At 43.8% G+C, this 110000-nt stretch overlaps 2 protein-coding genes and 3 non-coding genes across 5 annotated transcripts; 1 reads left to right on the top strand and 4 right to left on the bottom strand.

The window, feature by feature from the left end:
• Positions 1-22636: 22636 nt before the first annotated feature.
• Positions 22637-50913, bottom strand: Etf1 (eukaryotic translation termination factor 1). Its single transcript, XM_032885390.1, has 11 exons — positions 50769-50913; positions 50505-50608; positions 33983-34158; positions 33569-33708; positions 29775-29913; positions 29408-29598; positions 28939-29068; positions 27654-27809; positions 27202-27266; positions 25814-25961; positions 22637-24907 (listed from the first exon to the last, which is right to left on the bottom strand). The coding sequence occupies exons 2-11, from the start codon at positions 50588-50590 to the stop codon at positions 24825-24827; spliced, it is 1314 nt and encodes a 437-aa protein (XP_032741281.1). The 5' UTR covers positions 50591-50608; positions 50769-50913; the 3' UTR covers positions 22637-24824.
• On the top strand, positions 28383-28499 carry LOC116885071. Its single transcript, XR_004385945.1, has one exon. It is a non-coding gene; the product is annotated as a small nucleolar RNA SNORA26 (small nucleolar RNA).
• Positions 50914-55730: 4817 nt separating the features above from the next.
• Hspa9 (heat shock protein family A (Hsp70) member 9) lies at positions 55731-74697 on the bottom strand. The gene is made up of 17 exons (XM_032885471.1): positions 74265-74697; positions 72817-72875; positions 72516-72603; positions 71285-71466; positions 69517-69641; positions 68545-68618; positions 68348-68454; positions 67013-67175; positions 66506-66598; positions 62016-62225; positions 60677-60904; positions 59730-59834; positions 59088-59205; positions 57974-58068; positions 57523-57615; positions 57172-57312; positions 55731-56732 (listed from the first exon to the last, which is right to left on the bottom strand). Exons 1-17 carry the CDS (start codon positions 74343-74345, stop codon positions 56655-56657), a joined length of 2040 nt encoding a protein of 679 aa, XP_032741362.1. The 5' UTR covers positions 74346-74697; the 3' UTR covers positions 55731-56654.
• On the bottom strand, positions 60122-60189 carry LOC116885110. Its single transcript, XR_004385975.1, has one exon. It is a non-coding gene; the product is annotated as a small nucleolar RNA SNORD63 (small nucleolar RNA).
• Positions 61469-61541, bottom strand: LOC116885109. The gene has a single exon (XR_004385974.1). It is a non-coding gene; the product is annotated as a small nucleolar RNA SNORD63 (small nucleolar RNA).
• Positions 74698-110000: the final 35303 nt, after the last annotated feature.

Below are 110000 nucleotides of genomic sequence, written 5' to 3'. Positions count from 1 at the left end.
TTCCTACTTTTTAATATGGAAATTTCCAAATATTCCCAGGAGCAGGAGGGAACACCATAATAAATCCATCTCTGTGTACCAAGCAGTTTAAACCGTGCCAGTTCACAGCCAGCCTCCGTTTCCTAGCACCCCCTCCCTCTCCTCATCCACAAGACCCCGACTGAAGCAAATCCTACACATTACATAATTCCAATCAGTAAATGCCTCAGTGGACGCCTTTGTAAACGTTTTGAAGTACTGATGTTTTAAGACATGGTGAAAGAATTTCCCATTTTTAGAATTTGACAGACTGCCTTTGTTCCTAATTTTTGCCTCATCTGTCTTTTAATCTCATAACTTCCCTACGAACTGGCTGCAAGAACCAGAGACTGGGTGGGACTCAATTTCTAGGTGATGATACACGCTTTGTGGAGCAGCATAAGGGGTACACACTTTCCATTTCTTCTCCGTTCTTACCCCCTCTTTAATTTCCCAGATATGATTCCTAAATATTACAAAATAAAATTTTTTGACATTTCTCCTGATTGTAAATTTATACTATATAACTGACTACTGGTGTAAAATATTGTCATGTGTATTAAAATAAAAAAAGATTCCCCCCAAAAAATCCAAAATAATTCATAAAACGTTTTTGTAAAGAGTTATTTATTTTCTTTCTGTGTGTGAGTGTTTACCTGTATGTATGTCTGTACGTCTATGTACCATGTGTGCTTGGTGCTCATGTCAGAAGATGGTATCAGACCTCCTGGACCTGGGGTTACAGGTTGTTGTAAGCCATCGTTTGGGTGCTGAGAACGTAACCCACGCTGTCTGCAGGAGCAACAAGAGCTATTAACTTTGCAGGCGCGTTTCAGTTTGAATTGTCCTATTGGAAGCTGCTGATGAGCGGACTTGGCAGAGCGCCTGCTTGCGAGCACAGGAAGTCCTGAGTTGGTCTCAGTGATGCATAAACCATGTGTGGCCGTGCACACCTGTCAGAACCTGGCCCTTGGGAGTAGAATGGGCTGAGAAGTTCAAGGACATATTCAATAGTGAGTTCAAGGCCCGTCTATGCTATAAGAGACTGTCTCAAAAAAAAAAAAAAAAAAGCCTAAACTGTGTAAATAAAGAACACCACTCTAATGGTTTTCAGAACATTCCCAGTGTTGTAAAGTCATTGCTCTTATCTAATTCCCGGATGAAGCCTTGTACCAGTTAGCTGTCACTCATTGCTTATCGCCTGCCGGCACCTGCCAACGGCTAACCTCGCTTTCGGTCTCTCTAGATTTCCTCGCTCTGGGGGGATTTCCTACAAGAGGAATCATATAGCATGTCATCCTTTGTGTCTGGTTTTGTTTACTTATCGTGAGATGTTTAAGGCACACTCACGTCGTAGCATCCATCTGTACTTCAGTTCCTTTGCCTGGGTGAGTAACAACACTGGGGTAAATGACCCTGCGGGTTGATGTATCCGGTTGCGTGTTGGTGGGCATTTGCCTTGTTGCGCCTCGGGCTGCCTTGAATAATGCTGGCACTGTGAACAGCGTGTCCACGCTTTCTCACGAGCACATGCTTCCAGTTCCCTTGCTGGCTGCCTGCTGTTACAGTTGTTGGGTTCAAGCCTCACCATACCATAGAGATATAAGGAGCCCTTCTGCTCTCCGGTTACAGGAACCTCCCCTCCGCCCCTGCGCCTGTTTTGTTTTGAAGGTTGGCTCTTCCTGTGTTGCATCGTCCGGTCTTAAACGTCGGGACTGTAGCGATACTCCACCTCAGTCGCCCAGGCGCAGTTGCTGCCTTCGCATTATTGACGATTCCTGTCTAACCATGATCTCATTAGGTGTTGCAATGATGTTTGTAATTCTACCGCTTCATTTGCATTAATTGGTCGGGATTTTTCTAGACTGAATCATAGATGTAAGAAAAAGGTAAACTGAATGCTTTTGAAACATTCCTGACTTTCTCTTATACTTAGTGTGTGAGTATATTTTCATTTGTTCTTTGAGAATTGGGTTAAATGCACACGGTGGAATCTGATCATGTGCACCCCCTTTGAGTTCCTCCTGGGTTCCTCTGCGTCTTACTTCTTTTAAAGACAGGACAGGGTCTCCTATAGCCCAGGCTGGCTTTGGACTTGTTCAGCCGAAGTTAGCCTTGAATTCCTGGTTCTCCTGCCTCAGCATCTCAAGTGTTTGGATTACAAGCAAGCCGGATCAGGAAGACAAATATCTGACTCTTTTTTTTTTCTTTTTTAATTTATCAAATAACGATAACTTTTGGGTGCTTAAATGGTCAAGGCTCTTCATAGGCAAATAAAAAGTTACGGGCTGTCGTTGGTAGAATTCTGGTTGTTCCTCAGCTGACCATCTCCTGTAGTGGACTCCATAAATCTGTTTTTGTTCTTTTTTTTGTTTTGTTTTGATTTTGATTTTCTGAGACAGCATTTTTCTGTAGTCCTGGCTGTCCTGGGACTTGCTCTGTAGACCAGACTGGCCTTGAATTCACAAAGATCCGCTCGCTTCTGCCTCCAAATGCAGGTAAGTGCTACCATGCTGGGCTAAACCTGTTCTCAAAAAAAAAAAAAAATAAATAAATAAAAAATAAAAATGTATGGGGGAATGAAAGTGTAGCTGCTTAACACCTGAAGCAAAAAACTCCTCCTCCTTGAGATGGCTCAACAGCTCCTTTGCAGAGGACCTGAATTTGGTTCCCAGCACCCACATCAGGTGGCTCACAACCACCTGTAACTCCAGCTGTAGCAGGATCTCACATCTCTGCCCATGTATGGGCATCTGGCCTTGAATACACACACATACAGACAGACACTTAATTAAACACATACATACACACACTTAATTAAAAATAAAATCTTAAAAGAGAAAGGAAAGAGCAAGTCCTCCTTTCCTTTCTCCATCCTTCTGCGTCTTCTGTTTCTCTGCTAAAGCCTCCTTCTTTCCAACCTCTCAGGCTCCACAACCACTCTTTCCAAGTCCACCTTAAACACCTTATTCTGCACTAGAAAAGACCTAGGACTGGGGTCCCAAAAGCCGGACTCAAGTGGGTGAGTGGGCGTGGAGTCTAAGCTGGACATCTTTTGTGAATAAATGAGAGAATTTTTAAAAGCATTTTTATTAATTATGTGTTTGTGTGTTTAATGTATATGAATATGAGGGTGTTATATTTCATTACAGATGGTTATGGGCCACCATGTGGTTGCTGGGACTTGAACTCAGGACCTCTGGAAGAGCAGTCAGTGCTCTTAACCACTGAGCCATCCCTCCAGCCCTGAGAGTTTTTGGTATGTTTTGTTTTTGTTTGCTTGTTTGTTTGTTTTTTAATAGAGAAACATTAATGAAACTTATTTCCGGTACCTGCATTGTCTGCAGTGAACACGCATTACCCACAATGCAATAAAATGTGTTTAAAAACTAAACAAGTCGGCCAGGAAGGAAGTTCTGTGCTCCCCTCTCTTTCCAGGCTCTCCACAGACTCAGCATCCTTGGCTCTCTGTTTCAGGAGAGTGGAACCTTTCCTCTGACTCAGAGTTTCAAGTGTTTCCCACCCCCACAGGCTGCTGCAAAGAGTTCTGGGAGCCAATCCACAGAAGTGGCAGAAGGAAAGATGTGTTCACTAGCAGCGATGGTAGCTTGTCTGACTAAACCCACCAGGCTTCCCATCCTCCCCCAAGAAACACCGCTGCTCAGTTTAGACATCTTGTCTCTCAGGGAACTCTCAAGGGTGGCCGAGGTAGTGGAACCCTCCTTCCTGCCTCAGGAATCAGCGACTAGATGCAGAAGAGAGGCCAGCTGAAGGCACCTCTTAAGACCCAAGGTCTTCCCTTTCCCCTTCAGGCCCACGTGTTCAGTAAGGATTCTGGTGGTCCTTCTGAGTGAAGCCAAGTGTTTGCTGGCTAGCTATGTATGTGATAAACACCATAGGGGTTGGGATTTAGCTCAGTGGTAGAGCTTGCCCAGGAAGCGCAAGGCCCTGGGTTCGGTCCCCAGCACCAAAAAAAAAAAAAAGAAAAAAAAAAAAAAAAGATAGGTTCCCCCAAAAAAAAAAAAAAAAAAGAACCAAAAAAAAAAAGAAAAGATAAACACCATAAAAGATTGTTGTGGTCTCAGCCTTTCCAAGCAGGTGCCTCAAGGGAACGGGGGAAGCCTTATTAGATCAGGAGGTAGTAAGGCAGAGTGGGCACACGCAGATACAGAGTTGCAAATCTGAATTCTAACCCTTTACTCTGACACTTCTGGATTAGTTGATGGCAGGCATATTCCCTGAGACCTGCACAGAAAACTAAGTTCGCTTACACCATGCAACACCCCCACCCCTGAACCTAATCTTAAAAAGTTTGAAAAGTTACATTTATTTATTTTTTTTATTTAGTGTGGGCAGGTGTACCTAAGTGTACATAGGCAGATCAACTTATGGGAACCAGTTCTGTCAGGAGAGTTCTGGGGATCAAACTCGGGTTCTCAGGCTCGGGAGCAGGCTTGTCACTTTTGGAGGAAGACATACTGACAGTTGAATGACATCAGGAAAAGGGCAGGAGAGGGAAGGAGGAGGAGAACTGGGGGCCTGCTTCCTGAGAGCTGCCTCCCCACCCTTCCACCCAGGACCTGCTGCCGAGCTCTGCCCAGGGTTCATTTTAGAGACTTGTGAAATCCCGTGAGGATCCACATCAATCTTCCCACATCCAGTGGTAGCGCTTGACGCCGAATTCTCCCCAGCCAGCGAGAGCAGTGGAAGTTTCCTCGTTTCTCCGAGTCTACCTTCCCCTCCCTTTTGCGGGGGAGCTGACTGCTCTCTGGAGGGACCAAGGGAAGCCGGGCTGGCTCTAATGTGATTTTGCCTAGATAGAGCTGGCAGCTGGGAACCACTTTCCCTCGGCTTGCCCTCTGCTGGGAAAACTCCATGACGAGACAGCTGGCTAGAGGCTGCCGGGGCTGCTTTGGAGCCAAAAAGGGCCACACAGGAACATTCAGGCCAGAGAGAGATGCTGGGGCCCGCCATTCTTTCTTGAGCAATCCCTGGAGAGATAACGCTTTGGGGGAAGGTTGGCTTGTTCCAAGCACAGAAGCAAATACAAATTAAAAATAATAGAGGAGCGAAAGCAGACAGAATGGAGCATGAGAACCTCACAGGGAAGACTTTCTGCAGCAGCTCTGAAGGCCAAAGTCCTAAAGCAGGTGCTAGAACCGTATGATTTTTGGTCACACTTTTTAAGATGTTTGCCCAAATTCTAACACCCCTCCCCCTTTTCTAAAACAAGTATCCAAAGACCTCATGGAACCGAGCGGGGAATTAGTTGAAATAGTGTATGGGAGATCAAAATGTAGGACAGAGGGGTTGGGGATTTAGCTCAGTGATAGAGCGCTTACCTAGCGAGCGCAAGGCCCTGGGTTCGGTCCCCAGCTCCGAAAAAAAGAAGAAGAAAAAAAATGTAGGACAGAGCCAATATTCATATTTATTCCACAGATTTTTTTTTTCTTTTTTTCGGAGCTGGGGACCGAACCCAGGGCCTTGCGTTTGCTAGGCAAGCGCTCTACCGCTGAGCTAAATCTCCAACCCCTATTCCACAGATATTTGAAGAGAAAAACCACTGAATTTGGGAGGCTTTGTGACTTTTATCCCTTTTATTCTACAGTGCCGGAAGATGTTAAGTGTGGCTCAGTTTGCTAGGTGCCGGGCTGTGTGGTGAGATGTTTACCAGCCACAAGTGACATCCCGAAAAGGCTTCAGAACTGGTTTCTCTGGGTGGATGAGGCCTGACATAGGAAGGAGATCCAATCTGCATCTCCCTCGAGTCTCTGGCTCCCTGGGAACCAGTTCTTCCTTCCTGCTACCAGGGAGACCTGGATGACACAGCTACATGTCACTCTGTGGCCCACAGAAGGAGCTGTGTCCCCGGTGGAATCGAAAGGCATCCTTGAAAGCTGCAACTTGTACAGGGAAGGTTACCATGCCAACCATAGCCTCCTTGCCCAACAGGGATGAAAGGAATCCAGGCCCTGTGTGACAGGCAGCCATTGTGTGTTCACAGACTTGCCTGGAATCTATCAGTAGCTCTAACTGCCGCTCAGCAGGACGGGGCAGGGAAATTCAGGTTAGATTTCAGTAGGACTCCAGGACAGGCTGGACCGACAAGGGCTGATTGGGAAATGCTCGTCTGAGAGTGATACCTATCTCTTGGTGAAATGTGTGGGTGTGGTACTGACAGCAGGTGTGGGAGGAGGGTGTCCTACATACCAAGTTCTGGCCATGATGGGAACGCAACTTCCTCTGGGTTCTTTTTTGGCCCTGCCACCCTTACCTTCTGGGGGAAGTAGGAGAGGGCAGTGGGCAGGGTCAGGTCATCACTGAAGCAATGGCCAAAGTGATAGAGGCAAGTCAGGGCCACACACACCCCGGGTAAAGGTGATAACATCTTAATTGGGCCTTTTATGAGGGGCAGCAGTCCCAGCTACTCAGATACTGAGGTAGGAGAATGGCAAATTCAAGGTCTGCCTGAACTACAGGAGTTCATGGCCTTCAAGTGCAATTTAGTTTCAAAATAAAAAAAAAAAAATACAAAAAGGAGCCGGGTGGTGGTGGTGCACCCCTTTAATCCCAGCACTCCAGAGGAAAAGGAGATCTCTGAGTTTGAGGCCAACCTGGTCTGCAGACTGAGCTCCAGGACAGCCAGGGCTACACAGAGAAACTCTGCCTCGAAAACCAAAAAGACAAACAAACAAACCAAAAAGGACTGGGGCGATGTGTCAGTTGGAGAGCCTTTGCCTAGCATGCGCAAACTTTGAGTTCCAGCCTCAGTATTTGAAGGATGTTGTGAGGGATGCTAGAGTGGGGCATCCTCTCCTCACAGAGACAGGCCTTCCAGAAGAATGCCCAAGCCCTCAAGCCAGGGACTACCTTACGTTAGACACCACATCACCACTAACACAGACACACACGCACACGCGCGCCCGCCCGCGCGCGCGCGCGCGCGCACACACACACACACACACACACACACACACATACACACTTATTCTCTATTTCATTTGATCACCACAAACCTGCAAAGCAGGAACTGTTAGTTCCTTGAGCCTCTGAGAAGGTGTCTTTTCCGACATTAACCAGCTGGTAAGGGGAGAAGAGGGAATTAGACTTCCCCTGAGCCCTGGAAGGGGAAACCCCACACCTTAGGGACATCTATTTATTTTCTTCAAGGTATGTCATCCGCAGCAGCTCCCCGTTCCATCCTTTAACTGGAGGAGGTTAAGGGGACTCCGGGCTCACAACGACCGGGTGGCCACCCAGGGCTGTGCCCGCGCTCAGGCGTGCTTCACCCGCATCAGAGAGCGCCGATCGCTCTGGGTTGCAGAATGCGCGCGACCAAGCTGGGATTCCCAGCCGGCTGGAGCATCCGCCAGGCCACGCATCTCGGAGCAAGGTGCGTGCGCTCCCCGGGGCCAAGCGCCCCGGGACAGTGGGCGCACAGCTCCCACGGGGGCCCGCGTCCCAGTCTCGGGGACGCGGCGCGGGCTCGGTGGCCCCGGGCGGCGGAAGCGCCTCGGTTCCGCGCTCCCCGCCCCCGCCCCGCCCCCTCCCCGCCCCCGCCCGCCCCGCACCATGTATGGCGCTTCCTTCCCGAGCCCTACATGGAGTTTCCTTCCCTGTCACCGGCCCATACATGGCGCTTCCTTCCCGGCGAGGCTGGCAGGCTGCCCGGGGGCTGGAGCCCGGCCTCCAAGAGCAGCCCGCGGCGCCGTGACCCTGCCGAGGAGGGGAACGCCAGACAGGCTGTTCTCCGGGGCTCCTCGAGACAGCGCCGCCATCCACCCCTGCAAGGTCAGAGGCGCCCATCATCGCCATCCATTTCATCTGCCCCATTTTCTCCCACTCCCGCGCACGCAGCACCCCCTTGCTCGACATCCTTTAGTTGCTCGCGACTCCAGAGCCCTACTTCCTCTCACTTAGCGATTTGGTCTTTTAGGAACATCTGGCTGCTTCTCGCTACTCCCGCCTTTCTTCTAATGCCTTCCTCACACCCCTGTGGTGGAGCGAACGCTCCTAGTTTTCCCTAAGATGGTTTAGCCTGTTGGCTGGCCCTCATCCCATAGGTCCACAGACCATGCACCTAGCAGCCCTGTGCACCTTGGTTTATCTGAGCTACAGATTGCCTTAGTCTTACACATTGTTGCATTCCTAGCTCTCACATCAGATAATGATAACAATTTTTGAGTAAAAAAAAAAGCAGGAAAGGACCCTGTTAGCAGGCCTCTGCATTCCTCTTATGGTTTCCGGGGCATGGAGGTGCAGGAGGTGAGGGAGGACGGTAAGGGTGGGGTGGGGGAGTAGCAAAGCTAGGCCAGAAAAACAGCTACAGCGAGCAACAGTACCAACGAGGTGCCCCCACCAGACAGAGAGGCCTCTCTTGCTTTGCCTACCAGCTTTTAATTCTTCACAGCGAGAACCCGCAAGCCCCTACATGCCCTGCTAGAGCGAGACTTAAACCTGGGTACCCTGAGGTGACCTGCCCTAAGAAAAGGTTACAGAAGGACGGGCACCAGTCAGTGAGGTCCATACATAACGCTGGGTGGAGACAAGCAAGTCTCCATGTTGCCAGGTAACCATCTTGAGAGTCTTGGCACCAGAGCTGGGGTTTCTAATGCCAGGCAGCCTGCGGATTGTTATGTTTGTTTTCATTTACATTCGTGTGTGTGTGTGTGTGTGTGTGTGTGTGTGTGTGTACACGTGTGCCACAGCACGTATGTGGAGACCAGAGGACCGTAAGTAGGAGTCTCATCTACCATGAGTGTCCCAGAGTTCAGCCTCAGGTCATTCCCTGTGCTCGGCAGTAACCTTCTGCAGAACCATCTCATCTTTGGCCTTGCTCTTCCTCTTTCCAGATTGCCTTCCTCCTTCCTTTTTCCGGTTTTGCTCTAGAATAAATCGACCTACAGGTTTCCAGTCTCCACCAGCTACCAAACACACATGTGCTTTGAGAAGTTGAGTTTTGGGTGTGTCCGGGCATCGCAGGTCATCTTGAGTGCCTGTGAATAGGGTGCGTGGGGAGGCTGTCAGGGTCCAGAAGGTCCAGGCCTCACATTCCTGCCCTGGGAACCTCTTCCTTAACATGGCTATGACTTTTGTGGGTAAAGTGGTCCGGGAAGTCCAGGCTTCCTGTGGCTCCACACTGGCTCCCCGATACCTTTCGCCCTCTGCTGGCCGATGCCTCCTCCCGGGCAGTTCAGGGTGTGGAGGCGTGGATTGCTCCTTATGAAGCTGGGAGATCCCGGGCTGGAAACCAGAGAGCTATTTATAACTGAGCCGGGTAGAGGGAGGAGGCGTTGGAGGTGTTGAACTCTACTAGGATGCGAGAGAATTCGCGGGAACCCCATGTTTCTGCTGGGCAGGCCTTCTTTTTCTCCGTTAGGGAGCTTTGAGACCCAGAAAGCCCTACGAATTGGCAGGGGTCCTAGGTCTCATGAAAATCTCTCTCTCTCTCTCTCTCTCTCTCTCTCTCTCTCTCTCTCTCTCCCCCCTGTCTCTCTCTGTGCCTTTAATCTATTTAGCCATCTCAACAGCCCTTGTTCAGAAATTTTAATATACACTTTTAAATGTGTATGAGTTTGCCTGCATTTATGTATATGCACCATGTGTGTGTCGTTGGAGATCAGAAGCAGGAGTTGGGGTCCCTGGAACTGGAGTTATGGACAGTTATAAGCCACGCCCCCGGGGGGGGGGACAGGAAACTGAATTAAGAGCAGTAAGTGCTTTTAACTGCTGAGCCATTGCTCCAGCTCCCAATAGATTTTAAAAGAACAATTTTATTTTTAAAAAGTGTGTATGTGTGTGTGCGTGTGTGTATGTGTGAGTGTATGTGTGTGTATGTGTGTGTGTGTGTGTGTGAGTGTGTGTGTGTGTGTGTGTGTGTGTGTGTGTGTGTGTGTGTGTGTGTGTGTGTGTGTGTGTGTGTGTGTGTGTGTGTGTGTGTGTGTGTGTGTGTGTGTGTGTGTGTGTGTGTGTGTGTGTGTGTGTGTGTGTGTGTGTGTGTGTGTGTGGGAGTGTGTGTGTGTGTGTGTGTGTGTGTGTGTGTGTGTGTGTGTGTGTGTGTGTGTGTGTGTGTGAGTGTGTGAGTGTGTGTGTGTGTGTGAGTGTGTGTATGTGTGTGTGTGTGAGTGTGTGTGAGTGTGTGTGTGTGTGAGTGTATGTGTGATGTGTGTGTGAGTGTGAGAGTGTATGTGTGTGTGTGTGTGTGTGTGTGTGACATACATGAGTGCAGGTGCCTGCAGCATCCGGAAGAGAGTGTCAGAGCCCCTGGAGCTGGAGATATGTGTGAGGGCTGGGATCTGAACTTGGGTCCTCTGCAAGAGCAATGTGTGCTCTTAGATGCTAAGTCTCCCTCCAGTTCTTAGAGTTTTAATCACTAGGGTTAGGAGAAAGGGTGCTCAGGAAGAAAGTCTGGGTGCCCTGTGCCTGTCATTTGTCTGGGTTTTGCTTCTAGACCATGTGTTCTTATTGGCATGTCTGTCAAGTGGACTGCCATAGTCCCATTGTCAAATGAATACATTGAAACCATAGTTGCCAATACTACTTGTGAAATGACACTTAATCCATACATCACCATCATGGTGTTTTATGGTTTGGAAGCAGCTTGGGCAGTTAGGTTCCTTTCCCCCAGAGCTGTGATAAGATCTGATGTCTGGCTTTAGACCATGTTCAGTCCTGGCAGGACTAAATGAAACAGAAGAGCTCTGGCTAGTGGGAGCTCTGCAGTACAGACCAGGCTGGCTTTAAACTTGGAGCCATCTCATGCCCCTGCCTCCCAAGTGCTTTTATCTTTCCTCCTCTTCCTCCTTCTCCCAGCCCCAGGGAATGAAAGCCACAGTCTTTCCATGCTAGCAGTCATTCTGCAACGAAGCCTTGTTTACACCGCTCTCATATCTTTAAAAAAAGATGTATTCTTTTTTTTTTTTTTTGGGGGGGTTTTTTTTTTCGGGGGGGACCGAACCCAGGGCCTTCCTAGGCAAGCGCTCTACCGCTGAGCTAAATCCCCAACCCCAAAAAGATGTATTCTTAATTATGTGTATACGCATGTGCTAGGCATGCGCACATGCATGCAGGTGCTCCCAGAGACCAGAAGAGGGCGTCAGAGTCCCTGGAGCTGGAGTCGCAGGCAGTTGGGTGTGGGAAAATGAATTGTGTTCCTCTGTAATTACACGCAGCACACACTCTTGAGTCCTTCCGTGTGTTCCGAATCTTATCCAATATCACACTCACAGACTTTATAAGTTTCTTCTCCTTGGATATGAAGTAGCTTCAGGGCTTCCCGATAACACTGCAGGCTCTCTCCCCCTACTGCACTGTGTCCATAAGGACCTTTTGAAAAAAAAAGAGGTTTGAGTGTGTTACCTTCCTGTTTACAGTACCTCAGTGGTCTGGCCTCTCATATTTTTCAGATTAAATTGTGACGTGGGCCCCGCCTTTCACGCTCATCTGGGTCTGCTCCCGAGCTTGTCCCCATCCACCAAGTACAGTCTCACATAGTTCAGCCCATTCTCAAATTTGCTCTGTATCGGAAGCAGGCCTTGAACTGCTGACCTCTTTGTGAGCTCCCAAGTGCTGGGATGACAGGTGTGTACCACGCCAGGCTCTATTTTCTGGTCTCCAATTTCCTGTTTTACAATTCCCATTGGTCAAGAGATTCTATGCGCCTCCTCAATCAGTCGTTCTGGATTAGGGGTCTCCTTTTTCTCTGGTCAGCTCGCCCCACATGGCGACCTTCCTCACAAGTAGGACTTGTAGCAGTTAGAACTATTCCGCTAGTCCGGAAGCCAGTTGGATAGGGGTTGCCTCTCTTGTTCATTCCAGAGGCTGGCCCTTTGCTTTTCTATAGTATGGGACACACAACTTGGTATATTTAATACAACTTCAGTTTAATCTTGAAAGAAAAGCTAAGTAACACGCTCAAAGCCACAGAGCTGTTAAGTGGAGCACCAGTGTTGACCCGACCGCTGCTTCCAGTGTTCACCCACATCTGTTACGGACATTTTGAAAGTAAAACAGCAGAGGAGGGGCTGGAGAGATGGCTTAGCAGTTAAGAGCATTGGCCACTCTTCCAGAAGACTCAAGTTCAATTCCCCGCACCCATATTCCAGGGAAAACAGTGCTTTTTTCCTTTTTTTTTTTTCTTCTGTAGCAACAGAGGCACAAATAGTGCACAAACATAATGTAAGTAAAATACCCGATTTTATTTAGAAAAAATTGTAAAGTTTTCAAAAAAAGGAAATGCAGAGAGAGAAGGGAAGAAAGGCGTCAGGGAGGGAAGCCTGGGTGGGGGCTGCTTGGTAATCACGGAGTGCACTTGAGATAGAAAGCTCACTAAAGGCCTTGGGAAAGCTATGAAAGGATGCCTCCCCGCCTCAGACAAATGCAAATCAAAACCACAGAGGTGCCAGCAATTTGAAGAAGAAATTGAGAAAGCAATTCCATTCTCAACCACAAAAGAAATGCCCAGGAATAAGTTTAACTCAGGATAGAAAGATTTGTACAAAGGAAATTATAAATAATCGCTGAAAGAAAGAACATCTAAATAAGTAGAAAGTCTTCTGTGTTCTGAGATCGCAAGACATTGTTAGTTTTTTTTTTAAGGTTTATTTATTTATTATATATAAATACACTGTCACTGTCTTCAGACACACCAGAAGAGGGCATCAGATCTCATTACAGATGGTTGTGAGCCACCATGTGGTTGCTGGGATTTGAACTCAGGAACTCTGAAAGAGCAGTCAGTGCTCTTAACCACTGAGCCATCTCTCCAGCCCTCTTTGTTTTTTAAAGACAGGGTCTCACTGGGTAGCCTTGGCCAGCCTGGTAGTCACTCTGTAGACCAGGCTAGCCTCAAACCTATAGAGATCTAACTGCCTCTGCCTCTCGAGTGCTGGTATCACAGGTGTGCACCACCACGCCTGGCCTCAAGACTTGCCTTTTTAATACTCCAGTGCTGCTTTAAAAGAACCCACAGGCCTTTTACAATTCAGAACCACTTCTGCAAGCAGAAAATCTATCCTCAAAATTCTCGTGCAATTCTAAGACCCCCTAAGTAGGAGAAAATCCCAATAAACAGAAAACATTTGGGGGCCTTATACTTCATGATTTAAAAGCTACTGGAAAGCTGTGTAAATCAAAATAACATGGCGACGAGGGCTTCCTGTGGAGCCAGGTTGGCCCTGAATTATTTTTTAATTTTCATTTCTACGTGTATGAGTGTTTTGCCGGCATATATGTGCATATACCACTGTGTTCCCGGTGCTCTGGGAGTCCAGAGGAAGCATTACATCCCCTGGGGCTGGAGTGACAGTTGTAAGCTGCCATGCGTGTTGTTGTTTTTTATAAAAAGGTGCGGGATCCCTTAGCGGGCCCAAGCAGAGCATCCCCTTGAGGAGTCAGCCTTACCACAGGCTTAGTATAAAAGGGGGTTATTTAGGACCTGGAGAAGGGGGTAAAAAGGCAGAGAAGGGAGACAGAGAAGGACAGAAAGAGAGGAGAGAGGAAGAGAGGAAGAAGGGAGGAGGCTGTTTGGGGACACGTGGGAGAGAGAGGGGGAGAGAGAGGAGAGAGAGGGGGAGATTCACAGACAGAGGGAAGACAGGGAGAGGGAGAGGAGGAGAGGGAGGGGAGGAGAAGAGGAGGAGAAGGAAGAGAAGAAAGGAGGAGGGAGGAGAGAGAGAGAGAGAGAGAGAGAGAGAGAGAGAGAGAGAGAGAGAGAGAGAGAGAGAGAGAGAGAGAGAGAATGTGAATGTGGCTCCTGGCTTGCATCTGGCTCGCAGCTGTTGCTAGGTAACTGTTGGGCGGAGCCTAGAGGAAATACAATGTGGGCGCTGAGAATCAGAGCTGAGTCCTTTGGAAGGACATCCGGTGCTCTTGACTGGGCATCCGCACACGTGCTGTAATTACAGGTGTGCACCACCACACCTACCATGTCTGGATTTTGAGAAAGAATTCTTAGAGGGCAACAAGAGATAAATAAGCTAGACTCCATCCAAATTTAAAAGCTTTGAGGAGGAGCTAGAGAGATGGCTCAGTGATTAAGAGCTCTTACTGATGTTAAGAGGATCCTAGAGCTGGCATGATGGAGTGTGCCTTTAACCCCAGCAATTGGGGGTAGAGGCAGGCAGATTTCTGTAAGTTTGAGGTCAGTCCAGTCTAAATAGCAAGTTCTAGGACAGCCTGGGAAGGCTACATAGAGGGATAGTCTCAAAACACCAAGAGAGGGGGTTTCAGCACCAGGTTGGGTGTTGGGTAGTTCACAGCTGCCTGGAATTCTAGTTCCAGGTGGTCTGGCACCTGGCCTCTGTGGGCATCCACACGCATGTGTGCACACACATACACATAGGACATTTAAGAGAACAAATCTATTAAAAGCTCTCTAGATGGATAGAGAGATAGCTCAGATGATAAAGACTAAGGCTCACAACCCAGTCTTCAAAAAGTTTGGCCGACTGTGGATGTAGCTCAATGACAGACTGCCAAGCATGTATGAGCCGCCCCCCCCCAAAAAAAAAGAAAGAAGTAAAGTATGAGACTCGAGCTAGCTCAGTGAGGAAAGGTGTTTGCCTCCAAGCCTGATGACCCATTTGTTCCTCGGGACTCCCATAACGGAAGAGCACTGATCGATTCTCTCTGATTTCCACATAAGAAATGTGGGGGGAACCCAAGATGTATGTGTGACCCACCTGAATGAGTCAACTGAGGAAAAGTTTTTGGAGGCTTATTTGGGTGTTAAACATTCCAGCACAGTGGTGCATGCCTATAATCCAAGCATTCAGGAGGCTGAGACACGAGAATCACTAGCCTGGGCCTTGACCTATCGATATTCTGGTTCAAGGCCTGACACTTTGGTTCCAAAAACAAGAACACCAAAAAAGAACAAAATAAAATAAGACAAACAAACAAAACCCATGATGAAACCATGTAACCCATTGAATTGTATGTATGTATGTATGTATGTATGTATGTATGTATGTATGTATTTATTTAAAACCCAGTGATAATATTCTGAGATGACAACCTGACTGTGGTGGCTTGAAGGAGAATGGCTTCCACAGGCTCATGTGCGTGAATGGCTGGCTCTAGTTGGTGGAACTGTTTGAGAAGGATTAGGAGGTGTGGCACCTAGCTGGAGGAGGTGTGGTACTGGGAGTGAGCTTAGAGGTTCCAAAAGACTCATGCCATTCCTGGAATGCTATTTCCTGTTCATGGATCAAGGGGCTCTGTAGGAGCCCCTTCAAGTGGAGCTCTCAGCTGCAGCTCTGACATCACGGCAGCTTGCTTGCTGCCATGTTCCCCACCAGGATGGATGGACTCTTATCCCTCTGGAACTGTAAGCCCCAAATAAACTCTTACTTCTACAAGTTTCCTTGGTCATGGTATTTTGTCACAGCCCCAGAAAAGTAAATAAAACACCAAGGAGCCAAAATAGTGTGTATACGCACATGCACACCTGTGAGGTCACCCAGGTGCTGTCCTTTTTGCATGTGTGTGGGTACAGGTGCATGCGTGTTTGTTCTTTCCTGTGGACGCCCAGGGTTGACATAGCTAGTGTCTTCCTGGAATGCTCTCCCCCTTGTATATTGAGAAAGGGTCTCTCGCTGAGCTGGGAGCTCACCATTTTGGCTAGCTTGGCTAGCCAGCTTGCTTGGGGGCACTCCCTGTGTTGTTCATATCCGACTAGCGGGCATCATGTTCACCCACCTTTTACATGGACTCTCGGGACTGGAATTCAATTCTTCACCCATGCATGGCAAGTACTTTATCTGGGAGCCCTCTTCCTTAGTCTACTTTGGGTCTTTTTAAGACTGTCTCAGTGTGTAGCCCTGGCTGTCCTGGAAGGCACTCTGTAGTCTAGGCTGGCCTCGAGCTCAAGAGATCACCTGTCTAGGATTAAAGGCATGTGCCAGCCTGTCCAGTGCCTTCTTGTTTCTTTGTTACAGTTGTACAGTTGTGGTTGTGAGCAGTCGTGTGGATGCTTCAAATGGAACCCAGGTCCTCTAGAAGAGCGGCTGTGCTCTTAACTGCTGAGCCATCTCTTCAGCCCTACACTTTGTTTTTTGAAACGAGGTTTCTCCCTGGCTTGGAGCTTACCAAGTAGTCTAGACTGGCTGGTCACAGAGCCACAGGGGTCTACTCTGCTTCCCCAGTATTTGGTTGCAAGTTGCAATGCTACGCCCAGCTCCCTGTGTGACTTCTGGGTTCAAACACAGATCTTCCTACAAAGAAATGCAAAGCAAGCATTTTTATCAATTGAGCCATCTCCCCACGCCCTCAAAAGTAACTCAAAGACATAATGAATGCAAGTAGCAATATTATTTACCACAGCTGAAAACTAGGAAGGACCCAGATTCACCAGGGAAGCAATGATTGTGACCCCCAGTGGTGGGCTGTACTACTTGTGGTTTTAAGTCGCAACTCTTCCACACCAAGTATGTGGGATCTCTTCCCACACCAACCATTTCTCTGTCTCTTCAGACATGAATTGGGTGCCCAACAGTTTAACTGAGTTTTGACAGCCTAAGTTAAGTGCAGACCCCATAGTTGAAGGGTTCAGCCCTGACAGATGTGGTGCTACACAGGCTTTTAAGGCTTGGACAGGAAGATCCCAGGTCAGCCTTGTCTATATTGTGAGTTCCAGGCTACTCTGGGATATGGCATAAGACCATGCCTTAGAAAAAAGAAGAAAAGAAAAAACAAACAGTAGGTAGGCATTGTGGTACACACTATGGGGTCCCTGTAGAGGCAAAAAGATCTCTGAGTTCCTGGCCAGCCAGGGATACACAGTACGACTGCCTCAAAAAATAAAATTAGTGTGAATTTTAGTCACTTATATTAGCAGAGGTCTCACTCTGTGTAAATTGTACCTTTAATAAAGTTAATAAATGAGAAATGTTGAGTATAAATATCAGGACTCTGAAATTTGAGTAATTTCCTGAAACTTGAATAAAATTCCCGATCCAATCAGGATGGACTCACAAACTCGCCGGTTACCTGTGCAGCTGACCTCTGACCTCTGCTTATTAGACCTAGAACTCCAAATGTGGAGGGGCAGCCCACGTCTTATTCCTTTTTCCCACCGTCCATCCTTAGTGCCTCCTAAGCTGCTTTTGCTACTGGACAGTGACCACCAAGGGTAAGGACTGTGCCTTCTGCCCCACCTTACTCACCACTGCCCCTCAGCGTCGGCCGTGTGTAGGAAGTGCTTGCGAGCGTTGGCTGAGTGACAGGGTAAGAGTAGCCCATGTCTAAGCACAGGGGTGGCAGTGAGGCATGCATATAGCCAGGATGGAGGAGTCCGAGGTTCTGAAGCCCTTTGTTCAGGTCCCTAGACTAGAATTAACATCTTGATTGTTCTCCAAATCAGATCTGAAGGAGTGAGGACCAAACTCCAGGACTACCTGAGCTACAAACTTGGGAGTTAGACACGGGAGGATCCACGGGCCTGAGGACGGGAGTGCAGCCCCGAGGCTGACACCAACCCCACGCTGGCAATGCTCTGTCCAACTGGCCTATCCCAGCCGGTACAACTGTTGGAGCTTTATCTCCTCCCTGGCTGTCATCCTACCTTTTGACAGAGTCTGCTCTGTAGGAGCCCCTCCAAGTGGTCTTGTCATTCACATAACCCCTCTCCAAAATTCAGACTGGGAGCTTGTTCAGGTTGGACAGCCATGTGACAGGCAGACGGCCGCCATCAAGTCCTGGTTTCTTTTGCCTCTCCAGCCCTCCTCTACTCAGAGCAGTGTCTCCTTTGCCTCTATACCACAAGATCCTTGCTCTTTCTTGCCTGGAGCCTGTCTCTGAAGTCGTTCTTTCTTCCTGGCCTCAGTAGGAATAGGCCCTAGCTTTCCTGTTGAGTGGGATTGGAGAGCCCAGCAGAACAGGCATAGCTATGTTGGGTCTCTCAGCAGAATGGCAGAGTGCTGGTAGCCTGGGGCAGGAAAAGTAACTGAGTCATAGGATCAAGCCAGCCTGACTCACAGGGAAGGGACTCGAGAACATTTTAATAACTACTTAGATGCTGGCCACGTTTGCCCTCCCAGCTCTTTGGCTTCTGGCCACTCACTTATCCCGTCATGTTCTCTCATCCACAGCATTGGAGAGAACAGGATTTAGGTGAAGGGCAAGGTCATCTATTTGCTGAGGACATTGGAGTCAGAATGGGGACACTCATGTTAACTCAACTACTTTGCTGTTAAGAGCTCAGCAAGCCATCTAGGATGTTGCTCTCTGGACTTGAGCTGTCTTTTCAGTGAGGGTTACAGGATAAGATCCAAGGCCCTTTCATCTGCTAAAATTATGATTCTCAAAGAAGACAGGGTCAGGCATGGTGACATGTGACTGTAATCCCAGCACTTGGATATGGAGCCAGCCTGGGCTACATAGCAAGCCCTGTCTCAAAAATGAAACTATTAGGGGGCTAGAGAGATGGCTCAGCCGTTAAGAGCATTTGTTGGGCCTGTAGAGGGCCCAGGCTTAGTTTCTAGCACCCACATGGCAGTTCACAACCATCTGGTTGCATGGGATCTGATGTCCTCTTCCGACCTCTGTAGGTACTATGTACATCTTGGTGCACATACATGCAGGCAAAACACTTATACACATTTTAAAGTGTACAGGTGTTTTCCATGCCCATGTCTGTGCATGTGTGCAGCACCCACAGTCAGGTCCTCTGAAGGGCAGCCAGTGCTCTTAGTTATCTCCTGCCCCAAAACACTTTGCGTCCTAGCCCCTAACCAGCCCGTTCTTTATGCTGCTTCATACCACCCAGTTCAAAGCCTGAAACTATTTCCAGGGCACAGGACAGTAGCTCTTTTCCTGGCCCTGCCTCCTTCCCAGGCAACTCCCAGGCTGGAGACCCTGGCTGACTTAGTGGGACTGACTTGAACCAAACCCAAACTTTGAGTCAAAACAAACGTGTACAAAGAATCAAACCAATTTAAGAACCTCCTGAACTAGTTGGGACTCCATTACCCTGCTGTATGATGGATGGTCACACTGCCCCTAAATAGCTCATTACATGGTGCTGTTGTGGTTTGGTTTGAGACTGGCTACAGGGCTAAGGCTACTCTGGGACCCCTGGTAGTGCTGCTGCTTCAGTCTCCTGAGTGCTGGGATCACAGGGTCTCACTATGTTGCTCTGGCTGTCATGGAACTCAGTGTCCTTGAGCTCACAGAGACCCACCCTCCTCTCCTCCTCAGTGTTGGGATAAGGGTGCACCACTACTCTTGGCTATAAGCCCCATCTGCTTTAAACCTCTCGATACATCAACATGTACTTAAGAACACTCTCTTATAAAACCACAGTAATTATTTAACCAGAGTGGGTTTTATCGATAGTCCACCTGAGTGTTATCTGTCCTATCAACAATATAATTTGAAGAGCAGGGGCAGGAGTCAGGCAAGAGGGCTCAGCGGGGGGAAGAACCACCTCCTACAGGCTGTCCTCTAATTTCTCATGTACTGTTGCATGTACCTCTAAAGGTAAATAAAAATATAGCTAAACACAAACAAACGGGGGCAGATTTGGCACAATGCACACGCCCGTTGCTCCAGCTGAGGCACCACCTGGAGAGCAGCTGTGGAGTCCCGTGCCTTTAACCTCAGCATTTGGGAGGCAGCAGAGCTCAGAGTTTGAGGATAGCCTGGTCTATATAGTGAGATTCAGGATAGCCAGGGCTATGTAGAGATCCTGTCTCAAAAAACAAAAAGAGCAAACAACAAAAATTTTTTGAGACCAAGAGTTGGTGGCTAAGGAGGGCAGGCTTGCAAGGCCTTCCTTTCAGAGGAGGTGGGGTAGGTGGGTGGCAGCAGCCCAGTGTCCTAGTAGAGTGCATGCTTGTTTAGAGAATAGAGGGCCTGACTCAACCCCATACAGCAAAACTAACTACAAGGACAAACACTACCTTTTGAAAATTCCACCTATTCTTTGATGAAGACATTGGATAAACTATCCCCCGCCCCCACCCTGAAACAGGGTTTCATGTACCTCAGGCTGGCATTAAATGTACTCTATAGTAGCTGAGGGTGACCTTCAATTCCTTGAACTTATCTCCATTTCCCAAGGGTTATACCTAAGATGCTGGAGGAATTCTAGGTGCCCTCTCCAAGTCATGGGATCTCCTTTTATTTATTCCCAACACTGGTGGGGGACAGGCTGGGCAGCCAGTAAAAATGTGTTGTGGGAAAGAAATTCTAATGGTGTCTTCCAGACACAATTCAAGCTGGTGGACACCTTGGAAAGCCAGTAAGGCTCGCCCACTTAAACCTTGCTGGCAGGCTTTTTTTTCCTCTTAAAGAATGAAGGGTCTGCAATTCATGGCTTTGGAACCAGACAGAGCCCTAGAATGTTATGTAATAGCTTGGGAACCTTGACAAAAACACCTGAGTTTTTCCTAAGGATTATATAACTTACTCTTGTCATCTTATAGGTGGTAGTTGAACCTAGATTTCAGAGGGCAAAAGCTGAGCAGAGGTGAAAAGCCTCCTGGTTCTTCTATGCAGCCAATCCTCCTTCCTTCAGTTGGTTGCCATTGTTTCTGCAGGTTTTAAGAACAAAGCAAGCGGTCCCAGAAATGTGCTGATGCTCGGTCCGAAAGCCTGCCTTTTCCGATGAAGCCTACACAGTATCCTGGTAGCACAGCGCCATCTTGTGCCCATCAGCATAGTCACTCTGGACACTTCCACAGAAGAGGTTGGTAGCAGCCATGGAATTTTGATAGCAAATCTCATCTTAGGTCTAGCCAAGTGCCAGGAACTATGCAATTCACATATCCCTATGAAACCCTTAAGCCAATCTGTGAGACAGGGTCTTGGCAGGTAAAAGGCTGGCCTGGAAAACTCAACGTTCTCCTGCCCTCCGAGTGCTGATGTCACAGGTATGTCATCACACGTAGCTCAGAGCCAGGACTTCTTAAGACTTCTTGTGCTGGGGAACTGGGTGGGGGGGCATGGCAACTGGGGCCACGCCCAAAGCTGTCATATACACTGGACAAATACTGCCACTTAACTACATCCTAGCCCTTTGCTCTGAGGAAGGATGTCACTAATCTGTCATGGTTGACTTGTCATGCCTCCCAAGCAGCAGGGATTACAGGTAATGACTAAGAACAGGCTAGTCCCTAGCTGGCCTAGGTAAGGATGACCCTGCCAAGTTCTGAGATCCTGAGCTCATGGGCCAGGACACACTTACGGAAACCCTGGAGACGAATGCTGCCTCTAACCTCCATTCGGCTCCGCGTCACACTGTGGCACCCAAACTGCTACAAGGAGATAATGCCCCTGCCTCACAGCTCTAACACCGTGTTTCCACTCCCCCTGGCTAGTCAGCTCCTACATCTCTTGAGTCCCATTAGGGTGGGACTTTGGCGGATGGAAATCCCAATTGGCACTCATTCAAGTTGGCTACGAGGGAGAAGCTGGAGTGGATCTCAGATTCCACCTTGGCACTTGGCCCTCAATTGACTGGACCTGTCTGGGAGTGTTGTGGTATGGGAAAGGGAGCTGGAGAAGAGAAGACGGCAAGGGCTGCAGGCCCAGACAGGTAAGCGGTGCAGCCCATATATCTGCTCTCCCAACAGCTTGTTGGCTTTGAGAATACCACCGAGGCATGCTGTAGGAGAACTACCTTTACTGTGCAGAGGAAGACCGGTCTGGATACCTTCTGAGTGGACGAGCCAGCATGCCGACAGAGCAGAGCTGCTGGTGGCCAGTGTTCTTCCCAACTGGAGACAGTGAGCCGCCTATAATTTGTTTTTCGCCAGAACGACCTATAGGCTCCCAAACCTAATTTCTGCCCTGCCACTCGGACTATAACTGAGTATTTTGCCTGCTTTCATGTACGTGCATCTCCTGTGTGCCTGGGACCAGTGGAAGGCGGTCAGAAGGCAGATCCACGAGGACTGTGGTTACAGTCTGCTGGGTGGCACCATGTGGGTGAACCTATGCACTACCTTCCCCTTTTCTTTTAGTTTTTGTGTAGTCCTGGCTGTCCTGGAACTCAGAGATCTCTGCCTCCCAAGTGCTAGGATTCAAGGCATGCACCACTATGCCTGGCTTGCAGTCAGTGCCCTTAACTGCTCAGACAACTATCCCCCCACCCCTGGACTAGCTATTCTTTTGTTTAGACAGGATCTTGCTATGTAGCCAAAACTAGCCTCAAACGTGATCTTTCTACTTCTGCCTCCAGTGTATGTACCACCACAGTAGACTATGACCCCCTTTTACAGGACTCAAATGCAAGAGGACTAAAATTAACTTGAGACTAGGATGAAATTTTCACCTGTCAGATGGTGATCCCACCTGTCTCTATGGAATACAGGGAGGTTTGAAATACCTTAAAACAAAACAAAAAAAATCAAAGCCAAGCGTATGTAGATTGCCTTCTGACTTATGAGTACAGTGGAGGAAGCTATACATCAGTTTGGCCGTACAAAGTGGAAGCTGCCTATGGCGTATCCCTACAGCACATCCCAGGACCACAACCTCAGCTGTCCTTCTTAGAGTGAGAATAACTAAGGCTGAGCATTTATTAGGACGACTGATCTAACAAACAGAAGATTTAGTCCCTTGTAGTCCAGACTTTTCTAGGAATATTCCTAAAAAATCTCAAGCACACAAAATATATTCTTAAATATGGTTTAATACTCTTCTCCATTTCTGTACATCACAACACCGAGATTCTGCTCTTAGGGTCTCTCTGCAGAGGCTAGGGAGTGCAGGCTACGGTTTCACCCCTCACTTATGTGTGTTTGTATGCGTAAGTGTAACACATATCGGTATATATTGATACACACATCAATATATAATGCAATATATATCACCAAGGAGAACACATTGATTAAAGAAATACAAAAATTTGGCATCATTTCCAAACTTAAATAGTAAAAATAAAAACTAGAAAAAGAGCTGCATACCCTAAATGTATCATGTGAGACAACAAGCATATGCAAATGTAGTTTACATCCGATCTCTCTGGTCTTGTCAGTCACATCAGACCCATTTACAATGGCAAAACCCTAAGGTACTGCTGGGAAGAGTGTTCGCTTGCTTTTGGGTGTTCTGCAAACAAACAGCAGAGCCCAAAGCAAAAGCCTGCTCTGGTGAAGCCTCCCATGTTGGTGAACACTAAGAATTGACTCTTCTCACTGGGGTTGACATCAGGTTACAGGACAGACAGTCATTTGGACCTCAGAGTACAGTGTGAGAACCAGAGCTTTACATTTGAGACATGCTCCCTTCATTCAAGTGAGACAGGATTGATTATTGGAACAATAGGCAGGTCTGTAACCTGGGAACAAGGAACTGGTTCAGACCAATAAAGCTACAAGTGACTGAGTCAAGTCAGTGAAGAGCAGCAGTCAGGCACTAAAGTGTTAAAAGTACCCAATTTGAAACCCAATGCACCCTACCACCCTGGTGTGTGCGCGATACCAGCTGACTGTAAAACCCGTGGTCCTTCAAAGCTCACTGGGCACACTGTTCCGCACTGCTGCGGCTGGGCACACCCACTCTGTTCCCTGTCACCACCTTGAGCACACCATGACTGCACTTCAACTGGGTTTAAATCCGTCACAGCCCAGCGGTGAAGCCTGAGCTTCAGGTTCCCAGGCTTTTCGGCTCTAACATGGTTTTACAGTCCATGGTGCCAGCAGCTGTGTCCTACCCCACCCGCCCCTGCCCTCCCACCCGCCTCCATACTTTCTCATCTGAGAGGTGCTTGTAGATCCCACTTTTTGAAACAGATGCTCCAGCCCCACCAGGGGTTTGAGATATACATGCACGGTCATACGTGTCTTGTCTGTCGTTCCCGTGAAAAATCTTGCAGTTCATTTGAAAAAAAAAAAAAAAAAAATCAAAACATTCACATAATCTCATGCCATCCAACACAAGGAAGCACCACCACCTCCCTTTACCAAGAATAGATCCAAGCAAAATCATCTTTGAAATTTTTTTTTTTTTGGTTCCACTTAAATTGCATGTTTTATTTCTCCCAACCCCAGCCATAGCATAGAAGCCCCATGTATCCATCCCAGACTGGTTTCTAGTAGGCTGAGGTTACAGGGAGCCTCAGTAGAGCACCAAGTCTCCCAAGAGCCGGGCACAAGCGTTGCCCCCACACTGATGAAGCCAACAGTGCACTGGCCCCGTGTTTCCGCACTCAGTCTGAGTTTGCAACACAACCTCACCCTTGAAACGGACAGTCTGGGAGTGGGGGTGTGAGGGAGTGAAACTGAAATTGCCTATTAGCTCACCCTTTCAACATTAAACAGAGACCAAGAGAGAAACGGTTCCAACATTTCACCACATATATTTCTTCTTGTGCAGTCTAAGCCGAGAACGCCATGTAAATGGGTCACTGCGGAGGCAGCGAACGCAGCAATTTAGTTACTCTCCGATCAGAGGGAGAAACCAACCAGTATGATCTCACGTCTACTGACTTCTGAAGGTTTACAGCAGTTAAAGTATTTTGCTTCTATGTATGAAGGTTAAAAAAATCATTTTTTTCATAAAATACAAGAGCAACCAATTTTACCATCAAGTAAAAGTAAAAACTGGGATTCTTTTAAATTAGTCCAAAGTGGCATTTAGGGACTTGGTTGTAGGCTGCTGCGCTGACACCACGACAAACCAAAGTGTAGGGTTGGGTCTGGTTTTGTTTCGCTTTTCTTTTCAGTATCCAATGCTCACGGATTAAGTTCTGGAAATGTTCCAATTGTAAGGCAGGGATCTGTTTGGATTCCACCACGGGTATGCTCCTTGGGTTGAATGCTGGAGGGTGAGGCACGTTTTGCCGGACCCATGTCGACTACCTAGTAGTCATCAAGGTCAAAAAATTCGTCATCTCCTCCTTGGTATTCCATTCCCTGGAAATCTACTCGGTACCGCAAGATACCTGGCGAGACAAAGCAGAGTCAGTAGCCTGGGTCCTTAGAGCAGAGAGGGGCTGCCCTTACAGGAGAAGCCCACCCAAGTCCAGAATTACAGTGTAATCAACAGTGAGTTCCAGGCGTGGTGCTCACCATGCCTTAGTACTTAGGAGGCAGGGCACAAGGACTGCCAGTTTTGGAGGCCATTTGGGTGGCACAGTGAATGCCGGGCTAGCCCCTATTCTCTAGAGAGGCTCACAAAGGGGAGGGGAGGTAACTCAGTGAACCCCAGTGCAGGCTCCATTGCTGGAAGCCATAGGAATAGGAGTAGTCTCCTAGTTATCTCGTGACACCTGAAGGTTTGCAGGCGCAAAACCACATTCCCCAAAACAAAAACGGGCCCAGCAAGATGGTTCTGTAGGTAAAGGCACTTGATGCTCTGGCTGACTCTTCAGGACGCATAGGGAGGAAGAATGGCCTTCTGACCTCCACATGCATGCCAAGGCACTCTTGTGCCCACCCAAATACACAAAATAATAATACCACCAAACTGCAGAGATTAAATATGACTGAAATACATCATGTGCGGGCCTGAAAAAAAAAAAAAAAAAGGATAGCGGCACCTGTCTTCAGCATTTGGGAGGGGGAAGCAGGGGCATCTCTGTGAGTTTGAGGGAAGCCTGGTCTACAAAGTGAGTTCCAGGACAGCCAGGGTTCCACAGAGAAACACTTGTCTCCAAAAAAAAAAAAAAAAAAAGAATAAAATAAATAAAAAAATGCTAATGAGAAAACACTAAAAAATAACCAAAAAATTGGTCCAAAAGTAAGGAATGTGGCATCACATGTTGATCCAAACACCTCTTCCAGTAGAGGTGTCCTCAATAATAAACTATTTCAGGACAGCTCAGACCCTGTTTGAGCTTGCTACTCACCTCCAATTCCACCAAATCCTTTCACAAACTGTGATCCTTCTTGTGACTTATCTGTGACAATTTCTAGTGTAGCTCCAAATTTTTTATAGTTGTTAGCAAACCATTCCAAGAGGGGCATGCTCTCTATCAGCTCATGTTCCTGTCCAGTCTACAGGGCAAACAACGGCATTAGTCACTCAGCTCAGCACATACCCAGTGCCCTGCCCACCAGCCCCCTCCCCCTCCCCATTCTCCTACAAATGCACAAAACTAAGCATATCTACCAGTTCTTAGTAACAAATGAAAAGGTAGATAAAATATCTGAGTATTTTCCCTTAGGCTGTGGGCTTAGCAACAAAATGTTCAACCATTCTTAGGTGTCACCTTGATTCCTGTGACTGATTCCAGAAACTAGGGTGTTAATAGTTTCTCATCATTCCTCAACCCAGAAGAGACACACACAACAGGGCAGCCTAAATGAATGAGTACAGCACACAGGTGCCTGTGCTCATGAATTGGAATCACAATCAGGACGCCCGAGGAACAGCCAGTGCTCTTAACTGCTGAGCGCCTCCCCAGCCCCACCACCAGCCTTGTTTTTGGAGTCCAGTGTTGTGTGTATGGAGTACGCACGCCATAAGGCATGGTAATGGTCAGAAGACAACCTGCTAAGTCTCAGGCTTGGCCATCTCACCAGCCCCATTCAGAATGTAAGGCAGCCACCATTTAGACCCGTCTCGTTTAGGAAGGCAGCATTCATTTAAAATTACAGTGATGCATTTTTTTTTTTCTTTTTTTCGGAGCTGGGGACCGAACCCAGGGCCTTGCGTTTGCTAGGCAAGCGCTCTACCACTGAGCTAAATCCCCAACCCCAGGTGATGCATTTAAGCCTAGCTAAGCACAAAGGGGAGCTGATAAAGCGCTCAAAGAACAAAGCAAGCCAGGCATTGGCGGTGAGTGCCTCTAATCCCAGTACTCGAAGGCAGAAGCAGGCATATATCTGAGTTCGAAGTTAGCCTGCTTGCAGAGTGAGTTTCAGAACAATCAGGGCCACAGAGAGAAACTGTCTCAAAGCTGCAGTAAGGTCTCAAACACAGAGCTGGGACAATGCTACTCAAATTAAATTTCTGTTACTTCAAGGATAACAATGTTTTTCTAATTTTTTAACTTATTACTTTAAATAAATTAAAAAAATAAAAAATAAAAAAATAATCACTACGATCCTGCCCTCCTTGAATTCAGGCCAGCGAGAGGCGGTGAGACAATGCTCTCCTTCCATGGCTGTGTCACTAGAATAAAGCTTTGTCTTCAGAGCTGATGTTGTATGTTACCAATGCTTTAAAACTCATGCTTTAAAACCAATGCTTTAAAACTCAGTGTATGCTATCACTAAAGAAAACTTTACATACCTCTTTGTCTGTGAAGTGAGATTTATCCTTCTCTTGTTCTGGAGTTAAATAGAGAATTTTCTCCTCTGTAGTATTAAAAGTTAAAAACAAAAACAAAAACAGTTAACCCGGTTTGCAAAGTACTAACAGACATCAACTCTGTAGATCAGATAAGAACAGGACTCCTGGACTAACTCAACCAAACCTTCCCAGAAACTCTCAGCACACCAAGTACCTGGTACCCAGTACTCCACTCCTATAAGGAAACAAAGACATCCAAGATGCAGCCCCGAATTCTTGGCTAATTTAGCTGTGAACAAGCATTAAATGCTAGGGTGGGTGGGGTAGTGGGGGTGGCAATATGACCCGTGACCCTATGCACTTCTATGTTCCTTTATAACTGTGCCTGAAACCATGGGATTCTGAACAGAGAAATACAACAGACAGCAACAATATGTTCCTCTTCTGTTTACCTTCTGTGCCTTGGCAATGAAGCACGTATCTCATTATATCCAGATTTTCATAGACTATTAGAATCTCTACAGCTCCCATTTCTAAAGCCTTCAGTGTGTCTTCAACTCCAAAACAGTACTTGCCCGTGTCCTGGCTAATTTCATCAAAGTATCGCCCTGTGAATTAGACATAAGAATAAAATATACGGTGCCTCTTGGTTTCCACGAACTTAACCAACTGTGGATCAAATATATTGAGAAAACTAGCACAACATGCCAACATGTACTATGGAGCTAGGCTTGTGATGGCTGCATCTGCACGGAACATAGACCTTTACCTGTCTTCATAATGCAAACGATAGCAGACTATTATTAATATAACATTTATGACATGCTAGGTGTTACAAATAATTAAGAAATAATTTAAAGTACACGGGAGGGTGTGCATAGGTTATATACAAACACTACACCACTTCTGTTAGAGCACGTCACAGTTTTAGATTTTGGTATCCACAAGATTTGAAATCATTTCCACCAGTCCTAACGGCTAAATATTAAAGAGGATTCCACCACTTCTAGTCCCAGGCTTACCAGCACCAGAGCCTGTTCCTAGTGCCTAGCTCTGTGCTGCCTTGGGACCATGAACAGGCACTCAAGACCCTGGCCTTGGGTGAGGAAGACCAAGGAGACAGAAGGTTCTTGGATCATCTTTTGTTGACCTGCCTCGGTTCTCCCCAGTTGTGTGTTCCTGTACCCCTTTAAAGGTGGTGCTGTACTTAAGAGGCAAACGCAGAAGGGTAAAGCAACTCTTCATAAAACCCAGGGAGGAGACTGTATACCTCTTTGGATCCTGTGTGGGAGAAAAATAAAAATTCTACACAAGTCTTATTTTTGGGTACACAATACTGGTCTTGTGGATTGAATCTAGGGCCTTGTGAATGCCAGGCGAGCACTGCATCAATTGAGCCACTTTCCCAATCCAGAGCCTCATCCTCAAAATCTGGCCAGCTGGACTCATAGCAACGCAAACCTTAGCCCCTGGGGTATAGAGGCACATGCGTTTGTGTCCTGCTGATAGTTATTTTCCAGTAAAGATGTTTAATTTTCCATTCGTTTACTCTTTTTTTAGTTTTGTCCAGGACAAGAGTCTCATACAGCCCAGGATGGCCTAACTACTGTGGCTAAAAATGACCTTGACCTCTTGTTTGCATCTCGACACTGTACTGTGGGGATCACAAGTATGAAATAATATACCTGGCCCTTTCTTTTACATTTTACAAAATAAAATAATAGCATTTCACTATACCTATTAATTTCTTCTCTTGAATGAACTTCACGTTGGAGAGAACTTCAGTAGACAATTCAATAGCTTGGTTGAATCCATTTTCACCACCGTAGGATATATCAACTAATTTTAAAACTTTAGATTGCAACCTCTGACACAAATAGAAACAAAGACATTAGGATCTCAAATACCTTTACTGAAATCCCACTCTTTTTTTTTTTTTCTTTTTTCTTTTTTTCGGAGCTGGGGACCGAACCCAGGGCCTTGTGCTCACTAGGCAAGCGCTCTACCGCTGAGCTAAATCCCCAACCCCGAAATCCCACTCTTAAACACTGGGCCATCTCTTCAGCCCCTCCATTTACTTTTAGCCACTGTGCCGATTCTCCGGCCAATGTTTTTGATGGCTAGGAAGGCCACCACATGCACAGGGCACTGAGAAGGAATGGACTTCACACACAGACCCCTGCCACAGCAGTCCCTGTTCTCTTACCTGGTCAAACATGTCAGATTGACTTAGTTCAGTTTTAAAGTCAGCTGATCCGGCTAAAACCAAACCAGCCACATTCACTTTGTCTCCAGAAATAAACAGCTGCACAGCAGTTTCTGCTACTTTCCGAACATAGTTATGTCGCTTTTCCATTCTTAAACGGGCAAAACGCAAGGCTGATTGACCTCCTCTGCCTTTGACACAAAAGTGGTGGGAAAAAGGTAACTATTAAGGAAGTACAACATGCCTTATGAAGCAAAACCAAAAGAACCAGTCAAGCTAATCACTACCTGTTACTGTTCAGCACTAACACGCTTATTTACAGTGTGTTACTACTTTTAACAGACAAGTAAAAGGCATCTCTATGTACCGTGTTTCTTTGGGAGATCCACAGTGAATTTGTGCAGGACTTCTCTGGTGTTTCCTTGGAGCGTGCCAAAAAGAGCACCACTGCCGTCTATTACAATAAAACCAAACTTGCTGTCATCTGAGAGTAACGCTGTAAGAGCCTAAAACACAAACACAAGCACTACACAATGAAGTCCAAGGCTTAGTTAACTCAACATGGATCACCCTCCCCGGGGACTGCTTTATAGGCCTCGGCTGTCATACGTAATGCTCATGCAGAGTGGAGGCTTCCATTCTGCAGGGAAGGAGAAAGGGACAGATTTACTGTTTACAGTCAGAGTCAGCTCTTGAGATAAGATGGTGATAGTTCACACTGGGCTGCACAACTAAAAGCCTAAAAGCAGTTACAGTTCTGTTGTTTTTAATCTTTCATTTATTTTATGTACATGAATGCATTGTCTTCATAAACAAGAGGGCATCAGATCCCATTATAGATGGTTGTGGGTCACCATGTGGTTGCTGGGAATTGAACTCAGGACCTCTGGAAGAGCAGTCAGTGCTCTTAACCACTGAGCCATCTCTCCAGCCCCACAGTTAAAATTCTTATCTGGATTTTGCCACAATAATAATTGGAAGAAACTAAATAACCCAAAACCTATACTTGGGCAGGCAAGATTTCTCAGCAATTAAAGGTGCCTTGTGACAACATCTGGTCCCCAGAACCAATAAGGGAGGACAGAATCAACTCCACAGGCAAGCCACAGGATCTGTCCCCCTTGACCCTCTCCCTCACCCGACACACACACAATCCACAAAACCTGAAGCGGAAACAGTGTCGTTCTAGAACTCCAGCACCTGGGAGGCAGACATAAGAGGATTTCAAGTTCAGGGGCTGGAGAGATGGCTCAGTGGTTAAGAGCCCTGACTGCTCTTCCAGAGGTCCTGAATTCAAATCCCAGCAACCACATGGAGGCTCACAACCATCTGTAATGGGATCCGATGCCCTCTTCTGGTGTGTCTGAAGACAGTGACAGTGTACTCACATTCGTAAAATAAATGAATGGTCCTGCCAAAGCTGGACGCCACCCCCTCCCCCAGGTGTAGGGGAATGTCAGGGAGGGGAGGCGGGAAGGGATGGGTGGTTGGGTGGGGGAATGCCATCATACAAGAAGGGGGATCGGGGATGGGGGGTGGGATGGGGGTTATGGACGGGAAACCTGGAAAGAGGATAACATTTGAAATACTTAAAGACACAGAGAGAGGATCTCAAGTTCAAAGCTAGCCTGCACTGCTCAGTGAGAGTCTGTCTCCAAAGCCAATCAACCACCTACAAATAAACCAACCAAACAAAATGGCAGCAAAACACTAGTCTCCCCCTTTTCACTTTCATCACTTAACTTAGATGGTGTGTAGAGTATAACATCTAAATTAAAGATCAAATTTAACATCTTGGTTCTTGTTTTCCTAGCATAGTGCTCTGAAATGAACCTGGCAGGACTCTCCCACTCTTAGGCAGTGTCCTACAAAAGCCAAGTTGCATTCAACCTAACTTTCTGCTACTATCATGGCCTTTAGCATTACTAGATGGTACTATCAAGGTAAAGTAATCTGCAAGCTAATTCTATAGTAACAACGAAAGGAAAATAGTTGTGTCTTAAAAAGAAAAAAACCCACTGCTCTCAACTGGAAAAGAGGGTTTTTGTTTCAACATGGGGTTTGGCTTCTCTGTGTAGCCCTGGCTATCCTGGAACTCACTCTGTAGCCTAAGCTGGCCTTCAACTCAGATCCACTTGCCTTTGTCTCCCAGCACTGGGATTAAAGGCACGCACCACCATCACTCAACGAGTTTTAAAGAGATTTATTTTCCTATCTCTGCCTCTCCTGAGAGGCATAGAGCAGCCTTGGGACTCACAGACATATTTCCTGTGATAGGCTAAGACCTAAGGACTGTAATATTCTGCTTGCCACATTCTGGTCTCTTTAGATCTAAGAAATTACTCATTCCTTTTTAACCAAGAAACAAGAAACTAAATCAGGTGTGGTAACATGCCCATATCAGCACTTGGGAAGCAGAGGCACGAGAACTGAGCCCCACATGCTAATGTAGGCCAGACCACAAGACTCTAGCTTAATCAAAAAAAGAAAGTCAAGCACGGTGGGATTTGCTTGTAATTCCAAGCACTTAGGCGGAGTCAAAGGAACAAAAGTCCAAGGTCATCCTTGGTTATATACTTTTGAGAACAACCTGTCTCAACAAAACAAACTCTAATAGGGGCTGAGGAGTGGCTTAGTAGGTAAGGTGCTTGTTATGCCTAAGGACCTTAGTTTGGACTCCCAGTTTCCAGGTGAGAAATCGGGTATGGGGGATGCTGGGTGCTGGGGGTAGCTGAGTCTACACCCTTAGTCCTACTAATCATTTTAATGATTACTGGGAGAAAGGTATTTATGCTAATGTAACAGCTGAGCTATAAAGCCAGACAGTACAGCCACTGGGTACTTTTTAAAAACAGAATGACCCAAAATCTGTCTTTGTTTGTTTTTAAAACGAAGTTGACATAAGCAAATGTGTCGAACAGAATTGCAAAGAGTCAGAAGAGGCCTCTGCCAGGACACCAGAGGCTCAGAAAAAAAAATACAGTTACCCAACTGGAACTGGTCTTCCTGTCAAGTTAGCAAAACCACCCACTGTAAACCGTGGACAAATGTCAGCTCTAATCCACTGCAGAGGTCTGTCTCAGGGCTGATGAAAGGCAAGAGTCTAAAGTGGAAGCCAGCTGTGAATTCCTGATTGCTTACTGTTGACTGATTCAGGTCAGTAATGAGGTTTCTTTTCCACTATTAATGTTCATTATCGTTAGCTCTGTCACTCAGGGGTCATAAGAACAGGAAAGAGAAAACCTGTCACTAAATGCACTCTATTTGCTTATTTCCCAATGATTTGTGAGCTTAGTACTAAAGGTGCAAAAGACTAGAGACAAGTGTCGTGGGTATAGAGAGACAGTCAATCAAAATCAGTCAACCACCTGCCTCTAACAAGTTATCCAAATCCAACTTAGCACCTTCCTCAAACATCAAGGGTAGAATAATGACCGCACATCATTTTGAAAATAGTCATGATGGCCAGGCAGTGGTGGCACACATCTTCAATCCTAGCACTTGGGGGGCAGAAGACAGGCAGATATGTATTCAAGGACAGTCTGGTCTTTAGAGTGAGTTCCAAGACTGCTAGGGCCACAAAGAAAAATCGTCTTGAAAACCAAAATCCAAACCAAGTAGTCGTGATGGAGGATGCCCATAATCCCAGGTAGAGGCAGAAGATCAAGAATTCAAAGCTAGCCTCGGTAACATGGACCCTGTTGTTGTCCACCCCAACTCTACACACACACATGGTGAGAGAAAAATACCAATGTAAAAGGTTACAACTGTCAATGGCTTAGAAAACCGACTTCTTAAAAGATTAAATATAAAATCTATAAAAATAAAAGGAAATGGTTACAAGCATATTCATCCCTGTGCATGAATGTTTAGTGACATTATTCTGAGGCCAAACTGGAAATAGTCCAAAGGTACCAACCAATAAACACAGAAACGATGTCGATTATCCAAGATCACCGAATATTCAATGGTCAAACAGTACAGATATCTGCTACCACAGCCTTAAAAATGGGCAGACCGTAGGACTCGTTCTATGAACGTACAAGCCAATCTATTAATAGAAAGTAGGTTAGTAGTGGACTGGAGCTGGGAAGCTGAAAGGAGGAGAGCAGCTGCTCCTGGGCCCTGGTGAGGCCCTGGCTGACCTGTGCTCAAGCTTACCTCTGTATGAAACTTGTTGTCGCACAAATACAATGATGTGTTAATTGGTTTGAAAGGTTCAAAGTCAATGTTAACTTTCTTTTCCTTTCCTTCTTCTGTTACAATTGTTCCACAGTAAACAACCAGACCATTTGGAGGTACTGCAAAGAACAAAAACAATTTCTCTAATTATTCCTATAGCCATAATTTAAATAAAACAGAAACTCATCCTAAGACTCATCCTCATTGTAAAGCTTCTTCTGAGATGTTTCAGTAGGATTTATTCCTTAAGTATAGCAAATAGTACTTAGCACTCAGTGCATAGTAAATAAATCAATCAGTAACTAGCTAGCTGAAGGGCAGTGGTGGCAGCTGGCTGGTCACAGCAAGAGAGCCAGGCAGGACAGAGTAGCAAAGCGAGAGAGAGATGCTTACCTTTGTTATAAAGTTTGAGTCTCTGTTGTACAGATGTGATGGCTCCCAGGACTGAAAGGCGGTTTACTCGTGACTTAATGTTAGACGCAGTTCCAAACTCATCTGCTAACATTTTTGCCACTCGTGAAATCTGGTCTTTGGGAGGAATGATCAGTGATATCATGCTCGTGCCATTGCTGGAGAAAGAAACGCACACAAGTTTAAATTCATGCTTACCACTGATAAACTAAGATAAGGTAAGACATTCCTAAGACACGTCATCTGAACAGACTGAGAGGCAGCAGCTACTTCCTGCTTGCACATTTCCAAAGAAAGCTACCAAGGGCCAGCGACAGTTCAGGAGACAGTAGCTGCTCAATTACTTAACACTGAGATTAGCCATGTAATAAAGGCTATCAAAGGGACAGCCAAGAAATATCTCCTTCTCAAGGATGAAAAGGGAAGGTTGCTGGAGGACCAACAAGCTGGAATTTGGCAACAAATGAAGCCTGCCAACAGTGGAGGCTGAGATCCCGGTGGCTCTTCAGTGGACAATGAAACAAATCGTCCCAAGCCCAGACAAATAATTCAGTTGCTACTACCCCTTTCTGAAAATCCTCAAATTCAGCACACCTAGTGCTTTCTTGATAGGAGAATAATGCAATTCACAAACATTGCAGTTATTAAACAATTTCTAGACTACAGAGATCTTCTTGTCTATGTACTGGGCTTAAAGGGGTATGCCATCAAGAATGTGTTTTGATTATATTGATTTAGTTAAATTTTTTAAAAGAGGAATACAGGGGTTAGAAGCACTTGTTTCACTATCATAAAGGCCTGGAGTTGGGATCCCAGAACGCTCACAACAAGTCAGGTGTTCTGCACAAGCCTAGTAACATCATCTCCAAGGAGGGGACAGACCAGAAAATCTACCAGGCAACTCATGTGCAAACACAAATTTCTTAAAGAGCTATACATTCAAAAGCCTGGTTACGTGCCCACACTAGTTCAAATATCTAGAACCAAAAGATGAGACTGAAATATGACCCACGGAGAATACCACCTCTTTAACCTATACTTCCAAGATCTGTATTATTGGCTGCAGTTAAGAAACACCTGGCTTCAATATTTCTAGTTGTTTTTGCCTAGCAAGCATGAGGCCACAGGTTCAAACTCTAACATTAAGGAATAGGGTAGGGCACGTATCAGCAGCAATATAAACCAGTTTTTTTAAGTTGAAAAGCGTTCTGAAGACTAGTTTACAATGTGAATATACTCACCTTTAATGCGCTATACACAAAAGTGAGTGTCAGCAGGTAAAGGCACCTGGCCCATCCTATAGCCTTAGCACTAAGAAGGTAAAATAGGATTCCCCAGAGCTCACAGGGGACAATCTCACAACTTGAGGTGTTGAGTAATAAAGAAAAATAGCTAGCCAGAGTCTCTGGTTTCCACACACGCACATGCATGTGTGTACCACACACAAAGATAACATATAAGATGGGGGGAAAATGTCTGAAAACCACGTGGTATGATTTCATTATGTAGAGCATGTAAAGTCTCAGCATTCAGCCAAAGCACAATCTGAACTAAAAACTGACAGAGACCAGGCACAGGCACATGTGCAAGCAGATGATCTGAGCATGAGACCATCCGGTCTAACAGCGATTCCCAGGCCTGCCCAAGGCTACACAAATAAAGGACACCAACAAAAGGTAGCAAAGGACATAGGTCAGTGGTAGTGTTTGCCAACCAAGCACAAAACCTAGGTTAAATCACCAATAAAAAAACAAAATAAAATTGGGCAAAGAGTTTGTGAATAGACGATTTTGTAAAGATTATAGGAAAGTTGGTTCTTGGGTCTGCTGTGGGCTCCCTGTTTGGAAGATCAAGCTGTGTACTGTTTCACATACAGTTTAGTTATACAGGAAATGGAAAGATGACCCTTGCTCTTCCAGAGGATCCAGAATGTTCAGTTCTCAGCATCCACACTGCAGCCTACAACTGTCTGTGACTCTACCAAACGGAGACCGCTGATGTCCGTTTTTGGCTTCAGTGGGTACTACAAGCACATAGCGCACTAACAGACATGCTGGTAAACACTCTCTTAAGAGTGATAAGACAGTGTTGGTCTCTGATCTCCATATATACAAGTGACCCTTCCCCTTTAAAAAAAGACAGGAGATACAGGAAGTAGAAAAACAAAAACTCAATACTGCTATAGGTGTAAAACGATATGATGGACACTGGTAGGATGGGTCAGTGGGTAAAAGTGCCTACTGCCAAGTCTGATGACCTGAGTTTGATTCCTGGGTCTCACGTGTGTAAGGCAAGAGACAACACCTTTAGCTTGTCCTCTTAACTCTGTATGAATGGTGTGGCACGCATGTGCCTACACGATTAAGTTGCTTTTTGTCAGTGTTTTAGACCGCAACAGATGACCAGGACAGAACTCTTAAAATAAATAAAGAAATAAAATCAACAAGTCGCATCTTTTTTTTTTTTTTTTTTTTTTTGGTTTTTTTTTTTGGAGCTGGGGGCCGAACCCAGGGCCTTGCGCTTCCTAGGCAAGGGCCCTCCCGCTGAGCTAAATCCCCAACCCCAAGTCGCATCTTTTAAAGGGTGTTATGTTTTATAGTACGAAAATTATATTTAATAACAATAAAAAAATCAGCGTGGTGGAGGTGCACGCTTTTAATCTCAGCACTCAGGAGGCAGAGGCAAGTGGGATCTCTCTGAGTTTGAGGTCAGCCTGGTCTATAAAATTATTTCTAGAACAGTCAGGGCTACACAGAGAAATCTTGTCTCAAAAAACAAAATCAGTTAGGGCTACGGCATAGCTTAGCTGATAAGTGCTTGCTGTGTATGCATGAAACCCTGGACTCAATCTCCCGCACTCCTCTAATAAAAACACTGGGAAACAGCAGGGGCACCAGGAGTTGAAGGCCATCCTTGCTGCATGTGCTCATGCATACAACCCTAATGAATGTGACGGATGGACAGACCAGCATACGTACATATGTACAAGAGGACTAGCTGGGAAAAGGAGGCAGACTAGGGGAGAGAAACAAGAAAAGGTGCTGGGGTATGGTGGCTTAGGTCCAGGCATTTGAATGTCCTGCGTGGTGGCACTGTTTGGGAGAAATGTGTCCCTGGAAACGTGGAAGCTTCAAAGATTGGTGCTGCTCCCAGCTTATTCTGCTTCTTGCTTGCGGTAGGAGATGTATGCTCTCAGCTAATTCCACTCCATGATGGTCTTAACCTTTTAGAACCATAATAAATAAACCCAAAGAAACTCCTGCTTCGATAGGGGGATTCCAGAGGGGAAATCGGGAAAGGGGATAACATTTGAAATTTAAGTAAAGAAAATATTCAAATTAAAAAAAGAAACTCCTGCTTCAGTGGTGCTTTATCAGAATAGAAAAGTAACTAAAACGTAGGGTGTAAATATGATACTAATAATGCTTTATGTACATATATGAAAGCAGATAAAACTCATTTTATATTTATATAATTCTCGTGTACTTAAATAAAGATCAGAGGCTTGAGACATGGCCTTGCAGTTGAAAGCTTCCAGAGGAAGCTCAATTTCCAGCACACAAATGGTGGCTGGCAACCGTCTATAATCCCATTCATAGGGCATCCAAGGCCACTAGGCACGCATGGGTTGCAAGGACATACACACCCTAGCTTTAAGGCTACAGAAGCAAACAATTATCAGTGTCACAAGAATAGGTGGGGTCAAATAAACTGAGAATGAAGATACTTTCAGAAAAAACGTGAACCACACCCCTGCTACCTATAGAAAGCCTATAGGTTTTCACAGAAGCCTTAAGTAGGGGCTTTTTTGTTTTAAAGACTGTGTGTGTGTGCGTGTGTGTCTGTGTTGGTAAGAACTTTGGCAGAGAAAATTATTTTTTTAAGTGTATGGTGCTTGCCTTGTACACAAGCCTGTCTATGTATGACTGAATGCCTGGTGCCTCAGAGGCTAGAAGACGGCATTGAATCCCCCTGGAACCTAGGCTTTCTCTGAGAATTATCAGTGTTCTTAACTATTGAGCCATCTCCCTGGATCCAGACGAGAAAATTTAAGTACAAACTATTTTTTGTGTGTTTTTTCCTTATAAACAATTCTCAAAGAAGCATAAGCTCAGAATCTTTAGGGACCACAGGCCTTCTCTTGAAAGGGTTCGGGTCTGAGCCAGCACTGAGATGGACCTGACAGAAGGTGATGTTAAGAAGTAGAATGAAAAGGGCTCTGAAAACAGAGAATGATGGCACAGGAACCCAAACCCAAAGGACCTGAAGCTCCGTGAAAAGAAAGTCAGAGCAAACCGAGTGAACCCAAAATGCCTCACAGCCAGATGATGCTGTGCAGAGAAACGACCTTGGGATAAACTGCTATTTACTTCCCATGAAGATGGCTTAAGATGATAAACAGTCATTAAACAATTTTGCTGTAAGAACAGCAGGGCACCCCTACATGCACACCCACTTAACATCCCAGAGAAGATAAAGCAAGTAAACACTTAGTGATAGGACGAGATCTCATTCCTGGAGTCCATTGCTTAAAAGGTTCAGAAGTAGGGCTCAGGGCACGCAGGTATGCTCCCTAATCCCACCACACAGGAGACAGAGACAGATCTGAGTTCAAGGCCAGCCAAAACTACACTGAAAGAGCCTGTCCCCGTCTCAAGAACAAACCACAGGTTCAGATGTATATGTCGTTTGCCAGAAATTTTTTGGTTGATATATTTCTACCAAGATTGCTAACTCTGAAACATACTACCTGAAAGTTTAAAACTGGCTCCATGGATAAGAGTGTTTTCATGAGGACATGAATTCATATCCCAGAACCTACATAAAACATGTGTCTGTAACCCTGGGGCCATGAGATGTGGACAGGCCTTCCGGGACTTTCGAGCTGCCACCCTAGCTCTAAGTCTCACTAGTCACCCTGTCTTTTCACCCAAAGATGCACGTGTCCATCCCTCTCAGACCCACCAAATCTTAGGAACAAAACTACCTTTCACTAGTTTTCATGTATAGCTTCTCTACTCTGTAGGGGGAAACCTTACGTTTCTGAACTCACCTTTGTAAGACATTTGACTAGAGCTGAAATACAGATTATTAAAAACAGTGCCTTAGGTGGGAATGGTGGTGCCTTATGCCAGTACTCCAAAGGCTTAGGAAGTAACAGTTGAGACTATTAAAGTTACCTCATGTTTTTATGCTGGCTTTAACACTGGCCCTGCCAGGAAAGTTTTGGAGCAGATGCACTCATTTAATCCACAAGCAGCCAAACTTGTCAGACCAGTCTGTGTAAACACAGTAAAATCTAAAGGAAGTTAAATATCTCATGTTCATGTACAACAAGCACCTATTACGAGAATGAGAGGGGGCTGGAGAGATGGCTCAGGGGTTAAGAGCACTGGCTGCTCTTCCAGAGGACCTGAGTTCAAATCCCAGCAACCACATGGTGGCTCACAGCCATCTGTAATGAGATCTGATGCCCTCTTCTGGTGTGTGTGAAGACAAGGACAGTATGCACGCATGTTTGAGTTAGATCATCAGACACTAGGAAAAAAGAAGCTAACCGCAAAAGCCAAGCTAGAGAGTATTCTCATGGCTGCCACCTCCCCGTCCGAGACATCTGGCTCTGCACACCTGGCTGGCCTGGAGCTCCCATGCAGACCAGGTCTCACTCAACGCAGCTCTGCCGGCCTTGGTCTCCCACGTGCTGGAATTAAGAGTGTGTACTACTACTGGGTCTGCTTAATTCTAATAGTCTTTTGTTCATCTTCTCTGCTGTCATTATATTCCCATTCCAAAATCAAAAAACCTTAAGTAAGAGCTGGTAAGGGGGCCTGGAGAGATGCCTTGGCAGTTAAGAGTAAGAAGACCTGGGGTTTCATTCCAACTATCCACATGGTGGCTCACACAGTGCCTAGTTCCAAGGGATATGATGCCTTTTCTGGACCGTGAGGTCACCAGGCACTTGCATGCTGCTTAAAGGCCTATACACATAAAGTAAGTTAAATAATAAACATTAATTAAAGGAGAGCCAAATGAACAAACAGCATTAGGGAGAGTAGCACAAAACAGCTCAAGCCAATCTGGGTCACATGGCAAGACTGTGCCTCAAAACCCAAACACACACACACGTAAGTACATACGTGAAAAGTAGCAGGAAAAGAGCCAGCACAAGGTTGGGGAGGTAACTCAGTGAGGAAAGAGCTCACTCTCGGCAAGCATGGCGATCTGCACGGAGTCCTCAGCACTCACGTGTGGCAATGCAGGCCTGAAACCCCAGAACTGAGACCGGGCAGAGATAGGGAGAGCCCTAGAGCCAGTGGGTGGGGTGGTGGCTCAGGGATGAAAACACTCACCCTATGGGCTGGAGGACCTGAGTTTTGAATCTCTAGAACCCATGTAAAAAGAAGAGCAGCCCTCCCTCCTCTGGTGAAAGGAAAAGCAGACTGGAGGTTTCTCACAAACTACGTAAACAGGAAGCCAAGCAACAAGAAACCCCTTCTCTAACAAGGTGGCACTGTCACACCTGATGCTGTCCTCTGACCTACACGTGTACCCCACACACAGAGGAAAAGGACAAAGAAGTCCTTAGACAGCATGCTCCAGCTAGTAGTGCATGCCTATAACCCCAGACTTTAGAAGACAGAGAGTCAGGAGGATGGCCTAAGTTTGAGGCCAGCCTGATTTACATTCAGTTCCAGGTTAGCTTGGAACCAAGTAAGAGCCTGTCTCAGCCAGTGAGATAGACGGTTCATCAGGTAGTGGCACTTCAACCCCTGGAAGCCACATGTCGGGAGAGAACAGATTGTTTTGACCCCCTCAACTCCACACAACCTTCATCACAAAAAGAAATGAATGTAATTTTTAAAGAACACCAGTGAATCACGTTGTGTAGCAATGACTCATATATGTCTTAACAACTTCAAGGCAGACCTAAGAAACAAGCTAGACACAGAGCAACGCCGAAGACAAAGAAAGCCCCCAAGCCCAAGGTCCTCATGCTCACGAGGGTAATTTCCATTATCAAAGAATTCTCTTCAATGATTTACCCAGAGGATTAACTTCTGGGAGACACAGGGAGGAAAACCTTGTAAACGGGGTAAATACATAGAACAAACACAACCCAGAAAGGAAAGATTTAGACAGCTAGTAGCTTTCCCTTCCCTCATTAAAGAACTGTCGACAGGGAAGTTTCTCTACCTCGGTCAACATCCCAACACTACCTACTGGAATATTCCATCAGGAAGCAGCAGAAGCTGGAATACTTTTCTAATTTTCTCAAAATAATGCAATAGAAGGAGACTGCGATCACAGCCAGTCTTAGCATCTCACTGTCAGGCTCTAGCCAGGGAGCTATGAATGAAAACCCCTCTTTTGTGACCAGTGTGGAAATACTCTGAAACAAAGCAGAAGTTACAAATCTCCCATAAGTTATCTTTTTAATCCACACTTTCAGGATTGCTATCACCACCAAATGTTCATTAAAAACAAACAAAACTGGAAAAAGACTGCTGGCTGCTCTTCCAGAGGACCAGGGTTCAATTCCCAGCACCTGCATGGCGGCTCACAGCTGTCTGGATTCTAGTTGGAGGGTCTGATGCCTTCCTTTGGTCTCTGTAAGCATACTCATGGTGCATAGGATACAACCTCTATAACTTAAAACTAAAAATTAAAAGAGCAAGCATGGTGGCTGGGCCCGGCAGAACACACCTTCTATCCCAGCACTCAGAGGCAAACTCTTGAGTTTGAGGCCCGCCTGGTCTACAGTGAGCTCCCAGGCAGCCAGGGACACAGAGTGAGACTCTGTCTGAAAATAAACAAAAACCAAGGTAGTGTGCATAACAAGAACATAGATTTGAAATGAGAAGATGGGAACAGAAACTGAGAAGACCTCTAAACTTGCCTGGCATTAGACAACTAAATATTCTCCAGACTTTAGTTTTATCTGTGGAACGCCACTAGTAGCTTTTTGTTTCATTAAGAGAGGTTTGTTATAGAGCTAAAAGGCATGCTAGTTACTTATCCTTGAAAAAGTAGTTTTAATTACTTAAAAACACCAGGGACTGGAAAGACGCTCAGAGGTTCAGAATGCCTACCGCTCGGGCAGAGGTCTCAGGTCTGGTTCTCAGCATCCTCACAATGGCTCACAAACGCCAGTAACTCCAATTCTTGGGAACTCAATACCTTTGTTTGACTTTTGAGGGCTCTAAACACATGTGCCACACATACATAAACTTTGGGCATGCATACAAAAAATAAAATCAGGGCCAGGACATAACCTTTTAGTTTGTGCTTGGCTTTACCAAGACCCAGTTCCATGTTCAAGCACAGCAACTAAGAAATTGCCTGTAACAATCACTGATCTTAACCTCGCGTCGCCTTTCCAGCTCCACTCAATTCTTAATTAAATTCTATTGTGCCAACTTTACTAGGCAGGCATATATACAACCTCTGCTACTATTTCAGCATCCTGAGGTCAGTACCAACAATTAACTAATACTAAGACTTTGCACTCAATTTGAGGCGACTTTGCTTTTAAACAAGAATGAATTTTAGGGACTGAAAAGATGGCTCAGCCATTAAGATCAAGCACTACTCTTCCAGAGGCTGAGTTCAATGCCGAATATCCAAATCAGGCCGCTCACAACTCCCTGTAACTCATCTGGACTCGTCTCTTTGGGCACCTGTGTGTGCACTCGCACACACATACACACAATTAGAATATATTAATAAATCAAAGCAACAAAAATCAAAGATTTTGGGGGCCCAAGACTTTAGCTCGGTGTAAGAGCACTTGCCTAGCATTACAGATCTTGGGTTCAATTTACAATACAAAATTTTTGTAACAATCAATCTCCAGGATAAAACAAGAAAGAATGAAGCACCCCGGCCACAGGGAAATAGAGACAGGACTGTCAGTTTCAGAGACCTTACGTCAGAACAATGAAATACCGCAATGACAGCTATTAAACTGCAGTCACAGCTTTATTCTTCCATGCCAAAGATTACCTATCAGCCACATAATACAGCATGAATGCCCAATCTGACTTTTCTGCAGTGCCTTGAACATGCTAAACACGCACAAAGTAATCTTCTCTTCTGAGAAAAGGTCTCATTGCTCAGATTGGTTTTGAACTGGTGATCCATCTGCCCAGCGTCCTCGATTCTGGAGTTTACAAGTATGGTTAGGTTTCCTTCTCGTTTGGCTTACAAAGTAACAATCCTTAGAAAAAACAGGATCTTAACTGCTCCGCCATCTTCCCCCCTCCTTGGCACTAACATTAAAAACAAACTACCTGACTTGCTAAGATACTTTCTAACTTTTATCTAAGTATTTAGTTACATAATTATTCTTTTTGGATAGTTTCCAATACCTCATTCAAGACTGTAAACTGGGCCTGAAATCACAGAATTTGGGAGGCTAAAACACCAGGGTGCCTATGAGCTCTAGATTAGCCTGGGCTAATGACACCCTGTCCCAAAAATTCTTGTCTGCACTAACCCCTCAAACTACTGTGTTACTCAGTACTTACTGGGACCGAAAATGGTTTGTGTCACCATTCCAGGGATGGTTAGCACACCATGTTCTCATTAAGAAAAAAAACCAAACCAAACCCTTTAGCCCTGTGGTGGTGGCACAAGTCTTTAATCCTAGTACTTGGAAGGCAGAAGCAGGCTGATCTCAGTAATCTAGTCTACAAAGTGAGTTCTAGAACTGTCAGGGATACAGAGAAACTGTCTTAACTCCCTCTCCTTCCAAATAAATTTTCTATCAGGTGTAAGGGTGCACCTCTTTAATTTCTCAGCTCTTGGGAGGCAGAGGCAGGTGGATCTGCCTGGTCGACTGAGTGAGTTCTGAGGAAGACACCTATAAAAATGCTAGCACTTGGGAGGCTTGTATAAAAGGATTGTGGAGAGCTCAAGACTAGTGTGGACAACAAAGCAAAACCCTGTTTCTAAACACCAAACCTAGGCCGATAACTCCAAGTTATCTGCAGGGCAAGAAAGAATTGTCAGGAACCCCAAAATGCCACGCCCACTGAACATAATAGGAACGGCCACAGAATAAAGAGAGTAGCTAAGGGTCCAAAGTATGTCATATGGCAAAGATAAAGCCTGTTACTAGAGGCAGATTCACGGAGCTCTTGGTGCCTGAGTGGGAAGTCACACATAAGTTCTAACCTGATAGAAAAGAGCTTCGAACTTTCCAACCCCCTTACTCCCTCTTAAGATAGCAGGCTGCTAAAGAATGAAGACACCTACAGAATGTATCCTAGGAGAAGATTCTATTCTGAGATTCCTGGAGAGTAGAAATTGCTGCTGGAAATGATCAACTGGACAGACCTGGTAATTGGCAGGCAAAACTTTTCTTCTCAACCTTCAAGCAGAATCTAGACCATTAAAAACCCTGCTATAAAGTTAACAATTAAGCAAGTATCTTACCATAACTGGCATGCAGCAATACCCTCAACCCCTAAGTTCAAAGAAAAATATTCATCCTGTTAAAGGATCCAATTGGCTTATCTGCTTACTTCATTCTGCTTTACATGTACTCTAATGCACTCTTGCTGACTGAGGAGTATGTCTAAAGAGTTTTCCTTCCATGGAAGAATAACTATATCCTACCACAATGCAAAGTCTGTCAAGACTTGAAACTCAGAGTGCTTGCTTGTTCATTAGATCTACGTGTCCAGAATCCCACAGCTGTTTAGATCTGTTCTGAAGGAGAGTGTGGAAGGTATCCGAGGAAGACGACATCTTATTATAGATGCTGTCCTCAACCCCTTCCCTCTTTGCCCATTTCTTTCTGTGTGCTGATGCACATGGATACCAGAGAACAACAGCTTTTCTCAATTGTTCTCCACCATAATTTTTTGAGACCGTCTCTTGCTGAACCTGTAATCAGCAAGATTCGCTGGCCCATACTTTCCTGTTTCTATGCCCCCAGTTCTAGGATCACAGGGGCAAACTAGCACACTCAGCTCTCATGTGGGGGTGAGAGCCTAAGTTTGCAAGTACTTTTATTAACTGAGCTGTTTTACTAGTCCCCCAATATTTTTTTCTTCAGTGTTCAGAATTAACTTTGGGCCTTTGTGTATGCTAGGCAACTGCTTTATGACTAACTTGTATTCTGAACCCCATCTCTCTGTTCTCACTTCTTAATATAATGATCTAATAGGTTATTTCTATTTTTTGGTAGGACTAGGTAAAGGATTGTACCCAGGATCGTCAAGCACTATACCAGAGTGACAGCACGATTGCTTTTTATATTTTATTTTGAGTCCGGATGTCATTTAGTTACTCAGGCAAACTTTGAACATGCAACAACCTCCTGCCTCAGCCTCACAGGTAGCTAAATTAATCCTGTGCCTTTAGACCTAGTTCCTCTAAGATATTTCTAAAGGATCAATGTATGTAACAGGAAAGCACCAACATTTGTAGTTGGGAATAATGGCACATGCTTATAATCCCAACGAATAGTCAGTGGAGGCTACCTAGTAAGGCTCACTGTATGAGAAATACAGTGTTAGACATTTTAACCCTCATTACATCATCACTAACAATCCGAGATTTCTATGCATAAAAATCAAAACTTAAAATAGTCCAAACAGACCACTGCAGTTTTATATTCTTTTCTTCCTAAATCATATTCTAATTAGACTCTTAATAATTTTTAAAATAAGATAGCAGTGTAGCACACAAGATAAGAGATGAATAAAGGGTTGGGGATTTAGCTCAGTGGTAGAGCGCTTGCCTAGCAAACACAAGGCCCTGGGTTCGGTCCCCACCTCCGAAAAAAAGAAAAGAAAAAAAAAAAAGATGAATTAAAGCCCCTTTTCAGAAGCTGGATCTTTAATGCTCTAGGTAGTTATATGATCACCTATGAGGAGAGCTGTCAAAGTATGAGACAAGCCAGGAGTACAAAGTGAGTGAGATTCATTCTTGTCTCTGAGGGCTGAGGTTTGGGGCATAGAAACAGGGTGCTTGCCTAGAATGGACAGGTCTTGAGTTCAATCCTTTGCAACAGAACCAGCATCATTAAAATGGCTTGGAATGTTCACTCAGTGGTAGGAGTCCTTGTTCCAAACTGAGTTCAATCTCTAATATCCTTCTTCAATACACATTTGCAATTGCAGAGTATACCAAACAGGAAAGGAGGGAGGAGGGAGGAGGGAGGGATGGAGAGAGGAATGACAAGAAAGAACGACTGTAAGGTTATTACTTTGCGGACTTTCTTTTTGGAGGAAATGCTGAAAACCATACACAAAGCTAGATCCTAGCCCAGTCACAGCCACCTTGTTCTGAAAAGCCCACACCGCTTTCTGAGTGTATCTTATATTCTTCTGAGTAACACATTCTCTCTTAACCCTCACGCTTAAACCTTACTGAAGTATCTTTAAAACCCATTTAAAAAAGAATTTTAAAAAATATTGAGAAATAAAATAACACCCCCCACCCCAAGATAGGAGAAAAATGTGTATAGAACAGCCTCCTGTAGCCAACTGACCTTGAACTAGGGGCCATTCCTTTCTCAGCAGTTAGAGTGAGGCTGGTCATGGTGACTCATGCCTGTAACCTCTGCTCTTGGAAGATGGAGGCAGGAAGACCAAGAGTTCAAGCCTAGCCCAGAACGCAGGAGACCATATCTCAAAGAGAAAAATGAAAAGGCCTAGAAATGTTCATCTGCTCTAAGTTCCTTACTTGAAATCAACTGTGGCTCAACTCACATGGTCCTAGATCCGTTTCGGCCATGTACACGTTTTTCCTTAGAGCCGACTTTGGAGACTATATCAAGAGTAACCATAAACACGGTTGGGAAGGGAATCTTTTACACACACACACACACCCCGACTGGTTATCCTCAAGTACACCCCATACTCAACCTCACTCAAAGGACAACAAAGCAGGTTCAGTGGAACCAACTTCAACCAGATGCTATGAAACAGGGTCACTCCGAGTTCTCCCTTTAGTACTTTGGCCATTTCACAAACAATTCGGCCTGCTGGGCTCAGAATAAATATTAAGACTAGTCTTGTAGCCTGGCGGTGTCAGTACACACCTTTAATCCCAGTGCTCAGGAGGTAGGTGAGGCCAGCCTGATCTACAGAGTGAGTTCCAGGACAGGCAGGACTACACAGAGAAACTGTCTCAAAAGGCAAAAGAACAACTAAAAGACCAGTCTTGGAAATTTTGAAGAACACAAAAACAGCACCATTAGTTCACAAGTTAGAATCTGCATATATTCGGACTACTACACCATTACACGTGTGGGAACCAAAGCTTAGAATAGCCCATCACAGGTCAAATAGGTCTCTGTAGCTTATGCCCATCTTGTTTAACAGTTTATACCATGACATTCAGAACAGGAGGTTATCTAAAACCTCAGCCTTATTACTGTGGGTATCAAATGGTGACATTTATTGTTGTGAATAATAAATGACATGTATTACTCCAAAGTGTCTATGACAAAATGCTCAATAATTTTGTGGTTACCTCATCCTGTCAATGTGTTTTAACTATTGAGTCCATTTTGTGGGTAGTTCTTTTTAAACTATAGTACATTTGGTTATATACCAAAAGATAACCACATATTGACTGAGTAAACTTCAAAATTACTTATTCTGACAAACTGTAAAATTAGTGTTTAGGGTGGGTGCAGTGATAGATAGCAGGTATGAACAAAGACATGCAAATCTGTATGAGCTGGAGGCCATCCTGGGCTATATACTGAATTCCAGGCCAGCCAAGGCTACAGCGAGAATCTGACTCAAAAAACAAAACAAAACAAAAAACCCCTAGCCCCAGAACTTGACCTAAGGTAGGGGAAAGCCATCTTTTCAAAGTTGACCACGCACATACAAAGAGAAGAGCAAAAGTTAATGGGACAGGGGAGGCACATCCTAGACCTACATCCTAATCTAGCCCACAAGTTCCTTTTCATTTCACAGACAATTCTAGGCATCCATCACTACCTTCTGTCCTGTGCTAACTGCAGCTGACAACACACTTCAGTTTTTACTACTGAAGTCTAACTGGAAGACCCCCAATACTGGCGCATACAGATCCATTCGCCACGCAATTTGTCTTTCATGCTCACCACAAGTGAATAGTTTAGTATTAGCCAGGCATAGCAGCACATGCCTGTAACACCAGCACCTGGGGCACAAAAGTAGATCAGGAGGGCAAGCTAACTTCAGTCAGTCACACGATGAGTTGGAGGCCAGCTGGCTTAAAAAAAACAAAAAAACAAAAAAAAAAAAAACAAAAAACAAACTAACAAACAAAAACACTATTTTTTTTTTTTTTGGGTACAAAACACTATGAAAAGCTAAAGTCTAACACAACTCAGAATGAAAACTAAATCTTGCCACTGTACTAAGAAAAAAAGTTCTGAGCCATATACAATAAACTTTTGAGTCCCTGACTTAACACCAGAAATAGACAGAACTTTAATATTTACTATGTGCTCAAGGTGCAACCAAATCCTTGATAAATTAAGCAAAGTAGGACAAAATGATAAACCACATTGTTTAGAATTCCTAGCTATTTTAGACAGCGTAATCCTGACTAAAATATTCTTTAGTGTGTTTCAAACCCCACTGAACTTCTCTAAACTAGAAAATAAAGTTTCCAAAGGCTTTTAAGAGAGCTTTAAAACTTCATGTAGTTAGAAACTAAGGCTAGGAACGAATAAATCTAAGAAAAATGAATGTAGCTTAGTGAACAGTGTTATCTTCAATGTTACTTCACTCAAACAAACAAATTAGTAAGGAATTCAAAGAATGCATTGTATCCAAATTCGAATCCAAGAACCTGCCTAAAAGAAAGCGCCCAGACAACCTACAGGTTCAATTCCAATTTGTAACAATGTTAACAGAAGTAATCCATAAATGTCAATACCCAAGAGAAAGCTTCAAGTAACACAACAGAAGACAGCCTATTGAAACAAAAGTACCTGGCTAATTCTAGGTAGGCATCACAACAAACCACGATCTCTATCAACATTCCTAATACAGTATTTTTACATTGGGATTTTTATCTCCATTCTACCACACGTTACGAGTTTCTATCAGGAAGTCTTTATATTCAAGTAAATTTAAAAAAAAAATACCCTAAGAAATAATAATAAAAAAAACTACCTTCAACTCAAGTTTTTACAATTCATCAAAGGAATGAGCACACTAAATATGTTCAAACTTTCAGAAGTCTAATCCTTAACAGAGTAAGTGTTCCTCACTTATTAAGAATGAAGCACTACAGCAAAACCATAGAGGAATCAACCAGAATCCACTTAAAAAGTTAATGAGCGCAGCGCTAAGATGGTCATGGTATCAATGTCAACCTATCCACCAATGACAAACTCCGGCTGAAAACCAGAATGTATCGTTTGTGTGCTAAAAGTGACTTTCTACATGGCATCTGAAGAAAGTCACTCAGTTATAAGAATGCTCTGGAGTGCAGGATTATACAATGTTCCACTTTTAGGGTGAGGATACCCCAAGTAGTAAAAAGTTTCTTAACTGGTAAAGTAACAAAACATAGCAACACATGGAAGAAACACACCTCTGGCACACTTTCGCACAAAACAAACATATGGCTACTTTCAACCTTATTCACACACCCAGGGACACACCTACGAATTCTTAGAAAAACTTAAGAGACTCACTTATAAAAACTTAAGCTCACTTTAAGTGAGTTTTGAATTTCCACAAGCACTGTTACTCCATCAGGAAACTGGAGAGTGTCTGTCCCAAGAAGTTTCACAGAAAAGCCATCAGGGACTCTATTACTTGGATTTCTCTTGAATATGCACCTAACAGATTTGTTAACAAAAACCACCACCACTCTATCCCACACATGCTGGCGTTTTCGGTTTATAGGCGGGTCTTGGAACAGCTAAACCCAGGAAGCTCCGGATAACTAGAAAACTTAGGGGAAGTCATCTTCAGAGAGGTCTATGACCCAGAGAAATAAAGGGGAGCCAAGAAAAGGAAGGTCTCGTTTGGCCGACTCTCTTTTACACCCTATCAAAACTTCACCCACACGGGACTTTAGGTCTAAGTGGGGGAGGCCATTTTAATGAGGCCTGGCTGAGAAACGTGAAGGGAGAGGAAGAGAGGAAATCAGGGTAGGGCGTTCGGAAGGAACGCCAAGTTACTTTCCCCCAACAAGTACCCAAGTTGGGTAGCAGCACCAGGAGCCCTAAAAGTGAGGAGCTGGATTTAAAGGCCCGAGAAGAGTACAAAAGTAGCAGTGGCTTTATCCGGAGAGAGGGCCGAGTGATCTGAGCCGTGGGAGCCAGGCTCATTACCACCAAGAGGAGTAAGGACTTCTTTTCTGGCCAGCCGCGCCGACCCTCGCCCTCCAGTCAGAGGCTACTACCCAGAGGTCCAGAAGGCGGGAGTTGGCTAGTGCCGGGTTCTCCTCATCCGGCCATGCGGCGCGGGGGCGGCCATCCTGAGGGGTCCGGGATCCAAGAGGGCACGGGGGTGCCGGACGCGGCGCTCACCCGCGGGCCGCCTCCAAGCTCTTAATGAGCTTCTTGATCTTCCAGATCTCCACGTTCCTATCGGCAGCACTGGGGTCGTCCGCCATCTTCTCGCCTCCTCCTCCCTAGAGCGGCCCGGCGGGGCCCGGAGACACCAAGACCACAGAGTTAGCGCCGCCGCTGGGGCAGAGCGGCCCCCTTCTTCACCACCCCCCGAGCTGCCCTCCTCTCCCCGCCCCGACGGCCCGCCGCATAGGGCGCCGGCCTTTCCTACGCCCGCTTTACCTAAGGGCCCAGTCCTGGGCGGTAGCGGCTGCTCCTCCCCGGCGGCGGCTCCGCGGCGGCGGCGGCTCTGACGTAGGACACCGGCTCCCTCTCTCCAGGCAGCTGCATGTGTTGCAATCCGCTCACATGGGGCCTCTGATCTCACTTCCTCCGCCAGGGGCGGAGTGGAAGGCGGCGGGCGGAAGGGAGGGGGCCGGTGCGCTGAAGAGAGCCTCTGCGCGCGCCGCGACTTCCCATTGGCTCTCCGCGCCTTTGCTTACAAGAGGCAATCTGATTGGCTGCCTCTGCGGCCTCGCTGCCTTGTGAGGTATCGGCCGGGGAGCGGGAGGTCTCGTCTTCCTTCCGGCCCGGCTCTCCTGGAGGAGGAAGCGGGCGGAATTCCGTGGCTCTCGCGAGCATTTCCCCAGCTTCTATGGGCTAGAATGGGGGTGCTTCTTAAAGGGAGAGAGAGAGGGAGATTGTCGTCTTTCGTTCTTCCCCCTTGACCCAAATGGATATCTGAAGCTCTACGACGCAAATCTAGTTTCTCGGACACGTACGTACGAACGTGAGGTCAACGGCGTTAAAGAAGAGTGGAGGAAACGTCTCAATGAGGTTCAACTTTATCGCTTGCTGACTCGAGTGCGGCGGGCTGTTTGTGCATCGTGTCTTCGCGAACGAAAGTTCAGAATCCTGGCGATAGGTCGAGATCAGAAACTTCGCCGATCCTGGAGCCTATCGACTGCTCAGGGGTGAAGAAATGTTTCAGTGCTAACTAATATGGGTTCACTTTGGATTTAGGACTTTTGGGGCTTGAAGGAGTCAGGGGTTGCCTGAGATTGGATACCCAAGATATCTGAGAGCATGCGTGTTTTGTTCTTAACTGTTGAGCGTGGAGGTGGGGAGAATTAGAACTTTTACTTTATGAGTTAAGCTTTCCAATTGTCTCCTTTCGCTTAACTTGGGTGCATTCAAATATTTGACCTCGAAGCAATTACTAGATCTCGTTTTCCTAGGAATAAAAGTGAACAGAGTAAGTAATGAAATCCTAATGGAGTTCACAGTCTAGTTGAGTTTGTAATCGCTCGTAATCTTTAGTAGACTTTAGTGTGTTTGAGACAGGATCTTAATGTTGACTTTAAACTCTGACGATACTCATGCCCCAGTCTTCTGAATGATGGGATTACAGGTGAACCACTAAGCCCAGATAATTTTTTCATATTTTATATGAAAAAATAACTGCAGAAATATTTAAGTACTTTAGGAACTCTGAGAGTGTATGACAAGAAATCTAATTCTGAAATGAGGCATGGAGAATGAGTAATTTTGTCAGAGGGAGTCTAACATATTTGAGGAGATACAAAAAAGGCAGAGTGCTGCAGCAGCAGGGGAAGAAGACATTGGGGCCAAGCCTACCATTTGAAAGGCAGTGGATTCATCTGCAGGATTCATCATAGCAGGAAGAACCAGAGGACACACAGGTCCCGGGCCCAGAACCCTCCTTGACCTTATTCCATGTATCATCAAGCTGTTATTCTGTATCTTTTGTAATAGCCTTTGGAAAGGATAAATTGTTGCCTTGAATTCTGTGAGCCACTCTAGCAAGATATCAAACCCAGCCAGACCTGTCAGGTGCATAGGTCTTAACCTGGAACTCTTAATGGGCATCCAAAGCTGGGGTAGACTAGAGACCACCCTCTACTTGTGGGATTGTGTTTAACTCCAGGTAGTGTTCGAACTGACCTGAACACCCAGCTGGTGCTTAATATGGAAAAAACTTAGGCCTTTGGCCACAGAGGTTGAATGTAAACAGTAGAATGGAAAGTGTCTTTCCTGGATATTAAGGATGCTGGAAAACACTGTACCACCTAAATGCTCTGTATCTGCAACCCTTTCCTAAGTTGTCTTTAAGTGATACATTGTTGTTGCCACTCTGTTGTTTTTCTGCCCCAGTGTCCCACAATAGATTTTTGTATAGTGGTAGAACATTTGCCTGGCATAGTAACAAAGCTCTGAATTTCTACTATCACTGGGAGTGAAAAGCCTGTGTGTGGTGCCTGCTTGTAGTTCTAGCTACACCTAGAGTAGAGTGTAGCTAGTAACACCTACTCTACAGAGATTGAGATGGTCAGTTCAGTTCAGGAATTGGAGACAAGCTCAGGAAACATAGACTACCATCTCAAACAAATAAATTGGACCTGGGTAGCAGGGGAAGGCCTAAAATCCCTATTCTTAAAAAATCGAGGCAGGCACTTGCCTAGCAAGCGCAAGGCCCTGGGTTCGGTCCCCAGCTCCGAAAAAAAGAAAAAAGAAAAAAAAAAAAAATCGAGGCAGGAGGATCTTGAGTTCAAGGGCTGTCCAAGCTACTGAATAAATTTAAGGGCAGCCTGGGCTATGTGACCCTGTCTCAAGTGAATAATTTTTAAAAATGGAGTGGGGTTGGAGGTATTGGGGCTGGTTGTGGTGTTGAACACCTTTAATTCCAGCACTTTGGAGGCAGAGGCAGGCAGGTCTCTTGCCTTCAATGACAGCCTGCTTTAGGGATACTGGACAGAGGGCTATACAGAGAAACGTGTGTGTGTGTGTGTGTGTTGTGGATGACATGGGGGTTGGGGTGGGGTGATCTGACAGATGGTTCGGCAGCTAAGAATATTTACATTGGCTGCTCCTCAAGAAGAATGTGGGTTTGATCCCAGCATCCAAATAATGGCTTTATTCCAGTTCCAGGGCACATGTGGTGCACATATATACATGCAGGCGGACACATGCACATAAAAAAATTAAAACCATTATGTTTAAAAATGATAAACTATGAAAAGGCTGGGGCCCTAGTTGAGTGACCGTGTGTACGCTAATTGTGTGTAAAGCCATTCCTCAACACCCAGAAAACTTATTAGTATCTGGTTTTACATTCGGTGCCTGGTTATTTCTGCTTTAAGAATTTAAGATGTTATTTTAGGACTCATGTGCTCTGATCAAAGGGATTGCTTTTACTGTTTTCAAGACAGGGTCTAACTGCACTCCAACCTGGCTGCAAACTTCGGGAGTCCCTCAGCCTCCTAGACGTTGGGACAGGTGTGAGGCACATACTTGATGGAAGTCTTAATATGAATTATATATGAAAATGAATCAATGTTAGATCGTCTGATTTTGATAACTATGGGGATCATATACAATGCATGCTGAAATACTTTTATGGTTAAGCATGAATATGAAATGTGGAAGGTAAATGTTAATTCAATCTGTATGTAAAGTGTTCACTATACTATTAATGCGGTTTTTGTTATGTCCCAGCTTCTCTAAGACTTAGATTTGAAGGTTTTAAAGTTGAAGGAATATTAATCCACTCATGAAAATAGCATAATAGAGAAACCTAGAAAGTAAGAAAGCTGTGGCTTTAATAAATCTTTGAGGTAGGGCCTACAGGAAGTTGCTTATAGATGTGAGGGTTATACCTGTCTGAATGGATTGATGCTAATAAAAGAGCTTGACGCTGCAAGCTCAATCGCTTGTAATCTGCCATTACATTTGTGAAATAGTTGTCAGACTTTCAAGCCACCAGACATACCAGTGCAGCACCAAGCTGACAGGATTGCTGCTTATTCTGACCAAATTATGCTGCTCAGGAAGCATCACTTATACTTTGGGCTTTATCAATTTTTCCCTTTATGATCAAGAATTTCTGTATTTCTGAGCATGGTGATTTAAACTCCACTGCACAGCTGTTCCCAAAACAAAAACAACAACAAAAGCCTTTTGTAAGGGGCTGTCAATGGAGCTAGCTTAAAACAAGGTTCTGAGTTTGATCCTTAGCAGCAACACACAAACAAAACAAAACAGCATTGTGTGCTGGGGGATTACTCCCAGGGGCTTAAGCGCCAGGTTCTGTCTCCAATGATAAGAAGTAAATGCAGTCAGGTGTAGTGATACATGCTTATAACCCTACCACTCAAGTTAAAGGTTTGTTTCAAATTTGAGGCCAGCCAGCCTAGGCTACCTAGCCAGCCTGTCAAAAACTAAGCCTATAAAAAACTTGCTAAGTTTCTGGGTTTGGTAAGTTGCACCCACTACCACAGATGGCTTGATGTCTATAATGAAGTATTGGTGGTTTGCCTCCCACGTATTTAAGTATACTACATGCATTTGCCGTGTAACTAGGCAGCGGGTGCCTGATCCCCTGGAATTGAAAATTAGGACAATACCAAGTGATATCGTAAAGTACATGAATCTATTTGTACTTTTGCTAACATTTTTAAACAAAAGGTTTGGTTTGAACAACCCTAAGTTTTGGTGTATTTTGCCATACATTAGACCAAGAGCAGAAAGGTAGATGGAAGACTTCAAAGGGTTCTAAACCAAGTACCTAAAATCAGAAGGGGAAAATCCTTACAACAGTTTGCTTTCCAACATGGGTACAAATAATTCAACAAGCTCAAGGGTCAAGCAGAACATGAAAACTGAGATTTGCTGCTTCAAGAACCTTGATTTGTTTACACATGAACTAATTACTTATAATAGCTGTATGTCCTATTTTTCTATCTTGGAAACCCTAACCTGCTTTGAAATGTTTGAAATCAGGTGGGCTTGGTAGTACATTCCTTTAAACCTAGCATTCTACATAGTGAAACTGTTTCAAAAAAAAATAAATAAAATAAAGGGATTTATGTAGGAAGATCAACAGCACATAATGGCCCATGAAGTGCCACCAGGTTCACAGCTGCTTATAGCTACAGCTCCAGGGATGTGTGCACATAACCATAGACAAAAAAATAAAAAAGGACTATACAAAGTTGTCTTTCTCTCCAGGACAGTGGAGAGAACACCAAAAATGAAAAAAACTCGGGGTAATTGTTCTGAGTCACTGGAATTAGACATCAGGACTTCTGAATGATAATACTATATTCTTTATCAACTCTGCTCAAAATTTGTTCAAGGTAAAAACAGCACTTAGTTTTTTCTAGATAGAAGACTACAACAACTGGATTCGTTTATGCCAGTATTTTATTAAGACGGGGTGTTTTATTGTGTAGCCCCCACCTGGCTTCACACTGCTTCCTGAGTGGGCTTCCACATCCAGCATACATGCCAACATGTTATTAGTCCCTCCCCATGTTTAATTTGTTCAACCTTTTAGCCAGTGTTGATTTTTTTACCTCTATTCACAAACCTGATGGTACAGTCATAGTCCTTGAGCTACTACCATTCACAAAGGAGATCAAGAGGCTTTCAGAATTTTATTTAAAAAAAAAAAAAAAGATCCAGAATGGATGAAAAAGGAACAATCATCAAGAATATAGATGTCAGACATTGGCCACCCAAGAGGGTAGCTGGAGAAGTATGCCTTAGGCCCATGAGAGGCTTGTATAATTCTCGATAGATCACTTTAAGCTATGGCTAACACAGCTGTTATCCATTGACCTAACTTCTGCACCTATAGACCACGACACAGAGAGCTTAGTCTTGCAAGGCATCAGTTGAAGGAGCAAATGTACACACAGGTCATTTATAGCAGTGCTCTTGGTCAACAAGCATCTGCATATGACCTCAATTCAAGGTCGATGACAGATTACCTCTACTGCATGTGAAATGGGCTTCCATCTTGAAAACATAGCTACTTCAGCACAAACCAGATTTACCTAATAATGATTGGTACACAGCCCCATCCCACCCCTTTACGTGTAGCTGAAAACAGCAGACTAGTTACAGAAGTGTGAACCTGCTATTGCTGACTTTATTACCATTAAATGAGTTATAGCTATTGTCACTGGATTTATATATTAAGGAAATTATATATAGAATACTGCAAAAATACAGTAAAAAGACTGAAGTTTGCCCCTTTTCTGCTCAGGAAGTTCCTTTACTCCCAAGCTTCATAGTATGTCCTGGCTCCACAATGCACTGCCACTATTACTGTTTCTCTTCCTTCTGATCTTCCTTCTGTTCCCCAGTGCTAGAACTTCCAGAACCTTCCCGTTCAGATGCCATCTGTTGAGAAAAATACTTGAGAATCACTAAGAAGCCACAAGTCTGCTCCCTGTTCAACAGGCTTCATTCATCATACAGACCTCACCTTGTACTGATTCCCCTCCTCTTGTACAGCAATGGTATTCCCTACTATTCTGTGACATTTTACTCACAGTATCCTCAATTCTATAAATGGTTATACAGGGAACCCCAGTCATTAGGCCCCAATTACCCCTCCAGCCCTTGTACCTTTTTTTTTTTAAACATTTATTTATTTATTATGTATACATCATACAGCTTTCTGCCTGCATGTATGCACCTGCAGGCCAGAAGAGAGCACTAGACCTGATTATGGATGGTTGTGAGCCACCATGTGGTTGCTGGGAATTGAACTCAGGACCTCAGGAAGAGCAGACAGTGCTCTTAACCTCTGAGCCATCTCTCTAGCCCCCCCTTGTACCTTTTTATATGCCATTTCGAAGAGTTTCAATGATGCCTGCTGAAGGGAAGATGCAGCCTGCCTAATGTTTTCTCCTGTTTCACTGTCCTTTCGAGCAAGGAGTTCTCTCATTTTGGAAATCTCTTCCTTTAGCTTGTTGCACTGGAAAATGCAAAACACAATCACACACACAAATCCTCTTTTCTATCTAGGTCTCTTGTCTCATTACATGTAATTTACTATTCATATTTCTAAATAGTTTTTGCCTCCCCACCTACAACCCTTATTCATATTTTTAAGAAACCGAATCACTATCAAACCCAAAGGAAAATGAGATTCAATGAACCAGTGAAAATGTTTTTGAATTGTTACCTCGTCAGCAGGCAACTGGTCCTTGAATTCTTCCATCTTGGTTTCTGTGTCATGAATAATTCCTTCAGCCATATTAACTGCTTCAACACGTTCCTTAGAAAAAGTATTAGTTCAACATAAAAAACTTTCCAATCAACCAAAGTTTCTTAGCTTCTATAATAAGTGAGAAGTTACTCGCCACAGTTTATTAGCTGAAGTACTTGGCATGTCTCAAGAGTTGAGCTGGCTTTTGTGACATGGAAATTTTAACACTGGATGACTAAAGAGAACATTCCAACCCAGTATGTGCCTGTGATCCCAGGTATCAGGGAGGTTGACAAATGTGGGGGTTGTCTCAGACATCCTGACTACACTGTGTAACTCACATTAAACAAAGACATTAGGAGATGAGAAGTGAGAGAAGGTGGGTATCCGTAACCTGCCCAAACTTGAGCTCAACAAAAGCAATCACCTTCTTCCTCCGGTCTTCTTCAGCATACTTCTCTGCATTTTTAACCATGTTTTCAATATCATCTTTGCTTAATCCACCAGAAGACTGGATTACAACTGTAGTTTAAAGGGGGGGAAAAAAAAGGCAGCTCTTTAGTTCCCTTCTTTTACTGCATTAAGAAATTACTACACTCGGCATGGTGGTACACACACACACACACCTTTGATTGCAGCATTGAGAAGCAGGAAGATCAGAGTTCAAGACCAGCCATGGCCACAGACCACCACTATTTATATAATAACGAATACTTACAGCCTTGTAAGTAAATTGTATAGAATGATCCAGTGATCTGCCTCCAACAAATTGCTACTTCAGCAATCCACAAGGTCAGGCTTGCCTGTTTATACCCCCTTTCATGTTATACGTATAGAAGCTCAGACATCTATCCCACGATTTGGAAGAAAGAGGCAAGCAGATCTCAGAGTTTTAGTCTTGTCTACCTAGCAACTTCTAGGGCATCCAGGGAAACAAAGTGAGATCCTGTCTCAAAGCAAAACAAAAACACCCGGGTGTCTGGAAACATAACTCTTTATAAGTTTAAGAGGCAGCTAACCATAAAAAAATAAATAAATAAAATTAAAATAAAAAAAAGGGGGGGTGGAGCTTTGTGCTGGAGGCACGGCTCAGTGGTTTAAAAATCAACTGTTCTTTTTTTTTTTTTTTTTCCTTTTTTTCAGAGCTGGGACTGAACCCAGGGGCTTAGGCAAGCACTCAACCACTGAGCTAAATCCCCAACCCCAAAAGCAACTGTTCTTAAGAGAAGCTGGGTTTAAGATTCACAACTGTCCATTGCCAGGGGATCTGATATCCTGTTCTAACCTCTGAAGGAAACAGACATGCATGAGGTGCAAGAAATACACGCAAGCAAACACCCATACACCATGTAAAAGTAAGTCTAAAGTGGTGACGTACAGTAACAACCTTCCTAGGGGAGAAAGGCTGTTTCTTGATAATGGCCACCTTCCCTTTTTCTTTGATGCTAACCAAACCTAGGGCCTCACATATGCTAGGAAGGCACACTCTATACTGGGAGACCTCCTTAGGCTCACACGTCATTTACAGTCTAAATACTTACTCTGTTGCTCACGTCCTGTCCCTTTATCTTTGGCAGAAACGTGCACAATCCCATTGGCATCAATGTCAAATGTAACTTCAATCTGAGGCACTCCTCGAGGGGCTGGGGGAATTCCAATCTAAAATAAATATCCAGAGTGAGCGCCTTTGAGAGGCCCATGTACTCTCATTTCGAAACAGGCCAACCAACCACTTGCTTCCTAAAATAAATGGTATCTTCACTGAGTGTACAAAAACGTGACATTTAAAGTGATGGTAGTAGTTTTAGTGCTTTTTGAAAGCAACTGGGCTTCAAGGAGTTAATGACCATGATGGCTATATGTGCCTAGAGATTACAGCAAATGAGGAAACTTCTTTACTGTAGCAATGCTGACCATTAAGTGATTCTGAAATGAGTAATCAAGATAAAATTTAACTTCTGATTTAGCATTGCTTCTGAGTCTGAACATTTACCAGGCTTTTAACATTTTCAAATTTCTGAAAACACAAAGCACTTTTAGGTAAAACCTAAAATCATGAGTTTTATAATTCACCTACAAAAACTTGTCAAAAACAACACAATATGCCTGTATGTCAGCAGTTTGGAGATTAAGATGTTAACTTCGCACACCAAAATCATGACATTCAGGATCAAAATACTTACCAAAGTGAACTGTCCTAGAAGTTTGTTGTCTCCGGCCATCTCTCTTTCCCCCTGACACACTTTAATCTCTACTTGAGTTTGTCCATCAGCAGCAGTAGAAAATACCTAGGGAAAAAGAAAACCTGGTAATCTTGATTTAACTATACCTATTATAGAGAAAAGGCTAACGAGAAATTTATTCTGATACTGCGTAATTCCTAATGTCTATAACTCTCAGGACAAAGGAAGGGCAGGAGCAGGGTTAGTTTAAAAGGACACACAATAGCTATTGCTTCAGCTAATTTAAGCAAGTTATGTTGTATAAGGTGAGGCTTTAAGCCTTAAAGTTTAATGCATCAAAACAAGGTTTTAAATACTTGTTTGCCAGTCCAGGAAAAGAGGATCAGAGACAATGTGCTCAGTAATAAGACGTCACCACACTTTCCTTCAGAATGATGTGTTGACAAATACATCACTGCACAAACACCAGAACTAGAGTTCTCAAGGAAAACTGACGACTAAATTAGTCTGGAAATATAATACTGGAGACATGTTCACACTACTCAGAGTAGGCAGTTCTCAAACTCTAATAAATTTTCACTCCTCAAGGCCCCAAGTGCTGGCATGATCTAAGAGCCACAAGAAGTAATTCTTCATCTAAGACCATGTCATGCCCATAAATCCCTGCTTGGTAGTGCCCATCATTCTTCCAGAAATCAAACCTCCTCCCATGTCCCTAGCCAGGATTTTCTTTGCCTTTGATAACAGAAGACTACAAGGATTTTGGTAGCAAATGACAATAGCCTTTTAAAGGCAACTGCTAGTTGAGGTCTAACAACTTTTCCAGGAACTGCAAAAAGCAAACAAACAGCCAGTCTGCTAGTATAGACTTAGAAACAAAGTTTTAAAGAAAAAGTTCATACAGTGACTGGAAGCAGAAGAGGTTAAGAATAAAGAATGGCTCTTACCTGGCTCTTTTTGGTTGGAATAGTGGTGTTCCTATTAATAAGCTTGGTAAAGACACCTCCTAGTGTCTCAATACCTAGAGAGAGGGGAGTGACATCCAAGAGTAGCACATCTGTAACATCACCAGCCAACACACCTCCTTGAATGGCAGCTCCAATGGCTACAGCCTCATCAGGATTAACAGCTTTACTTGGGGCTCTGCCAAAAAGATCTTGCACAGTCTGCTGAACCTAAGCATCCGGAAGAAAAGAACCTGTTAGTCAACACACAGGGCAACTGCTGGAGTGGAACAGAACACTAATATTCCTGCCAGACAGCAAGTCAGAGAGATCCAGGTTCAAGATGGCTGACTTCTTGTTTGTGTGTGACTTCAGAGCATCTCATTCACTGTCCACTTAAATTAGAGAATAGTTTATTTCAGTAATCTAGCTTCCCAGAGGACATCATTTGAAACGGAAGGCACATGACAACAAGGAGTTATAAAATATAGTTTTCATATTCTACACAATTGACCAATTTGAAGGAAGTAGTAATGTCAAGTCTGCAGCTGAAAAGAGGAGAGTTTGTGAGCCTGTGTATTAGAGCTAACAAAAGTGAACAACATCTTAGGAGAATGTGTTAATATCTCATAAACCAGAATCCTAGGTCTAAGCTTATTTTGAGCTCATTTTCCAACATCCAGGTGTTTCAAACAGAGAAAAAGAACAAACCACTACCAAAATAAATGCATCACTAACTTGGGCCTCAGATAATTCAATCTGGCTACCAAACCCCAACTGTGCCTTCAACAAGTCTGTGCTCAGTTATTACTTCTCTACACATCTGCTTTCAGAATGATGTGTTGATTAATAAAATGCATCATTGCACAAACCTTTGTTGAAATTCAAGCAGCCCCACACCCCCTGCAACCACCAAGTACTACTGGGAAGATGTGTCCAAAACACCCCCCAAGGACTGGCTACTATCAAGGTTTAACAATATCTTTACCAGAGTAGGATTAGGATCCTCCCTGCTACCTTTTCTTGCATCCTTTATTCCAGATAAACTATATAAGCTTTTTTTTTTTTTTGAGGGATGTGTATGCAAGATATAATTCTGTATGTAGTTGCATCTTACCTAGAATGCAAGGCCATCCTCCTGCTTTATCCTCAATTGCTGAGATTACACAGGCATGAGCCATCACAGGCAACTAAAAGCACTTTTTGGTGAGTCTGGTCTTACCACCCTTTAAAGAACACTAGTAGAATGGATCATATTCCTGTTCACACACAACATATTCCATTTGTCCCAGGAATGTAATTATGTATTCATTCCTCTATGAGGAATACCATGAGTCCATACCTTGGGCATCCTCGTCATGCCACCAACCAGAATCACTTCTCCTATGTCACTCTTGCTGACTTCTGCATCCTGCATAGCTTTCTGACACGGAGCAACAGTTCTCTTGATTAGATCTGTGACAATGCCTTCAAACTGAGCTCGAGTCAACTTCATATTCAAATGCTTTGGTCCAGAAGCATCCATTGTAAGGTATGGCAAGTTGATTTCAGTCTGCATAGGAACTACATGTCAGTAGGTAGCCAGCCCAATTGGTACTTTGATACCCCCATTCAAAGTTAAAACCATAACCTTGGACTTGAAAGGCACATAGGGTAGGCCTTACTAAATGAGTAGCTACCAAGCACAATGATTCCTAAGTAGAAATACACACTATAGACTCTATTTTAATGGAGTCTACACATAGTAACAACGAAGACTGAAGTAGACAAGCTTAAAAAATAATTACCATTTGACAAATATAGAATAGCAGAAAAGATCTTTAAGAACTATATTGTGACTGAGCAGTGGTGGCACACGCCTTTAATTCTAGCACTAAGGAGGTAGAAACAGTTTGAGGCTAGCCAAGAGAAAAACCAGCCCATAGAGAAAACAAACAAAAACAAAAAGAACCATATTGTGGGGTTGTCTTTCACAATAAGTTTAAAAATTATCTCATGTCTGGACTAAAAAGAGAGCTCAGTAGTTAGGAGGACTTGTTATTCTTGGAGAGAACCAGAGATCAATATCTAACACCTAGCTAAAGACTGCCTAAAGTTCCAAGGATTCTGATTTCTCTTCTACCTTCTACTGGTAATCATCCTCAATTGCCTTCTTCCATTCTCTCTGCATACATAAAAATAAAATCATAAAAAAGGGAAAGAAATCACACATGTATAAAGAAATGTATAAAGAAAACTGTTCTCAATTAACCTCTTCATCTTCAGCTATACTGAACTCAAGGTCAGTCTGATTTGCAAGTGACCCTGACTCGTACTGCCACTATACTCACAGAGAACTGGTTACTGTATTTAAAAAGGAAAAGCCAATACCTAATCCTAAACCCCATAGCTTGGGGCCATAAAATGTACAATCAAGGATATTTAGAGTTGATATGGTGATACATATTTGTATGAAAATATCTTAAAACTTATCCTCTATTATGTGTAATATATACTGAAGTGTATATAACACATTATCTAATCTCAGCACTCAATCTATTTCATAGCAAATAAATACATGTTCATGTGTATGTAACTAGAAGAACAGTTTAAAAATTAAACTAGTGAAATTCAAAGACTGCTATTAATAGCGAGGACACATCCAGACCCCTCACCCCCTAAGCTGCTTTACACTTTTATCAAAGGCTAATAGAATATACAACCTGAGAGAAGATAAGTACTTTTCTTCAGGACAAACGACCTTAGACATAGACAGTTAAATGACAAATCAGAATAAGATCAATGCTATCTGGCCATTTTGTCAACAGAAACAGTCTCATTCAAATTGGCAATCACTAGCCATATCTAATTACTGATGGCTTTCTAGGACTAACTACTCTGTGTGTGTGTGTGTGTGTGTATGTTTATGTGTCTGAAGCGGGGCCCCACTATGTTGTTCTGGAGGTCCTAGAACTACGTATAGCAGGATGACCTCAGACTTCAAGAGATCCACCTGCCTCTACCTCTCAAGTGTCACTACACCTGGCATGGGACCACTAACTAACTTTTAAGATAAAGCCATTCTAGGACAAAGTCCTGCCTGCCTTCCTCACTTTAAACTCTACCACTTAACTCTTATTAATTCACAAATCATAATTTGACCATGTTTAGTAATTCTAGGTTCTGTACTTAATGATTTTGAGATGAACAACCCACACCTGTGTCTATGTTTACTATCTCCTCCATCTGCACCCAGTTTTTCCAACCTTTCTCCAGTCTTTACCCATGAGCTTTAAACATACTGCCACACTCAATTTTCTCCAAAACTCTTAAAAAGTGCTACCTAAATGTATGTAGATGTGTACTACATAAGCACAGGTATCTACAGAAACAAGATGGTGTCGGCTCCTCTGAACTGGTGTTACAAGCAGGTGCTGGGAACCAAATGGAGGGGACAATGGCAACATCTCTCAACAAGTCATCTCTTCCCTGCCACCTCAAACTATCCTGTCCTTAACACGCTGTGTACCCCAGCTGATGCTGTGTACCCCAGCTGATGCCTTTTCAGTCTCAGAGCTCTCTCTCTCACACAAAGGGTCTCACTAATCAGGCAAGGCTGACCTTAAACTCATCTTCGCGCCAGCCAGCACACCCAGCTGTCAGGTTCCTGTAAAACTGACACCATCTTCCTGCTTTAGCTTCACAGTGCTAGGGTTACAGATCTAACTTGTCACCTTTACCTTTATTATTTAATACATGGTCCTTACTATTTACTAGTATATATTCATCTGATAAACTTCACAACTGTAAGAGAAAAATTACCATTTGTTGGCCTCAGTTGTAGGTTAAAAAGAAAAAGTGAAATGATTCATCCAAAATCACAGAGCTAAGAATCTTAGGAGTGGACTGGAGACACCAGTGTTTAAGAACAAACCATTAATCCCAGTTATGTGGGAAGCAGAAACAGGTGATCTCTGTGAATTTGAGATCATCCTGGTCTACAGATTTCCAGGACAGCCAGGCTATACAGAGAAACGCTGTCTCAAAAAACCCAAACAAAAAGTAAAACCAAAACTAACAAAAATTTCATTTGATATTAAATATTCTAATGTCCATCTTTCCATAGTAAACTAGTAAATCTACTGAGATATTTCTAAGGATTCATTTTACAGATTTACAATCACAGGTGTATAAGGATTTAATATACTTTACTAAATACTAGAAAAATAATATCCTTCAGTAAGATACAGACTATATATAAAAATAACCAACTTCTTCCTCTCCAAGTATCAAGTTCTGAGATTTATCAGCTATCTACTGGCAGTTCAGCATACTCTTTTTTTTTTTTTTTTTTTCTTTTTTTTTTTCCAGAGCTGAGGACCCAACCCAGGGCCTTAGCTTCCTAGACAGCGCTCTACCACTAAGCTAAATCCCAACCCCAGCATACTCTTTTTTTTTTTTTTGTTTTTTTTTTTCCAGGCTGGGACCCAGACAGAGACTGCGCTTCCTAGGCAGCTCTACCACTACCCTAAACCACTAAACACTGTCATTTAACAGGGACAAATGTCATGATGTCAATACCAATAATGAATATGTTCAAGTTTCAAACAATGAAAATCTGGAAACTAGGGGAGCTCAGAGGTAGGTAGGTTTCCTATATAGCATTCAGATTTCAACAAAAGCTAATTAGCAACAACCAAGGAACCAACAGTCCCCTAACCTCCTACCGGGAAACAAAGTAACAACCTGAAGCAGTCACAGCTCTGCGATCACAAGAACCCAGCACTGGACGTGGGAATTCCACCCTGGCCAGTACACAACCTACATCTAACAAGGAAGTCTACTTTATGAGTTTATGCTTGCTTGGTCGCTAAGACAACGAAGCTTCACCTGGCAGAACTGTCAACAATCTCAGAACTCAGATGGAGCAAATCTGTTTGACAGCTCATTCTCTGGAATGGTGATCCAATTTATTAAATGACAGAGAACCAGCAACTCACAAAGCAGTAGATTACATTTAAAACATTTTTTCCAGGTTAGTAATTCTACTTCTTCACATTACTTTTACTAATGCCTTGCCTTTTTTAAAGAGATGCTGAGATCTATGTGCACTCAAGCTAGTTCAAATCATGGAACCCTTTTGCCTCAACTTCGCATATACTGGGATTACAGGCATGTACCATGAACTTAAAAAAACCCAATGCCTCAGGGGCAAACAGGTACAGATCACTAGTAGGTGTTTAGACCCTGGGTTCAATTACGAGCCCCAAAGAAATAAAGCCTGTTTTTCTTTGTTAGAGACAAGTCATGCTACATAGCACAAGTTGGCTGCAACTCAGTATGCACACAGACTTGCTTTGGTAATAATAGCCTTAACTACCTCATCAGAGTTTCCTTTTTGCAATGCTGGGATATAAAAGGGATATACACGCTAGCCAAGTCCTGTACCAATGAGCTATCATCTCCTGATCTAAAATTCTCATCTTGCTGTTTGTGGTGATATAGGACTTTAATCCCAGCACTGGGGAGTGGGTGGGGGGAGAAGGAAGAAAGAGGGAAATGAAAACACATCTTTAAATTACTGATGTCATTCAAATAGGAGCATGATTGTTATTTGGCTCTAATATATCTTTATAATCTTTCATTAAAATCTTTTAGCTCAGGGATGGACAGACTCAGTGGTTAAGCCCTCATCCAGAAGACTCAGACTGAACACCAACAGTAACATGGCAGTTCTGATGCCCTCTTCTGGCCTCCACAGAAACCAAGCACAAATGCAGTAGATGCACATGCAAGCAAAAGATACACACACTATTCAAATATGCTCAGCACTGGGCATTTTCCATCCCTCACCTGTACAGATGAGGAGAGCTCACATTTAGCCTTCTCAGCAGCTTCCCGAACCCTCTGAAGTGCCATGTTGTCTTTGGTCAAATCAACCCCTGTCTACAAAGTAGGATTAGTGAGACAATTATTACAGAACTGTAGTAGCAATGTAGAACACATTTTTTGTTTGCTTATTAAGGGGCCAACCCTTTATTAAAAAAAAAAAATCACCTTTAAAGATCTGTAGAAAATAACCAAGTATTAATAAGTTATCTGATTTATGTCAGTAGACTGAACACCACCCATCAATATGTTTTTCTGAGTTCCTAAAAATTCCTTCTCCAATACTGTAACCAAGGTCACTTGGTCTTTTGTTCCCAATCTAATTAACTAAAATGGTTTAGTTTATCCATGAATGTGAAAATGCAATTAGTTACCTTAGTGTAGAAAAACTATTAACAAAGCAAAAACCAATGTAAACAAAAACACTCTCAACAACTCAAGGCCTACACATTAACCACAGCAGTAACTAACCTCCCTCTTGAACTCCTTGACAATGTGCCGTAACAAAGCTTGGTCAAAGTCTTCACCTCCTAAGAAAGTGTCCCCATTGGTGGATTTCACCTCAAACACTCCTTTCTGAATTTCCAGGATAGAAATGTCAAAGGTTCCTCCACCTAAATCATATACAGCAATGCTAAAAAATAAACAAACAAATAAATAAATCCCAAGAAACAAAACCTACTACAAAAGAATGAATTACTATACCAAAGTTTAATTATTAACCATGCTATTTTCCTGAAACATTTAATTAACTGTAAAATGTAGTTAACAACCTAAGTGATATGCCTGTTAACATATGGTATCATAAGCATGCAATGCAGACGAATGACATTAGTAACACACACAAACTACAGTTTCCAAAGTATCTGTCAACAGGTCACCAAAAAATTATCAAGGGTCTAAAATGAACAGTACAATGGTCTTGAATTAATGATCAAACAGATTTGGAGAAAATAAAGTACTTTTTTTGTCTAAGCATAATGCTTCCCTACACGAAATGTTAATGCTCCGGGAAAAATCTTATAGCTGATATAATTTAGTTCACAGCACAAGTCAGGTGGCGATGGTGTGCGCCTTTATCCCAGAGGTGGGGGAGGCAGGCAAATCTTTTCGAAGACTGCCTGGTTTACAGAGGAAGTTTCAGGACAGCCAGAGTTACATAAAGACATGGTCTTCAAAACAAAGCAAAACAAATTACAAGCACAGGGCTGTCAGAATAGATGGCTTCTCTGCAGATATCTGGTTCCAAGCCTGATCAATCCCAGAAACCTACACGGAAGGAGAGAATCGACTCCTCTAAACTGTCCCCTGATCTCCACATGTGCACTGTGCTGTGAACATGCCCCACCACACACATAATACACTCTAAGTGTGGGGGCTGGAGTTCCACAGCTAAGAGCGCAAACCAGTTTCATTTCAGGTCCCTACATCAGGCAGCTCACAACCACCTGTCATTGCAGCCCCAGTGGAATCTGCCATCTCTGTGTCAGGAATAAGATGCATATACCTATATACAATACAAACACATTGTAATGGAAAGTAAAACTAATTTTTAATTAACAAAAGAGAAGACCGGCCAGGTAAAGGCACTTGCCACCACACGGGACAAACAGACCCATAACCTATTTTAGGGAAAGGCAAGAACCAGTTCACACAGTTTATCTTCTGACCTCAATATCCATGCCATGGAACAAATGGACAACACACAGACCCACACAGAACACAAAATGTAGTGAAGTTACACACACACACACACACACTCACACACCCCATAAACGAGGTAAGGATTTTACTGTATCAACTCACACTTTGTCTTCGGATTTGTCCAGACCGTAAGCCAGAGCCGCAGCTGTAGGCTCGTTGATCACTCGGAGCACATTTAGCCCAGATATCTGGCCAGCATCCTTAGTGGCCTAGAGAAAGTAGAAATAAATCTATCTTTCCATCCTTTAACTCAGGAACCCTACCCACTCCCAGCAAACAAGAGATCTAATTAATTTTACCTGTCGCTGTGAGTCATTGAAATAAGCAGGGACTGTGATCACAGCATTTTTTGCTGTATGGCCCAAGTAATTTTCTGGGAAACAAAGAATAAAATGCAATTGTGGTACTATGTTAGGGGAAAAAAGAAAGCAACGAAATTATTAATGAAGCCTAATATTCCACACCTGATCCTCTTGTGGAGCAAGAGACTCCTTTGTGACTTAACGTGGAGAAAGAAAGAGTGGGTACTGTTATCTAGTAGCTTGTAATCTAGCATCTGGGAAGCAGCAGGAGAAACATGAGTTCAAAGCTGTCCTGGGTTACAAAGCAAGACCTGCAGACAAAGTAGCTCATGCCTATAATCTTGGCACTCAGAAAGCTAAAGACAAAGATCACTATTGAAGCCAGTCTTGGATACAAAGTAAGTTCCAAGACAGCATATAACTACAGTATGAAATTTAGTCTCAAAAAACAAATCATTCTAACTACCTTAGTACTTAGATGGCTACAACTGTAGAATGTGAAGCTGAAGCCAGCCTGGGATTCCCACCCTGTGTTGATTCCAACTTCCCAAAATGTCTTTAGGTCTGGGAAGTGCTTTTGTCCAGCTCAACAGCAGAGATGTCGGTGGAAATTCCAAATCACCTTTAGCATTTCAGGCTCGACTTATCAATATCCAGTGACCTTTAAACTCAAGTTTACCGTGTAGCTTTCTGGCTTTTGACACAAAACACTACCATGCAACCCTACTGGGGGAAAAACAACTCCCAGCAGGTATCATTAGGAAAGTTAAACTCAATTTGCAGATTAAGTATGAAGAGTCTCAAAGTTTTGCCTTTCCTAAATTTTTCTATGCAAAAGGCTTTGACCCCATCATGCACAGAACATGAGGTTAGTCAGTACTACCGCAGAGACACAAACAGCAGAGACACGAACAGCAGAGACACAAACAGCACGTCCTGTTTCCTAGATGTGAATGAAGTAACCCTCACCTGCAGTCTCTTTCATCTTCATCAACACAAACGCTCCAATCTGACTCGGAGAATAGAGTTTTCCATGAGCCTCCACCCAGGCATCACCATTGGAGGCACGGACAATTTTAAAGGGAACATTCTTACTTAAAGATAAAAAGAATCATGTAAGAAAACTATCCTGTGAAACTTACTACTGCAAGGACATCACATATCACATCCATTTTAAATTGTACAATGACCAGGTAGTCTCTAAGAAAATGTTACAATAAAATACTACCCAGTCACAAAACTGAAGTATGAATGCAAAGGAAGATGATGGATGAACACTGACCTAGGCTAACTTAAAGCTAACCAGGTCTACCCAACATTTGTGTAAAATTCATTCTCCACCCCCAGACCTTAAAGGACACTCTTCAGGTGTTTTCTGCTTCTGTCTTTCCACCATGCTAGCCCTGGGGTAAAACTCAGATTTTCAGACTTGGCAGGAAGTGCCTTTACCCTCTGAGCCAGCCAGCTAGTCCATCCAAGTGAGTCTCAAATGTTTAACACATACCTCAAACTTATTTAATAAAAAACAAAAAACAAGGGGGGGGGGCTTGCTGGAAAGATGGTTTAGCAGTTAAGAGCACCGATTGCTCTTCCAGAGGTCCCCAGCAACCACATGGTGGCTCATAACCAACTGTAATGGGATCCAATCCAATGCCCTCTTCTGGTGTGTCTGAAGACAGTGACAGTGTACTCACATACATAAAATAAATCTTACTTTTTTAAAAAAAGGCAGTTTCCTAAGAAAACATAGATAACAGTAAACTTGGTGTTTTTCTAAATTTTACTTATTTCGTATATATTGGTGTTTAGTCTGCCTGGCCAGGTGATGTCAGATTCCCAGAAACTAGAGTTACCAATGGTTTGTGAGGCACCATGTAGGTGTTAAGAATCAAACCCAGGGGTTGGGATTTAGCTCAGAAGGTAGGCACTCAACAAGGCCTAGGTTGAGCTCCGAAAAAGCAAAAAAAAAAAAAAAAAGAATCCCCAGCTTTTTCAACAGCTGGGCAGTCTTTTTTCTTTTTCTTTTGGTTTTTCAAAACAGGATGTCTTTGTGTAACCTTGACTGTCTTGAAATTCAAAAATCTACCTGCCTTTCTGCCTCCCAAGTGTGGGATCAAAGCATGTACTACCACTACTACCTGGCCCCTATTTTTCACTTTTAATCTCAATTTAAGGGGAAAAAAAGGTGCAAAATTGGACCAAAGAGAGCTTAGCAAATAAAGGTTCTTACTGCCAAGTCTAATAACCTGATCTTCAATGGCCAGGACCTACATGGTGAAAGAAAATGGACTTTGTGCAAGGTATAGGCTGGTCTCCTGTCACATGACAGAGGATGAGTGACAGAGGATGACCATACCCACAAACAAAACAAAAACATAATAGAAAGGGTTGGGGATTTAGCTCAGTGGTACAGCACTTGCCTAGCAAGCGCAAGGCCCTGGGTTCGGTCCTCAGCTCTGGGGGGGGAAAAGAGTCAGGCAGTGGTGGTGCATGCTTTGGTCTGAGCGCTAGGGAGGCAGAGATAAGAGGATTTGAGTTTGAGGCAAGCCTGGTCTACAGAATGAGTTCCACGAGAGTACACACAAAACCATCTCTCAAAAAACTAAAAACTGCACTCGTCTGGTGGGATGTGACTTTTCCCCAAGAACAATAATGAGACAGTGGATCAAGGCCCCCACAGAACTGGGATCAAAGCCCCAGCAAGTCTTCTGGGTTACTGGTGCTTCCTAGTACTCACGTGTCTTTCTGTACTTCAGGGTCATCATATCGTCGTCCAATAAGACGCTTTGTAGCATAGAAGGTATTGTTTGGGTTAGTGACAGCTTGACGTTTTGCTGGCATACCAACAAGTCGCTCCCCATCTGCTGTAAAGGCAACCACAGAAGGGGTAGTCCTGGCACCTTCGGCGTTCTCCAGGACCTAAAATTCCCAAAGACACTGTTTAAAGTACTAGTCACCACTGGACTCTTGGTAGCCAAGACTTGAGATACAACCACGGCTTAAATTGTATTTAAAATAAAAATGCTGAAAGGATAATGCACTAAACTGGCATGTTTTATTGTTGTGAATCCTACAAAAATACCATTTCAAATATACGCAGAAGACTATAGCCATACCACCTTTATTATGACTACTGTTAATTGCATACAGAAGCCAAAATTTCAGACAAAAAATAGAGAGCAGCATAAATGAGGACAACAGAAGGACTTATGTTAGTATCAAACATGTGGGGTTTCAGCCAGTACCCAGTGCAGGCATGGGTAAAGAAGAAGCAGGACAACTATAGATTCCCAGGAGCTCTAAGCCTTGACAACTCAAAAGAAAGTTTGTGTATTCTGCTGAAGAGGCTTCAACAACCTCTACATAACACAAATGTGGAGCTCTCCTTGTTTCTAGTTGAGTAGAAGCTTCCGACCTCCAGTCTTGCTGGACTCCTAACACAGCAAGCCATTTCAAGTCCTCTAATGACATCACCACCAGTTCCCCAAAGTCCATGTTTCACTTGTACTCTTGGAAGTTAGATCCATTTAATTATGAACACCCAAAGGTTAATTCCTAAGTCTTAAAAAAGCAAAAGCGGTTGGGGATTAGCACAGTGGTAGAGCACAAGGCCCTGGGTTCAGTCCTCAGCTTGGGGCGGAGGGGAGCAGTGGGGCAAAAGCAGCCTTTAAATGCAAATTAGAAGCCTAGAGTGGTTAATAATGCCTGTGATCAGCACCCTTGAGGCTGGCCCAGGATACAGTATCTCAGGAGGAAAAACCAGCACCAAACTAAACATATCATTGCTTGTTTGTAAGACAGGGTTTCTCTGTGTGGCCCTGGTTGTCCTGAACTCACAGATCCTCTGACTTTGCTGGGATTAAAGGTGTCCACCATCAAGCTGGGCTCCGATTTAGCATTCCTGTGTACTTAATGCCATTCCTATGTACTAGATATCTAAATGACCCCGGGCTTCAATTTATTCTCACCTTGGCTTGTTTGCCCTCCATAACAGCCACACAGGAGTTAGTAGTACCCAAATCAATACCAACAACTGCACCCTTGATTGCTTCTGACCTGTAAGAAATGAAATACTATGGTCATCTTAACAATGGTCTCCAATGACAAGAAGAACTGTGTTTTATGTTGGTGTTAAGAGTGGCACACTAAATAAACTACAAATACAAACGAATAGTTAGCGATAAAGAGGAATAGTTCCATGTTAACAAATACACCCATCATAGCTGAGGTTCAATGTGTGTTTTTCTCAGAGAGTGAGGTTATACTTACGCATAATCCCTTCTTGAAACAAATCTAAAAGCCTCATGACTAAGGCCATTCCAGCCATCCTAAGGAGAAAAAAAATTGCATCAGCCACCAACTACAAAGAATCTTGTTTTTTTCCAATTATTCTGAAAAAAACTCATGCAACTTTTAGTCCTTAGTATGTAAAATACATAGATTACAGATCACATATCTACAAGTTTTCCAGACTTGTCTGGTAAAATTAAGCGTACATAAAATTGTCTTGAATTGCCACCACTAAAGAAAAAACAAATTACATTGCAACGGATGTACAACTTTGACATTATTTATCTTGTACCAGTATCTGCTGTGACAAACTGTGATGCTTAGAAGCAACTCTGGCCTTTACCAACAAGAAGCCCATAAATTGTCACTCAATTCAGGACAACCTGGAAGTGGGCAGATGTGCCTTGCTCGAACACAAACTCCCGTAGGGGGGAGGGGGAGGGGGAGGGGAGGAGGGAGCGAGGGAGAGAGGGGAGAGAGAGAGAGAGAGACTGAGACTGTGTGTGAGAGAACCACTTTTGCTGAACACCTGATTTAAGGAAACACCAAAAATTTCAAAATTCAGTTGACTGGCCTAATGGCAAATGCCTTTATTCCTAAGACCTCAAAGCCAGAGACAAGCCTGGTCTAGAAAAGCTAGGGCTACACAGTGAGACCCTGTCTCAAAATAAACTCACAACCCTGTACACCTCACCTCAATAACGTGTGCACTGCAAGTAGAGATTTAAAGTTCTCAGATACATTTCCACTGGCCTGGTCAAACAATTGTTTTGGAGAGTTTCAGGTCTCAATCTCCAAAGACGTACTTTTTCTTATTTCAGATCAAAAAATCACAAGTAAATCGAAGAAAAAAACACTATCGTTGGAGCTGGGTGTGCTCGCCTTCAATCTCAGCCCTCGTGGGGAAGAGACAGGCGCGGGGATGTGAAGCCCACAAAGTTAATTCCCGGGCAGACAGGTCTACAAAGAAACCCTGTCTCAAAAATATAAAGTGAAAAGTCAAAGAATGGAGTTGGAATGTTGGAATTTAATTTTCAGTTCCTAATGTGGATACCCCCCACTTCTTCACAGCAGCGACATTCTTGAATATTTACAGCAGAGAAACTGTCCATCAACCCTCAACAGTCTAGCGTACATAGTTCTGCGTTTCCAGTAAACTATACCTACTAAGACCAAGCACATCCAATGTGCTACAGGTTAGAGGGCCACTACGTCGTGAATTAGTGGGGTAAAGACTTCAGAACGCCAAGGATTGTGACTCAGCATAGCTCGAGGCTAAAGCCCTCAAAGAAGGCCAACAAAGACTATGAAGGTCCGTTACCTTCCTACGCTCCGGATTTCTCCTAGAGTCTGACCCCGAAGGGCAAGGCCTGCCTTACTCGAGTCGGGGCCTAGAGCCCCTACCGGAAGGCATGGCAGCTCCTCACCTGGTGACGGGCGGCGGCGGGACTCCGGGACGCTGTGGTGCCCACGAGACGCGCGGCCGCGGCTCTGCTGGCGCTTATCATGGCGGCTGGACAGAGGGGTACGAGGGCGAGAACAAACACCCCACAGGCCCGGAGCTGCGTGCACGGCGGTGGCTACGCTTCTGGAACCCTCCAACCACGTGGGGTGGGGGGGCGGGGGCTGGCCGCTGCGGCAATGAAGCCCGCTGTTCTGCTGAGGCGCCGAGTGTAGTGCCTGACCAGAAACTTCCTGTTCGCTGCTCCCGGAATCGGCGCACGCCGCGAGCACGCTCCTCAGAATGATCGTTGAAAATTCCCGTTCTCTCACCACGGCTTCTGAGGCTGCGGGAACAGTGAGGAGAGAGAGGGAGAAGAGAGGCGTACAGGCATTACTTCAGATAGCCCCGGTCCTTGAGGCAGGAAAGACTCAAGGTCACACGGGATAAATTACGAACCGATTACAGTCTCCTTGCGTCAGTTGCGCAGAAGGAGGGGCCTCCTGCGCCTGCGTCGTCGGCTCCGGATGAAGCCCTGTAGCGCATGTGTAAGGGGCGTGGAGGAAACGGGTTAGGACTTAACTGTAGCGTTTATTGGATACTCCAGTGCACGCGAATTTACTGGAGAGTACCGGGGGCGCGAGCTCGCGCGCTCACTGGTAGGCGCGTGGGAGTTTTTCCCGAGGCCGCTACTTGCAGCGGGCGCCATCTTGTCCTCAGGCGTTGTTAAGGGGACCTTTGTTCTCCTCACCGTTTATTCATAGCTTCAAGTATGCACACCTGTATATGTGCGGTCTTATGGGATCTGATGTCCTCTTCTGGTATGTCTGAAGACAGCTACAGTGTACTCACATGCACAAAATAAATAAATCTTAAAAAAAAAAAAAAGACTTGTCTTGAGAAGGATGAGGGCTCTTACTTGAGCTCTTAAGGTTTGCTGGGCCAGAGGCGACTCTTTTTCAAACCTTGCGCTTGCCAGGTGTTAGTTATACTGTGACTTTTTTTTTTAAGACAAGGTTTCAGACGGGGTGTAGATGTCTGGGCATCGGGGAGAGTCTCTCTATATGGCCCTGGCTGTCACAGAACTAGCTATATAGACTAGGCTAGCCTTGATCCCCCGCCAGTCTATCCCCGGAGTGCTGGAATTAAAGGCCTGCACCACCCCACCCAACCCCAGTGTTTTACTAGCCTTAGCTATGTGTTTTACTAGCCTTAGCTATGTGGTGGCTTTGTAGCTTTAGTTTGTCCTCAAACGCAAGATTGACCCTTTCGAATGCCTGGATTACAGATGTGAGGTGTGTCCTTTCAGGGACAAAACCTGAACAAATGTTGTGTCAGGTTTTTCTCGATGGTGGTAAAAACAGTTCAGTGATTCAAAGACAGTGAAATAGAACTTGGTTTTGGAGGTAAGCAGTTTGATATCAATAGAAAATAGTTGGGTAGGAAGTGGTTGTACAGTTCTGTGATCCATCGGTCATCTTTGATTTCATCACTCGTTCCAGGCCAATGGGCTACATGAGACTATCTCAAAGAAAAAGAAGTGAAAGTGGTCATCACTGTAACAAGTAATGAAGAAAGTGGTGGAATTAGGAGATAAAATACAGTTTACATTATGAAAAGAAGGGAAGGAAAGATAGCTGGGAATGGTGCTGTAAGCCTCCAGCACTTGGGAGGAAGTAGAATCAGAAATACAAGGTCACCTTTGGTGATACAATGAGTTGGAAAGCAGCTTGATGACACTAAGAGACGGTGAACCTGTTTCAAAAAAGGTTAATTAAGTTAGGACAGACATTACAATTAGTCATAGATAATGCATTTTTAAAAATGTCCTCGTGTGATAAATGCTTGTGTTCTATCAAAGACATGTGGGGGATCTGATTTTAACACAGCTACACAGTAAGACTCTGTCTCAAAAAGTAAAAGGACTAGAATTGCATCTGAGTTGTTAAGTGTGCTAGCCTAGAAGGTACTAGGCCATGAGTCCATACTCATCATCCCTTAAATCAGGTTTAGTGGCACAAACTTCATCCCAGCTTTCAGGAGGAACATTTTAAGTTCTAGACCAGCCTGGGCTATATTACCAGTAACAGGCTACATAGGAGTCTCAAATCAAAAAGGAACCTCTTGCCTCCCTTCATTAAGTTACACTTGTCATTATATCCTTACTGATCTAGCACTTGAAGAAATTACCTAAGAAACTACATTGCCAAGGCCAAAGTTAGATTGTTGACCCCCTGAAAACAGTTATTCTGCCACAGTTTCCTGAAGAAGAACATCGAGAGGAATGACAAATACTAAACACTAAAACAAAAGTTGAAACCATTGCACCTTGCATTGACTATAACAAGAAGTAAGGAAGGCAGGTGAAGATAATTGAAGCCAGTGTATTCATGTAAACTGGTGTGCCATTTGTCTCTGAGACTGAAGTAGGAGTTCAAGGACAGCCTGGGCTACACAGCAAGATCTTATTTTAAAAAGATGAAGTTGGCCTAGCATGGCCAAAAGCTTGAGGCCAGCCATAACTATATAGTGAGTTCCAGAATGAATGGGTCTCTAAGATAGCAAGACTTTGTCTAAAAGTCCTGAAGCAACAACCACAACAACAAAGGTAAGTATTTGCTTTTCTTCTTATTCCACATACTTAAAAGCCAGAGTGAGAGCCCTGGAATCCAGTGTTATATATCTTATTTAGTTTAATATCCCAGACTTGCCTCAAATTCACTAAATTTATTTGAAGCATGGAACCTAAGGTTATATGCAAAACCTCTACTGAGCTTAATCCAGATGATTGATACATACACACACACACACACACACACACACACACACACACACACACACACACACACACACGTGATTGATTTTCCTTATGGTTTTGTCAGGCCATTCAAAAATATTCTTTATGACCACAAGGGGGAGGATGTGGCAGGTAAATGTTCAAAGCTCATACATGACAATACTTTAATCTTACCAGCGTGAAGGAGAGCCTTCTGAACTGACTGCCTTGCAAATGAGCATCTACAGCCTGAAGGCTGGAGGAAACAAATTGAATCTAAGGAGGGTTCAAGTGACTGAAATGGATAGCGAGATCCATCGCCCAATGATACAGCTCACTGTACAGCATTACGTTTGCTTTCTCTGTTGGCATTTGTTATCAACCGAAAGGGAAAGGACTAATGCATAATTTGCCTGGGGTCCAATGTCTACTGAACAGGAGAAGGGATAGTCCAATACCTGTGCATAACACACAGAGATGACACTTGTTCCCTTTATTTGATCCAGTCTCGCTGCGAGCCACTGTCTGACCTCTCCTTTGCTATATAGACCTCAAAGAACAGGTCTGCCCGGCTCCACCTCCGTTGTGTTGGCTATTAGAGGTGTGCACCACCACACATGGTGCTTTTTTATTTTTATTTTTTTAGACATGGCCTAAGTTATACTATCTGGTATTGAGTTGACTCTGTTCGGAGTGTGTATATGTGAATGATAAAACCAGGATTTGAAGTCAGTCTGTCTAACTCCAGAACCTGTACGTCACACCATAACCAAATGTCTTTACTTTTGTGTCCACATATATATAGGTGAGTAGTGAAATACTGACTTATTCCACTGATAATAGCAGTAATTTTAGGTGGTAGAATAAAAAAAGAATAGTAAAAATGTCTATTATAGGATAACCACAGTGAAATTCAGGGTATATGTAGGTAACTCAGCAGTAGAGTGCCTACCAAGAGAAAAATAAGGTGTCTGAACTTAGTCCCCAACCCTGAAGAGCATATAAAAAAGGTTGGGAGAAGATTTAATCTGTAATATAATCCATAGGATTTATACTATAACTTGTAGACTGTAAGAACTAAATATTATTTTGAAAAAGTTTGAAACAGGGTCATGTTAAGTGACCCAAACTAACCCTAAACTTAAAATCTTCCTGACTCAGCCTCCCAGGTACTTGAATTACAGATGCTCACCACCATCCATGACTGTGGGGAGCACTTCGGGAGTTAACGTTGGCTGACTTCTTACTTGTGATTAATCATGAATGAATCTGACAGACATGTTATACCCCGCCAAGTTCCTCCACTTACACATACATCCTTGAGAGACTGTCCAAGCCTGAAGGGAATGGCCTTAGTCAAACATAGATACTGTGTACTATAAAATCACCATGTAAGCATTAGTGTTTCACCTCCTGGAAGTGGTCGTGCTTGTGTTGCTTGCTTTGAAAAGCCACAGAAAATACACTGCTCTCTGGCGTGGTGTTGACAGCAGCCCTCCCATCTCTGTCTCTTGCGTCTTCTTCCTGCCTTTCCGATAATCATCCTCACTCAGTCATGGTTCCCAAGGTGACTGACCCGCTAACTCCATCAGAATGGCATCCAGAATCAGCCTCCACTATGGGGGATGAAATGAAAGACATATCTGAAAAAGTGGTTGCTTAGAAAAAGGGAGCTTGGTGAGTATTTCTTGGTATTAAAAGATACAGGAAAATATAGATAAGGGGGCTCAGAAAAAAAAAGGAAAATATAAAAAGTAAAAGTCAAGAAAAAGAGAAAGGAAAGAAAAAATGGAAAAGCTTTATGCTTTTTGTGCAAATTCTTTTTTTTTTTTTCTTTTTTTTCGGAGCTGGGGACCGAACCCAGGGCCTTGTGCTCGCTAGGCAAGTGCTCTACCGCTGAGCTAAATCCCCAACCCCAATTTGTGCTAATTCTTAACGTGTTTCACTGAAATAGAGCCACAGAATTACATAGGCTTCTAGATGTTGTAGAGAGATTTGTCCTTGGTTTTCTGAGGAAGATACAATAAATTTAGCAACCTGGAAGAAAGTTGGAGAAAGAGTAAAAGATTATTATGATGTTCATGGACTACGTAAAGTGCCTATAGATATTTTCAGTCTTTGGACCCTGATTAGAGCTAGGAGAAAGAAGTGGATTTCAAAGAAGCAATCCTTCCCCAACTCCCACATTCCAGGAAGCTTCAGCAAAGAAGAGAGAAAGGGAAAGTAAGCAGTCCCGAAGCTGCATCCCGGCCTTGCTCCTACCCCTCCCTTCTCGGGCACTGGCCTGAGCTTGATCCTGCTCCCTTCTTGGGTGGCTGCAGAGGCATCAACACTGTGCTCTGACATAAGTGAGTTATGATTCAATCTGGCAGAAATTTTAAAATATTTAAGTTAGTAATTGCAAGTAAAGGTGTTTAAAGTTGGTAAACGCAAGTTATAAGTGTTGGAGGGTCTAAGAAGATATCTTAATGTATATAAATACAAATTATAGAGATGTAAGCAATGATTTAAGGTATGAAAAATAGAAAACGTTTCATATTCCCCCTATATGCTATTGTTATTTTAAAGTTCATTGTTAACATTGATCAATGGAGTACTGATAAGCTAATGGAACACTGGCAGTTTACAATTGAGTCACAAGCTTAAGATTTTAATTTCTCCTTGGTTGTCTCCTGAATATAAACTTAAAGATACTTCTCATCAGGCTTAAAACATCTCTGTTCACTCTGTATAACTAACCCTCTGGATTGAGGAAAAAATGTTCTATGCCTTTTAACCTAAACCTATAACTTTTATCGGGTCTCAAAGGCATGAGTATACTCCTATTGTCTAACAGACACCTGTTAAATATATTTCTAAAATATGGATTTCAATACAATGGTAAATACTAATATGCATCCTTTTGTAAACTAAAGTTCACATAAGCTTCAAGGAATCAAGAGTCCTAAGACTTGGATCCACCTGTCACAGATCAAATGGACTCCAGATAAGTACACCTGCCTATTCAGATCCAATCCAGCAGGTGGCCCTGAATATAATTTACGTAAACTAGCATACAAGTTGAAAATTATATACATTGAAACATGTATATAATAACTACATGCATGTTCATTTATGTATAAGTTATATTAAATATAAATTATACATTAAATATATACTATACAAGTTAAATATAAATTATGTACATCAAATATGATTTTATATATTAACGTATTACATACTATAAACAAAAATCATATGCATTAAATATTAATCATTTACTTTAAATTAAAAGTATATACATTAAGTATAATCATATGTTAAAATATGAATTAACTATGAGTTAAATCTATAAGCTATAATCTATGTAATATACATTTCATATGTCCTCAAGGACAGGGAATTATGGAACAAGCCCATGAAGCTCTAAAAAATCAATTATGAATACATTTTTAAAAAGGGAGTTGTATATTCCTCGACTACAAAATCTAATTTTGAATTTTTTGACCTTGGATGCTGAGGGACTCTGCTGCTGAGTGTTTTTAGTACCCTATGCCCAGGAGAAATGGAAGGATCCACTTACTGGCATACGGCATGGTCTGGATCCGGTATTAATACGAAGGTACATTTGTGGTTCACAGGATGCTAAAGTAGCACGGTAGCTGTGGGAGAGACTGGTGAGACATGCTGATGCTGGGACAAAGATGATGACTGTGATCTTGCTGAGTGCCCTGACAATGGTGACAGGGAATCTGTATTGAACATATGTTTCTGACTCATTTTTGCTACAGTCTTTGGTATGGTCAAGGCCACAAGTACTTGTGATCTCTAATAATACTCAGCTGTTAGGATTTCCTTGATCTGAGAGTAAAATGTATTCCAAATTAGTGAATTACACTGATATGGGGTAGGGCCTACCTATTTGTTTTACTAGAAGTACTACCAATGCTGGATGTGTTTCCGTGGAGCCTCAGACTTGGAAGAAGAATAGCTTTAAGATTGTAGTGCAAAGCATTAAGATGGGAATGCCTATGTGCCAGACTGGACAAGCTCCTGTGCCTCAGGTTTTTAGACCTTGTGGGGCAGAGAACACAGAGTCTGTGGAACCCGCTTTCAAAAAATCAATCAAATGGAGAAGTCATTATAATGACCCTTCTCTTTTCTTTAATGTGACTAGTTATTCTGACTCAATTATAGACTGGTCTAGAAATCAATCCAATACTGGACAAAAGGAAATGACAGTAGGATTTGGAGGGCTGGTTCTAGACATTTTCAGAGACATATTTGGAAATTGGCAGCTGCCCTGTATGATATCTTTTCTGTGGATAAAATTGTAACAGGTTCTGGGGTTAAGGTAAATGTGACATCTTTTATTACCCCTACCTAATCTTACTAATTGAGAATGTTGCCTTTGTTATTGGCTCTGATAAGTTCAGTGTTTCTTGTTTTAATTGTCTTTTGTCCAATTGTGTTTCTGTACTGTATGATGGTTAATCTGTAATGGTAGCACATCTACTATTATTCCTGTAAATTTATCTGAACCCTGGTATTCTGGAAAAGGCTTATAAATATTGGAAGAATTAGAGCATACTCTGGCAAAGAGCAAGCTTACGGTTGGGCTGATCACTGCTAGTGTTGTTGCTCTCATAACTCTTATAGCCAGTGCTACTACTTCTGCATTGGTTTTAGCACAAGAGATACAAACAGCTAGTTTTGTTAATCATCTTACAGAACATGTAACCAACGAGCATACAAGAGGATTTGGATAGATGGCTAGAACAAATAATTGTTGCATTATATAATATACTGCAGAAAATGGAAGATGAGGCACAAAGCATGAAAGTCAGAAGCCATTTGGGATATCACGTTTGATATCTCTGGACTTGTATAAATCCAAAAATATATAATGAGAGTCAGCATAACTGGGCCAGAGTAGAAAGGGTATTTGGCATAATACTAATATTTCTTTAGGTTTATTAGCCCTGCACAGGAGATTGTAAGATGAAGAAATGCAAAGCTTTCGTCTTTTAATGCTGCTAGTATTGCAAATGATATTCTGAAAAAGTTATAGGCCATTTTTCCATCATGGTCCTCATTTATATCTCTCTTATTGGGCATAGCAGGACATGGCCTTATGATGCTTTTTTTTTTTTTTTTTTTTTTTTTGGAGTTGAGGACCGAACCCAGGGCCTTGTGCTTGCTAGGCAAGCGCTCTACCACTGAGCTAAATCCCCAACCCTATGATGCTTTTTATGATATGTCTATTACCTGTTCTTTTGAGAGGAATCATCAGATGTTTTATAGATGTCAAAGCAGAGTCACATAAGTTTAAGCTCCAGCGTCTTCCCTAGCAGAAGTTGGTAGTCAATGACAGGTAAGAGCACCTTGACAACCTTCTTAATCTAAGACAGGTCATGGATACAAGATTATTCCAGTGCCAATGGCAGGTAAGAGCTGTGTTTTCAGATGGCAACTTAAGACAGGCACAACTTTCTGTTCTGTGACTGATAAAGTGTGTGCCTCTTACAGATAAAGACAGGTAAGATTCTCTCAGAGGTGTGGGTCAACTTAAGACAGCGCATGGATGCTAGGATTCATGTACCCATGGCAGGTAAGGGCTAAACTTCTTGAGGGGAAACCTAAGACAGTCTTTCTGTGCAGTAGCCAATATAGCCTTGGCTTGTATAGATAAAAAGGGGAACATGGGGGCAGCACTTCTGGAATTAACTGTGGCTCTGTCTTTGTTTTCGTTTTTTTGGGTTTTTTTTTAAAGATTTATTTATTTAATGTATATGAGTACACAGTAGCTGTCTTTAGACACACCAGAAAAGGGAATCAGATACCATTATAGATGGTTGTGAGCTACCATGTGGTTGCTGGGAACTGAACTCAAGACCGCTAGAAGATCAGTCAGTGCTCTTAACTGCTGAACCATCTCTCCAGCCCCCTGTCTTTGTTTTTAATGAATATATGCATTATACCCTGCCAAGTTCCCACATTTAAGCATATGTCCTTGAGAGACTGTCCAAGCCTGAAGGAAATGGCCTTAGTCAAACATAGATACTGTGTACTATAAAATCACCATGTAAGCATTAGTGTTTCACCTCCTGGAAGTGGTCGTGCTTGTGTTGCTTGCTTTGAAAAGTCACAGAAAATACACTGCTCTCTGGCGTGGTGTTGACAGCAGCCCTCCCATCTCTGTCTCTTGCGTCTTCTTCCTGCCTTTCCGATAATCATCCTCACTCAGTCATGGTTCCCAAGGTGACTGACCCGCTGGCTCCAGCACGTGACTACTTTTATGTTTTTAAATCAATGTCTTTTTAAATTGGTCACTCGGAAGACATCTTTTCAATCCCCTCAAAGATAAATGTCATGTGGTGGCACCTTCCATCTTCAGGAAATAAAACTGTGGGGTACTGTAGGAATTTGTCACTTTGATTAGGCATGACATCTACATCTTCAGGAATAATGATGTTATACTGTAAAGGTAGAAGTTATCAGTCTTGCTCTGGATTTTCCTTCATACATGCAACACAGTTGCATATAAGGTGACAGGCCTATGAGAAGACTTATTTGTAGGAAGGGTAGGAATGACAAAAGCAGAGCTTTGCTCTTAATGAGGAATTGTGGTTCATACTTGTAATCCCAGTATTTTCAAGGTGTAGCCATCTTGGCTACATAATGAGTCTGATGGCTTCCTAGGCTATATTTGTTACTGAGCTCAGCTATTGAACTGAGTTGCTAAAGTGCACAGGTGGGGGCTGGAGAGATAGCTCAGTGGTTAAAAGCATTGTCTGCTCTTCCAGAGGTCCTGTGTTCAAATCCCAGCAACCACATGGTGGCTCACAGCCATCTGTAATGAGATCTGATGCCTGCCCTCTTCTGGTGTGGTGGTGGTGAAGAGAGCAACATACATAAAATAAATGAATAAATGAATGAATAAATCTTTTTTAAAAAAAGTTTTAAAGTGCACAGGTAATCCAGAGACTGGGTATGGCTTTGCACTGCCTATGTATTGCAACTTGGCATAAATTCCAAAAAAGAAGTCTGATTTGCCCTGGTTATGGTTATGTAAATATATATGTAATAAATACCAATGGAACAATCTTTCTAAAAGATTTTATATTAAATTTGAAGGTTGATTATATGTTCATATTTATGTGTGTATAATGTAGGAATTGAAATTAAGAACCCATACATGTTGAGCAAACAAACAAAATAACAACAATAACAATAAAAAAATTGAGTCATACCCCTAATCATTACCTTCCTCTTGTTCAAGTAATTTTCCTACCCCTAATTGAAGACTTTTTAATTTTCAGTTTTTTCTCCCTATATCCTTTGAGTGCTAGTGGTTCTATATTATTTTCTTTTACTTTTCTTAGGGGTGTGTGTGTGTGTGTGTGTGTGTGTGTGTGTGTGTGTGTGTGTGTGTGTGTGTGTCTGTTTTGCGTACAGGTATGTATGTGCACCACATAGGTGCTTGGTACCTGAGTAGGTCAAAAGAGTGGGTCAGATCCGCTGGAGTTGCAGATGATTGTGAGTTACTATGTGGATACTTAGAATCAAACCCAGGAAGATATTCTGCAAGAGCAACAGGTGCTCTTAACCACTGAGCTATCTTTCCATTCTATATATTCTTTGTTGTTTGTTTCATTTTTGAGACACTGTCTATGTAGCCCTGGCTATTCTGGAACTCACAGAGATTCACCTGTCTCTGTTCTCAAGTGCTAGGATTGAAGGCATGTGTCAGAACACTAAGCCTTAGCCCATACACTCTTAAAAAACAAAAGGGAAGATCACTATTTACAGAGGTTTACAGTGCAGGGAGGGACTTCTGCATTCAGAACCATCAGCAGTTATGTCTATGTCTCTATTTCTTGATTGATGGGGAACTTTGAAAATGAAAAAAAATTGCTTAGAATTTCAGTTTTTTTCTGTTCATTCTTTTTAGTGTCAAATTTCTAAGCCACAAATCTTTTCTTTCTTTTTTCTGTCACTTTTGTGTTCTCCTCTCCTTCTTGATATCATCTAAAGTTTTCTGTATGTCATCCTGGTCTTGTGTTTTTAATGGTTATCTGTATAGTTACATTATTTCTTGAGATAGTTTTTATTCCACTGAGTCCCTAGATTACTTCCTCCTCCTCCTCCTCCTCCTCCTCCTCCTTCTCCTCCTCCTCCTCCCCCTCCCTCCTCTTCCTTCCTCCTCCTTCTTCATCTTCCTCCTCCTCCTCTTCTTTCACATTGGTATAGGGAAAGATCTGCTGTATCCCTAAACTATTTCTGAAGACATCAACATTTCAGTTTCTTCATTTTGAGGGTGTACACAGGAAGCCACAGAATACAAGGTACTGAACTGTCTTCTCTCAAGTCAAATGTCTGTGGATCTGGCTGGGCCACTTGAGAAATCCCAGCAAGAAGCCTCATACTGCACTGAGGAAAAATTATCCTGACAGAGTAGTTATTTCTGACTCTGACTCCAAGGAGTCACTTAGGTTTGTCTATTACCGTTGTTGAGATCATACAGTTCAAGGTTGTGATTAAAGCGACTTTTACTGTTGGCCTCTTTGTTTGTAAGATATGGTAGTGAGTTATAGATATTTCATCATTTGAAGGTAGTGGTTGGTTAAAGCCATTTTTTCTCCAAAAGGCCAGTTATTTAGATTTTTTTTTCTAAAACTTCAGCTTCAGAAGAAAGGAGCTGTAAATTCTGTGACATGGCTGTCTTATCTGTCTTGGGAGTTATAGACTATACATAGAAGACAATTCGTGTACCTCTGCATAATGAGATGAGTTTTATAAGTCATAAATCCTCAATTGCCATGCAGGTACTGTTAGGTGCCAGGTTTAGAAAAGCTGATGTGGTCGCCAAGTTGATGAATATCATAAATCACTCATGCTGAGGTAGCCCAGAAGCATGCTGTCGTCTGAAGCCGGCCAATTTCAAGGTGGTTGTTAAACACAAAGATGTGAGTCCCTATGATTGTTTTTCAAACTCAAGTGACATTTTTGTTTGAAAATTAAGACCAAATGATCTTTGAAAGCCAAGGTTAGTTTCCTTAGGCTCTCCTTTCACTGTCAGAACATCTATCAATAACAATGTCTTTTATTCCCTGATGCCTGAATTCTATCTAAAATGTATCACAAACATTTGTAATCCAGATTCTTAATGTTAAGAGATTTAATGTGCAAATGAGACTTATAGATTTTAATAAATCTTGCTTGTTTTTAGAGGGGGAAACCTCTCTGGAGTTGAGGGGGGCTACTTTCTTCTATATTTTACATGAAGTTGCCATGAATTAAAAATATACTGTACTTAGGTAAGTATAGCCCTCTTCCATTCCATAAGGCAGGGAAAGAGGCAGGCTTAAAGAGAAGTCATCTCCAGGACAGCATAGTCGAAAGTGCGCAGTCAAAAGTGGACATACCCCTCTAAGTTCCAGACTATCCAAGAACTAAGGTGATTTTTGTTTTGTTTTTTGCCATCTTCTAAGAGGTTCCTCATTTGGTAAATGAACAAAGCTGTGTTTGATTATTGTTAAGATGGGAAGATGGGAAACTACTAGTGTTTTTGATTTAAAAAAAAAAAAAGCACTTGGTCGTAGTGAAAATTGTAGGGAAAACTGAAAAACGGTTTTGACAGATAATTAAAATTTCCAAGGTATGGTTGCCAGCACAGGTATAGAGCTCATGACATATGACTTCTTCCCTTTGGTCTTCCTCAGTACCCCTTCTATGGTGACTGTGCATGGGCCAGTTCCCAGCAGAACCACTTATGTTTTCACTGAGTGCAATCAAGTTCTCACTTGGGCTTTGGGCTGTGATTTAGATGTGATTTCTCCTTCCAAAGACTCATATGCTGAAAACTTAGTCCTCAGTGTGGTAGTAGTGTTGAGGGGTAAGCCTCAATGGAGATAATTGGGCCAAAGGGATATTGACTTCAGAGGGATCTGATAACCTCCTTGGGCATCAGCACACACAGCACATACTCACACATACACACAAGTAAAAAAATAAAAATGTATCATTTCTTTGTGCTTCTATTCTTTTTCTTTTTTAAAGAACTATTTATGTATATGAGTACACTGTCACTCTCTTCAGACACACCAGTAGAGGGCATCAGATCTCATTCTAGATGGTTGTGAGTCACCATGTGGTTGCTAGGATTTGAACTCAGGACCTCTGGAAGAGCAGTCAGCGCTCTTAACCTCTGAGCCATCTCTCTAGCCCCTGTGCTTCTATTCTTTATGTATTCTTTCCCCATACTCTAGAATGCTGTCTTTCTTATCCAAATGTCAACCTTCTCTCATCTCATAAAACTTAAGTCTCACCTTCTCTGGGAAGCCTAATCTGGCTTGCTGAGACAAAGTTTGTCACTTGAATCTTGGCATTTCCAGAGCATTTATGCAGGTTCGTCATGACATACCACATAGGATTTAACTATCTGTTAGTGTATGCTCCCTCTTGATAGATGGTTGGTATCTCAAGGGTAGGAACAGTTTTAGTAATCTTGCTATTATTAGTACCCTATATGTATGACATAAGTAAAAACATAGTCATTAAATCTCATTTATTAATATGAGCCTGCCCACCTGAGCACTAGCATATAGCCTTGGGAGAGGACAAAACTATTTAAAGTTGTATTTCATCATAATGTATGGATGCTAAGACTGACTCACTGCATTTGCTGGAATCCCTCGTAGGTATGCCTGTGGGTAGAGAGCAACAGGCAAGAAGAAACTTCCTGAATCCTCAGGGAATTCTGGGATCTTTCTGTAGATTCTGAATAAAATGGAGCCCTGATCTTCACGTCTGCATAATATCACTAGAATTTCTGTCCTTATTTTCTCAGTACATTTATTCAAATTCTTACTTTTTCACACTTGAACTATAGCAATTATGGTAGGGCTGACTCAGTTCATAAATTCATGTGTGCAGGAAGTACCACATTTATGTATATTCCTGTTTTGGGGAGGGAGATTTTTCTCTATGTTTTTGAGACAAGGTTTCTCTGTGTAGCACTGACTGTCCTTGAACTTGCTCTGTAGACAGGTTGGCGCTGAACTCCGATATCTGCCTGCCTCTACCTCCAAGTGCTGTGATGAAAAGCATGTGCCACCATTGTACAGTGCTATATTCTTAAATAAAGATAAACTCTAATTATATGCTCTAATTCCACCTGACTAGTATAAATATATATATATATATATATATTTTTTTTTTTTTTTTTGGAGCTGAGGACCGAACCCAGGGCCTTTCTCTTGCTAGGCAAGCGCTCTACCACTGAGCTAAATCCCCAGCCCCTATAAATATTTTTTTAATTTTAAAATTATTTTTAGCCAGGTACGGTGATGTACAACTTGAGTTCCTGGCCAGCCTTGTCTATAAAGTAAGGACTACACAGAGAAACCCTGTCTCGGGAAAATATTTTTAAGTGTGTGCTTGTCTGTGTTACGTGTTTGCAGGTGCTTGGAAAAGCCAGAGCTGTCACATACTTCTAGGCAGTTGTGAGCTGCCTGATGTGGGGCTAGGGGTTTGAGCTGGATCATCTGGAAGAGCATTACGTGCTCTTAACCACTGAACCATCTCTCTAGTCCCTATGTTTGTTTGTTTGTTTGTTGAGATTTATTTAAGCCAGGTATGGTGGTGTATGCCTTTAATTCTAGTTCTTGGGAGGCAGAGGCAGGTGGATCTCTGTGATCTAGTAATAAGACCAGCCTGATGTACAATAAGGATAAGGAATGAAGAGAAAGGGCTGGGTTTCATTACTGCTTTAATAATTGTGTTTCCTTGGTTTGCATCAACAGGAGCAGCCTCCTAGTGCTGCTGCCAACGCTGGAATGTACCCTAGTAATGGTGCTCAGGCTGCATTTGTCAGGGTAGATGGCCAGGGCTGCTCTGGGTAGTTCATTCTGCCTTTACTGTCCTTTGGCTTCTATGCATGCTGCCCTGTTCAACCTTACCAATAGGCTTCTCTGTTCCAAATGAAAGTAAGCTAGGCCTTCTTGAACAAATCAGCCTCCCTGCCACCTGTTCAGAGTAATTATCCTTCCAGTGATCTGTGGTTAATAAACACGATGGAATGGCTATCCACTCTTAGCAGCTTTACAGGGTGTAAGTTGTCTTCATGCAGACATACTGACCAGACCAACTTCATGCAGACACACTGTAGACCAACTCTAGCTCACACAACAGTATCTGAGAAGTGGAACTAAGAACACCCTTGCTTTAGCTATCAAGCTTTAATGGGTACTTTACTTCTCCTACATAATTTTCCTCTGACTTCATAACAACCTTTCCTGCCAGCCATATGTATTGATTCAGTGATAGGGAATGGGCAGAGGATACCAGCATCATTGGGTGGGGAGATGATATACTTGTGTGTCCATTTTGTTTTCTTGAGGGAGGTGCTGGGAATTATTGAGCCCAGACTCTGCACATGCTAAGCATGTGTTGTACTATTGAGTTGCAGTCTTTGACCCTGGTTTCTGTGTTGTGTTTTAAAAAAGGACTTATTTTTATTTTTAAAAGTGTTTTTATTATTTATTTACATATGGGTGTATGTGGATGTATGTCTGTATATATGCATGAACCTGAGGTTAGGGCATTCCAAGGAGCTAGAGCTACAAACAGTTGTAAGCTTGCTTGATGTGGGTGCTGGGAATTGAACATGAGTTCTCTGCCAAAACAATACATGTCCTTAACCACTGAGACATCTCTCCAGCCCCATCATTTATTTTTTGTCGGCGCCAGCACCGACCTGGTACCGAGAATCAGGCGAAAGCCCTACGGGATGAAAAAAACACACACACACACACACACACACACACACACATACACACACAGAGGATAGAGCACACACAGGTTATCGTGTCAAGCCAGGAGAGGAAGAGAGGGAGAGAGGGAGAGAGAGAGAGAGAGAGAGAGAGAGAGAGAGAGAGAGGAGAAAATGGAGAGCGGAGGGAAGAGTGAGAGTGAGGAGGAAGAGTGAGAGTCGCCTGTAGCTTTATTCACCACTTATATACCCAAGTCTCCAGGTAGAAAATAACTGGGAAGTACAGTGGGAAACCCTGGCTCGTGACTACCTGGCTCGTGACTACGGTAACAAAAGACCAACTAGGAGACCTGAATTAATTAGGGAAGACTAGCCTAAATCTCAAGGATAAAGGCTGAGGAAGTAAAAGGCAGAAGTAAATTGACCACCACCCAGGTGTGGTCCAGGTGTGTCGGTTCCACAAGCATCAGCCGGGCTCAGCAGAGGTCTTGCAGTGGAGACACCGGGTGTTTACTACTTGGTCTTTTCTTCCTGTGCCGTAAATACATGGGAGAGGCCTCTGTCCAACAATCCCATGACTTTTACTGTGGCCATGCAGTTACAAAGCGGCCAGGCCCAAATCCAATATGGCACTACAATTTTTGATTATCGATCTATGTGTATGAATTCTCACAGACACCAGAGGTGTCGGGTCACCTCAAGCTGAATTTAGAGTTGCAGGTGGTATGAACAACCTGATGTGGATGCTGGAAATTGAACTTGGGTCTCTTAAAAGAGTAGTTCATGAGCCATCTCTTTGATTTAGTTGTGTTTTTAATATTTATAATCCCCTGGGGCTGAAGAGATGGCTCAGTGGTTAAGAGTACTGATTGCTCTTCCAGAGGACCTGGGTTCAATTCCCAGCAACCACATGATAACTTAAAACTGTCTGTAACTCTAGTTCCAGGGAATCTGACACCCCCTCATACAAATGAACATAAAATGTAAAAAATATGTACTTATAGTCCCCTAATTTCCTATTGATCCTCTCAAATCCTTCTTAAAAATATTTTCTTTTAAAAGATTATGTATATATGGAGTGAGGGTTGCATATGCCTGCAGAGACCAGGAGAAGGCAGTAGATTATACTCAGGAGTTAGAGGATCAGGAGTTCAAGGTCACTCTTGTCTACATAGCATACATATAAAGAGTGGCTGACCACATGCGATCCTGTCTAAACAGTAACAGCAATAGCGAAGTTCCTTTTTACTGGGGCTTCACTTTAGATATACACACTCTTAAGTTGAAATCTCTGCTGAGGTTGGGGATTTAGCTCAGTGGTAGAGCGCTTGCCTAGGAAGCACAAGGCCTTGGGTTCGGTCCCCAGCTCTGGAAAAAAAGAACCAAAAAAAAAAAAAAAAAAAATCTCTGCTGAAACTCGACATTGCAGAGTAGTCACTGTATCCGGGATTGCAGGAAACAGGTAATTTTGAGTAAGAAGGAAGGCAATAGCATTGTTTTCCTTTTTCTTGAGAAAGTTTTTAATTGTCTTTTATCTTAAACATGGACCCCATCTCACTCAGAGCAGATAAATGGCAAGTTTTAAGAACTATGATAACTCTGGATGGGCCACAGACCCTAGGCAATAATTAAATAACCTGCAGAGGAGGCTTTTTCATAAAAATGACAGAGATGAAAGGCTTGATGAAAAGAAGAAAAAGCTAATTTTGTCAGCATTCTAAATGTCACTCTTAACTGTCCCCATCCTTATCATGTCTGTGTCTATTGCCTATGGAATTTAGGCAAGTCTGTATTATAGTCAGAGCAGTCCTTGCCTGAGTGGTTCATTCCCCAGGTACTGTAAGAGATACAGTTGTATTTGAGTCTGTGTCTATAGGTTTAAAATGAGAAGAGTAGATGTCATCTCTTTTGATGAAATGGCTGGATATGCATATCTTTATCATCATTCAAAGGACATCTTGGTCTCCAGGTTCAGAGCCAGAGGCCACCTTACAAGGAACTAAGGCTTTCACTGAGAGCTGCTGTCAAGCCAGCAGGTGGAGTAGCAGCTCTTTGTATGCCTTTAGGCCCACCTGGGCTGGTACTGTTGGTGATGTAAAGTCCAGTTCTGGCCAGAGGGGACAAGGCAACGAATAAAACTGATTGCACCACATTACCTTGACTGTTATCCTGTCTGCAGAGAGCTTTGCTAGCATATGATTCCAGGCAGGCTGTTTTCATGTGCCTCTCTGGAATTACTACAGAAGCAAGTGTGAGGAGTGGGTGTACTCCTGAAGTGACTGTAGGCCATAAGAGAGGGGAAAGAAGAAAAATGACAGAACTGAGGCCTGGGCAGCAGAGGACTTAGCCTGATTCCTTTATACCTGGGAAACTTGAGAGTACCCAAGCATAAATCTAGTGGCCTTTGGTAGGAAAGGGTATTGTGTGGCACTCTATTCCTGGGTAGATATGAACAAGTATCTATCCATACCAGAAAAGGAACATAAAGTACTATACCACCAAAATCCAACTTGGCTAACCGCTGAGGTTTTGTTTTGTTCGAATATTGTTTTTATGTCCTGTTTATTTTGCTTTGTTCGTATGCATAAAATTGCCGGTACAGATGTATATGCACCACATGAATGCCTGTTGGATGCCCTGAAATTGGGGTTATGGATGCCTATGAGCCACCATATGGGTGCTGGGAATCAAACCCAGATCTTTTGCAAGAGCAAGGAGTGTTCTTAACCATAGGTGACAGCTCACAAAAGCAGGAAACCTCAGGCACACAGCCTGAGGAGCTCAGCAGGTTGGAGACTGTCCTTTCCAGGTACCTCAGTTGGTCTGAGCTTCTTACAGCTGTTTGGTCTGTGACTCTTCTAAGCAGTTTAGCTTGTCTGAGAGCGACTCTCAGCCGTCTCTTTTTGGTTATATACTCTTGGAAGGGGGGCAGAGAGGCCTAACGAATCTGGTCTGTTTCATGAACTTCCTAGGCTATTTTGTCTTACCAGTTTTCCTGCAGGATGGAGTGTGTCACCTCCCCTTAAAATATTCTGTTATTTTACTCCTTGTGAACACCCAGTCCTAAGATATCCTGTTGTTTCATTTCCTTTTTGCTTCGTATATCTTCAGAAGTTTCCCTCCAAGCCAAAAGATTTAACCTTGGAGGAAACTATTATACACCAAAGCTGAGTTTTCAATGTCATTCCTCCCTGAATTACAGGCATTGGACGAAAGGTTTAACCTTGGAGGAAACTATTATACACCAAAGCTGAGTTGTCATCTACTGATGTCGTTCCTCCCTGAATTACAGGCATTGGAACTCTCTTATTAAAATCTATAGAAATGATTTTGGGCTAGTAAAATTTAAGTGCCTGCTACAAAGTTAAACAGATGGCAGCTCATAATAAATACTAGAGATTTGGATGGTGTTCTCACCGAAACCTCTGCCCTTTCCAACCTTCAGGACATTTGTGAAATGGAGAGTTTTAAGGCTTTGATTTTTAAAAAACCTACTTCGATTATAGTTCTTTCATATTTCAACCTCTCTTCAGGCCTACCACCCACCAGAGGAAAAGAAAAGAAAGGTTAATAGGAAATGGGGGTTTTGGACCTTTTTTTTTTTTTTTTTTTTTTTTTTTCGGAGCTGGGAACCGAACCCAGGGCCTTGCGCTTCCTAGGCAAGCGCTCTACCACTGAGCTAAATCCCCAACCCCTTGGACCTTTTTTTACAAATAGTTCTTTGGGGCGATTCTAATCTTCATTGTCAGCAGTTCAACCCACTACCAAAACACCAAATATGAGTCAGCAGTGGCTTCTCCATTCAGAAGGAACTGTGAGGCCCCTCAATGGAACAGCACAAGTCCCCGGAAGCAGCAAGGAGCAGCCGGAAGGACCTGGGTGTCTTTCTCCCCTATGAAGTCACAAGTGAAGATCAGTAAAGAAAGCAAGGCAAACCAGTACAAGAGTATTGTCAGTGAAGACCAGCAGAGTTACAAGGTGAACCAACGCAAGACTGTCAGCCACTGTTGGGTTATACTTCTACTCTTTCCAAACATCACTTGTTCTCTCGAGCCTCTGCTCCAGCAAAACATCACATGCCCTCTCACCAAGCAGCTTCCAGAAAAACACCACATGTTTATTCTCAGCAAAAAAAATCCTTTCATGTGTCTGTTTCAGCCAAACGTTCTCTCATAAGGCAGCTTCCAGAAAAACATCACATGAAACAATTGAGTCTCCAGTGAAACCAGAAATTCCCACTTCAGAGAGTTCTCTCTTTCTTCACAGTCAGAGTGAAGGAGGAGCAGTAAATAAACTTCTGTTCTGTCTGGCCCAGAGCCTGTGATTGTTCCTGTGTTAGAGCTCTGAAGGGACAGGCTTCCGCTATGAAAATGTTACGGCACTAAGGGGGAAAGTATTCTGGCAGTCGGGAGCCAGGAAACACCACAAAGTTACACTGCACAACCTCACAAGAGATACATTGGGAGGGACCCAAGGCAACTCACTGCTCCAGTGCGAGGCAGCAAGGAGCAGAGCAGGAGGCAGGTTTATATAGGGTTCTGTGGGAAGACGTCTTTCAGGGTGGAGATTTCCAGGCCATTGTTGAGATTTCAAGTCCTGAGCTTGAAGCGATCCCAGGGATTGGTGGAATTTCATGATCAAGGTTTGGTAGGTTTCTTTCTCTTGGCCCTGGTCCCCAAATCGGGATCAAGTCAGGGCCAGGGTGCTCTTTCCCTGGCCCTTTTTACCCTATAGTTCATCTGACTTGTTTTAGTGAAACAGCTTAAACTCAGAAATAGGGGTAAATCGGGGGGCTCAACAGGAGCCCTTTCATAAACAAGTCTTTTTTTTTTTTTTTTTTCTTTCTTTCTTTTTTTTTTTTTTTTATTAACTTGAGTATTTCTTATATACATTTCGAGTGTTATTCCCTTTCCCGGTTTCCGGGCAAACATCCCCTTCCCTCCTCCCCTTCCTTATGGGTGTTCCCCTCCCCACCCTCCCCCCATTGCCGCCCTCCCCCCAACAGTCTAGTTCACTGGGGGTTCAGTCTTAGCAGGACCCAGGGCTTCCCCTTCCACTGGTGCTCTTACTAGGATATTCATTGCTACCTATGGGGTCAGAGTCCAGGGTCAGTCCATGTATAGTCTTTAAGTAGTGGCTTAGTCCCTGGAAGCTCTGGTTGCTTGGCATTGTTGTACATATGGGGTCTCGAGCCCCTTCAAGCTCTTCCAGTTCTTTCTCCATAAACAAGTCTTAGCCATTGCAGATTGTCCTGGAGCCCAGACAGAAGGCCTCCTCTCAGGCATCTGGCCTGGCTCTGGCTCAATCCTGAAGACTGTCTGTAGGAGGTGTAGTAAGGGTGCTTGGAGTCCCTGCAAAGCAGGTGGTGCAGTCTCCTCATTGAGAATCAAAAGTTGTCTGGCAATTCTCTTGGCTGCAGGCCTCCTTAAATTCTCTGTAGAGAAGAGAAGGTTCTGGGAACAAGAAAGCTGCTGCTGCTCTTGATGAAAAAGTCAGAAGGGAAGAAACTGAAACTAACAAGGGTTGAAGAGAGCTGTCTGAGTGAGGAAAGAATGTTAATGGTTCTGCTCCCTAGTGTCAAGATCTGAGCTGGGTAGGAGCATACATTAGTCATGTCAGCTGTCACCTATGGGGTATGTTATCAGGAATGAGCTTGCAAGTCATCATATCCTGATTTTCCTGGACCAAGAAGTAGAGCCTGCTAGGTGTTGTGGTGAGGACCTTTTATCCCAGCACTTAGAAGGCAGAGGCAAGATCATCTCTTTGTTTTCAAGGCCATCCTACTCTACATAATGCGACCCAGGCCAGCCAGAATTACATTTAAGGCTGTCTCTTTCCCTTCCCCACTCTGCCCTTTCTAGCCCTTTATTTCTGTTCCACTGTTATGAATCCCTGTGAGATCTGGGTCTGGCTCTGTCTGGGAGGGATGAGTGACCCCACCCCCCAACACACATATCTTTTATTAAAGATGGATTCTTTTCTCATGTAGTCTGAATAAAGTTTACCCTCCCTCTATTCCTAATTCCTCCCCACCTCCTCTCCCACAGGGAGACACTCCCTCTCTATCTCGTTAGAAAAGAGCAGGCTTCTAAGAGATAAAATGTAAAAATATCGTAAGATATAACAAACTGTCATATTGAAGCTGGGCAAGCCAAACCAACAGAAAAAAGACCCCAAGAGAGGGCAGAGACCCACTAGTTTATGTACACAGGAGTCTCATGAAAGCACTGAACTGAAAGCTACAGTGCACGTGCACAGGACCTGCTGCAGACTTGTACAGGCCTGTGATTGCTGGCAACCTCTGTGGGTTCACATGAACTTTGTTCAGTTATTGTAGAGGATCTTGTTCCCCTGCTGTCCTCCATCCTCTGTCTTCCCCCACTCCTCCCTCTTCTGAGGGGCTCCCTGAGCTCTGAGGGTAGAGATTTAATGGGAATGGGGTGAGTTAAAGAAGCAAAGAACTCTTTCTTCCCCCACCACTTGGAATAGGCCAAGACCTGTTTTCATAGTGACAGGACAGTGGGTGCTCATCAACATGCTACTTAAAGGTTTAGGGCATATCTCACATATTCCTACTTTCTAACGCATACTTCAGTGCACTCACATTTTTTCCCAATGACACTGAGTCCTGATTCTTCTTTTTTTTGGGGGGGGGTTGTTTTGTTGAGGTTTTTTTTGTTTTTGTTTTTTTGTTGTTGTTGTTGTTTGGTTGGTTTGGTTTTTGTTGATGTTGTTGGATTTTTGTTTTTGTTTTTGTTTTTGTTTTCTTTTTGGTGTTTTGAGACAGGGTTTCTCTGTGTAACAAGCCCTGGTTGTCATGCTCTCACTTTGTAGACCAGGCTGCCATGAACTCACAGAGTGTCCCGAGTATGCCCCACCATGCCTTGCCTGATTCTTGTTCTTAAGAGATCTGGAATCTTATGTTTAGACCCAAAGGTAACAGGAGAATTTGGGACTACCCTTAACCATTTCTATAACATGTCTCCCAGCATATTTTACAGAGAGAATAAAGTATCAGTAAGTTAACGTAAATTATGAATGGTACTTTCTAGACTCAGATCAGGGTATCCTGAGCACCATTGTCTAGCTCTGGCCTTGCTCCTCTGTCAGGAGGAAACCTTGCAGGACCCCAAGAGCATTCTGCCTCTCTGTGGAAACCTTCAGGGGCCCCAAAACTAGCCAGCTTGTAACCCTGCTGAACCACCCATCCTAGCTGGATCTGCCTGCAATCCATCTGCCTGGGACAGCCTGCAGAGACAGGAACCTCGAATAACTCCTCTGAAAAGGCTCCATTGAGCAGCCAATGAAAAGAGATTCAGAGTCTTACACCCAAACATTAGATGGGGCTCACAGAGTCTTATGGAAGAGTTGGGATAAGGATGGAGGGATCCAAAGAAGGACTCTATGGGAAGACCAAAAGAGTCAACTCACCTGACTCTTGTGAGCTTCTAGAGACTGAATCACCAACCAGAGAGAGAGCACAGCCTGGACCTAGGCCCCTTGCACATATGCAGCAGATGAACAGCTCCGTCTTTGCACAGGGACTGTCCCTGAGCCTGTTTGCCTGCCTGTGGGTTAGTGCCCCTAAGTGGACAGCCTTGTCAGGTTTCAGTGAAGAGGACTTGCCTAGTCCCACAGCAACTTGATGCGTGTGTGTTTGGGGGGTGGGGGACACACAGAAGGGGACTTCTCAAAAGAGAAGGGAAATGGGGGAAGACTTGTAAGTCAGTACTGGGAGGAGAGGAAGGGCTGATAGGGCTATAAAGGGAGTAAATAAATTTTTTTAAAAAGGCTGTAAATCAGTATAAAAAGTATTAATCAGACAAGCTATTTTGAGGACCCTAATGGTCATAGTATTCAGAAAATTACCTGGAAGTGTTGGAAAACCATACACGCAAGGAGGCATTTTTTCTATGAATCTGAAGGTTGTACTAGGAAGAACAATCTAGCACACAGTGGCTCTCAGCTTTTGTAGTTGTCATCTCAGAGAATCATAAACAAAACCTGAGAGCTGCAGGAAGAAGGAAAAACTGAATGCAGACTCCTGTGCTAACTCAGAATTTATGCTTTGACCAAACTATATCCCTACAATTTGCTAGATAGTGCAAAGCTGATTTTCGTGCTAGCATTTTCCTATACTGTAATATAAAGTGGTTCTGTGTCTTCATTTTAAACAGGTCCAGGTAGCAAAGTATAGAACTAATAAACCACTGTGAAAGACAGGACCAGGAAATGACTGGTCTTTGAGTGCTAAGTTTTGGGGCTAGTCTTGAACAGATCAGGTGTGGTTGCGTGTGCCTCTTGTCACAGCAGTCAGGATACTGAGGCAGAATGTCCGGCCAGCCTGGTTTACATGGAGAGACCCTAGCTCAGAAACTAAAACAATATAAAACAGCAATCTCCCTGAGAGTGATCTTTAGATTTTGTGACATCTCTGTAAATTTTTACAATTATGGATAATTGTTAGCCAGAAAGACTTCACAATCAGGCTTTTATTTTTGTCTTCCAGCGCTGGGTATTAAACTGGGGCATCACGCAGGCTAGGAAAACAATACCCAACTCTTCAGCTACATCTCAATTCATTCAGTGCTGATTCTTTCATTCAAGTGTTCTTTGTCTCACACACACACACACACACACACACACACACACACACACACACACACACACACACTTCTGAACTTTGTCTCTCCTCTTGCCAAATACAGGTTACAGATATGCTGCACAACACCTGCTATGTCAACCCACAGTTCCGCCCTGCTGCAGCCTCCTGAGTGCTGGATTTAAGGACTGCTTTTTAAAAGTGTGTGTGTGTGTGTGTGTGTGTGTGTGTGTGTGTGTGTGTGTGTGTGTGTATCACATGTGTGCAGAAGTTCGCAGAGGCCAAAAGAAGGCATTAGGCTGCCCCCTGTAACTAGAATTACAGATGGTTATAAACTGATATGTGGTGCTGGGAACTAATCTAGGCTTTCCGCTGAACACCAAAACCTCTTAGGTGCTAACCCAACTCTCCAGAGTCCCAACCAGAGATTTTTACAAAGAGCAACACTTTCTTGTGCTTGGGTGGACTTTGAGATGGTTACTGTCTTGCCATTCCCACTGTCTTGTCTCTCACCTTCCCATGCCTTTGTGGATTATGCATAAGCCATCATCAGAGCAAACTGGGAGGATTCTTAGACCCAGAGTTGCCCTTCAGTAATCTGGATGTAACAGTATGGAAATGAAAATAAAAGCATGAAATACATAATGGGGCTGCAGTTCGTAGTAAATGGGTTGAGGCCCTCTGTCCAGTTGGCCCAGTGCTCTGGCAGCTGTTGCATTTAATTGCCAACCCCATTAACTTCTTTCTGGACAACTCAGTTAGCTTCTCCCTTGAGAGGGCTGGGGTGGGTAAGTGGGTGGGGACACTGAAATGGGTCACTTCCCCACTCGTGGTGGTACATGCCCGTAATCCCAGCACTCTGGGGGTGAAGGCAGGATGACCAGCAGCAAAGCTTGAAGCAAGCTGGATTACTTGAGACCTTGTCTTGTTTCCTTCCTTCCTTCCTTCCTTCCTTCCTTCCTTCCTTCCTTCCTTCCTTCCTTCCTTCCTTCCTTCCTTTTTTCTTGTTTTGAAACAGGGTTTTCTGTGTAGCACTGGCTGTCCTAGGACTCATTCTACAGACCAGGCTCCGGTTCACAGAGCTCTACCACCTGCTTCTGCCTCCCGAGGCTGGGCTACCACCTGACTTTTTTTTTTTTTTTTTTAAGATTCTGTCTCACAAACATAAAAAAATAGGAACTTCTCTGTACATTTTCTTGAAGTCTCTATTTTACATGTTTTTGTTTCCTTGTTTTTATTACACTTGATCTTAGCCAAAAGGCCGAGAAGCGATTCCTTGTTTTTATTTTGTTTGTTGTTTTTCAAGGCAGGGTTTCTGTGTTGTGGCTGTCCTCCTTAAACTTACTTTTTTTTTTTTTTTTTTTTTTTTTTTTTTTTTTTCGAGCTGGGGACTGAACCCAGGGCCTTGCGCTTCCTAGGCAAGCGCTCTACCACTGAGCTAAATCCCCAACCCCTCCAAGCCCCCTTTTAAGTAGAATTCTTTTCTGAAAAAAATGCTAAAGAATTAGCCATTTTTTTCCTGAGGATTTTTTTTTTTTCTTTTTTGAGACAAGGTCTCTGTATATAGTCGTAGCAGTCCTGGAATTTGCTCTGTAGATCAGGCTGACTCAAACTCAGAGATCCATCTGCCTCTGTCTCTCAAGTGTTGGGATCAAAGGTGTGGGCTACCACTGCCTGGTTTCCTGAGGAAATCTTATGGGTCCCCTATGCTCTGTGCCATCATCGGCTTTGGCAACTGGGGTAGAGCTGGGTTGGGTAACAATTTGCATGGAATTGTGTGGAAGATGGGCTTAGACCACCCACTTTTTAGCTCCACAAGCTAGGGAGATAATTCAACATTTTCCATTACAATGGAGAAATTGTTGATCCTATAATGTGAACACAGGAGAGTAGCTGGGTGTGTAGCTCAGCGACAGTGTACTTCCCTAGTAGCTGTGAGATCCTGGGTTCAAATCCCAGCATGTCAAAAAAGGAGGGGGTGCCTTGGAGTCCTCTCAGAGGAATTCTGTAATGATAGTGGTTAGGCAGAGGGCAAAGGAGAAGGGAAGTGAGTCCCAGGACTGCAGCAGGGGCGTGAGTGTGAAGAAACTGCTTGCTGTTGCAGGAGTTGCAGGAGAGAGATTGGGCAGCTCTAAAAAGGAAAACAAAACAGACTCATTGTCTGCTAAGGAATACTTAGGATCAGACCCCTTCTGAAGGCAAGGAAAGAAGAGATGCCCCTTACCATGGCTTATGCCCGACACTCAAAGTATCAGATAATTGTGGGGCCTGAGACTTGGCCATTCCCTGGCCCGTGGTAACCACATCCCCGCTGAGGGATTTTCAGCCTTAGGATCCTCCCATTCCAGCCATTTAGCTGCTGTCAAACCACATTAAGTAGGGCATTGAACCCTACCCTACCACAGCTGCTGGGGATATCCCGAGAGAGAATCGTGTGATAAAGCAGGCAAGAAAGCTCTAATCCAAGACTGTGCTCCTAGCATACCTGAAGGCATCTACCAGCTTTCCTACTCTCAAATTCTCTTTCAAAACCTAAGCTAGTTATTTGGGGGTACTGCCTACCTACAAAGTCACAAAGCTGAATATAGGCTACTCAGATACAAGCTCTTGGTCAGGTGAAGTCTGAAGTTTTGGTTTGGGAGTGACCACAGACGAGGGTGTGTGGGACAGGCCCTTGACAGAGGTGAGAAGTGCAGAGTTGAGGTTCCTATGTATCGTGTCTCCCTATACCTGTATGAGCTATTGCTAAATTCTTAATGTTTTAAGGTATTTAATCTCTAAGATGGAAACAAAATTGACAGAAATAAGTGTGTGTGCTGCTGCACACCTTTAATTGTGGCACTCAGGAGGCAGAGGCAGGCAGATCTCTGTGAGTTCAAGATGCCTGGTCTACAGAATGAATTCCAGGACAGCTAGGGTTTAAAGTTGAAAACCCGTCTCCAAATATGTTTCTCAGAATACTATATTCAAAATCATGTGAGGTAGCATGCTCTGTGGATGACAGGAGTTACTTGCATTTTTCATCCTGTCTCCTACATCCAAAGGCTTTAATGCTACAAATACTATTGCATTCAAAGGAAAGTCCAGAATGCCACATGTATATTGAAAATAAGGAGAAAATAAAATAAGATAGAGAATTGGTGTCCCCTTTAGTCACAGACATGGCATGAGTTTCTTACTCATACAATAGGAGTCCAAAAACACCTGTTAAGTTGCTACCCAGTCAGGGAGCCACTGGTTGATATATCTTGAAGAGCAGAGACTGCTTTGTTATAGAAAGTAAAGTGGAAATTTGTTTTCTTTGAAGATTCAGTTATGTCACGTGTTTTTCTGCAAACTTGTCTTGTGAGAGGATGGTTTGCTGATGACAGGCACGTGGTATTATTCTGGAAGCTGTCTTGTGAAAGGACTTGTGATGTTCTGCTGGAGTGAACACTTGAGAGGGCATTTGATGTTTAGAAAGGTTATAAACATAACTGCACAGAGCCCACAGAGAGTGGGAGGACACTCTTGCATTGGTTCGCCTTGCAATGCTTTGCCCATCCTCACTGACTTTACTTGTTGTGACTTCGTAGAAAGAAACCTGCCTCATGGTATTCCAGCTGCTTCTCGCTGCCTCTGGGAACTAAGGACGATTTGGTGGGGGCTTGGGGTTTCTTCTAGATTGAGCCACCGCTACTGGTTCATGTTTGGTGTTTGGGCTGGACAATGAAGATTGGAATCACTCCCAAAGAACTATTCAAAACAGGTCCATATCACCCATTTCCTATTGACCAGCCGTTGTTGTAAAAATATATATATATATAAAAAAATGCTGTCTTTTATCCTACTCTAGGTCTGGAACTGTAGTGTCCCAAGATATCGGGTAGGTATCTTGCCAGAAGCACACATTCCAATACCATGGTGACCCAGACCAGTCGCCCCACACTCCCTTACACTTAAAACTGCACATGAAAGAACACACAACACAATAACCTTTGATCCAATTGATAAGATATAATTGCCCACCTAAACATACAAAGCCCTGTACACATCCATCCCTTAGGAACATTGATAACAACCTGTAAAGGTACAGCGTGGAATCTTTTTTTTTTTTTTTTTTTTGGTTCTTTTTTTCGGGGTTGGGGATCGAACCCAGGACCTTGCGCTTCCTAGGCAAGCTCTCTACCACTGAGCCAAATCCCCAACCCCTACAGCGTGGAATCTTAATGTCCATATTATCACACCACAGCTTCTCCCTTCCTCCCTTTTCCGTTCCTGTCTCCTCCTCTTCCTTCAAACTCTTCTCCCGCCCATCCTTCCTTCTCATCCAATGGCAGGCCTCCTTCTATCTTGTACCTGCCTCACCTGTGACATCATCCCACACCAGCCCCTCTGGTAGGTGGGCTAGAAGGGAGGTTGAAATGTTTAAGAACCCTTATTAAAGTGGGTTTTGAAAAATCTAAGCCGGCAAGGAAGGGCAAAGAGGGTGCTATGGTTTGAATGTATCCACCTGAAAAGGGTGTGATGGAAACTTCATCCTCAGGCAAGAGCATTGGGAGGTACAGCCCAAGATGTTGAAATCATGAGGCCTTGAGGTCAGAAGCCTCATAACTGCATTAAGTTACTAGAAGTCTTGAGGCTGTAAATCCAGTCCCTTACTCTCTTATGTCTTCTTTTGCCCTACTGCTTTCTGTGTTGGCATGGCACAGCCTAACCTAGCAAGAAAGCTCCCAGCAGAGCAGGGCCTAGTGACACATATTTGTAATCCTAGCAGTCTAGAGACTGAGACAGAAGGATAAAGAATTTGAGACCAATTTGTGACACATAAAAAGACACTGTCTTTAAAAGAAGAAGGATGGGGGTCGGAGAGATGGCTTGGTGGCTGAGAGCACTTGCTGTTCTTACAATGAACCTAGGTTTGGTTCTCAGCATCCCACACAGTGACTCACGGCTATCTGTATCCAGGTCAGACGTCTAGCCCTCTTCTGGCCTCCTTGAATGCACATGTACATACACAGAAAATAAAACAAGAATGTTTTTTAAAGTAGAAGGAAGAGGAGGTTGGAGCTCAATTGGTAGTATGCTTGCCTGTCATGCTTGAAGCTCTGGGTTCAATCCACAGCACCCTATGAACCAGGCATGGTAGTACACTCAGTAACACCAGGTCTTGGGAGGTGAAGGCAGGAGGATCAAGAGTTTGAGGCCAGCCTGGTCCACAGTAAATTTCAGTACAGTCTGGGCTACACAGAGAAACCCAATCTCAAGAAAACAAAAAACAAATAAATAACAAAAAGAGACCCTGTTCCAACAAACAAATAAATACATAAAAGGAAGCAGAGGAAGAGAAGGAGAACAAAGAAAGGACCAGGAGGCTTTCAGTGGATGTCAGGTCCTTTATCTTGAACTTTGGATTTCAGAAGTGTACCTAAGTCTCTGGAGGTTTCTTTCTTTCTTTCTTTCTTTTTTTTTTTTTTTTCTTTCTTTTTTTTTTTTTTTTTAGGAGCTGGGGACCGAACCCAGGGCCTTGCGCTTGCTGGGCAAGCGCTCTACCACTGAGCTAAATCCCCAACCCTTTTTTTTTCTTTCTTTTTTTTTTTTTTTTTTTTCTTTCTTTTTTTTTTTTTTGTTTTTTTTTTTTTTTTTTTTTTTCTTCTTTTTCTTCTTTTTTTTTTTTTTTTTGGCCTGCCCCTGCCTCCCAAATACTAGAATTAAAGGTATAGATCACCGTGCCTAGCCTAAGTTCTATATTTTTAAAATATAAATCTAAACATGCATACTCGATTATATTATGCTCAATATAAAATATACTCAATACATTATACTCACACACACCTTAGAACATGATTTATTTTTAATTATTTGTCTCTATGGGTATGTGCACATTAGTGTAAGTGTCTGTGGAGGTCAGAGGTATCAGATCCCAGATCCTCTGAGCTGGAGTTATATGTAGTTTTGGGCCACCTAACATGGGAGCTGGGCACTGAATTCAGGTCTTCTGCAAGAACAAACAGTACATGCTTTTAGCATCTCTTTAGACCGTTAAGCATACTTTTATAGTAATAAAAGGATGAATGAGGCACAAGGATAGCCAAAAGTCTGGGCATGAAGAGTGAGAATTTGTCCTTGCTGTGATTCTCCGTGCCCTTAGCTTTGTTTACCGCCACCACTAGTCCTCTGCCCTGAATTCCACTCCCAATTCTCCCCTCTTCACACCATACCAGATTGCCCTGCTCACTCTGTCTGTCTGTCTGTCTGTCTGTGGGGTCTCTCTCTCTGTGTCTCTCTCTCTGTCTCTCTCTCTCTCTCTCTCTGTTTCTCTGTCTCTCCCTCTGTCTCTCTCTCTCTGTCTCTGTCTCTCTCTCTCTGTCTCTCTGTCTCTCTCTCTCTCTGTCTCTCTCTGTCTCTCTGTCTCTCTCTGTCTTTCTCATTTGTTGTTTCTTTGAGATAGGGTTTCTCTCTGTGTAGTCTTGGCTATCCTGGAGCTCAATCTGTAGAACAGGCTGGCCTTGAACTCAGAGATTGAATGCCTTTGTCTCCCAACTGCTGGGATTAAAGGGTGCACCACCAGAAGGGATTGGGTTCTTATCATAGACTACATGGTTATATGAGATAAAACAAACAATAAACAAAAACAGTAGCACACAATTGAGGGACCCCTTTGTACCAGACCTGGGACAAAGTGTTTTGGATGGTTTAACTCCCTGGTGTAATGGTCAAACCCTACTGAAGTACGCGGCATATTTCCCCTGTTGTGTACATGACTGAACTGAAAGTACACCGGGGTCAGGCAGCTATGAGTTGGTAGAATTAGGATTCGATTGCAGCAGATTCTTCAGGGCCAGAGCCTGTAAGCAGCCTCTGTACTGCTGCTGAGTTAGTGCTGTGGGTGACGTTACTGCTCTAAGGAGGGACGAAGGATGTGCAGGCAATGTGCTCAACATGTGCAGTCCAGATGCATCTTGCAGGAAGGAAGGCAGACAGACCTGATTCCAGAATCCTCCAGCTGTTTTGTGAGTGCTCTTTTAGGGTGTGGCAGTAAAAAGACTCCAATTTCCATTTTAAGTTGACAAACATATGCCCTCCTTGACATATTCTAGTAAAGAAGCTATTTTTTTTCATAGTTTTAACCTGGAATTTCCCAAAGTTATCTGAACAGGAAATCATGACTCTTTTTTTGTGACACATCTACTAATGCGTAATGAACCTTAGGACTGTAGGGAATCCCAGCCAGTCCTGTAAGCAGAATGCTGGCAGTGAGCATTCTGTAAAGCACAGAGGTCTGTGACCAGGCAGCTCAGATGACAACCACAGGGTCCTAGGTAACCAAGGTTAGGCCGCAGCTGATGTTTCTAGGCTGCAGGAAGAAGCCATCCAACAGAATTGGGTGGTTTGTTTCTCTCCTGCATTTCCCCCATCACCGCTCTTGTCTAGACCCTTTACGCATCAAATCTGAGCTGTCAAAACAGTCTCCCGACTAATTCCCTGCCTGCTGGGTTTCCCTAGTCCATCCTCCGCACCTGGTCAGATCTGTCTTCTTGAAGTGCTGCTTTAAGTGTGCTGCTGTGCTGGCCCAGATGTATTAGTTCAGCATTTGAGTCTGTCCTGGTTAGCCCTGGCCTACCTTCCTCTCTACTGTAGCCTACACTGTAGAGGAAGGGAATCATATCAGATTCCTCTGTTCATGCTGCTTCCTCCAGTCAATTTGAAAAGCTCCCCACTGCTTCTCCTGCTGCTTCTGTCAGATTCCCATGTTCTCATTCTGTTTCTTCTCCATTCAACAGCAGTTTCTTTGTGCCTGTGTGCCAAGCACTGTGTTAGGTTATGACCAGCCCTTGCCTCACAGAGCTAATCCAAACAAATAATAGGAGGTAATTGCTTGGTTTTGTTCTTATTTATTTGTTTATTCATGTATTTGTTTTACTTTTTGTTTTATCAGGACAGGGTTTCTCTGTGTAGCCCTGGCTATCCTGGAATTCACTCTGTAGACCAGACCAGGCTGGCCACAAACTCACAGGTGAGCACTTAAAGGTGTGCGTCACCACTGCCTGGCTTTTTTTTTTTTTTTTTTTTTAAAATTTATTTATTATACTTTTTTTGTGTAGGAATGCTTCACCTGCATGCATGTGTTTGCACCACAGGTGTGCATGGTGCCTACAGAGGTCAGAACTGGGAATCATAACCCCTGAAACTAGAGTACCAGGTGGTTTTGAGCCCCTAAGTGGGTACTAGGAATTGAACTGTGTTCTCTGCAAGAGCAACAGGTATTCTTAACCACCGAATCCTCTCTTCAGCCCTGCTTTGTTTGAAACAGGATCTAGTGTAGCACAGACTCACTTCAAAATACCTAAGTGTAGCTTAGGATGACACTGAATTCAGGATGACACTGTGCATGATCTTTCAACCTTTACCAACTGAGTGCTGGGCTCACAGACAGGTAGCACTGTGCCTGGTTAGTTACCCATTTCACAGAAGGGCTGCCTATTCTTTCTCAGGGTCCATAGACTGCTTGGAAGAAAGCCTACAAGATGAATGCTATTGTCACTTGAAAGGCAGATAGTACGAACTGGCTAAGGGTGGGCTAGGTACATGGGTTTTACCTGTAGACTAACTTAGGATATGCTGTTAGATACACGCCACACACACACACACACACACACACACACACACACACACACACACACACGCACATGCACACACACATACACACACACAATGAGGCTCTGGGTTCAATTCACACACACACGCACACATGCACACATGCACACACACAACACACACACACACGCGCACACACACACACACACACGCACGCATGCACACTCGCGCGCACACACATGCACACACATGCACACACACATGCACACACACGCACACACGCATGCACACGCACACACACACACGCACGCATGCACACACCCCTTCAAGGAAAGTCTCTTACTGCCCTGTTGACCTGGAGAAGACAGGTAAGAGGATATATCAGGACAGTGGTGCCTTGGGGGAGGAGAGATAACGCCTGGCCTTTCCCTGCATTCTCTTGTTCAGGGACTGCCTCCCTCCTCCCTAACTCCCAGGCTTTTCTAAGAAACACAGTCAGGCAGTTGGTTGCCAGGGCAACCCCAGAAGGCAGTCTCAGTCCAAAAACAGATGCTGAAGCCCCCTACCTGGAGCCTCAGTGCGTTGCTCTGATAGACAGCAGGTAGGTGGCCAGTCCCCACTGGAGAGCAACGGGGCAGGGCCAAGATGTTCGGGTGGGGTCGTGTGGAGGGTGTGGTAGATAACCTCTCTAAGCACTCAGCAGGGTCCGGATAGAAGAGCGACCCACAGAACAGTCCAAGGCATTTTAATGCACAGAAATACTTAACATGAGCAGCATATCTTTGTTTTTCTGAGACGCAAACTAATTTATTTCAGGCCTCAGGCTTAGTAGCGTGCAAGTGACAACCTGCAGGTCTGAAGCATGTGTGTGGATCCGCAGTGCTAATGAGATTGTAGACATGGTGGACTTCTCTTGCAGCTTTTCTGCTGTGTCGAGATTGTCAGCCAGTAACTCTCCTCCAGTGAGCTGGGCCTGTGATCTGGGCGGTGGGCACTAATTAGGGGAGAAGGCAGAAAGCTTGAGCTCCTTGAAGAGAAGCTCGGAGTGGCTGAAATGGAGGGGTGCTTACCTGCCTCACCACTTCTTTCTTCCTCTGTTCTGTCTGCTCGAATTACCCACTGTTCTCCCCACAGCAAGGGAAGCTGGCCGTGTGCAGTCAGAATGCTGGCTTCCAGTTTTTCTTCAATGGCTTGGGCAATGTAAGTGCCCTGAGCCTATTTTTTTTCCATCATGAAATGGAATGAGTACCATCTGCCCCAACTAATCACAGGGTTACTGTCGAATGCCATGTAAGGTTATTTGTTTTAAGTTTTCTGCTATTTGATACTGGATGTCCAGTGGGCCTCCACTCCCCACACAGCCAAAGATGACCTTGAAGTTCTGGTCCTCCTGCTCCCACCTCTCAATGCTGAGCGTATGGGCTATGCCAAGTTTTAATGTGGTATTGAGGATAGAGCCCAGGCTCCGTGCATGCTAAACAAGAACTCTACCGAGTAAGCTATAGCCCTGGCCCCGTTTTGGGATGGTGTCACACCACACGTCAAAGCCGAGTTTCAACTCACAGCAGTCTTTCTACCTCAGCCTCTCAACTCCCGCAGACCATTGGTGTAACGCCATGCCTATATAGGGTAATTTATAAAAGAGCGCTTCATAAAATGTGAGTAGCAAAGAGGCAGGAGAAGAGGAAGAAGAAGAAGCCACTGTCACCAAGCAGTCAGCAACTGCGTGCTTGTGCTCCAGCCGCTGTCTTCTTTATTCCTGGGATCTCGCGTTTATGAAGATGCCGGTCCCCGGAAGCGGTGCACTGTGCGTCTTCCGTTGAGATCTTTGGCAGCTGTCAGGTGGATCGGTTTATACTGTGTGGTCACCGTTGTCTCACAAGTTCCTAATCACACTGTAAGCCCCAGGAGAGGGACGAGTTTTAGTTGCCGCCTCCAAGATACTGAACAGGGGCTGGAGAGATGGCTCAGTGGTGAGCAGCACTGGTTGCTCGTCCAGAAGTCTAGGTTTGATTCTCAGATTCCCAGTACCTTCCTGGTCACTGGCAAACAGCTATAATTCCAGTTCCAGAGCATTTGATGCCCTCTTCTGGTACAGGTGCCTGCATTGTGCCATGAGCACACACGGCAATGATTTTAAAAAATAGTTTTTAAAGGAAACCTAAGGCTAGAAATATCTAGCCCCTCGTTATTGCTCAAGTTTGACGTGTCCTCTGCTTTTCTTCGCTTGTTTTGGTTGACCCACTGTCTCACATAGTGAGCTGGACTCAAACTAACTAGGAGCCAAGGATGACCTTGACCTAATAAATAAATTATAAATTATTTTGTATGTATGTGTAAGAGAAAGCACGGTGCAAAAGTCAGAGAATGAATTGGAGGGTTCAAACTCAATCATCATGCTGCAGGGAAAGTGCTCTCACCATTTTGGCTCTAGCCATTTTGCTAGCCCAAGTTTCAACTTCTAATTCCCCTGCCTCCTGCCTCCTGGCTCCCAAGTGCTAAGACTATAAGCGTGTGCTACCATGCTTGTCTTATATGATGCTGGGGCAAGTACTTACTAACAGCTCTCTATACTCAGCCTGAGAATGCCCTACATTTTTCAAAGCAAAGCTCTGGGTGGAAACTAAATTATTCTTCTTGGTCTTTGTCAAAATTCAAGAACCTATCTATTCAACTCAGGTTGCTAATCAGCTAGCGGTTAAGAGTCCTAGGGGATTTGATGCTTTCTTCTAACCACCTCCCACCATGTCCTCTTTTAAATCTTTTACCTGCTCTATAAACGTCTCCTCTGTGTATGTGCATGTGTGCGTGCGTGCATGCGTGTGTGTGTGTGTGTGTGTTTGTGTGTGTGTGTGTGTGTATGCTTAGTCAAATATAAAAAACGCTATCATTAGCAGACACAACAGCATACATTTATAGTCCTATCCCTCAAGGAAACTGAGGCAGGAACATTTCCACAGTTTGTTACCATCGGCTTGGGGTACATAAGAGTTTTAGGTTAGCCAGCTTGGGC

The sequence above is a fragment of the Rattus rattus genome, chromosome 15 (genome assembly GCF_011064425.1).
Source record: "Rattus rattus isolate New Zealand chromosome 15, Rrattus_CSIRO_v1, whole genome shotgun sequence".
NCBI classification, from domain to species: Eukaryota; Metazoa; Chordata; class Mammalia; order Rodentia; family Muridae; genus Rattus; species Rattus rattus.
This window is presented reverse-complemented; position numbering and strand designations above follow the sequence as displayed.

What these genes read in the sequence shown, in the direction of transcription:
- Etf1 (XM_032885390.1), bottom strand. Translation starts at nt 50,590, where the DNA reads ATGGCGGACGACCCCAGTGCTGCCGATAGGAACGTGGAGATCTGGAAG. An exon ending in ACTCAAACTTTATAACAAAG is followed by an intron (nt 33,709 to 33,982) that starts GTAAGCATCTCT and finishes TGTTCTTTGCAG; the next exon opens with TACCTCCAAATGGTCTGGTT. An exon ending in AGGATTTGGTGGAATTGGAG is followed by an intron (nt 24,908 to 25,813) that starts GTGAGTAGCAAG and finishes TTGTCTCGCCAG; the next exon opens with GTATCTTGCGGTACCGAGTA.
- Hspa9 (XM_032885471.1), bottom strand. Translation starts at nt 74,345, where the DNA reads ATGATAAGCGCCAGCAGAGCCGCGGCCGCGCGTCTCGTGGGCACCACA. An exon ending in AGCTCTCCTCATCTGTACAG is followed by an intron (nt 62,226 to 66,505) that starts GTGAGGGATGGA and finishes GTTCCTATGCAG; the next exon opens with ACTGAAATCAACTTGCCATA. An exon ending in ACCAGTTGCCTGCTGACGAG is followed by an intron (nt 57,313 to 57,522) that starts GTAACAATTCAA and finishes TGCATTTTCCAG; the next exon opens with TGCAACAAGCTAAAGGAAGA.